This window comes from Phasianus colchicus, unplaced genomic scaffold (genome assembly GCF_987193195.1).
Source record: "Phasianus colchicus unplaced genomic scaffold, bPhaCol1.hap1.1 HAP1_SCAFFOLD_43, whole genome shotgun sequence".
NCBI classification, from domain to species: domain Eukaryota; kingdom Metazoa; phylum Chordata; class Aves; order Galliformes; family Phasianidae; genus Phasianus; species Phasianus colchicus.
Genome location: NW_028325223.1, coordinates 29,353 through 173,531, shown reverse-complemented (window position 1 = coordinate 173,531; position 144,179 = coordinate 29,353).

Sequence of the window (144,179 nt, the reverse complement as noted above, 5' to 3'; positions counted from 1 at the left end):
CCCCTTCTCTTACAACTGCCACACGCTTTCTCCCCAAAAAGCCTCCATGACAATGCCAAATGGGACACTTGCAGCCAAGAAGAGGACACCTTCTCTCAGAAAGACCACTTTTCTCCCCAAGAGAGGAGATTTGCTCCCAATTGGATGACATTTGCTGTAAGAAAGACCTGTTTTCTTCCCTCAAGAGGACATTGTCTTTCCCACTGAGGACATTTTCTCCCAGAAGTGCCGCTACTCTGTGAAACACCTCCATTTCCTCCCAAATCTACTCCATGACACGCCTCAGGATGACACTTACTCCCCGATTTGGGGCATTTTCTCCCAGAAATACCACTTCTCTCCCAAAGGGATGGCCTTTTCCCTCTCTAGCATCTGTTTCCTCACCAATACCTGGCATTTTCTCCCAGAAACACCAGCTTTCTCACAGATACATCACCTTCCCCCCCCCACATCAGACCTCTTCTCCCAGAAATACCAGGACTCTGCTGAATATTTCCCATTTCCTCCGGAACATACAGCATTACACTCCGCAAGAGGACAGTTTCTTTCAGAAATGTGGCATTTTATCACAGATACACCATTTTTATGCCCAGTAGAGCTCCTTTTCTCCCAGAAATAGCACTGCTCTTAGCAAGAGCTCCCATTTTCTAACCAAAATGCTGCTTTACACTCCTCAAGATCACACTTACCCCCATCAAGATGGCAGTGTCACAGAAATACCAGCTTCTGCCCCCAAAATGGCACTTCGGCTCTCCAAAACAAGACATTTTCTCCCAGAAATACCAGGACTCTTAGAAATACCTCACGTTTCATCTCAAGAATACTGCTTTCCACTCCTCAAGATCACACTGACTCCCATCACAATGGCCTTTTCTCCCACATACACCAGCTTTCTCCCAAATACACGACATTTTCTCCCACATACACCCGTTTTCTCCCAAAGATGGGACATATTCTCCCAGAAATGCCAGCTTATTCTTTAAAAAACGGCCTCTTTTTCCCAAAATACCAGCTTTCTCACAAACACCTGTCATTTTCCAACCAAGTCTGCTACTATCTCCCAGAAACAGCCGGTTTCCGAGAAATACCTGACGTTTGCTCTCCCAAATACTACTTGACACTCCTCCAGAGGACATTGTCTCCCCTATTTACCACGTTGTCTCCCCAAGAGACCACTTGGCACACCAAAAAGACCACCGTTGCTCTCCAGTACAAGATCTTCTTTCCCACCGGTTCCCACTTTTCTCCCCCAGCTATGTCATTTCCTCCCAGAAATGCCACTTTTCCCTTGGAAATTTCACCTTCTCTTCCAAAAAGAGGAGATTTGCTCCCAGAAATACCCCTTCTCTTACAACTGCCACACGCTTTCTCCCCAAAAAGCCTCCATGACAATGCCAAATGGGACACTTGCAGCCAAGAAGAGGACACCTTCTCTCAGAAAGACCACTTTTCTCCCCAAGAGAGGAGATTTGCTCCCAATTGGATGACATTTGCTGTAAGAAAGACCTCTTTTCTTCCCTCAAGAGGACATTGTCTTTCCCACTGAGGACATTTTCTCCCAGAAGTGCCGCTACTCTGTGAAACACCTCCATTTCCTCCCAAATCTACTCCATGACACGCCTCAGGATGACACTTACTCCCCGATTTGGGGCATTTTCTCCCAGAAATACCACTTCTCTCCCAAAGGGATGGCCTTTTCCCTCTCTAGCATCTGTTTCCTCACCAATACCTGGCATTTTCTCCCAGAAACACCAGCTTTCTCACAGATACATCACCTTCCCCCCCCCCACATCAGACCTCTTCTCCCAGAAATACCAGGACTCTGCTGAATATTTCCCATTTCCTCCGGAACATACAGCATTACACTCCGCAAGAGGACAGTTTCTTTCAGAAATGTGGCATTTTATCACAGATACACCATTTTTATGCCCAGTAGAGCTCCTTTTCTCCCAGAAATAGCACTGCTCTTAGCAAGAGCTCCCATTTTCTAACCAAAATGCTGCTTTACACTCCTCAAGATCACACTTACCCCCATCAAGATGGCAGTGTCACAGAAATACCAGCTTCTGCCCCCAAAATGGGACTTTGGCTCTCCAAAACAAGACATTTTCTCCCAGAAATACCAGGACTCTTAGAAATACCTCACGTTTCATCTCAAGAATACTGCTTTCCACTCCTCAAGATCACACTGACTCCCATCACAATGGCCTTTTCTCCCACATACACCAGCTTTCTCCCAAATACACGACATTTTCTCCCACATACACCCGTTTTCTCCCAAAGATGGGACATATTCTCCCAGAAATGCCAGCTTATTCTTTAAAAAACGGCCTCTTTTTCCCAAAATACCAGCTTTCTCACAAACACCTGTCATTTTCCAACCAAGTCTGCTACTATCTCCCAGAAACAGCCGGTTTCCGAGAAATACCTGACGTTTGCTCTCCCAAATACTACTTGACACTCCTCCAGAGGACATTGTCTCCCCTATTTACCACGTTGTCTCCCCAAGAGACCACTTGGCACACCAAAAAGACCACCGTTGCTCTCCAGTACAAGATCTTCTTTCCCACCGGTTCCCACTTTTCTCCCCCAGCTATGTCATTTCCTCCCAGAAATGCCACTTTTCCCTTGGAAATTTCACCTTCTCTTCCAAAAAGAGGAGATTTGCTCCCAGAAATACCCCTTCTCTTACAACTGCCACACGCTTTCTCCCCAAAAAGCCTCCATGACAATGCCAAATGGGACACTTGCAGCCAAGAAGAGGACACCTTCTCTCAGAAAGACCACTTTTCTCCCCAAGAGAGGAGATTTGCTCCCAATTGGATGACATTTGCTGTAAGAAAGACCTGTTTTCTTCCCTCAAGAGGACATTGTCTTTCCCACTGAGGACATTTTCTCCCAGAAGTGCCGCTACTCTGTGAAACACCTCCATTTCCTCCCAAATCTACTCCATGACACGCCTCAGGATGACACTTACTCCCCGATTTGGGGCATTTTCTCCCAGAAATACCACTTCTCTCCCAAAGGGATGGCCTTTTCCCTCTCTAGCATCTGTTTCCTCACCAATACCTGGCATTTTCTCCCAGAAACACCAGCTTTCTCACAGATACATCACCTTCCCCCCCCCCACATCAGACCTCTTCTCCCAGAAATACCAGGACTCTGCTGAATATTTCCCATTTCCTCCGGAACATACAGCATTACACTCCGCAAGAGGACAGTTTCTTTCAGAAATGTGGCATTTTATCACAGATACACCATTTTTATGCCCAGTAGAGCTCCTTTTCTCCCAGAAATAGCACTGCTCTTAGCAAGAGCTCCCATTTTCTAACCAAAATGCTGCTTTACACTCCTCAAGATCACACTTACCCCCATCAAGATGGCAGTGTCACAGAAATACCAGCTTCTGCCCCCAAAATGGGACTTTGGCTCTCCAAAACAAGACATTTTCTCCCAGAAATACCAGGACTCTTAGAAATACCTCACGTTTCATCTCAAGAATACTGCTTTCCACTCCTCAAGATCACACTGACTCCCATCACAATGGCCTTTTCTCCCACATACACCAGCTTTCTCCCAAATACACGACATTTTCTCCCACATACACCCGTTTTCTCCCAAAGATGGGACATATTCTCCCAGAAATGCCAGCTTATTCTTTAAAAAACGGCCTTTTTTCCCCAAAATACCAGCTTTCTCACAAACACCTGTCATTTTCCAACCAAGTCTGCTACTATCTCCCAGAAACAGCCGGTTTCCGAGAAATACCTGACGTTTGCTCTCCCAAATACTACTTGACACTCCTCCAGAGGACATTGTCTCCCCTATTTACCACGTTGTCTCCCCAAGAGACCACTTGGCACACCAAAAAGACCACCGTTGCTCTCCAGTACAAGATCTTCTTTCCCACCGGTTCCCACTTTTCTCCCCCAGCTATGTCATTTCCTCCCAGAAATGCCACTTTTCCCTTGGAAATTTCACCTTCTCTTCCAACAAGAGGAGATTTGCTCCCAGAAATACCCCTTCTCTTACAACTGCCACATGCTTTCTCCCCAAAAAGCCTCCATGACAATGCCAAATGGGACACTTGCAGCCAAGAAGAGGACACCTTCTCTCAGAAAGACCACTTTTCTCCCCAAGAGAGGAGATTTTCTCCCAATTGGATGACATTTGCTGTAAGAAAGAAATGTTTTCTTCCCTCAAGAGGACATTGTCTTTCCCACTGAGGACATTTTCTCCCAGAAGTGCCGCTACTCTGTGAAACACCTCCATTTCCTCCCAAATCTACTCCATGACACGCCTCAGGATGACACTTACTCCCCGATTTGGGGCATTTTCTCCCAGAAATACCACTTCTCTCCCAAAGGGATGGCCTTTTCCCTCTCTAGCATCTGTTTCCTCACCAATACCTGGCATTTTCTCCCAGAAACACCAGCTTTCTCACAGATACATCACCTTCCCCCCCCCCACATCAGACCTCTTCTCCCAGAAATACCAGGACTCTGCTGAATATTTCCCATTTCCTCCGGAACATACAGCATTACACTCCGCAAGAGGACAGTTTCTTTCAGAAATGTGGCATTTTATCACAGATACACCATTTTTATGCCCAGTAGAGCTCCTTTTCTCCCAGAAATAGCACTGCTCTTAGCAAGAGCTCCCATTTTCTAACCAAAATGCTGCTTTACACTCCTCAAGATCACACTTACCCCCATCAAGATGGCAGTGTCACAGAAATACCAGCTTCTGCCCCCAAAATGGGACTTTGGCTCTCCAAAACAAGACATTTTCTCCCAGAAATACCAGGACTCTTAGAAATACCTCACGTTTCATCTCAAGAATACTGCTTTCCACTCCTCAAGATCACACTGACTCCCATCACAATGGCCTTTTCTCCCACATACACCAGCTTTCTCCCAAATACACGACATTTTCTCCCACATACACCCGTTTTCTCCCAAAGATGGGACATATTCTCCCAGAAATGCCAGCTTATTCTTTAAAAAACGGCCTCTTTTTCCCAAAATACCAGCTTTCTCACAAACACCTGTCATTTTCCAACCAAGTCTGCTACTATCTCCCAGAAACAGCCGGTTTCCGAGAAATACCTGACGTTTGCTCTCCCAAATACTGCTTGACACTCCTCCAGAGGACATTGTCTCCCCTATTTACCACGTTGTCTCCCCAAGAGACCACTTGGCACACCAAAAAGACCACCGTTGCTCTCCAGTACAAGATCTTCTTTCCCACCGGTTCCCACTTTTCTCCCCCAGCTATGTCATTTCCTCCCAGAAATGCCACTTTTCCCTTGGAAATTTCACCTTCTCTTCCAAAAAGAGGAGATTTGCTCCCAGAAATACCCCTTCTCTTACAACTGCCACACGCTTTCTCCCCAAAAAGCCTCCATGACAATGCCAAATGGGACACTTGCAGCCAAGAAGAGGACACCTTCTCTCAGAAAGACCACTTTTCTCCCCAAGAGAGGAGATTTGCTCCCAATTGGATGACATTTGCTGTAAGAAAGACCTGTTTTCTTCCCTCAAGAGGACATTGTCTTTCCCACTGAGGACATTTTCTCCCAGAAGTGCCGCTACTCTGTGAAACACCTCCATTTCCTCCCAAATCTACTCCATGACACGCCTCAGGATGACACTTAGTCCCCGATTTGGGGCATTTTCTCCCAGAAATACCACTTCTCTCCCAAAGGGATGGCCTTTTCCCTCTCTAGCATCTGTTTCCTCACCAATACCTGGCATTTTCTCCCAGAAACACCAGCTTTCTCACAGATACATCACCTTCCCCCCCCCCACATCAGACCTCTTCTCCCAGAAATACCAGGACTCTGCTGAATATTTCCCATTTCCTCCGGAACATACAGCATTACACTCCGCAAGAGGACAGTTTCTTTCAGAAATGTGGCATTTTATCACAGATACACCATTTTTATGCCCAGTAGAGCTCCTTTTCTCCCAGAAATAGCACTGCTCTTAGCAAGAGCTCCCATTTTCTAACCAAAATGCTGCTTTACACTCCTCAAGATCACACTTACCCCCATCAAGATGGCAGTGTCACAGAAATACCAGCTTCTGCCCCCAAAATGGGACTTTGGCTCTCCAAAACAAGACATTTTCTCCCAGAAATACCAGGACTCTTAGAAATACCTCACGTTTCATCTCAAGAATACTGCTTTCCACTCCTCAAGATCACACTGACTCCCATCACAATGGCCTTTTCTCCCACATACACCAGCTTTCTCCCAAATACACGACATTTTCTCCCACATACACCCGTTTTCTCCCAAAGATGGGACATATTCTCCCAGAAATGCCAGCTTATTCTTTAAAAAACGGCCTCTTTTTCCCAAAATACCAGCTTTCTCACAAACACCTGTCATTTTCCAACCAAGTCTGCTACTATCTCCCAGAAACAGCCGGTTTCCGAGAAATACCTGACGTTTGCTCTCCCAAATACTACTTGACACTCCTCCAGAGGACATTGTCTCCCCTATTTACCACGTTGTCTCCCCAAGAGACCACTTGGCACACCAAAAAGACCACCGTTGCTCTCCAGTACAAGATCTTCTTTCCCACCGGTTCCCACTTTTCTCCCCCAGCTATGTCATTTCCTCCCAGAAATGCCACTTTTCCCTTGGAAATTTCACCTTCTCTTCCAACAAGAGGAGATTTGCTCCCAGAAATACCCCTTCTCTTACAACTGCCACACGCTTTCTCCCCAAAAAGCCTCCATGACAATGCCAAATGGGACACTTGCAGCCAAGAAGAGGACACCTTCTCTCAGAAAGACCACTTTTCTCCCCAAGAGAGGAGATTTTCTCCCAATTGGATGACATTTGCTGTAAGAAAGACCTGTTTTCTTCCCTCAAGAGGACATTGTCTTTCCCACCGAGGACATTTTCTCCCAGAAGTGCCGCTACTCTGTGAAACACCTCCATTTCCTCCCAAATCTACTCCATGACACGCCTCAGGATGACACTTACTCCCCGATTTGGGGCATTTTCTCCCAGAAATACCACTTCTCTCCCAAAGGGATGGCCTTTTCCCTCTCTAGCATCTGTTTCCTCACCAATACCTGGCATTTTCTCCCAGAAACACCAGCTTTCTCACAGATACATCACCTTCCCCCCCCCCACATCAGACCTCTTCTCCCAGAAATACCAGGACTCTGCTGAATATTTCCCATTTCCTCCGGAACATACAGCATTACACTCCGCAAGAGGACAGTTTCTTTCAGAAATGTGGCATTTTATCACAGATACACCATTTTTATGCCCAGTAGAGCTCCTTTTCTCCCAGAAATAGCACTGCTCTTAGCAAGAGCTCCCATTTTCTAACCAAAATGCTGCTTTACACTCCTCAAGATCACACTTACCCCCATCAAGATGGCAGTGTCACAGAAATACCAGCTTCTGCCCCCAAAATGGCACTTCGGCTCTCCAAAACAAGACATTTTCTCCCAGAAATACCAGGACTCTTAGAAATACCTCACGTTTCATCTCAAGAATACTGCTTTCCACTCCTCAAGATCACACTGACTCCCATCACAATGGCCTTTTCTCCCACATACACCAGCTTTCTCCCAAATACACGACATTTTCTCCCACATACACCCGTTTTCTCCCAAAGATGGGACATATTCTCCCAGAAATGCCAGCTTATTCTTTAAAAAACGGCCTCTTTTTCCCAAAATACCAGCTTTCTCACAAACACCTGTCATTTTCCAACCAAGTCTGCTACTATCTCCCAGAAACAGCCGGTTTCCGAGAAATACCTGACGTTTGCTCTCCCAAATACTACTTGACACTCCTCCAGAGGACATTGTCTCCCCTATTTACCACGTTGTCTCCCCAAGAGACCACTTGGCACACCAAAAAGACCACCGTTGCTCTCCAGTACAAGATCTTCTTTCCCACCGGTTCCCACTTTTCTCCCCCAGCTATGTCATTTCCTCCCAGAAATGCCACTTTTCCCTTGGAAATTTCACCTTCTCTTCCAACAAGAGGAGATTTGCTCCCAGAAATACCCCTTCTCTTACAACTGCCACACGCTTTCTCCCCAAAAAGCCTCCATGACAATGCCAAATGGGACACTTGCAGCCAAGAAGAGGACACCTTCTCTCAGAAAGACCACTTTTCTCCCCAAGAGAGGAGATTTGCTCCCAATTGGATGACATTTGCTGTAAGAAAGACCTGTTTTCTTCCCTCAAGAGGACATTGTCTTTCCCACTGAGGACATTTTCTCCCAGAAGTGCCGCTACTCTGTGAAACACCTCCATTTCCTCCCAAATCTACTCCATGACACGCCTCAGGATGACACTTACTCCCCGATTTGGGGCATTTTCTCCCAGAAATACCACTTCTCTCCCAAAGGGATGGCCTTTTCCCTCTCTAGCATCTGTTTCCTCACCAATACCTGGCATTTTCTCCCAGAAACACCAGCTTTCTCACAGATACATCACCTTCCCCCCCCCCACATCAGACCTCTTCTCCCAGAAATACCAGGACTCTGCTGAATATTTCCCATTTCCTCCGGAACATACAGCATTACACTCCGCAAGAGGACAGTTTCTTTCAGAAATGTGGCATTTTATCACAGATACACCATTTTTATGCCCAGTAGAGCTCCTTTTCTCCCAGAAATAGCACTGCTCTTAGCAAGAGCTCCCATTTTCTAACCAAAATGCTGCTTTACACTCCTCAAGATCACACTTACCCCCATCAAGATGGCAGTGTCACAGAAATACCAGCTTCTGCCCCCAAAATGGGACTTTGGCTCTCCAAAACAAGACATTTTCTCCCAGAAATACCAGGACTCTTAGAAATACCTCACGTTTCATCTCAAGAATACTGCTTTCCACTCCTCAAGATCACACTGACTCCCATCACAATGGCCTTTTCTCCCACATACACCAGCTTTCTCCCAAATACACGACATTTTCTCCCACATACACCCGTTTTCTCCCAAAGATGGGACATATTCTCCCAGAAATGCCAGCTTATTCTTTAAAAAACGGCCTCTTTTTCCCAAAATACCAGCTTTCTCACAAACACCTGTCATTTTCCAACCAAGTCTGCTACTATCTCCCAGAAACAGCCGGTTTCCGAGAAATACCTGACGTTTGCTCTCCCAAATACTACTTGACACTCCTCCAGAGGACATTGTCTCCCCTATTTACCACGTTGTCTCCCCAAGAGACCACTTGGCACACCAAAAAGACCACCGTTGCTCTCCAGTACAAGATCTTCTTTCCCACCGGTTCCCACTTTTCTCCCCCAGCTATGTCATTTCCTCCCAGAAATGCCACTTTTCCCTTGGAAATTTCACCTTCTCTTCCAAAAAGAGGAGATTTGCTCCCAGAAATACCCCTTCTCTTACAACTGCCACACGCTTTCTCCCCAAAAAGCCTCCATGACAATGCCAAATGGGACACTTGCAGCCAAGAAGAGGACACCTTCTCTCAGAAAGACCACTTTTCTCCCCAAGAGAGGAGATTTGCTCCCAATTGGATGACATTTGCTGTAAGAAAGACCTGTTTTCTTCCCTCAAGAGGACATTGTCTTTCCCACTGAGGACATTTTCTCCCAGAAGTGCCGCTACTCTGTGAAACACCTCCATTTCCTCCCAAATCTACTCCATGACACGCCTCAGGATGACACTTACTCCCCGATTTGGGGCATTTTCTCCCAGAAATACCACTTCTCTCCCAAAGGGATGGCCTTTTCCCTCTCTAGCATCTGTTTCCTCACCAATACCTGGCATTTTCTCCCAGAAACACCAGCTTTCTCACAGATACATCACCTTCCCCCCCCCCACATCAGACCTCTTCTCCCAGAAATACCAGGACTCTGCTGAATATTTCCCATTTCCTCCGGAACATACAGCATTACACTCCGCAAGAGGACAGTTTCTTTCAGAAATGTGGCATTTTATCACAGATACACCATTTTTATGCCCAGTAGAGCTCCTTTTCTCCCAGAAATAGCACTGCTCTTAGCAAGAGCTCCCATTTTCTAACCAAAATGCTGCTTTACACTCCTCAAGATCACACTTACCCCCATCAAGATGGCAGTGTCACAGAAATACCAGCTTCTGCCCCCAAAATGGGACTTTGGCTCTCCAAAACAAGACATTTTCTCCCAGAAATACCAGGACTCTTAGAAATACCTCACGTTTCATCTCAAGAATACTGCTTTCCACTCCTCAAGATCACACTGACTCCCATCACAATGGCCTTTTCTCCCACATACACCAGCTTTCTCCCAAATACACGACATTTTCTCCCACATACACCCGTTTTCTCCCAAAGATGGGACATATTCTCCCAGAAATGCCAGCTTATTCTTTAAAAAACGGCCTCTTTTTCCCAAAATACCAGCTTTCTCACAAACACCTGTCATTTTCCAACCAAGTCTGCTACTATCTCCCAGAAACAGCCGGTTTCCGAGAAATACCTGACGTTTGCTCTCCCAAATACTACTTGACACTCCTCCAGAGGACATTGTCTCCCCTATTTACCACGTTGTCTCCCCAAGAGACCACTTGGCACACCAAAAAGACCACCGTTGCTCTCCAGTACAAGATCTTCTTTCCCACCGGTTCCCACTTTTCTCCCCCAGCTATGTCATTTCCTCCCAGAAATGCCACTTTTCCCTTGGAAATTTCACCTTCTCTTCCAACAAGAGGAGATTTGCTCCCAGAAATACCCCTTCTCTTACAACTGCCACACGCTTTCTCCCCAAAAAGCCTCCATGACAATGCCAAATGGGACACTTGCAGCCAAGAAGAGGACACCTTCTCTCAGAAAGACCACTTTTCTCCCCAAGAGAGGAGATTTGCTCCCAATTGGATGACATTTGCTGTAAGAAAGACCTGTTTTCTTCCCTCAAGAGGACATTGTCTTTCCCACTGAGGACATTTTCTCCCAGAAGTGCCGCTACTCTGTGAAACACCTCCATTTCCTCCCAAATCTACTCCATGACACGCCTCAGGATGACACTTACTCCCCGATTTGGGGCATTTTCTCCCAGAAATACCACTTCTCTCCCAAAGGGATGGCCTTTTCCCTCTCTAGCATCTGTTTCCTCACCAATACCTGGCATTTTCTCCCAGAAACACCAGCTTTCTCACAGATACATCACCTTCCCCCCCCCCCACATCAGACCTCTTCTCCCAGAAATACCAGGACTCTGCTGAATATTTCCCATTTCCTCCGGAACATACAGCATTACACTCCGCAAGAGGACAGTTTCTTTCAGAAATGTGGCATTTTATCACAGATACACCATTTTTATGCCCAGTAGAGCTCCTTTTCTCCCAGAAATAGCACTGCTCTTAGCAAGAGCTCCCATTTTCTAACCAAAATGCTGCTTTACACTCCTCAAGATCACACTTACCCCCATCAAGATGGCAGTGTCACAGAAATACCAGCTTCTGCCCCCAAAATGGGACTTTGGCTCTCCAAAACAAGACATTTTCTCCCAGAAATACCAGGACTCTTAGAAATACCTCACGTTTCATCTCAAGAATACTGCTTTCCACTCCTCAAGATCACACTGACTCCCATCACAATGGCCTTTTCTCCCACATACACCAGCTTTCTCCCAAATACACGACATTTTCTCCCACATACACCCGTTTTCTCCCAAAGATGGGACATATTCTCCCAGAAATGCCAGCTTATTCTTTAAAAAACGGCCTCTTTTTCCCAAAATACCAGCTTTCTCACAAACACCTGTCATTTTCCAACCAAGTCTGCTACTATCTCCCAGAAACAGCCGGTTTCCGAGAAATACCTGACGTTTGCTCTCCCAAATACTACTTGACACTCCTCCAGAGGACATTGTCTCCCCTATTTACCACGTTGTCTCCCCAAGAGACCACTTGGCACACCAAAAAGACCACCGTTGCTCTCCAGTACAAGATCTTCTTTCCCACCGGTTCCCACTTTTCTCCCCCAGCTATGTCATTTCCTCCCAGAAATGCCACTTTTCCCTTGGAAATTTCACCTTCTCTTCCAACAAGAGGAGATTTGCTCCCAGAAATACCCCTTCTCTTACAACTGCCACACGCTTTCTCCCCAAAAAGCCTCCATGACAATGCCAAATGGGACACTTGCAGCCAAGAAGAGGACACCTTCTCTCAGAAAGACCACTTTTCTCCCCAAGAGAGGAGATTTGCTCCCAATTGGATGACATTTGCTGTAAGAAAGACCTGTTTTCTTCCCTCAAGAGGACATTGTCTTTCCCACTGAGGACATTTTCTCCCAGAAGTGCCGCTACTCTGTGAAACACCTCCATTTCCTCCCAAATCTACTCCATGACACGCCTCAGGATGACACTTACTCCCCGATTTGGGGCATTTTCTCCCAGAAATACCACTTCTCTCCCAAAGGGATGGCCTTTTCCCTCTCTAGCATCTGTTTCCTCACCAATACCTGGCATTTTCTCCCAGAAACACCAGCTTTCTCACAGATACATCACCTTCCCCCCCCCCACATCAGACCTCTTCTCCCAGAAATACCAGGACTCTGCTGAATATTTCCCATTTCCTCCGGAACATACAGCATTACACTCCGCAAGAGGACAGTTTCTTTCAGAAATGTGGCATTTTATCACAGATACACCATTTTTATGCCCAGTAGAGCTCCTTTTCTCCCAGAAATAGCACTGCTCTTAGCAAGAGCTCCCATTTTCTAACCAAAATGCTGCTTTACACTCCTCAAGATCACACTTACCCCCATCAAGATGGCAGTGTCACAGAAATACCAGCTTCTGCCCCCAAAATGGGACTTTGGCTCTCCAAAACAAGACATTTTCTCCCAGAAATACCAGGACTCTTAGAAATACCTCACGTTTCATCTCAAGAATACTGCTTTCCACTCCTCAAGATCACACTGACTCCCATCACAATGGCCTTTTCTCCCACATACACCAGCTTTCTCCCAAATACACGACATTTTCTCCCACATACACCCGTTTTCTCCCAAAGATGGGACATATTCTCCCAGAAATGCCAGCTTATTCTTTAAAAAACGGCCTTTTTTCCCCAAAATACCAGCTTTCTCACAAACACCTGTCATTTTCCAACCAAGTCTGCTACTATCTCCCAGAAACAGCCGGTTTCCGAGAAATACCTGACGTTTGCTCTCCCAAATACTACTTGACACTCCTCCAGAGGACATTGTCTCCCCTATTTACCACGTTGTCTCCCCAAGAGACCACTTGGCACACCAAAAAGACCACCGTTGCTCTCCAGTACAAGATCTTCTTTCCCACCGGTTCCCACTTTTCTCCCCCAGCTATGTCATTTCCTCCCAGAAATGCCACTTTTCCCTTGGAAATTTCACCTTCTCTTCCAACAAGAGGAGATTTGCTCCCAGAAATACCCCTTCTCTTACAACTGCCACATGCTTTCTCCCCAAAAAGCCTCCATGACAATGCCAAATGGGACACTTGCAGCCAAGAAGAGGACACCTTCTCTCAGAAAGACCACTTTTCTCCCCAAGAGAGGAGATTTTCTCCCAATTGGATGACATTTGCTGTAAGAAAGAAATGTTTTCTTCCCTCAAGAGGACATTGTCTTTCCCACTGAGGACATTTTCTCCCAGAAGTGCCGCTACTCTGTGAAACACCTCCATTTCCTCCCAAATCTACTCCATGACACGCCTCAGGATGACACTTACTCCCCGATTTGGGGCATTTTCTCCCAGAAATACCACTTCTCTCCCAAAGGGATGGCCTTTTCCCTCTCTAGCATCTGTTTCCTCACCAATACCTGGCATTTTCTCCCAGAAACACCAGCTTTCTCACAGATACATCACCTTCCCCCCCCCACATCAGACCTCTTCTCCCAGAAATACCAGGACTCTGCTGAATATTTCCCATTTCCTCCGGAACATACAGCATTACACTCCGCAAGAGGACAGTTTCTTTCAGAAATGTGGCATTTTATCACAGATACACCATTTTTATGCCCAGTAGAGCTCCTTTTCTCCCAGAAATAGCACTGCTCTTAGCAAGAGCTCCCATTTTCTAACCAAAATGCTGCTTTACACTCCTCAAGATCACACTTACCCCCATCAAGATGGCAGTGTCACAGAAATACCAGCTTCTGCCCCCAAAATGGGACTTTGGCTCTCCAAAACAAGACATTTTCTCCCAGAAATACCAGGACTCTTAGAAATACCTCACGTTTCATCTCAAGAATACTGCTTTCCACTCCTCAAGATCACACTGACTCCCATCACAATGGCCTTTTCTCCCACATACACCAGCTTTCTCCCAAATACACGACATTTTCTCCCACATACACCCGTTTTCTCCCAAAGATGGGACATATTCTCCCAGAAATGCCAGCTTATTCTTTAAAAAACGGCCTCTTTTTCCCAAAATACCAGCTTTCTCACAAACACCTGTCATTTTCCAACCAAGTCTGCTACTATCTCCCAGAAACAGTCGGTTTCCGAGAAATACCTGACGTTTGCTCTCCCAAATACTACTTGACACTCCTCCAGAGGACATTGTCTCCCCTATTTACCACGTTGTCTCCCCAAGAGACCACTTGGCACACCAAAAAGACCACCGTTGCTCTCCAGTACAAGATCTTCTTTCCCACCGGTTCCCACTTTTCTCCCCCAGCTATGTCATTTCCTCCCAGAAATGCCACTTTTCCCTTGGAAATTTCACCTTCTCTTCCAAAAAGAGGAGATTTGCTCCCAGAAATACCCCTTCTCTTACAACTGCCACACGCTTTCTCCCCAAAAAGCCTCCATGACAATGCCAAATGGGACACTTGCAGCCAAGAAGAGGACACCTTCTCTCAGAAAGACCACTTTTCTCCCCAAGAGAGGAGATTTGCTCCCAATTGGATGACATTTGCTGTAAGAAAGACCTGTTTTCTTCCCTCAAGAGGACATTGTCTTTCCCACTGAGGACATTTTCTCCCAGAAGTGCCGCTACTCTGTGAAACACCTCCATTTCCTCCCAAATCTACTCCATGACACGCCTCAGGATGACACTTACTCCCCGATTTGGGGCATTTTCTCCCAGAAATACCACTTCTCTCCCAAAGGGATGGCCTTTTCCCTCTCTAGCATCTGTTTCCTCACCAATACCTGGCATTTTCTCCCAGAAACACCAGCTTTCTCACAGATACATCACCTTCCCCCCCCCACATCAGACCTCTTCTCCCAGAAATACCAGGACTCTGCTGAATATTTCCCATTTCCTCCGGAACATACAGCATTACACTCCGCAAGAGGACAGTTTCTTTCAGAAATGTGGCATTTTATCACAGATACACCATTTTTATGCCCAGTAGAGCTCCTTTTCTCCCAGAAATAGCACTGCTCTTAGCAAGAGCTCCCATTTTCTAACCAAAATGCTGCTTTACACTCCTCAAGATCACACTTACCCCCATCAAGATGGCAGTGTCACAGAAATACCAGCTTCTGCCCCCAAAATGGGACTTTGGCTCTCCAAAACAAGACATTTTCTCCCAGAAATACCAGGACTCTTAGAAATACCTCACGTTTCATCTCAAGAATACTGCTTTCCACTCCTCAAGATCACACTGACTCCCATCACAATGGCCTTTTCTCCCACATACACCAGCTTTCTCCCAAATACACGACATTTTCTCCCACATACACCCGTTTTCTCCCAAAGATGGGACATATTCTCCCAGAAATGCCAGCTTATTCTTTAAAAAACGGCCTCTTTTTCCCAAAATACCAGCTTTCTCACAAACACCTGTCATTTTCCAACCAAGTCTGCTACTATCTCCCAGAAACAGCCGGTTTCCGAGAAATACCTGACGTTTGCTCTCCCAAATACTACTTGACACTCCTCCAGAGGACATTGTCTCCCCTATTTACCACGTTGTCTCCCCAAGAGACCACTTGGCACACCAAAAAGACCACCGTTGCTCTCCAGTACAAGATCTTCTTTCCCACCGGTTCCCACTTTTCTCCCCCAGCTATGTCATTTCCTCCCAGAAATGCCACTTTTCCCTTGGAAATTTCACCTTCTCTTCCAACAAGAGGAGATTTGCTCCCAGAAATACCCCTTCTCTTACAACTGCCACACGCTTTCTCCCCAAAAAGCCTCCATGACAATGCCAAATGGGACACTTGCAGCCAAGAAGAGGACACCTTCTCTCAGAAAGACCACTTTTCTCCCCAAGAGAGGAGATTTGCTCCCAATTGGATGACATTTGCTGTAAGAAAGACCTGTTTTCTTCCCTCAAGAGGACATTGTCTTTCCCACTGAGGACATTTTCTCCCAGAAGTGCCGCTACTCTGTGAAACACCTCCATTTCCTCCCAAATCTACTCCATGACATGCCTCAGGATGACACTTAGTCCCCGATTTGGGGCATTTTCTCCCAGAAATACCACTTCTCTCCCAAAGGGATGGCCTTTTCCCTCTCTAGCATCTGTTTCCTCACCAATACCTGGCATTTTCTCCCAGAAACACCAGCTTTCTCACAGATACATCACCTTCCCCCCCCCCACATCAGACCTCTTCTCCCAGAAATACCAGGACTCTGCTGAATATTTCCCATTTCCTCCGGAACATACAGCATTACACTCCGCAAGAGGACAGTTTCTTTCAGAAATGTGGCATTTTATCACAGATACACCATTTTTATGCCCAGTAGAGCTCCTTTTCTCCCAGAAATAGCACTGCTCTTAGCAAGAGCTCCCATTTTCTAACCAAAATGCTGCTTTACACTCCTCAAGATCACACTTACCCCCATCAAGATGGCAGTGTCACAGAAATACCAGCTTCTGCCCCCAAAATGGGACTTTGGCTCTCCAAAACAAGACATTTTCTCCCAGAAATACCAGGACTCTTAGAAATACCTCACGTTTCATCTCAAGAATACTGCTTTCCACTCCTCAAGATCACACTGACTCCCATCACAATGGCCTTTTCTCCCACATACACCAGCTTTCTCCCAAATACACGACATTTTCTCCCACATACACCCGTTTTCTCCCAAAGATGGGACATATTCTCCCAGAAATGCCAGCTTATTCTTTAAAAAACGGCCTTTTTTCCCCAAAATACCAGCTTTCTCACAAACACCTGTCATTTTCCAACCAAGTCTGCTACTATCTCCCAGAAACAGCCGGTTTCCGAGAAATACCTGACGTTTGCTCTCCCAAATACTACTTGACACTCCTCCAGAGGACATTGTCTCCCCTATTTACCACGTTGTCTCCCCAAGAGACCACTTGGCACACCAAAAAGACCACCGTTGCTCTCCAGTACAAGATCTTCTTTCCCACCGGTTCCCACTTTTCTCCCCCAGCTATGTCATTTCCTCCCAGAAATGCCACTTTTCCCTTGGAAATTTCACCTTCTCTTCCAACAAGAGGAGATTTGCTCCCAGAAATACCCCTTCTCTTACAACTGCCACACGCTTTCTCCCCAAAAAGCCTCCATGACAATGCCAAATGGGACACTTGCAGCCAAGAAGAGGACACCTTCTCTCAGAAAGACCACTTTTCTCCCCAAGAGAGGAGATTTTCTCCCAATTGGATGACATTTGCTGTAAGAAAGACCTGTTTTCTTCCCTCAAGAGGACATTGTCTTTCCCACTGAGGACATTTTCTCCCAGAAGTGCCGCTACTCTGTGAAACACCTCCATTTCCTCCCAAATCTACTCCATGACACGCCTCAGGATGACACTTACTCCCCGATTTGGGGCATTTTCTCCCAGAAATACCACTTCTCTCCCAAAGGGATGGCCTTTTCCCTCTCTAGCATCTGTTTCCTCACCAATACCTGGCATTTTCTCCCAGAAACACCAGCTTTCTCACAGATACATCACCTTCCCCCCCCCACATCAGACCTCTTCTCCCAGAAATACCAGGACTCTGCTGAATATTTCCCATTTCCTCCGGAACATACAGCATTACACTCCGCAAGAGGACAGTTTCTTTCAGAAATGTGGCATTTTATCACAGATACACCATTTTTATGCCCAGTAGAGCTCCTTTTCTCCCAGAAATAGCACTGCTCTTAGCAAGAGCTCCCATTTTCTAACCAAAATGCTGCTTTACACTCCTCAAGATCACACTTACCCCCATCAAGATGGCAGTGTCACAGAAATACCAGCTTCTGCCCCCAAAATGGGACTTTGGCTCTCCAAAACAAGACATTTTCTCCCAGAAATACCAGGACTCTTAGAAATACCTCACGTTTCATCTCAAGAATACTGCTTTCCACTCCTCAAGATCACACTGACTCCCATCACAATGGCCTTTTCTCCCACATACACCAGCTTTCTCCCAAATACACGACATTTTCTCCCACATACACCCGTTTTCTCCCAAAGATGGGACATATTCTCCCAGAAATGCCAGCTTATTCTTTAAAAAACGGCCTCTTCTTCCCAAAATACCAGCTTTCTCACAAACACCTGTCATTTTCCAACCAAGTCTGCTACTATCTCCCAGAAACAGCCGGTTTCCGAGAAATACCTGACGTTTGCTCTCCCAAATACTACTTGACACTCCTCCAGAGGACATTGTCTCCCCTATTTACCACGTTGTCTCCCCAAGAGACCACTTGGCACACCAAAAAGACCACCGTTGCTCTCCAGTACAAGATCTTCTTTCCCACCGGTTCCCACTTTTCTCCCCCAGCTATGTCATTTCCTCCCAGAAATGCCACTTTTCCCTTGGAAATTTCACCTTCTCTTCCAAAAAGAGGAGATTTGCTCCCAGAAATACCCCTTCTCTTACAACTGCCACACGCTTTCTCCCCAAAAAGCCTCCATGACAATGCCAAATGGGACACTTGCAGCCAAGAAGAGGACACCTTCTCTCAGAAAGACCACTTTTCTCCCCAAGAGAGGAGATTTGCTCCCAATTGGATGACATTTGCTGTAAGAAAGAAATGTTTTCTTCCCTCAAGAGGACATTGTCTTTCCCACTGAGGACATTTTCTCCCAGAAGTGCCGCTACTCTGTGAAACACCTCCATTTCCTCCCAAATCTACTCCATGACACGCCTCAGGATGACACTTACTCCCCGATTTGGGGCATTTTCTCCCAGAAATACCACTTCTCTCCCAAAGGGATGGCCTTTTCCCTCTCTAGCATCTGTTTCCTCACCAATACCTGGCATTTTCTCCCAGAAACACCAGCTTTCTCACAGATACATCACCTTCCCCCCCCCCACATCAGACCTCTTCTCCCAGAAATACCAGGACTCTGCTGAATATTTCCCATTTCCTCCGGAACATACAGCATTACACTCCGCAAGAGGACAGTTTCTTTCAGAAATGTGGCATTTTATCACAGATACACCATTTTTATGCCCAGTAGAGCTCCTTTTCTCCCAGAAATAGCACTGCTCTTAGGAAGAGCTCCCATTTTCTAACCAAAATGCTGCTTTACACTCCTCAAGATCACACTTACCCCCATCAAGATGGCAGTGTCACAGAAATACCAGCTTCTGCCCCCAAAATGGGACTTTGGCTCTCCAAAACAAGACATTTTCTCCCAGAAATACCAGGACTCTTAGAAATACCTCACGTTTCATCTCAAGAATACTGCTTTCCACTCCTCAAGATCACACTGACTCCCATCACAATGGCCTTTTCTCCCACATACACCAGCTTTCTCCCAAATACACGACATTTTCTCCCACATACACCCGTTTTCTCCCAAAGATGGGACATATTCTCCCAGAAATGCCAGCTTATTCTTTAAAAAACGGCCTTTTTTCCCCAAAATACCAGCTTTCTCACAAACACCTGTCATTTTCCAACCAAGTCTGCTACTATCTCCCAGAAACAGCCGGTTTCCGAGAAATACCTGACGTTTGCTCTCCCAAATACTACTTGACACTCCTCCAGAGGACATTGTCTCCCCTATTTACCACGTTGTCTCCCCAAGAGACCACTTGGCACACCAAAAAGACCACCGTTGCTCTCCAGTACAAGATCTTCTTTCCCACCGGTTCCCACTTTTCTCCCCCAGCTATGTCATTTCCTCCCAGAAATGCCACTTTTCCCTTGGAAATTTCACCTTCTCTTCCAACAAGAGGAGATTTGCTCCCAGAAATACCCCTTCTCTTACAACTGCCACACGCTTTCTCCCCAAAAAGCCTCCATGACAATGCCAAATGGGACACTTGCAGCCAAGAAGAGGACACCTTCTCTCAGAAAGACCACTTTTCTCCCCAAGAGAGGAGATTTGCTCCCAATTGGATGACATTTGCTGTAAGAAAGACCTGTTTTCTTCCCTCAAGAGGACATTGTCTTTCCCACTGAGGACATTTTCTCCCAGAAGTGCCGCTACTCTGTGAAACACCTCCATTTCCTCCCAAATCTACTCCATGACACGCCTCAGGATGACACTTACTCCCCGATTTGGGGCATTTTCTCCCAGAAATACCACTTCTCTCCCAAAGGGATGGCCTTTTCCCTCTCTAGCATCTGTTTCCTCACCAATACCTGGCATTTTCTCCCAGAAACACCAGCTTTCTCACAGATACATCACCTTCCCCCCCCCCACATCAGACCTCTTCTCCCAGAAATACCAGGACTCTGCTGAATATTTCCCATTTCCTCCGGAACATACAGCATTACACTCCGCAAGAGGACAGTTTCTTTCAGAAATGTGGCATTTTATCACAGATACACCATTTTTATGCCCAGTAGAGCTCCTTTTCTCCCAGAAATAGCACTGCTCTTAGGAAGAGCTCCCATTTTCTAACCAAAATGCTGCTTTACACTCCTCAAGATCACACTTACCCCCATCAAGATGGCAGTGTCACAGAAATACCAGCTTCTGCCCCCAAAATGGGACTTTGGCTCTCCAAAACAAGACATTTTCTCCCAGAAATACCAGGACTCTTAGAAATACCTCACGTTTCATCTCAAGAATACTGCTTTCCACTCCTCAAGATCACACTGACTCCCATCACAATGGCCTTTTCTCCCACATACACCAGCTTTCTCCCAAATACACGACATTTTCTCCCACATACACCCGTTTTCTCCCAAAGATGGGACATATTCTCCCAGAAATGCCAGCTTATTCTTTAAAAAACGGCCTTTTTTCCCCAAAATACCAGCTTTCTCACAAACACCTGTCATTTTCCAACCAAGTCTGCTACTATCTCCCAGAAACAGCCGGTTTCCGAGAAATACCTGACGTTTGCTCTCCCAAATACTACTTGACACTCCTCCAGAGGACATTGTCTCCCCTATTTACCACGTTGTCTCCCCAAGAGACCACTTGGCACACCAAAAAGACCACCGTTGCTCTCCAGTACAAGATCTTCTTTCCCACCGGTTCCCACTTTTCTCCCCCAGCTATGTCATTTCCTCCCAGAAATGCCACTTTTCCCTTGGAAATTTCACCTTCTCTTCCAACAAGAGGAGATTTGCTCCCAGAAATACCCCTTCTCTTACAACTGCCACACGCTTTCTCCCCAAAAAGCCTCCATGACAATGCCAAATGGGACACTTGCAGCCAAGAAGAGGACACCTTCTCTCAGAAAGACCACTTTTCTCCCCAAGAGAGGAGATTTGCTCCCAATTGGATGACATTTGCTGTAAGAAAGAAATGTTTTCTTCCCTCAAGAGGACATTGTCTTTCCCACTGAGGACATTTTCTCCCAGAAGTGCCGCTACTCTGTGAAACACCTCCATTTCCTCCCAAATCTACTCCATGACACGCCTCAGGATGACACTTACTCCCCGATTTGGGGCATTTTCTCCCAGAAATACCACTTCTCTCCCAAAGGGATGGCCTTTTCCCTCTCTAGCATCTGTTTCCTCACCAATACCTGGCATTTTCTCCCAGAAACACCAGCTTTCTCACAGATACATCACCTTCCCCCCCCCCACATCAGACCTCTTCTCCCAGAAATACCAGGACTCTGCTGAATATTTCCCATTTCCTCCGGAACATACAGCATTACACTCCGCAAGAGGACAGTTTCTTTCAGAAATGTGGCATTTTATCACAGATACACCATTTTTATGCCCAGTAGAGCTCCTTTTCTCCCAGAAATAGCACTGCTCTTAGCAAGAGCTCCCATTTTCTAACCAAAATGCTGCTTTACACTCCTCAAGATCACACTTACCCCCATCAAGATGGCAGTGTCACAGAAATACCAGCTTCTGCCCCCAAAATGGGACTTTGGCTCTCCAAAACAAGACATTTTCTCCCAGAAATACCAGGACTCTTAGAAATACCTCACGTTTCATCTCAAGAATACTGCTTTCCACTCCTCAAGATCACACTGACTCCCATCACAATGGCCTTTTCTCCCACATACACCAGCTTTCTCCCAAATACACGACATTTTCTCCCACATACACCCGTTTTCTCCCAAAGATGGGACATATTCTCCCAGAAATGCCAGCTTATTCTTTAAAAAACGGCCTCTTTTTCCCAAAATACCAGCTTTCTCACAAACACCTGTCATTTTCCAACCAAGTCTGCTACTATCTCCCAGAAACAGCCGGTTTCCGAGAAATACCTGACGTTTGCTCTCCCAAATACTACTTGACACTCCTCCAGAGGACATTGTCTCCCCTATTTACCACGTTGTCTCCCCAAGAGACCACTTGGCACACCAAAAAGACCACCGTTGCTCTCCAGTACAAGATCTTCTTTCCCACCGGTTCCCACTTTTCTCCCCCAGCTATGTCATTTCCTCCCAGAAATGCCACTTTTCCCTTGGAAATTTCACCTTCTCTTCCAAAAAGAGGAGATTTGCTCCCAGAAATACCCCTTCTCTTACAACTGCCACACGCTTTCTCCCCAAAAAGCCTCCATGACAATGCCAAATGGGACACTTGCAGCCAAGAAGAGGACACCTTCTCTCAGAAAGACCACTTTTCTCCCCAAGAGAGGAGATTTGCTCCCAATTGGATGACATTTGCTGTAAGAAAGACCTGTTTTCTTCCCTCAAGAGGACATTGTCTTTCCCACTGAGGACATTTTCTCCCAGAAGTGCCGCTACTCTGTGAAACACCTCCATTTCCTCCCAAATCTACTCCATGACACGCCTCAGGATGACACTTACTCCCCGATTTGGGGCATTTTCTCCCAGAAATACCACTTCTCTCCCAAAGGGATGGCCTTTTCCCTCTCTAGCATCTGTTTCCTCACCAATACCTGGCATTTTCTCCCAGAAACACCAGCTTTCTCACAGATACATCACCTTCCCCCCCCCCACATCAGACCTCTTCTCCCAGAAATACCAGGACTCTGCTGAATATTTCCCATTTCCTCCGGAACATACAGCATTACACTCCGCAAGAGGACAGTTTCTTTCAGAAATGTGGCATTTTATCACAGATACACCATTTTTATGCCCAGTAGAGCTCCTTTTCTCCCAGAAATAGCACTGCTCTTAGGAAGAGCTCCCATTTTCTAACCAAAATGCTGCTTTACACTCCTCAAGATCACACTTACCCCCATCAAGATGGCAGTGTCACAGAAATACCAGCTTCTGCCCCCAAAATGGGACTTTGGCTCTCCAAAACAAGACATTTTCTCCCAGAAATACCAGGACTCTTAGAAATACCTCACGTTTCATCTCAAGAATACTGCTTTCCACTCCTCAAGATCACACTGACTCCCATCACAATGGCCTTTTCTCCCACATACACCAGCTTTCTCCCAAATACACGACATTTTCTCCCACATACACCCGTTTTCTCCCAAAGATGGGACATATTCTCCCAGAAATGCCAGCTTATTCTTTAAAAAACGGCCTTTTTTCCCCAAAATACCAGCTTTCTCACAAACACCTGTCATTTTCCAACCAAGTCTGCTACTATCTCCCAGAAACAGCCGGTTTCCGAGAAATACCTGACGTTTGCTCTCCCAAATACTACTTGACACTCCTCCAGAGGACATTGTCTCCCCTATTTACCACGTTGTCTCCCCAAGAGACCACTTGGCACACCAAAAAGACCACCGTTGCTCTCCAGTACAAGATCTTCTTTCCCACCGGTTCCCACTTTTCTCCCCCAGCTATGTCATTTCCTCCCAGAAATGCCACTTTTCCCTTGGAAATTTCACCTTCTCTTCCAACAAGAGGAGATTTGCTCCCAGAAATACCCCTTCTCTTACAACTGCCACACGCTTTCTCCCCAAAAAGCCTCCATGACAATGCCAAATGGGACACTTGCAGCCAAGAAGAGGACACCTTCTCTCAGAAAGACCACTTTTCTCCCCAAGAGAGGAGATTTGCTCCCAATTGGATGACATTTGCTGTAAGAAAGACCTCTTTTCTTCCCTCAAGAGGACATTGTCTTTCCCACTGAGGACATTTTCTCCCAGAAGTGCCGCTACTCTGTGAAACACCTCCATTTCCTCCCAAATCTACTCCATGACACGCCTCAGGATGACACTTACTCCCCGATTTGGGGCATTTTCTCCCAGAAATACCACTTCTCTCCCAAAGGGATGGCCTTTTCCCTCTCTAGCATCTGTTTCCTCACCAATACCTGGCATTTTCTCCCAGAAACACCAGCTTTCTCACAGATACATCACCTTCCCCCCCCCACATCAGACCTCTTCTCCCAGAAATACCAGGACTCTGCTGAATATTTCCCATTTCCTCCGGAACATACAGCATTACACTCCGCAAGAGGACAGTTTCTTTCAGAAATGTGGCATTTTATCACAGATACACCATTTTTATGCCCAGTAGAGCTCCTTTTCTCCCAGAAATAGCACTGCTCTTAGCAAGAGCTCCCATTTTCTAACCAAAATGCTGCTTTACACTCCTCAAGATCACACTTACCCCCATCAAGATGGCAGTGTCACAGAAATACCAGCTTCTGCCCCCAAAATGGGACTTTGGCTCTCCAAAACAAGACATTTTCTCCCAGAAATACCAGGACTCTTAGAAATACCTCACGTTTCATCTCAAGAATACTGCTTTCCACTCCTCAAGATCACACTGACTCCCATCACAATGGCCTTTTCTCCCACATACACCAGCTTTCTCCCAAATACACGACATTTTCTCCCACATACACCCGTTTTCTCCCAAAGATGGGACATATTCTCCCAGAAATGCCAGCTTATTCTTTAAAAAACGGCCTCTTTTTCCCAAAATACCAGCTTTCTCACAAACACCTGTCATTTTCCAACCAAGTCTGCTACTATCTCCCAGAAACAGCCGGTTTCCGAGAAATACCTGACGTTTGCTCTCCCAAATACTACTTGACACTCCTCCAGAGGACATTGTCTCCCCTATTTACCACGTTGTCTCCCCAAGAGACCACTTGGCACACCAAAAAGACCACCGTTGCTCTCCAGTACAAGATCTTCTTTCCCACCGGTTCCCACTTTTCTCCCCCAGCTATGTCATTTCCTCCCAGAAATGCCACTTTTCCCTTGGAAATTTCACCTTCTCTTCCAAAAAGAGGAGATTTGCTCCCAGAAATACCCCTTCTCTTACAACTGCCACACGCTTTCTCCCCAAAAAGCCTCCATGACAATGCCAAATGGGACACTTGCAGCCAAGAAGAGGACACCTTCTCTCAGAAAGACCACTTTTCTCCCCAAGAGAGGAGATTTGCTCCCAATTGGATGACATTTGCTGTAAGAAAGACCTGTTTTCTTCCCTCAAGAGGACATTGTCTTTCCCACTGAGGACATTTTCTCCCAGAAGTGCCGCTACTCTGTGAAACACCTCCATTTCCTCCCAAATCTACTCCATGACACGCCTCAGGATGACACTTACTCCCCGATTTGGGGCATTTTCTCCCAGAAATACCACTTCTCTCCCAAAGGGATGGCCTTTTCCCTCTCTAGCATCTGTTTCCTCACCAATACCTGGCATTTTCTCCCAGAAACACCAGCTTTCTCACAGATACATCACCTTCCCCCCCCCCACATCAGACCTCTTCTCCCAGAAATACCAGGACTCTGCTGAATATTTCCCATTTCCTCCGGAACATACAGCATTACACTCCGCAAGAGGACAGTTTCTTTCAGAAATGTGGCATTTTATCACAGATACACCATTTTTATGCCCAGTAGAGCTCCTTTTCTCCCAGAAATAGCACTGCTCTTAGCAAGAGCTCCCATTTTCTAACCAAAATGCTGCTTTACACTCCTCAAGATCACACTTACCCCCATCAAGATGGCAGTGTCACAGAAATACCAGCTTCTGCCCCCAAAATGGGACTTTGGCTCTCCAAAACAAGACATTTTCTCCCAGAAATACCAGGACTCTTAGAAATACCTCACGTTTCATCTCAAGAATACTGCTTTCCACTCCTCAAGATCACACTGACTCCCATCACAATGGCCTTTTCTCCCACATACACCAGCTTTCTCCCAAATACACGACATTTTCTCCCACATACACCCGTTTTCTCCCAAAGATGGGACATATTCTCCCAGAAATGCCAGCTTATTCTTTAAAAAACGGCCTCTTTTTCCCAAAATACCAGCTTTCTCACAAACACCTGTCATTTTCCAACCAAGTCTGCTACTATCTCCCAGAAACAGCCGGTTTCCGAGAAATACCTGACGTTTGCTCTCCCAAATACTACTTGACACTCCTCCAGAGGACATTGTCTCCCCTATTTACCACGTTGTCTCCCCAAGAGACCACTTGGCACACCAAAAAGACCACCGTTGCTCTCCAGTACAAGATCTTCTTTCCCACCGGTTCCCACTTTTCTCCCCCAGCTATGTCATTTCCTCCCAGAAATGCCACTTTTCCCTTGGAAATTTCACCTTCTCTTCCAAAAAGAGGAGATTTGCTCCCAGAAATACCCCTTCTCTTACAACTGCCACACGCTTTCTCCCCAAAAAGCCTCCATGACAATGCCAAATGGGACACTTGCAGCCAAGAAGAGGACACCTTCTCTCAGAAAGACCACTTTTCTCCCCAAGAGAGGAGATTTGCTCCCAATTGGATGACATTTGCTGTAAGAAAGACCTGTTTTCTTCCCTCAAGAGGACATTGTCTTTCCCACTGAGGACATTTTCTCCCAGAAGTGCCGCTACTCTGTGAAACACCTCCATTTCCTCCCAAATCTACTCCATGACACGCCTCAGGATGACACTTACTCCCCGATTTGGGGCATTTTCTCCCAGAAATACCACTTCTCTCCCAAAGGGATGGCCTTTTCCCTCTCTAGCATCTGTTTCCTCACCAATACCTGGCATTTTCTCCCAGAAACACCAGCTTTCTCACAGATACATCACCTTCCCCCCCCCACATCAGGCCTCTTCTCCCAGAAATACCAGGACTCTGCTGAATATTTCCCATTTCCTCCGGAACATACAGCATTACACTCCGCAAGAGGACAGTTTCTTTCAGAAATGTGGCATTTTATCACAGATACACCATTTTTATGCCCAGTAGAGCTCCTTTTCTCCCAGAAATAGCACTGCTCTTAGCAAGAGCTCCCATTTTCTAACCAAAATGCTGCTTTACACTCCTCAAGATCACACTTACCCCCATCAAGATGGCAGTGTCACAGAAATACCAGCTTCTGCCCCCAAAATGGGACTTTGGCTCTCCAAAACAAGACATTTTCTCCCAGAAATACCAGGACTCTTAGAAATACCTCACGTTTCATCTCAAGAATACTGCTTTCCACTCCTCAAGATCACACTGACTCCCATCACAATGGCCTTTTCTCCCACATACACCAGCTTTCTCCCAAATACACGACATTTTCTCCCACATACACCCGTTTTCTCCCAAAGATGGGACATATTCTCCCAGAAATGCCAGCTTATTCTTTAAAAAACGGCCTCTTTTTCCCAAAATACCAGCTTTCTCACAAACACCTGTCATTTTCCAACCAAGTCTGCTACTATCTCCCAGAAACAGCCGGTTTCCGAGAAATACCTGACGTTTGCTCTCCCAAATACTACTTGACACTCCTCCAGAGGACATTGTCTCCCCTATTTACCACGTTGTCTCCCCAAGAGACCACTTGGCACACCAAAAAGACCACCGTTGCTCTCCAGTACAAGATCTTCTTTCCCACCGGTTCCCACTTTTCTCCCCCAGCTATGTCATTTCCTCCCAGAAATGCCACTTTTCCCTTGGAAATTTCACCTTCTCTTCCAAAAAGAGGAGATTTGCTCCCAGAAATACCCCTTCTCTTACAACTGCCACACGCTTTCTCCCCAAAAAGCCTCCATGACAATGCCAAATGGGACACTTGCAGCCAAGAAGAGGACACCTTCTCTCAGAAAGACCACTTTTCTCCCCAAGAGAGGAGATTTTCTCCCAATTGGATGACATTTGCTGTAAGAAAGACCTGTTTTCTTCCCTCAAGAGGACATTGTCTTTCCCACTGAGGACATTTTCTCCCAGAAGTGCCGCTACTCTGTGAAACACCTCCATTTCCTCCCAAATCTACTCCATGACACGCCTCAGGATGACACTTACTCCCCGATTTGGGGCATTTTCTCCCAGAAATACCACTTCTCTCCCAAAGGGATGGCCTTTTCCCTCTCTAGCATCTGTTTCCTCACCAATACCTGGCATTTTCTCCCAGAAACACCAGCTTTCTCACAGATACATCACCTTCCCCCCCCCCACATCAGACCTCTTCTCCCAGAAATACCAGGACTCTGCTGAATATTTCCCATTTCCTCCGGAACATACAGCATTACACTCCGCAAGAGGACAGTTTCTTTCAGAAATGTGGCATTTTATCACAGATACACCATTTTTATGCCCAGTAGAGCTCCTTTTCTCCCAGAAATAGCACTGCTCTTAGCAAGAGCTCCCATTTTCTAACCAAAATGCTGCTTTACACTCCTCAAGATCACACTTACCCCCATCAAGATGGCAGTGTCACAGAAATACCAGCTTCTGCCCCCAAAATGGGACTTTGGCTCTCCAAAACAAGACATTTTCTCCCAGAAATACCAGGACTCTTAGAAATACCTCACGTTTCATCTCAAGAATACTGCTTTCCACTCCTCAAGATCACACTGACTCCCATCACAATGGCCTTTTCTCCCACATACACCAGCTTTCTCCCAAATACACGACATTTTCTCCCACATACACCCGTTTTCTCCCAAAGATGGGACATATTCTCCCAGAAATGCCAGCTTATTCTTTAAAAAACGGCCTCTTTTTCCCAAAATACCAGCTTTCTCACAAACACCTGTCATTTTCCAACCAAGTCTGCTACTATCTCCCAGAAACAGCCGGTTTCCGAGAAATACCTGACGTTTGCTCTCCCAAATACTACTTGACACTCCTCCAGAGGACATTGTCTCCCCTATTTACCACGTTGTCTCCCCAAGAGACCACTTGGCACACCAAAAAGACCACCGTTGCTCTCCAGTACAAGATCTTCTTTCCCACCGGTTCCCACTTTTCTCCCCCAGCTATGTCATTTCCTCCCAGAAATGCCACTTTTCCCTTGGAAATTTCACCTTCTCTTCCAAAAAGAGGAGATTTGCTCCCAGAAATACCCCTTCTCTTACAACTGCCACACGCTTTCTCCCCAAAAAGCCTCCATGACAATGCCAAATGGGACACTTGCAGCCAAGAAGAGGACACCTTCTCTCAGAAAGACCACTTTTCTCCCCAAGAGAGGAGATTTGCTCCCAATTGGATGACATTTGCTGTAAGAAAGACCTGTTTTCTTCCCTCAAGAGGACATTGTCTTTCCCACTGAGGACATTTTCTCCCAGAAGTGCCGCTACTCTGTGAAACACCTCCATTTCCTCCCAAATCTACTCCATGACACGCCTCAGGATGACACTTACTCCCCGATTTGGGGCATTTTCTCCCAGAAATACCACTTCTCTCCCAAAGGGATGGCCTTTTCCCTCTCTAGCATCTGTTTCCTCACCAATACCTGGCATTTTCTCCCAGAAACACCAGCTTTCTCACAGATACATCACCTTCCCCCCCCCCACATCAGACCTCTTCTCCCAGAAATACCAGGACTCTGCTGAATATTTCCCATTTCCTCCGGAACATACAGCATTACACTCCGCAAGAGGACAGTTTCTTTCAGAAATGTGGCATTTTATCACAGATACACCATTTTTATGCCCAGTAGAGCTCCTTTTCTCCCAGAAATAGCACTGCTCTTAGCAAGAGCTCCCATTTTCTAACCAAAATGCTGCTTTACACTCCTCAAGATCACACTTACCCCCATCAAGATGGCAGTGTCACAGAAATACCAGCTTCTGCCCCCAGAATGGGACTTTGGCTCTCCAAAACAAGACATTTTCTCCCAGAAATACCAGGACTCTTAGAAATACCTCACGTTTCATCTCAAGAATACTGCTTTCCACTCCTCAAGATCACACTGACTCCCATCACAATGGCCTTTTCTCCCACATACACCAGCTTTCTCCCAAATACACGACATTTTCTCCCACATACACCCGTTTTCTCCCAAAGATGGGACATATTCTCCCAGAAATGCCAGCTTATTCTTTAAAAAACGGCCTCTTTTTCCCAAAATACCAGCTTTCTCACAAACACCTGTCATTTTCCAACCAAGTCTGCTACTATCTCCCAGAAACAGCCGGTTTCCGAGAAATACCTGACGTTTGCTCTCCCAAATACTACTTGACACTCCTCCAGAGGACATTGTCTCCCCTATTTACCACGTTGTCTCCCCAAGAGACCACTTGGCACACCAAAAAGACCACCGTTGCTCTCCAGTACAAGATCTTCTTTCCCACCGGTTCCCACTTTTCTCCCCCAGCTATGTCATTTCCTCCCAGAAATGCCACTTTTCCCTTGGAAATTTCACCTTCTCTTCCAAAAAGAGGAGATTTGCTCCCAGAAATACCCCTTCTCTTACAACTGCCACACGCTTTCTCCCCAAAAAGCCTCCATGACAATGCCAAACGGGACACTTGCAGCCAAGAAGAGGACACCTTCTCTCAGAAAGACCACTTTTCTCCCCAAGAGAGGAGATTTTCTCCCAATTGGATGACATTTGCTGTAAGAAAGACCTGTTTTCTTCCCTCAAGAGGACATTGTCTTTCCCACTGAGGACATTTTCTCCCAGAAGTGCCGCTACTCTGTGAAACACCTCCATTTCCTCCCAAATCTACTCCATGACACGCCTCAGGATGACACTTACTCCCCGATTTGGGGCATTTTCTCCCAGAAATACCACTTCTCTCCCAAAGGGATGGCCTTTTCCCTCTCTAGCATCTGTTTCCTCACCAATACCTGGCATTTTCTCCCAGAAACACCAGCTTTCTCACAGATACATCACCTTCCCCCCCCCACATCAGACCTCTTCTCCCAGAAATACCAGGACTCTGCTGAATATTTCCCATTTCCTCCGGAACATACAGCATTACACTCCGCAAGAGGACAGTTTCTTTCAGAAATGTGGCATTTTATCACAGATACACCATTTTTATGCCCAGTAGAGCTCCTTTTCTCCCAGAAATAGCACTGCTCTTAGCAAGAGCTCCCATTTTCTAACCAAAATGCTGCTTTACACTCCTCAAGATCACACTTACCCCCATCAAGATGGCAGTGTCACAGAAATACCAGCTTCTGCCCCCAAAATGGGACTTTGGCTCTCCAAAACAAGACATTTTCTCCCAGAAATACCAGGACTCTTAGAAATACCTCACGTTTCATCTCAAGAATACTGCTTTCCACTCCTCAAGATCACACTGACTCCCATCACAATGGCCTTTTCTCCCACATACACCAGCTTTCTCCCAAATACACGACATTTTCTCCCACATACACCCGTTTTCTCCCAAAGATGGGACATATTCTCCCAGAAATGCCAGCTTATTCTTTAAAAAACGGCCTTTTTTCCCCAAAATACCAGCTTTCTCACAAACACCTGTCATTTTCCAACCAAGTCTGCTACTATCTCCCAGAAACAGCCGGTTTCCGAGAAATACCTGACGTTTGCTCTCCCAAATACTGCTTGACACTCCTCCAGAGGACATTGTCTCCCCTATTTACCACGTTGTCTCCCCAAGAGACCACTTGGCACACCAAAAAGACCACCGTTGCTCTCCAGTACAAGATCTTCTTTCCCACCGGTTCCCACTTTTCTCCCCCAGCTATGTCATTTCCTCCCAGAAATGCCACTTTTCCCTTGGAAATTTCACCTTCTCTTCCAAAAAGAGGAGATTTGCTCCCAGAAATACCCCTTCTCTTACAACTGCCACACGCTTTCTCCCCAAAAAGCCTCCATGACAATGCCAAATGGGACACTTGCAGCCAAGAAGAGGACACCTTCTCTCAGAAAGACCACTTTTCTCCCCAAGAGAGGAGATTTGCTCCCAATTGGATGACATTTGCTGTAAGAAAGACCTGTTTTCTTCCCTCAAGAGGACATTGTCTTTCCCACTGAGGACATTTTCTCCCAGAAGTGCCGCTACTCTGTGAAACACCTCCATTTCCTCCCAAATCTACTCCATGACACGCCTCAGGATGACACTTACTCCCCGATTTGGGGCATTTTCTCCCAGAAATACCACTTCTCTCCCAAAGGGATGGCCTTTTCCCTCTCTAGCATCTGTTTCCTCACCAATACCTGGCATTTTCTCCCAGAAACACCAGCTTTCTCACAGATACATCACCTTCCCCCCCCCCACATCAGACCTCTTCTCCCAGAAATACCAGGACTCTGCTGAATATTTCCCATTTCCTCCGGAACATACAGCATTACACTCCGCAAGAGGACAGTTTCTTTCAGAAATGTGGCATTTTATCACAGATACACCATTTTTATGCCCAGTAGAGCTCCTTTTCTCCCAGAAATAGCACTGCTCTTAGCAAGAGCTCCCATTTTCTAACCAAAATGCTGCTTTACACTCCTCAAGATCACACTTACCCCCATCAAGATGGCAGTGTCACAGAAATACCAGCTTCTGCCCCCAAAATGGGACTTTGGCTCTCCAAAACAAGACATTTTCTCCCAGAAATACCAGGACTCTTAGAAATACCTCACGTTTCATCTCAAGAATACTGCTTTCCACTCCTCAAGATCACACTGACTCCCATCACAATGGCCTTTTCTCCCACATACACCAGCTTTCTCCCAAATACACGACATTTTCTCCCACATACACCCGTTTTCTCCCAAAGATGGGACATATTCTCCCAGAAATGCCAGCTTATTCTTTAAAAAACGGCCTTTTTTCCCCAAAATACCAGCTTTCTCACAAACACCTGTCATTTTCCAACCAAGTCTGCTACTATCTCCCAGAAACAGCCGGTTTCCGAGAAATACCTGACGTTTGCTCTCCCAAATACTGCTTGACACTCCTCCAGAGGACATTGTCTCCCCTATTTACCACGTTGTCTCCCCAAGAGACCACTTGGCACACCAAAAAGACCACCGTTGCTCTCCAGTACAAGATCTTCTTTCCCACCGGTTCCCACTTTTCTCCCCCAGCTATGTCATTTCCTCCCAGAAATGCCACTTTTCCCTTGGAAATTTCACCTTCTCTTCCAAAAAGAGGAGATTTGCTCCCAGAAATACCCCTTCTCTTACAACTGCCACACGCTTTCTCCCCAAAAAGCCTCCATGACAATGCCAAATGGGACACTTGCAGCCAAGAAGAGGACACCTTCTCTCAGAAAGACCACTTTTCTCCCCAAGAGAGGAGATTTGCTCCCAATTGGATGACATTTGCTGTAAGAAAGACCTGTTTTCTTCCCTCAAGAGGACATTGTCTTTCCCACTGAGGACATTTTCTCCCAGAAGTGCCGCTACTCTGTGAAACACCTCCATTTCCTCCCAAATCTACTCCATGACACGCCTCAGGATGACACTTACTCCCCGATTTGGGGCATTTTCTCCCAGAAATACCACTTCTCTCCCAAAGGGATGGCCTTTTCCCTCTCTAGCATCTGTTTCCTCACCAATACCTGGCATTTTCTCCCAGAAACACCAGCTTTCTCACAGATACATCACCTTCCCCCCCCCACATCAGACCTCTTCTCCCAGAAATACCAGGACTCTGCTGAATATTTCCCATTTCCTCCGGAACATACAGCATTACACTCCGCAAGAGGACAGTTTCTTTCAGAAATGTGGCATTTTATCACAGATACACCATTTTTATGCCCAGTAGAGCTCCTTTTCTCCCAGAAATAGCACTGCTCTTAGCAAGAGCTCCCATTTTCTAACCAAAATGCTGCTTTACACTCCTCAAGATCACACTTACCCCCATCAAGATGGCAGTGTCACAGAAATACCAGCTTCTGCCCCCAAAATGGGACTTTGGCTCTCCAAAACAAGACATTTTCTCCCAGAAATACCAGGACTCTTAGAAATACCTCACGTTTCATCTCAAGAATACTGCTTTCCACTCCTCAAGATCACACTGACTCCCATCACAATGGCCTTTTCTCCCACATACACCAGCTTTCTCCCAAATACACGACATTTTCTCCCACATACACCCGTTTTCTCCCAAAGATGGGACATATTCTCCCAGAAATGCCAGCTTATTCTTTAAAAAACGGCCTCTTTTTCCCAAAATACCAGCTTTCTCACAAACACCTGTCATTTTCCAACCAAGTCTGCTACTATCTCCCAGAAACAGCCGGTTTCCGAGAAATACCTGACGTTTGCTCTCCCAAATACTACTTGACACTCCTCCAGAGGACATTGTCTCCCCTATTTACCACGTTGTCTCCCCAAGAGACCACTTGGCACACCAAAAAGACCACCGTTGCTCTCCAGTACAAGATCTTCTTTCCCACCGGTTCCCACTTTTCTCCCCCAGCTATGTCATTTCCTCCCAGAAATGCCACTTTTCCCTTGGAAATTTCACCTTCTCTTCCAACAAGAGGAGATTTGCTCCCAGAAATACCCCTTCTCTTACAACTGCCACACGCTTTCTCCCCAAAAAGCCTCCATGACAATGCCAAATGGGACACTTGCAGCCAAGAAGAGGACACCTTCTCTCAGAAAGACCACTTTTCTCCCCAAGAGAGGAGATTTTCTCCCAATTGGATGACATTTGCTGTAAGAAAGACCTGTTTTCTTCCCTCAAGAGGACATTGTCTTTCCCACTGAGGACATTTTCTCCCAGAAGTGCCGCTACTCTGTGAAACACCTCCATTTCCTCCCAAATCTACTCCATGACACGCCTCAGGATGACACTTACTCCCCGATTTGGGGCATTTTCTCCCAGAAATACCACTTCTCTCCCAAAGGGATGGCCTTTTCCCTCTCTAGCATCTGTTTCCTCACCAATACCTGGCATTTTCTCCCAGAAACACCAGCTTTCTCACAGATACATCACCTTCCCCCCCCCCACATCAGACCTCTTCTCCCAGAAATACCAGGACTCTGCTGAATATTTCCCATTTCCTCCGGAACATACAGCATTACACTCCGCAAGAGGACAGTTTCTTTCAGAAATGTGGCATTTTATCACAGATACACCATTTTTATGCCCAGTAGAGCTCCTTTTCTCCCAGAAATAGCACTGCTCTTAGCAAGAGCTCCCATTTTCTAACCAAAATGCTGCTTTACACTCCTCAAGATCACACTTACCCCCATCAAGATGGCAGTGTCACAGAAATACCAGCTTCTGCCCCCAAAATGGGACTTTGGCTCTCCAAAACAAGACATTTTCTCCCAGAAATACCAGGACTCTTAGAAATACCTCACGTTTCATCTCAAGAATACTGCTTTCCACTCCTCAAGATCACACTGACTCCCATCACAATGGCCTTTTCTCCCACATACACCAGCTTTCTCCCAAATACACGACATTTTCTCCCACATACACCCGTTTTCTCCCAAAGATGGGACATATTCTCCCAGAAATGCCAGCTTATTCTTTAAAAAACGGCCTCTTTTTCCCAAAATACCAGCTTTCTCACAAACACCTGTCATTTTCCAACCAAGTCTGCTACTATCTCCCAGAAACAGCCGGTTTCCGAGAAATACCTGACGTTTGCTCTCCCAAATACTACTTGACACTCCTCCAGAGGACATTGTCTCCCCTATTTACCACGTTGTCTCCCCAAGAGACCACTTGGCACACCAAAAAGACCACCGTTGCTCTCCAGTACAAGATCTTCTTTCCCACCGGTTCCCACTTTTCTCCCCCAGCTATGTCATTTCCTCCCAGAAATGCCACTTTTCCCTTGGAAATTTCACCTTCTCTTCCAAAAAGAGGAGATTTGCTCCCAGAAATACCCCTTCTCTTACAACTGCCACACGCTTTCTCCCCAAAAAGCCTCCATGACAATGCCAAATGGGACACTTGCAGCCAAGAAGAGGACACCTTCTCTCAGAAAGACCACTTTTCTCCCCAAGAGAGGAGATTTGCTCCCAATTGGATGACATTTGCTGTAAGAAAGACCTGTTTTCTTCCCTCAAGAGGACATTGTCTTTCCCACTGAGGACATTTTCTCCCAGAAGTGCCGCTACTCTGTGAAACACCTCCATTTCCTCCCAAATCTACTCCATGACACGCCTCAGGATGACACTTACTCCCCGATTTGGGGCATTTTCTCCCAGAAATACCACTTCTCTCCCAAAGGGATGGCCTTTTCCCTCTCTAGCATCTGTTTCCTCACCAATACCTGGCATTTTCTCCCAGAAACACCAGCTTTCTCACAGATACATCACCTTCCCCCCCCCACATCAGACCTCTTCTCCCAGAAATACCAGGACTCTGCTGAATATTTCCCATTTCCTCCGGAACATACAGCATTACACTCCGCAAGAGGACAGTTTCTTTCAGAAATGTGGCATTTTATCACAGATACACCATTTTTATGCCCAGTAGAGCTCCTTTTCTCCCAGAAATAGCACTGCTCTTAGCAAGAGCTCCCATTTTCTAACCAAAATGCTGCTTTACACTCCTCAAGATCACACTTACCCCCATCAAGATGGCAGTGTCACAGAAATACCAGCTTCTGCCCCCAAAATGGCACTTCGGCTCTCCAAAACAAGACATTTTCTCCCAGAAATACCAGGACTCTTAGAAATACCTCACGTTTCATCTCAAGAATACTGCTTTCCACTCCTCAAGATCACACTGACTCCCATCACAATGGCCTTTTCTCCCACATACACCAGCTTTCTCCCAAATACACGACATTTTCTCCCACATACACCCGTTTTCTCCCAAAGATGGGACATATTCTCCCAGAAATGCCAGCTTATTCTTTAAAAAACGGCCTCTTTTTCCCAAAATACCAGCTTTCTCACAAACACCTGTCATTTTCCAACCAAGTCTGCTACTATCTCCCAGAAACAGCCGGTTTCCGAGAAATACCTGACGTTTGCTCTCCCAAATACTACTTGACACTCCTCCAGAGGACATTGTCTCCCCTATTTACCACGTTGTCTCCCCAAGAGACCACTTGGCACACCAAAAAGACCACCGTTGCTCTCCAGTACAAGATCTTCTTTCCCACCGGTTCCCACTTTTCTCCCCCAGCTATGTCATTTCCTCCCAGAAATGCCACTTTTCCCTTGGAAATTTCACCTTCTCTTCCAAAAAGAGGAGATTTGCTCCCAGAAATACCCCTTCTCTTACAACTGCCACACGCTTTCTCCCCAAAAAGCCTCCATGACAATGCCAAATGGGACACTTGCAGCCAAGAAGAGGACACCTTCTCTCAGAAAGACCACTTTTCTCCCCAAGAGAGGAGATTTTCTCCCAATTGGATGACATTTGCTGTAAGAAAGACCTCTTTTCTTCCCTCAAGAGGACATTGTCTTTCCCACTGAGGACATTTTCTTCCAGAAGTGCCGCTACTCTGTGAAACACCTCCATTTCCTCCCAAATCTACTCCATGACACGCCTCAGGATGACACTTACTCCCCGATTTGGGGCATTTTCTCCCAGAAATACCACTTCTCTCCCAAAGGGATGGCCTTTTCCCTCTCTAGCATCTGTTTCCTCACCAATACCTGGCATTTTCTCCCAGAAACACCAGCTTTCTCACAGATACATCACCTTCCCCCCCCCACATCAGACCTCTTCTCCCAGAAATACCAGGACTCTGCTGAATATTTCCCATTTCCTCCGGAACATACAGCATTACACTCCGCAAGAGGACAGTTTCTTTCAGAAATGTGGCATTTTATCACAGATACACCATTTTTATGCCCAGTAGAGCTCCTTTTCTCCCAGAAATAGCACTGCTCTTAGCAAGAGCTCCCATTTTCTAACCAAAATGCTGCTTTACACTCCTCAAGATCACACTTACCCCCATCAAGATGGCAGTGTCACAGAAATACCAGCTTCTGCCCCCAAAATGGGACTTTGGCTCTCCAAAACAAGACATTTTCTCCCAGAAATACCAGGACTCTTAGAAATACCTCACGTTTCATCTCAAGAATACTGCTTTCCACTCCTCAAGATCACACTGACTCCCATCACAATGGCCTTTTCTCCCACATACACCAGCTTTCTCCCAAATACACGACATTTTCTCCCACATACACCCGTTTTCTCCCAAAGATGGGACATATTCTCCCAGAAATGCCAGCTTATTCTTTAAAAAACGGCCTCTTTTTCCCAAAATACCAGCTTTCTCACAAACACCTGTCATTTTCCAACCAAGTCTGCTACTATCTCCCAGAAACAGCCGGTTTCCGAGAAATACCTGACGTTTGCTCTCCCAAATACTACTTGACACTCCTCCAGAGGACATTGTCTCCCCTATTTACCACGTTGTCTCCCCAAGAGACCACTTGGCACACCAAAAAGACCACCGTTGCTCTCCAGTACAAGATCTTCTTTCCCACCGGTTCCCACTTTTCTCCCCCAGCTATGTCATTTCCTCCCAGAAATGCCACTTTTCCCTTGGAAATTTCACCTTCTCTTCCAAAAAGAGGAGATTTGCTCCCAGAAATACCCCTTCTCTTACAACTGCCACACGCTTTCTCCCCAAAAAGCCTCCATGACAATGCCAAATGGGACACTTGCAGCCAAGAAGAGGACACCTTCTCTCAGAAAGACCACTTTTCTCCCCAAGAGAGGAGATTTTCTCCCAATTGGATGACATTTGCTGTAAGAAAGACCTCTTTTCTTCCCTCAAGAGGACATTGTCTTTCCCACTGAGGACATTTTCTTCCAGAAGTGCCGCTACTCTGTGAAACACCTCCATTTCCTCCCAAATCTACTCCATGACACGCCTCAGGATGACACTTACTCCCCGATTTGGGGCATTTTCTCCCAGAAATACCACTTCTCTCCCAAAGGGATGGCCTTTTCCCTCTCTAGCATCTGTTTCCTCACCAATACCTGGCATTTTCTCCCAGAAACACCAGCTTTCTCACAGATACATCACCTTCCCCCCCCCCACATCAGACCTCTTCTCCCAGAAATACCAGGACTCTGCTGAATATTTCCCATTTCCTCCGGAACATACAGCATTACACTCCGCAAGAGGACAGTTTCTTTCAGAAATGTGGCATTTTATCACAGATACACCATTTTTATGCCCAGTAGAGCTCCTTTTCTCCCAGAAATAGCACTGCTCTTAGCAAGAGCTCCCATTTTCTAACCAAAATGCTGCTTTACACTCCTCAAGATCACACTTACCCCCATCAAGATGGCAGTGTCACAGAAATACCAGCTTCTGCCCCCAAAATGGCACTTCGGCTCTCCAAAACAAGACATTTTCTCCCAGAAATACCAGGACTCTTAGAAATACCTCACGTTTCATCTCAAGAATACTGCTTTCCACTCCTCAAGATCACACTGACTCCCATCACAATGGCCTTTTCTCCCACATACACCAGCTTTCTCCCAAATACACGACATTTTCTCCCACATACACCCGTTTTCTCCCAAAGATGGGACATATTCTCCCAGAAATGCCAGCTTATTCTTTAAAAAACGGCCTCTTTTTCCCAAAATACCAGCTTTCTCACAAACACCTGTCATTTTCCAACCAAGTCTGCTACTATCTCCCAGAAACAGCCGGTTTCCGAGAAATACCTGACGTTTGCTCTCCCAAATACTACTTGACACTCCTCCAGAGGACATTGTCTCCCCTATTTACCACGTTGTCTCCCCAAGAGACCACTTGGCACACCAAAAAGACCACCGTTGCTCTCCAGTACAAGATCTTCTTTCCCACCGGTTCCCACTTTTCTCCCCCAGCTATGTCATTTCCTCCCAGAAATGCCACTTTTCCCTTGGAAATTTCACCTTCTCTTCCAAAAAGAGGAGATTTGCTCCCAGAAATACCCCTTCTCTTACAACTGCCACACGCTTTCTCCCCAAAAAGCCTCCATGACAATGCCAAATGGGACACTTGCAGCCAAGAAGAGGACACCTTCTCTCAGAAAGACCACTTTTCTCCCCAAGAGAGGAGATTTGCTCCCAATTGGATGACATTTGCTGTAAGAAAGACCTGTTTTCTTCCCTCAAGAGGACATTGTCTTTCCCACTGAGGACATTTTCTCCCAGAAGTGCCGCTACTCTGTGAAACACCTCCATTTCCTCCCAAATCTACTCCATGACACGCCTCAGGATGACACTTACTCCCCGATTTGGGGCATTTTCTCCCAGAAATACCACTTCTCTCCCAAAGGGATGGCCTTTTCCCTCTCTAGCATCTGTTTCCTCACCAATACCTGGCATTTTCTCCCAGAAACACCAGCTTTCTCACAGATACATCACCTTCCCCCCCACATCAGACCTCTTCTCCCAGAAATACCAGGACTCTGCTGAATATTTCCCATTTCCTCCGGAACATACAGCATTACACTCCGCAAGAGGACAGTTTCTTTCAGAAATGTGGCATTTTATCACAGATACACCATTTTTATGCCCAGTAGAGCTCCTTTTCTCCCAGAAATAGCACTGCTCTTAGCAAGAGCTCCCATTTTCTAACCAAAATGCTGCTTTACACTCCTCAAGATCACACTTACCCCCATCAAGATGGCAGTGTCACAGAAATACCAGCTTCTGCCCCCAAAATGGGACTTTGGCTCTCCAAAACAAGACATTTTCTCCCAGAAATACCAGGACTCTTAGAAATACCTCACGTTTCATCTCAAGAATACTGCTTTCCACTCCTCAAGATCACACTGACTCCCATCACAATGGCCTTTTCTCCCACATACACCAGCTTTCTCCCAAATACACGACATTTTCTCCCACATACACCCGTTTTCTCCCAAAGATGGGACATATTCTCCCAGAAATGCCAGCTTATTCTTTAAAAAACGGCCTCTTTTTCCCAAAATACCAGCTTTCTCACAAACACCTGTCATTTTCCAACCAAGTCTGCTACTATCTCCCAGAAACAGCCGGTTTCCGAGAAATACCTGACGTTTGCTCTCCCAAATACTACTTGACACTCCTCCAGAGGACATTGTCTCCCCTATTTACCACGTTGTCTCCCCAAGAGACCACTTGGCACACCAAAAAGACCACCGTTGCTCTCCAGTACAAGATCTTCTTTCCCACCGGTTCCCACTTTTCTCCCCCAGCTATGTCATTTCCTCCCAGAAATGCCACTTTTCCCTTGGAAATTTCACCTTCTCTTCCAAAAAGAGGAGATTTGCTCCCAGAAATACCCCTTCTCTTACAACTGCCACACGCTTTCTCCCCAAAAAGCCTCCATGACAATGCCAAATGGGACACTTGCAGCCAAGAAGAGGACACCTTCTCTCAGAAAGACCACTTTTCTCCCCAAGAGAGGAGATTTTCTCCCAATTGGATGACATTTGCTGTAAGAAAGACCTGTTTTCTTCCCTCAAGAGGACATTGTCTTTCCCACTGAGGACATTTTCTCCCAGAAGTGCCGCTACTCTGTGAAACACCTCCATTTCCTCCCAAATCTACTCCATGACACGCCTCAGGATGACACTTACTCCCCGATTTGGGGCATTTTCTCCCAGAAATACCACTTCTCTCCCAAAGGGATGGCCTTTTCCCTCTCTAGCATCTGTTTCCTCACCAATACCTGGCATTTTCTCCCAGAAACACCAGCTTTCTCACAGATACATCACCTTCCCCCCCACATCAGACCTCTTCTCCCAGAAATACCAGGACTCTGCTGAATATTTCCCATTTCCTCCGGAACATACAGCATTACACTCCGCAAGAGGACAGTTTCTTTCAGAAATGTGGCATTTTATCACAGATACACCATTTTTATGCCCAGTAGAGCTCCTTTTCTCCCAGAAATAGCACTGCTCTTAGCAAGAGCTCCCATTTTCTAACCAAAATGCTGCTTTACACTCCTCAAGATCACACTTACCCCCATCAAGATGGCAGTGTCACAGAAATACCAGCTTCTGCCCCCAAAATGGGACTTTGGCTCTCCAAAACAAGACATTTTCTCCCAGAAATACCAGGACTCTTAGAAATACCTCACGTTTCATCTCAAGAATACTGCTTTCCACTCCTCAAGATCACACTGACTCCCATCACAATGGCCTTTTCTCCCACATACACCAGCTTTCTCCCAAATACACGACATTTTCTCCCACATACACCCGTTTTCTCCCAAAGATGGGACATATTCTCCCAGAAATGCCAGCTTATTCTTTAAAAAACGGCCTCTTTTTCCCAAAATACCAGCTTTCTCACAAACACCTGTCATTTTCCAACCAAGTCTGCTACTATCTCCCAGAAACAGCCGGTTTCCGAGAAATACCTGACGTTTGCTCTCCCAAATACTACTTGACACTCCTCCAGAGGACATTGTCTCCCCTATTTACCACGTTGTCTCCCCAAGAGACCACTTGGCACACCAAAAAGACCACCGTTGCTCTCCAGTACAAGATCTTCTTTCCCACCGGTTCCCACTTTTCTCCCCCAGCTATGTCATTTCCTCCCAGAAATGCCACTTTTCCCTTGGAAATTTCACCTTCTCTTCCAAAAAGAGGAGATTTGCTCCCAGAAATACCCCTTCTCTTACAACTGCCACACGCTTTCTCCCCAAAAAGCCTCCATGACAATGCCAAATGGGACACTTGCAGCCAAGAAGAGGACACCTTCTCTCAGAAAGACCACTTTTCTCCCCAAGAGAGGAGATTTGCTCCCAATTGGATGACATTTGCTGTAAGAAAGACCTGTTTTCTTCCCTCAAGAGGACATTGTCTTTCCCACTGAGGACATTTTCTCCCAGAAGTGCCGCTACTCTGTGAAACACCTCCATTTCCTCCCAAATCTACTCCATGACACGCCTCAGGATGACACTTACTCCCCGATTTGGGGCATTTTCTCCCAGAAATACCACTTCTCTCCCAAAGGGATGGCCTTTTCCCTCTCTAGCATCTGTTTCCTCACCAATACCTGGCATTTTCTCCCAGAAACACCAGCTTTCTCACAGATACATCACCTTCCCCCCCCCACATCAGACCTCTTCTCCCAGAAATACCAGGACTCTGCTGAATATTTCCCATTTCCTCCGGAACATACAGCATTACACTCCGCAAGAGGACAGTTTCTTTCAGAAATGTGGCATTTTATCACAGATACACCATTTTTATGCCCAGTAGAGCTCCTTTTCTCCCAGAAATAGCACTGCTCTTAGCAAGAGCTCCCATTTTCTAACCAAAATGCTGCTTTACACTCCTCAAGATCACACTTACCCCCATCAAGATGGCAGTGTCACAGAAATACCAGCTTCTGCCCCCAGAATGGGACTTTGGCTCTCCAAAACAAGACATTTTCTCCCAGAAATACCAGGACTCTTAGAAATACCTCACGTTTCATCTCAAGAATACTGCTTTCCACTCCTCAAGATCACACTGACTCCCATCACAATGGCCTTTTCTCCCACATACACCAGCTTTCTCCCAAATACACGACATTTTCTCCCACATACACCCGTTTTCTCCCAAAGATGGGACATATTCTCCCAGAAATGCCAGCTTATTCTTTAAAAAACGGCCTCTTTTTCCCAAAATACCAGCTTTCTCACAAACACCTGTCATTTTCCAACCAAGTCTGCTACTATCTCCCAGAAACAGCCGGTTTCCGAGAAATACCTGACGTTTGCTCTCCCAAATACTACTTGACACTCCTCCAGAGGACATTGTCTCCCCTATTTACCACGTTGTCTCCCCAAGAGACCACTTGGCACACCAAAAAGACCACCGTTGCTCTCCAGTACAAGATCTTCTTTCCCACCGGTTCCCACTTTTCTCCCCCAGCTATGTCATTTCCTCCCAGAAATGCCACTTTTCCCTTGGAAATTTCACCTTCTCTTCCAAAAAGAGGAGATTTGCTCCCAGAAATACCCCTTCTCTTACAACTGCCACACGCTTTCTCCCCAAAAAGCCTCCATGACAATGCCAAATGGGACACTTGCAGCCAAGAAGAGGACACCTTCTCTCAGAAAGACCACTTTTCTCCCCAAGAGAGGAGATTTTCTCCCAATTGGATGACATTTGCTGTAAGAAAGACCTGTTTTCTTCCCTCAAGAGGACATTGTCTTTCCCACTGAGGACATTTTCTCCCAGAAGTGCCGCTACTCTGTGAAACACCTCCATTTCCTCCCAAATCTACTCCATGACACGCCTCAGGATGACACTTACTCCCCGATTTGGGGCATTTTCTCCCAGAAATACCACTTCTCTCCCAAAGGGATGGCCTTTTCCCTCTCTAGCATCTGTTTCCTCACCAATACCTGGCATTTTCTCCCAGAAACACCAGCTTTCTCACAGATACATCACCTTCCCCCCCCCACATCAGACCTCTTCTCCCAGAAATACCAGGACTCTGCTGAATATTTCCCATTTCCTCCGGAACATACAGCATTACACTCCGCAAGAGGACAGTTTCTTTCAGAAATGTGGCATTTTATCACAGATACACCATTTTTATGCCCAGTAGAGCTCCTTTTCTCCCAGAAATAGCACTGCTCTTAGCAAGAGCTCCCATTTTCTAACCAAAATGCTGCTTTACACTCCTCAAGATCACACTTACCCCCATCAAGATGGCAGTGTCACAGAAATACCAGCTTCTGCCCCCAAAATGGGACTTTGGCTCTCCAAAACAAGACATTTTCTCCCAGAAATACCAGGACTCTTAGAAATACCTCACGTTTCATCTCAAGAATACTGCTTTCCACTCCTCAAGATCACACTGACTCCCATCACAATGGCCTTTTCTCCCACATACACCAGCTTTCTCCCAAATACACGACATTTTCTCCCACATACACCCGTTTTCTCCCAAAGATGGGACATATTCTCCCAGAAATGCCAGCTTATTCTTTAAAAAACGGCCTCTTTTTCCCAAAATACCAGCTTTCTCACAAACACCTGTCATTTTCCAACCAAGTCTGCTACTATCTCCCAGAAACAGCCGGTTTCCGAGAAATACCTGACGTTTGCTCTCCCAAATACTACTTGACACTCCTCCAGAGGACATTGTCTCCCCTATTTACCACGTTGTCTCCCCAAGAGACCACTTGGCACACCAAAAAGACCACCGTTGCTCTCCAGTACAAGATCTTCTTTCCCACCGGTTCCCACTTTTCTCCCCCAGCTATGTCATTTCCTCCCAGAAATGCCACTTTTCCCTTGGAAATTTCACCTTCTCTTCCAAAAAGAGGAGATTTGCTCCCAGAAATACCCCTTCTCTTACAACTGCCACACGCTTTCTCCCCAAAAAGCCTCCATGACAATGCCAAATGGGACACTTGCAGCCAAGAAGAGGACACCTTCTCTCAGAAAGACCACTTTTCTCCCCAAGAGAGGAGATTTTCTCCCAATTGGATGACATTTGCTGTAAGAAAGACCTCTTTTCTTCCCTCAAGAGGACATTGTCTTTCCCACTGAGGACATTTTCTTCCAGAAGTGCCGCTACTCTGTGAAACACCTCCATTTCCTCCCAAATCTACTCCATGACACGCCTCAGGATGACACTTACTCCCCGATTTGGGGCATTTTCTCCCAGAAATACCACTTCTCTCCCAAAGGGATGGCCTTTTCCCTCTCTAGCATCTGTTTCCTCACCAATACCTGGCATTTTCTCCCAGAAACACCAGCTTTCTCACAGATACATCACCTTCCCCCCCCCCACATCAGACCTCTTCTCCCAGAAATACCAGGACTCTGCTGAATATTTCCCATTTCCTCCGGAACATACAGCATTACACTCCGCAAGAGGACAGTTTCTTTCAGAAATGTGGCATTTTATCACAGATACACCATTTTTATGCCCAGTAGAGCTCCTTTTCTCCCAGAAATAGCACTGCTCTTAGCAAGAGCTCCCATTTTCTAACCAAAATGCTGCTTTACACTCCTCAAGATCACACTTACCCCCATCAAGATGGCAGTGTCACAGAAATACCAGCTTCTGCCCCCAAAATGGGACTTTGGCTCTCCAAAACAAGACATTTTCTCCCAGAAATACCAGGACTCTTAGAAATACCTCACGTTTCATCTCAAGAATACTGCTTTCCACTCCTCAAGATCACACTGACTCCCATCACAATGGCCTTTTCTCCCACATACACCAGCTTTCTCCCAAATACACGACATTTTCTCCCACATACACCCGTTTTCTCCCAAAGATGGGACATATTCTCCCAGAAATGCCAGCTTATTCTTTAAAAAACGGCCTCTTTTTCCCAAAATACCAGCTTTCTCACAAACACCTGTCATTTTCCAACCAAGTCTGCTACTATCTCCCAGAAACAGCCGGTTTCCGAGAAATACCTGACGTTTGCTCTCCCAAATACTACTTGACACTCCTCCAGAGGACATTGTCTCCCCTATTTACCACGTTGTCTCCCCAAGAGACCACTTGGCACACCAAAAAGACCACCGTTGCTCTCCAGTACAAGATCTTCTTTCCCACCGGTTCCCACTTTTCTCCCCCAGCTATGTCATTTCCTCCCAGAAATGCCACTTTTCCCTTGGAAATTTCACCTTCTCTTCCAAAAAGAGGAGATTTGCTCCCAGAAATACCCCTTCTCTTACAACTGCCACACGCTTTCTCCCCAAAAAGCCTCCATGACAATGCCAAATGGGACACTTGCAGCCAAGAAGAGGACACCTTCTCTCAGAAAGACCACTTTTCTCCCCAAGAGAGGAGATTTTCTCCCAATTGGATGACATTTGCTGTAAGAAAGACCTGTTTTCTTCCCTCAAGAGGACATTGTCTTTCCCACTGAGGACATTTTCTCCCAGAAGTGCCGCTACTCTGTGAAACACCTCCATTTCCTCCCAAATCTACTCCATGACACGCCTCAGGATGACACTTACTCCCCGATTTGGGGCATTTTCTCCCAGAAATACCACTTCTCTCCCAAAGGGATGGCCTTTTCCCTCTCTAGCATCTGTTTCCTCACCAATACCTGGCATTTTCTCCCAGAAACACCAGCTTTCTCACAGATACATCACCTTCCCCCCCCCCACATCAGACCTCTTCTCCCAGAAATACCAGGACTCTGCTGAATATTTCCCATTTCCTCCGGAACATACAGCATTACACTCCGCAAGAGGACAGTTTCTTTCAGAAATGTGGCATTTTATCACAGATACACCATTTTTATGCCCAGTAGAGCTCCTTTTCTCCCAGAAATAGCACTGCTCTTAGCAAGAGCTCCCATTTTCTAACCAAAATGCTGCTTTACACTCCTCAAGATCACACTTACTACCCCCATCAAGATGGCAGTGTCACAGAAATACCAGCTTCTGCCCCCAAAATGGGACTTTGGCTCTCCAAAACAAGACATTTTCTCCCAGAAATACCAGGACTCTTAGAAATACCTCACGTTTCATCTCAAGAATACTGCTTTCCACTCCTCAAGATCACACTGACTCCCATCACAATGGCCTTTTCTCCCACATACACCAGCTTTCTCCCAAATACACGACATTTTCTCCCACATACACCCGTTTTCTCCCAAAGATGGGACATATTCTCCCAGAAATGCCAGCTTATTCTTTAAAAAACGGCCTCTTTTTCCCAAAATACCAGCTTTCTCACAAACACCTGTCATTTTCCAACCAAGTCTGCTACTATCTCCCAGAAACAGCCGGTTTCCGAGAAATACCTGACGTTTGCTCTCCCAAATACTACTTGACACTCCTCCAGAGGACATTGTCTCCCCTATTTACCACGTTGTCTCCCCAAGAGACCACTTGGCACACCAAAAAGACCACCGTTGCTCTCCAGTACAAGATCTTCTTTCCCACCGGTTCCCACTTTTCTCCCCCAGCTATGTCATTTCCTCCCAGAAATGCCACTTTTCCCTTGGAAATTTCACCTTCTCTTCCAAAAAGAGGAGATTTGCTCCCAGAAATACCCCTTCTCTTACAACTGCCACACGCTTTCTCCCCAAAAAGCCTCCATGACAATGCCAAATGGGACACTTGCAGCCAAGAAGAGGACACCTTCTCTCAGAAAGACCACTTTTCTCCCCAAGAGAGGAGATTTTCTCCCAATTGGATGACATTTGCTGTAAGAAAGACCTGTTTTCTTCCCTCAAGAGGACATTGTCTTTCCCACTGAGGACATTTTCTCCCAGAAGTGCCGCTACTCTGTGAAACACCTCCATTTCCTCCCAAATCTACTCCATGACACGCCTCAGGATGACACTTACTCCCCGATTTGGGGCATTTTCTCCCAGAAATACCACTTCTCTCCCAAAGGGATGGCCTTTTCCCTCTCTAGCATCTGTTTCCTCACCAATACCTGGCATTTTCTCCCAGAAACACCAGCTTTCTCACAGATACATCACCTTCCCCCCCCCCCACATCAGACCTCTTCTCCCAGAAATACCAGGACTCTGCTGAATATTTCCCATTTCCTCCGGAACATACAGCATTACACTCCGCAAGAGGACAGTTTCTTTCAGAAATGTGGCATTTTATCACAGATACACCATTTTTATGCCCAGTAGAGCTCCTTTTCTCCCAGAAATAGCACTGCTCTTAGCAAGAGCTCCCATTTTCTAACCAAAATGCTGCTTTACACTCCTCAAGATCACACTTACCCCCATCAAGATGGCAGTGTCACAGAAATACCAGCTTCTGCCCCCAAAATGGGACTTTGGCTCTCCAAAACAAGACATTTTCTCCCAGAAATACCAGGACTCTTAGAAATACCTCACGTTTCATCTCAAGAATACTGCTTTCCACTCCTCAAGATCACACTGACTCCCATCACAATGGCCTTTTCTCCCACATACACCAGCTTTCTCCCAAATACACGACATTTTCTCCCACATACACCCGTTTTCTCCCAAAGATGGGACATATTCTCCCAGAAATGCCAGCTTATTCTTTAAAAAACGGCCTCTTTTTCCCAAAATACCAGCTTTCTCACAAACACCTGTCATTTTCCAACCAAGTCTGCTACTATCTCCCAGAAACAGCCGGTTTCCGAGAAATACCTGACGTTTGCTCTCCCAAATACTACTTGACACTCCTCCAGAGGACATTGTCTCCCCTATTTACCACGTTGTCTCCCCAAGAGACCACTTGGCACACCAAAAAGACCACCGTTGCTCTCCAGTACAAGATCTTCTTTCCCACCGGTTCCCACTTTTCTCCCCCAGCTATGTCATTTCCTCCCAGAAATGCCACTTTTCCCTTGGAAATTTCACCTTCTCTTCCAAAAAGAGGAGATTTGCTCCCAGAAACCTTCTCTTACAACTGCCACACGCTTTCTCCCCAAAAAGCCTCCATGACAATGCCAAATGGGACACTTGCAGCCAAGAAGAGGACACCTTCTCTCAGAAAGACCACTTTTCTCCCCAAGAGAGGAGATTTTCTCCCAATTGGATGACATTTGCTGTAAGAAAGACCTGTTTTCTTCCCTCAAGAGGACATTGTCTTTCCCACTGAGGACATTTTCTCCCAGAAGTGCCGCTACTCTGTGAAACACCTCCATTTCCTCCCAAATCTACTCCATGACACGCCTCAGGATGACACTTACTCCCCGATTTGGGGCATTTTCTCCCAGAAATACCACTTCTCTCCCAAAGGGATGGCCTTTTCCCTCTCTAGCATCTGTTTCCTCACCAATACCTGGCATTTTCTCCCAGAAACACCAGCTTTCTCACAGATACATCACCTTCCCCCCCCCACATCAGACCTCTTCTCCCAGAAATACCAGGACTCTGCTGAATATTTCCCATTTCCTCCGGAACATACAGCATTACACTCCGCAAGAGGACAGTTTCTTTCAGAAATGTGGCATTTTATCACAGATACACCATTTTTATGCCCAGTAGAGCTCCTTTTCTCCCAGAAATAGCACTGCTCTTAGGAAGAGCTCCCATTTTCTAACCAAAATGCTGCTTTACACTCCTCAAGATCACACTTACCCCCATCAAGATGGCAGTGTCACAGAAATACCAGCTTCTGCCCCCAAAATGGGACTTTGGCTCTCCAAAACAAGACATTTTCTCCCAGAAATACCAGGACTCTTAGAAATACCTCACGTTTCATCTCAAGAATACTGCTTTCCACTCCTCAAGATCACACTGACTCCCATCACAATGGCCTTTTCTCCCACATACACCAGCTTTCTCCCAAATACACGACATTTTCTCCCACATACACCCGTTTTCTCCCAAAGATGGGACATATTCTCCCAGAAATGCCAGCTTATTCTTTAAAAAACGGCCTTTTTTCCCCAAAATACCAGCTTTCTCACAAACACCTGTCATTTTCCAACCAAGTCTGCTACTATCTCCCAGAAACAGCCGGTTTCCGAGAAATACCTGACGTTTGCTCTCCCAAATACTACTTGACACTCCTCCAGAGGACATTGTCTCCCCTATTTACCACGTTGTCTCCCCAAGAGACCACTTGGCACACCAAAAAGACCACCGTTGCTCTCCAGTACAAGATCTTCTTTCCCACCGGTTCCCACTTTTCTCCCCCAGCTATGTCATTTCCTCCCAGAAATGCCACTTTTCCCTTGGAAATTTCACCTTCTCTTCCAAAAAGAGGAGATTTGCTCCCAGAAATACCCCTTCTCTTACAACTGCCACACGCTTTCTCCCCAAAAAGCCTCCATGACAATGCCAAATGGGACACTTGCAGCCAAGAAGAGGACACCTTCTCTCAGAAAGACCACTTTTCTCCCCAAGAGAGGAGATTTTCTCCCAATTGGATGACATTTGCTGTAAGAAAGACCTGTTTTCTTCCCTCAAGAGGACATTGTCTTTCCCACTGAGGACATTTTCTCCCAGAAGTGCCGCTACTCTGTGAAACACCTCCATTTCCTCCCAAATCTACTCCATGACACGCCTCAGGATGACACTTACTCCCCGATTTGGGGCATTTTCTCCCAGAAATACCACTTCTCTCCCAAAGGGATGGCCTTTTCCCTCTCTAGCATCTGTTTCCTCACCAATACCTGGCATTTTCTCCCAGAAACACCAGCTTTCTCACAGATACATCACCTTCCCCCCCCCCACATCAGACCTCTTCTCCCAGAAATACCAGGACTCTGCTGAATATTTCCCATTTCCTCCGGAACATACAGCATTACACTCCGCAAGAGGACAGTTTCTTTCAGAAATGTGGCATTTTATCACAGATACACCATTTTTATGCCCAGTAGAGCTCCTTTTCTCCCAGAAATAGCACTGCTCTTAGGAAGAGCTCCCATTTTCTAACCAAAATGCTGCTTTACACTCCTCAAGATCACACTTACCCCCATCAAGATGGCAGTGTCACAGAAATACCAGCTTCTGCCCCCAAAATGGGACTTTGGCTCTCCAAAACAAGACATTTTCTCCCAGAAATACCAGGACTCTTAGAAATACCTCACGTTTCATCTCAAGAATACTGCTTTCCACTCCTCAAGATCACACTGACTCCCATCACAATGGCCTTTTCTCCCACATACACCAGCTTTCTCCCAAATACACGACATTTTCTCCCACATACACCCGTTTTCTCCCAAAGATGGGACATATTCTCCCAGAAATGCCAGCTTATTCTTTAAAAAACGGCCTTTTTTCCCCAAAATACCAGCTTTCTCACAAACACCTGTCATTTTCCAACCAAGTCTGCTACTATCTCCCAGAAACAGCCGGTTTCCGAGAAATACCTGACGTTTGCTCTCCCAAATACTACTTGACACTCCTCCAGAGGACATTGTCTCCCCTATTTACCACGTTGTCTCCCCAAGAGACCACTTGGCACACCAAAAAGACCACCGTTGCTCTCCAGTACAAGATCTTCTTTCCCACCGGTTCCCACTTTTCTCCCCCAGCTATGTCATTTCCTCCCAGAAATGCCACTTTTCCCTTGGAAATTTCACCTTCTCTTCCAAAAAGAGGAGATTTGCTCCCAGAAATACCCCTTCTCTTACAACTGCCACACGCTTTCTCCCCAAAAAGCCTCCATGACAATGCCAAATGGGACACTTGCAGCCAAGAAGAGGACACCTTCTCTCAGAAAGACCACTTTTCTCCCCAAGAGAGGAGATTTTCTCCCAATTGGATGACATTTGCTGTAAGAAAGACCTGTTTTCTTCCCTCAAGAGGACATTGTCTTTCCCACTGAGGACATTTTCTCCCAGAAGTGCCGCTACTCTGTGAAACACCTCCATTTCCTCCCAAATCTACTCCATGACACGCCTCAGGATGACACTTACTCCCCGATTTGGGGCATTTTCTCCCAGAAATACCACTTCTCTCCCAAAGGGATGGCCTTTTCCCTCTCTAGCATCTGTTTCCTCACCAATACCTGGCATTTTCTCCCAGAAACACCAGCTTTCTCACAGATACATCACCTTCCCCCCCCCACATCAGACCTCTTCTCCCAGAAATACCAGGACTCTGCTGAATATTTCCCATTTCCTCCGGAACATACAGCATTACACTCCGCAAGAGGACAGTTTCTTTCAGAAATGTGGCATTTTATCACAGATACACCATTTTTATGCCCAGTAGAGCTCCTTTTCTCCCAGAAATAGCACTGCTCTTAGGAAGAGCTCCCATTTTCTAACCAAAATGCTGCTTTACACTCCTCAAGATCACACTTACCCCCATCAAGATGGCAGTGTCACAGAAATACCAGCTTCTGCCCCCAAAATGGGACTTTGGCTCTCCAAAACAAGACATTTTCTCCCAGAAATACCAGGACTCTTAGAAATACCTCACGTTTCATCTCAAGAATACTGCTTTCCACTCCTCAAGATCACACTGACTCCCATCACAATGGCCTTTTCTCCCACATACACCAGCTTTCTCCCAAATACACGACATTTTCTCCCACATACACCCGTTTTCTCCCAAAGATGGGACATATTCTCCCAGAAATGCCAGCTTATTCTTTAAAAAACGGCCTTTTTTCCCCAAAATACCAGCTTTCTCACAAACACCTGTCATTTTCCAACCAAGTCTGCTACTATCTCCCAGAAACAGCCGGTTTCCGAGAAATACCTGACGTTTGCTCTCCCAAATACTACTTGACACTCCTCCAGAGGACATTGTCTCCCCTATTTACCACGTTGTCTCCCCAAGAGACCACTTGGCACACCAAAAAGACCACCGTTGCTCTCCAGTACAAGATCTTCTTTCCCACCGGTTCCCACTTTTCTCCCCCAGCTATGTCATTTCCTCCCAGAAATGCCACTTTTCCCTTGGAAATTTCACCTTCTCTTCCAAAAAGAGGAGATTTGCTCCCAGAAATACCCCTTCTCTTACAACTGCCACACGCTTTCTCCCCAAAAAGCCTCCATGACAATGCCAAATGGGACACTTGCAGCCAAGAAGAGGACACCTTCTCTCAGAAAGACCACTTTTCTCCCCAAGAGAGGAGATTTTCTCCCAATTGGATGACATTTGCTGTAAGAAAGACCTCGTTTTCTTCCCTCAAGAGGACATTGTCTTTCCCACTGAGGACATTTTCTCCCAGAAGTGCCGCTACTCTGTGAAACACCTCCATTTCCTCCCAAATCTACTCCATGACACGCCTCAGGATGACACTTACTCCCCGATTTGGGGCATTTTCTCCCAGAAATACCACTTCTCTCCCAAAGGGATGGCCTTTTCCCTCTCTAGCATCTGTTTCCTCACCAATACCTGGCATTTTCTCCCAGAAACACCAGCTTTCTCACAGATACATCACCTTCCCCCCCCCACATCAGACCTCTTCTCCCAGAAATACCAGGACTCTGCTGAATATTTCCCATTTCCTCCGGAACATACAGCATTACACTCCGCAAGAGGACAGTTTCTTTCAGAAATGTGGCATTTTATCACAGATACACCATTTTTATGCCCAGTAGAGCTCCTTTTCTCCCAGAAATAGCACTGCTCTTAGGAAGAGCTCCCATTTTCTAACCAAAATGCTGCTTTACACTCCTCAAGATCACACTTACCCCCATCAAGATGGCAGTGTCACAGAAATACCAGCTTCTGCCCCCAAAATGGGACTTTGGCTCTCCAAAACAAGACATTTTCTCCCAGAAATACCAGGACTCTTAGAAATACCTCACGTTTCATCTCAAGAATACTGCTTTCCACTCCTCAAGATCACACTGACTCCCATCACAATGGCCTTTTCTCCCACATACACCAGCTTTCTCCCAAATACACGACATTTTCTCCCACATACACCCGTTTTCTCCCAAAGATGGGACATATTCTCCCAGAAATGCCAGCTTATTCTTTAAAAAACGGCCTCTTTTTCCCAAAATACCAGCTTTCTCACAAACACCTGTCATTTTCCAACCAAGTCTGCTACTATCTCCCAGAAACAGCCGGTTTCCGAGAAATACCTGACGTTTGCTCTCCCAAATACTACTTGACACTCCTCCAGAGGACATTGTCTCCCCTATTTACCACGTTGTCTCCCCAAGAGACCACTTGGCACACCAAAAAGACCACCGTTGCTCTCCAGTACAAGATCTTCTTTCCCACCGGTTCCCACTTTTCTCCCCCAGCTATGTCATTTCCTCCCAGAAATGCCACTTTTCCCTTGGAAATTTCACCTTCTCTTCCAAAAAGAGGAGATTTGCTCCCAGAAATACCCCTTCTCTTACAACTGCCACACGCTTTCTCCCCAAAAAGCCTCCATGACAATGCCAAATGGGACACTTGCAGCCAAGAAGAGGACACCTTCTCTCAGAAAGACCACTTTTCTCCCCAAGAGAGGAGATTTTCTCCCAATTGGATGACATTTGCTGTAAGAAAGACCTGTTTTCTTCCCTCAAGAGGACATTGTCTTTCCCACTGAGGACATTTTCTCCCAGAAGTGCCGCTACTCTGTGAAACACCTCCATTTCCTCCCAAATCTACTCCATGACACGCCTCAGGATGACACTTACTCCCCGATTTGGGGCATTTTCTCCCAGAAATACCACTTCTCTCCCAAAGGGATGGCCTTTTCCCTCTCTAGCATCTGTTTCCTCACCAATACCTGGCATTTTCTCCCAGAAACACCAGCTTTCTCACAGATACATCACCTTCCCCCCCCCCACATCAGACCTCTTCTCCCAGAAATACCAGGACTCTGCTGAATATTTCCCATTTCCTCCGGAACATACAGCATTACACTCCGCAAGAGGACAGTTTCTTTCAGAAATGTGGCATTTTATCACAGATACACCATTTTTATGCCCAGTAGAGCTCCTTTTCTCCCAGAAATAGCACTGCTCTTAGCAAGAGCTCCCATTTTCTAACCAAAATGCTGCTTTACACTCCTCAAGATCACACTTACCCCCATCAAGATGGCAGTGTCACAGAAATACCAGCTTCTGCCCCCAAAATGGGACTTTGGCTCTCCAAAACAAGACATTTTCTCCCAGAAATACCAGGACTCTTAGAAATACCTCACGTTTCATCTCAAGAATACTGCTTTCCACTCCTCAAGATCACACTGACTCCCATCACAATGGCCTTTTCTCCCACATACACCAGCTTTCTCCCAAATACACGACATTTTCTCCCACATACACCCGTTTTCTCCCAAAGATGGGACATATTCTCCCAGAAATGCCAGCTTATTCTTTAAAAAACGGCCTCTTTTTCCCAAAATACCAGCTTTCTCACAAACACCTGTCATTTTCCAACCAAGTCTGCTACTATCTCCCAGAAACAGCCGGTTTCCGAGAAATACCTGACGTTTGCTCTCCCAAATACTACTTGACACTCCTCCAGAGGACATTGTCTCCCCTATTTACCACGTTGTCTCCCCAAGAGACCACTTGGCACACCAAAAAGACCACCGTTGCTCTCCAGTACAAGATCTTCTTTCCCACCGGTTCCCACTTTTCTCCCCCAGCTATGTCATTTCCTCCCAGAAATGCCACTTTTCCCTTGGAAATTTCACCTTCTCTTCCAAAAAGAGGAGATTTGCTCCCAGAAATACCCCTTCTCTTACAACTGCCACACGCTTTCTCCCCAAAAAGCCTCCATGACAATGCCAAATGGGACACTTGCAGCCAAGAAGAGGACACCTTCTCTCAGAAAGACCACTTTTCTCCCCAAGAGAGGAGATTTTCTCCCAATTGGATGACATTTGCTGTAAGAAAGACCTGTTTTCTTCCCTCAAGAGGACATTGTCTTTCCCACTGAGGACATTTTCTCCCAGAAGTGCCGCTACTCTGTGAAACACCTCCATTTCCTCCCAAATCTACTCCATGACACGCCTCAGGATGACACTTACTCCCCGATTTGGGGCATTTTCTCCCAGAAATACCACTTCTCTCCCAAAGGGATGGCCTTTTCCCTCTCTAGCATCTGTTTCCTCACCAATACCTGGCATTTTCTCCCAGAAACACCAGCTTTCTCACAGATACATCACCTTCCCCCCCCCCACATCAGACCTCTTCTCCCAGAAATACCAGGACTCTGCTGAATATTTCCCATTTCCTCCGGAACATACAGCATTACACTCCGCAAGAGGACAGTTTCTTTCAGAAATGTGGCATTTTATCACAGATACACCATTTTTATGCCCAGTAGAGCTCCTTTTCTCCCAGAAATAGCACTGCTCTTAGCAAGAGCTCCCATTTTCTAACCAAAATGCTGCTTTACACTCCTCAAGATCACACTTACCCCCATCAAGATGGCAGTGTCACAGAAATACCAGCTTCTGCCCCCAAAATGGGACTTTGGCTCTCCAAAACAAGACATTTTCTCCCAGAAATACCAGGACTCTTAGAAATACCTCACGTTTCATCTCAAGAATACTGCTTTCCACTCCTCAAGATCACACTGACTCCCATCACAATGGCCTTTTCTCCCACATACACCAGCTTTCTCCCAAATACACGACATTTTCTCCCACATACACCCGTTTTCTCCCAAAGATGGGACATATTCTCCCAGAAATGCCAGCTTATTCTTTAAAAAACGGCCTCTTTTTCCCAAAATACCAGCTTTCTCACAAACACCTGTCATTTTCCAACCAAGTCTGCTACTATCTCCCAGAAACAGCCGGTTTCCGAGAAATACCTGACGTTTGCTCTCCCAAATACTACTTGACACTCCTCCAGAGGACATTGTCTCCCCTATTTACCACGTTGTCTCCCCAAGAGACCACTTGGCACACCAAAAAGACCACCGTTGCTCTCCAGTACAAGATCTTCTTTCCCACCGGTTCCCACTTTTCTCCCCCAGCTATGTCATTTCCTCCCAGAAATGCCACTTTTCCCTTGGAAATTTCACCTTCTCTTCCAAAAAGAGGAGATTTGCTCCCAGAAATACCCCTTCTCTTACAACTGCCACACGCTTTCTCCCCAAAAAGCCTCCATGACAATGCCAAATGGGACACTTGCAGCCAAGAAGAGGACACCTTCTCTCAGAAAGACCACTTTTCTCCCCAAGAGAGGAGATTTTCTCCCAATTGGATGACATTTGCTGTAAGAAAGACCTGTTTTCTTCCCTCAAGAGGACATTGTCTTTCCCACTGAGGACATTTTCTCCCAGAAGTGCCGCTACTCTGTGAAACACCTCCATTTCCTCCCAAATCTACTCCATGACACGCCTCAGGATGACACTTACTCCCCGATTTGGGGCATTTTCTCCCAGAAATACCACTTCTCTCCCAAAGGGATGGCCTTTTCCCTCTCTAGCATCTGTTTCCTCACCAATACCTGGCATTTTCTCCCAGAAACACCAGCTTTCTCACAGATACATCACCTTCCCCCCCCCCACATCAGACCTCTTCTCCCAGAAATACCAGGACTCTGCTGAATATTTCCCATTTCCTCCGGAACATACAGCATTACACTCCGCAAGAGGACAGTTTCTTTCAGAAATGTGGCATTTTATCACAGATACACCATTTTTATGCCCAGTAGAGCTCCTTTTCTCCCAGAAATAGCACTGCTCTTAGCAAGAGCTCCCATTTTCTAACCAAAATGCTGCTTTACACTCCTCAAGATCACACTTACCCCCATCAAGATGGCAGTGTCACAGAAATACCAGCTTCTGCCCCCAGAATGGGACTTTGGCTCTCCAAAACAAGACATTTTCTCCCAGAAATACCAGGACTCTTAGAAATACCTCACGTTTCATCTCAAGAATACTGCTTTCCACTCCTCAAGATCACACTGACTCCCATCACAATGGCCTTTTCTCCCACATACACCAGCTTTCTCCCAAATACACGACATTTTCTCCCACATACACCCGTTTTCTCCCAAAGATGGGACATATTCTCCCAGAAATGCCAGCTTATTCTTTAAAAAACGGCCTCTTTTTCCCAAAATACCAGCTTTCTCACAAACACCTGTCATTTTCCAACCAAGTCTGCTACTATCTCCCAGAAACAGCCGGTTTCCGAGAAATACCTGACGTTTGCTCTCCCAAATACTACTTGACACTCCTCCAGAGGACATTGTCTCCCCTATTTACCACGTTGTCTCCCCAAGAGACCACTTGGCACACCAAAAAGACCACCGTTGCTCTCCAGTACAAGATCTTCTTTCCCACCGGTTCCCACTTTTCTCCCCCAGCTATGTCATTTCCTCCCAGAAATGCCACTTTTCCCTTGGAAATTTCACCTTCTCTTCCAAAAAGAGGAGATTTGCTCCCAGAAATACCCCTTCTCTTACAACTGCCACACGCTTTCTCCCCAAAAAGCCTCCATGACAATGCCAAATGGGACACTTGCAGCCAAGAAGAGGACACCTTCTCTCAGAAAGACCACTTTTCTCCCCAAGAGAGGAGATTTTCTCCCAATTGGATGACATTTGCTGTAAGAAAGACCTGTTTTCTTCCCTCAAGAGGACATTGTCTTTCCCACTGAGGACATTTTCTCCCAGAAGTGCCGCTACTCTGTGAAACACCTCCATTTCCTCCCAAATCTACTCCATGACACGCCTCAGGATGACACTTACTCCCCGATTTGGGGCATTTTCTCCCAGAAATACCACTTCTCTCCCAAAGGGATGGCCTTTTCCCTCTCTAGCATCTGTTTCCTCACCAATACCTGGCATTTTCTCCCAGAAACACCAGCTTTCTCACAGATACATCACCTTCCCCCCCCCCACATCAGACCTCTTCTCCCAGAAATACCAGGACTCTGCTGAATATTTCCCATTTCCTCCGGAACATACAGCATTACACTCCGCAAGAGGACAGTTTCTTTCAGAAATGTGGCATTTTATCACAGATACACCATTTTTATGCCCAGTAGAGCTCCTTTTCTCCCAGAAATAGCACTGCTCTTAGCAAGAGCTCCCATTTTCTAACCAAAATGCTGCTTTACACTCCTCAAGATCACACTTACCCCCATCAAGATGGCAGTGTCACAGAAATACCAGCTTCTGCCCCCAAAATGGGACTTTGGCTCTCCAAAACAAGACATTTTCTCCCAGAAATACCAGGACTCTTAGAAATACCTCACGTTTCATCTCAAGAATACTGCTTTCCACTCCTCAAGATCACACTGACTCCCATCACAATGGCCTTTTCTCCCACATACACCAGCTTTCTCCCAAATACACGACATTTTCTCCCACATACACCCGTTTTCTCCCAAAGATGGGACATATTCTCCCAGAAATGCCAGCTTATTCTTTAAAAAACGGCCTCTTTTTCCCAAAATACCAGCTTTCTCACAAACACCTGTCATTTTCCAACCAAGTCTGCTACTATCTCCCAGAAACAGCCGGTTTCCGAGAAATACCTGACGTTTGCTCTCCCAAATACTACTTGACACTCCTCCAGAGGACATTGTCTCCCCTATTTACCACGTTGTCTCCCCAAGAGACCACTTGGCACACCAAAAAGACCACCGTTGCTCTCCAGTACAAGATCTTCTTTCCCACCGGTTCCCACTTTTCTCCCCCAGCTATGTCATTTCCTCCCAGAAATGCCACTTTTCCCTTGGAAATTTCACCTTCTCTTCCAAAAAGAGGAGATTTGCTCCCAGAAATACCCCTTCTCTTACAACTGCCACACGCTTTCTCCCCAAAAAGCCTCCATGACAATGCCAAATGGGACACTTGCAGCCAAGAAGAGGACACCTTCTCTCAGAAAGACCACTTTTCTCCCCAAGAGAGGAGATTTTCTCCCAATTGGATGACATTTGCTGTAAGAAAGACCTGTTTTCTTCCCTCAAGAGGACATTGTCTTTCCCACTGAGGACATTTTCTCCCAGAAGTGCCGCTACTCTGTGAAACACCTCCATTTCCTCCCAAATCTACTCCATGACACGCCTCAGGATGACACTTACTCCCCGATTTGGGGCATTTTCTCCCAGAAATACCACTTCTCTCCCAAAGGGATGGCCTTTTCCCTCTCTAGCATCTGTTTCCTCACCAATACCTGGCATTTTCTCCCAGAAACACCAGCTTTCTCACAGATACATCACCTTCCCCCCCCCCACATCAGACCTCTTCTCCCAGAAATACCAGGACTCTGCTGAATATTTCCCATTTCCTCCGGAACATACAGCATTACACTCCGCAAGAGGACAGTTTCTTTCAGAAATGTGGCATTTTATCACAGATACACCATTTTTATGCCCAGTAGAGCTCCTTTTCTCCCAGAAATAGCACTGCTCTTAGCAAGAGCTCCCATTTTCTAACCAAAATGCTGCTTTACACTCCTCAAGATCACACTTACCCCCATCAAGATGGCAGTGTCACAGAAATACCAGCTTCTGCCCCCAAAATGGGACTTTGGCTCTCCAAAACAAGACATTTTCTCCCAGAAATACCAGGACTCTTAGAAATACCTCACGTTTCATCTCAAGAATACTGCTTTCCACTCCTCAAGATCACACTGACTCCCATCACAATGGCCTTTTCTCCCACATACACCAGCTTTCTCCCAAATACACGACATTTTCTCCCACATACACCCGTTTTCTCCCAAAGATGGGACATATTCTCCCAGAAATGCCAGCTTATTCTTTAAAAAACGGCCTCTTTTTCCCAAAATACCAGCTTTCTCACAAACACCTGTCATTTTCCAACCAAGTCTGCTACTATCTCCCAGAAACAGCCGGTTTCCGAGAAATACCTGACGTTTGCTCTCCCAAATACTACTTGACACTCCTCCAGAGGACATTGTCTCCCCTATTTACCACGTTGTCTCCCCAAGAGACCACTTGGCACACCAAAAAGACCACCGTTGCTCTCCAGTACAAGATCTTCTTTCCCACCGGTTCCCACTTTTCTCCCCCAGCTATGTCATTTCCTCCCAGAAATGCCACTTTTCCCTTGGAAATTTCACCTTCTCTTCCAAAAAGAGGAGATTTGCTCCCAGAAATACCCCTTCTCTTACAACTGCCACACGCTTTCTCCCCAAAAAGCCTCCATGACAATGCCAAATGGGACACTTGCAGCCAAGAAGAGGACACCTTCTCTCAGAAAGACCACTTTTCTCCCCAAGAGAGGAGATTTTCTCCCAATTGGATGACATTTGCTGTAAGAAAGACCTCTTTTCTTCCCTCAAGAGGACATTGTCTTTCCCACTGAGGACATTTTCTTCCAGAAGTGCCGCTACTCTGTGAAACACCTCCATTTCCTCCCAAATCTACTCCATGACACGCCTCAGGATGACACTTACTCCCCGATTTGGGGCATTTTCTCCCAGAAATACCACTTCTCTCCCAAAGGGATGGCCTTTTCCCTCTCTAGCATCTGTTTCCTCACCAATACCTGGCATTTTCTCCCAGAAACACCAGCTTTCTCACAGATACATCACCTTCCCCCCCCCCACATCAGACCTCTTCTCCCAGAAATACCAGGACTCTGCTGAATATTTCCCATTTCCTCCGGAACATACAGCATTACACTCCGCAAGAGGACAGTTTCTTTCAGAAATGTGGCATTTTATCACAGATACACCATTTTTATGCCCAGTAGAGCTCCTTTTCTCCCAGAAATAGCACTGCTCTTAGCAAGAGCTCCCATTTTCTAACCAAAATGCTGCTTTACACTCCTCAAGATCACACTTACCCCCATCAAGATGGCAGTGTCACAGAAATACCAGCTTCTGCCCCCAAAATGGGACTTTGGCTCTCCAAAACAAGACATTTTCTCCCAGAAATACCAGGACTCTTAGAAATACCTCACGTTTCATCTCAAGAATACTGCTTTCCACTCCTCAAGATCACACTGACTCCCATCACAATGGCCTTTTCTCCCACATACACCAGCTTTCTCCCAAATACACGACATTTTCTCCCACATACACCCGTTTTCTCCCAAAGATGGGACATATTCTCCCAGAAATGCCAGCTTATTCTTTAAAAAACGGCCTTTTTTTCCCAAAATACCAGCTTTCTCACAAACACCTGTCATTTTCCAACCAAGTCTGCTACTATCTCCCAGAAACAGCCGGTTTCCGAGAAATACCTGACGTTTGCTCTCCCAAATACTACTTGACACTCCTCCAGAGGACATTGTCTCCCCTATTTACCACGTTGTCTCCCCAAGAGACCACTTGGCACACCAAAAAGACCACCGTTGCTCTCCAGTACAAGATCTTCTTTCCCACCGGTTCCCACTTTTCTCCCCCAGCTATGTCATTTCCTCCCAGAAATGCCACTTTTCCCTTGGAAATTTCACCTTCTCTTCCAAAAAGAGGAGATTTGCTCCCAGAAATACCCCTTCTCTTACAACTGCCACACGCTTTCTCCCCAAAAAGCCTCCATGACAATGCCAAATGGGACACTTGCAGCCAAGAAGAGGACACCTTCTCTCAGAAAGACCACTTTTCTCCCCAAGAGAGGAGATTTTCTCCCAATTGGATGACATTTGCTGTAAGAAAGACCTCTTTTCTTCCCTCAAGAGGACATTGTCTTTCCCACTGAGGACATTTTCTTCCAGAAGTGCCGCTACTCTGTGAAACACCTCCATTTCCTCCCAAATCTACTCCATGACACGCCTCAGGATGACACTTACTCCCCGATTTGGGGCATTTTCTCCCAGAAATACCACTTCTCTCCCAAAGGGATGGCCTTTTCCCTCTCTAGCATCTGTTTCCTCACCAATACCTGGCATTTTCTCCCAGAAACACCAGCTTTCTCACAGATACATCACCTTCCCCCCCCCCACATCAGACCTCTTCTCCCAGAAATACCAGGACTCTGCTGAATATTTCCCATTTCCTCCGGAACATACAGCATTACACTCCGCAAGAGGACAGTTTCTTTCAGAAATGTGGCATTTTATCACAGATACACCATTTTTATGCCCAGTAGAGCTCCTTTTCTCCCAGAAATAGCACTGCTCTTAGCAAGAGCTCCCATTTTCTAACCAAAATGCTGCTTTACACTCCTCAAGATCACACTTACCCCCATCAAGATGGCAGTGTCACAGAAATACCAGCTTCTGCCCCCAAAATGGGACTTTGGCTCTCCAAAACAAGACATTTTCTCCCAGAAATACCAGGACTCTTAGAAATACCTCACGTTTCATCTCAAGAATACTGCTTTCCACTCCTCAAGATCACACTGACTCCCATCACAATGGCCTTTTCTCCCACATACACCAGCTTTCTCCCAAATACACGACATTTTCTCCCACATACACCCGTTTTCTCCCAAAGATGGGACATATTCTCCCAGAAATGCCAGCTTATTCTTTAAAAAACGGCCTTTTTTTCCCAAAATACCAGCTTTCTCACAAACACCTGTCATTTTCCAACCAAGTCTGCTACTATCTCCCAGAAACAGCCGGTTTCCGAGAAATACCTGACGTTTGCTCTCCCAAATACTACTTGACACTCCTCCAGAGGACATTGTCTCCCCTATTTACCACGTTGTCTCCCCAAGAGACCACTTGGCACACCAAAAAGACCACCGTTGCTCTCCAGTACAAGATCTTCTTTCCCACCGGTTCCCACTTTTCTCCCCCAGCTATGTCATTTCCTCCCAGAAATGCCACTTTTCCCTTGGAAATTTCACCTTCTCTTCCAAAAAGAGGAGATTTGCTCCCAGAAATACCCCTTCTCTTACAACTGCCACACGCTTTCTCCCCAAAAAGCCTCCATGACAATGCCAAATGGGACACTTGCAGCCAAGAAGAGGACACCTTCTCTCAGAAAGACCACTTTTCTCCCCAAGAGAGGAGATTTTCTCCCAATTGGATGACATTTGCTGTAAGAAAGACCTCTTTTCTTCCCTCAAGAGGACATTGTCTTTCCCACTGAGGACATTTTCTTCCAGAAGTGCCGCTACTCTGTGAAACACCTCCATTTCCTCCCAAATCTACTCCATGACACGCCTCAGGATGACACTTACTCCCCGATTTGGGGCATTTTCTCCCAGAAATACCACTTCTCTCCCAAAGGGATGGCCTTTTCCCTCTCTAGCATCTGTTTCCTCACCAATACCTGGCATTTTCTCCCAGAAACACCAGCTTTCTCACAGATACATCACCTTCCCCCCCCCCACATCAGACCTCTTCTCCCAGAAATACCAGGACTCTGCTGAATATTTCCCATTTCCTCCGGAACATACAGCATTACACTCCGCAAGAGGACAGTTTCTTTCAGAAATGTGGCATTTTATCACAGATACACCATTTTTATGCCCAGTAGAGCTCCTTTTCTCCCAGAAATAGCACTGCTCTTAGGAAGAGCTCCCATTTTCTAACCAAAATGCTGCTTTACACTCCTCAAGATCACACTTACCCCCATCAAGATGGCAGTGTCACAGAAATACCAGCTTCTGCCCCCAAAATGGGACTTTGGCTCTCCAAAACAAGACATTTTCTCCCAGAAATACCAGGACTCTTAGAAATACCTCACGTTTCATCTCAAGAATACTGCTTTCCACTCCTCAAGATCACACTGACTCCCATCACAATGGCCTTTTCTCCCACATACACCAGCTTTCTCCCAAATACACGACATTTTCTCCCACATACACCCGTTTTCTCCCAAAGATGGGACATATTCTCCCAGAAATGCCAGCTTATTCTTTAAAAAACGGCCTCTTTTTCCCAAAATACCAGCTTTCTCACAAACACCTGTCATTTTCCAACCAAGTCTGCTACTATCTCCCAGAAACAGCCGGTTTCCGAGAAATACCTGACGTTTGCTCTCCCAAATACTACTTGACACTCCTCCAGAGGACATTGTCTCCCCTATTTACCACGTTGTCTCCCCAAGAGACCACTTGGCACACCAAAAAGACCACCGTTGCTCTCCAGTACAAGATCTTCTTTCCCACCGGTTCCCACTTTTCTCCCCCAGCTATGTCATTTCCTCCCAGAAATGCCACTTTTCCCTTGGAAATTTCACCTTCTCTTCCAAAAAGAGGAGATTTGCTCCCAGAAATACCCCTTCTCTTACAACTGCCACACGCTTTCTCCCCAAAAAGCCTCCATGACAATGCCAAATGGGACACTTGCAGCCAAGAAGAGGACACCTTCTCTCAGAAAGACCACTTTTCTCCCCAAGAGAGGAGATTTTCTCCCAATTGGATGACATTTGCTGTAAGAAAGACCTCTTTTCTTCCCTCAAGAGGACATTGTCTTTCCCACTGAGGACATTTTCTCCCAGAAGTGCCGCTACTCTGTGAAACACCTCCATTTCCTCCCAAATCTACTCCATGACACGCCTCAGGATGACACTTACTCCCCGATTTGGGGCATTTTCTCCCAGAAATACCACTTCTCTCCCAAAGGGATGGCCTTTTCCCTCTCTAGCATCTGTTTCCTCACCAATACCTGGCATTTTCTCCCAGAAACACCAGCTTTCTCACAGATACATCACCTTCCCCCCCCCCACATCAGACCTCTTCTCCCAGAAATACCAGGACTCTGCTGAATATTTCCCATTTCCTCCGGAACATACAGCATTACACTCTGCAAGAGGACAGTTTCTTTCAGAAATGTGGCATTTTATCACAGATACACCATTTTTATGCCCAGTAGAGCTCCTTTTCTCCCAGAAATAGCACTGCTCTTAGCAAGAGCTCCCATTTTCTAACCAAAATGCTGCTTTACACTCCTCAAGATCACACTTACCCCCATCAAGATGGCAGTGTCACAGAAATACCAGCTTCTGCCCCCAAAATGGGACTTTGGCTCTCCAAAACATGACATTTTCTCCCAGAAATACCAGGACTCTTAGAAATACCTCACGTTTCATCTCAAGAATACTGCTTTCCACTCCTCAAGATCACACTGACTCCCATCACAATGGCCTTTTCTCCCACATACACCAGCTTTCTCCCAAATACACGACATTTTCTCCCACATACACCCGTTTTCTCCCAAAGATGGGACATATTCTCCCAGAAATGCCAGCTTATTCTTTAAAAAACGGCCTCTTTTTCCCAAAATACCAGCTTTCTCACAAACACCTGTCATTTTCCAACCAAGTCTGCTACTATCTCCCAGAAACAGCCGGTTTCCGAGAAATACCTGACGTTTGCTCTCCCAAATACTACTTGACACTCCTCCAGAGGACATTGTCTCCCCTATTTACCACGTTGTCTCCCCAAGAGACCACTTGGCACACCAAAAAGACCACCGTTGCTCTCCAGTACAAGATCTTCTTTCCCACCGGTTCCCACTTTTCTCCCCCAGCTATGTCATTTCCTCCCAGAAATGCCACTTTTCCCTTGGAAATTTCACCTTCTCTTCCAAAAAGAGGAGATTTGCTCCCAGAAATACCCCTTCTCTTACAACTGCCACACGCTTTCTCCCCAAAAAGCCTCCATGACAATGCCAAATGGGACACTTGCAGCCAAGAAGAGGACACCTTCTCTCAGAAAGACCACTTTTCTCCCCAAGAGAGGAGATTTGCTCCCAATTGGATGACATTTGCTGTAAGAAAGACCTGTTTTCTTCCCTCAAGAGGACATTGTCTTTCCCACTGAGGACATTTTCTCCCAGAAGTGCCGCTACTCTGTGAAACACCTCCATTTCCTCCCAAATCTACTCCATGACACGCCTCAGGATGACACTTACTCCCCGATTTGGGGCATTTTCTCCCAGAAATACCACTTCTCTCCCAAAGGGATGGCCTTTTCCCTCTCTAGCATCTGTTTCCTCACCAATACCTGGCATTTTCTCCCAGAAACACCAGCTTTCTCACAGATACATCACCTTCCCCCCCCCACATCAGACCTCTTCTCCCAGAAATACCAGGACTCTGCTGAATATTTCCCATTTCCTCCGGAACATACAGCATTACACTCCGCAAGAGGACAGTTTCTTTCAGAAATGTGGCATTTTATCACAGATACACCATTTTTATGCCCAGTAGAGCTCCTTTTCTCCCAGAAATAGCACTGCTCTTAGCAAGAGCTCCCATTTTCTAACCAAAATGCTGCTTTACACTCCTCAAGATCACACTTACCCCCATCAAGATGGCAGTGTCACAGAAATACCAGCTTCTGCCCCCAAAATGGGACTTTGGCTCTCCAAAACAAGACATTTTCTCCCAGAAATACCAGGACTCTTAGAAATACCTCACGTTTCATCTCAAGAATACTGCTTTCCACTCCTCAAGATCACACTGACTCCCATCACAATGGCCTTTTCTCCCACATACACCAGCTTTCTCCCAAATACACGACATTTTCTCCCACATACACCCGTTTTCTCCCAAAGATGGGACATATTCTCCCAGAAATGCCAGCTTATTCTTTAAAAAACGGCCTCTTTTTCCCAAAATACCAGCTTTCTCACAAACACCTGTCATTTTCCAACCAAGTCTGCTACTATCTCCCAGAAACAGCCGGTTTCCGAGAAATACCTGACGTTTGCTCTCCCAAATACTACTTGACACTCCTCCAGAGGACATTGTCTCCCCTATTTACCACGTTGTCTCCCCAAGAGACCACTTGGCACACCAAAAAGACCACCGTTGCTCTCCAGTACAAGATCTTCTTTCCCACCGGTTCCCACTTTTCTCCCCCAGCTATGTCATTTCCTCCCAGAAATGCCACTTTTCCCTTGGAAATTTCACCTTCTCTTCCAAAAAGAGGAGATTTGCTCCCAGAAATACCCCTTCTCTTACAACTGCCACACGCTTTCTCCCCAAAAAGCCTCCATGACAATGCCAAATGGGACACTTGCAGCCAAGAAGAGGACACCTTCTCTCAGAAAGACCACTTTTCTCCCCAAGAGAGGAGATTTGCTCCCAATTGGATGACATTTGCTGTAAGAAAGACCTGTTTTCTTCCCTCAAGAGGACATTGTCTTTCCCACTGAGGACATTTTCTCCCAGAAGTGCCGCTACTCTGTGAAACACCTCCATTTCCTCCCAAATCTACTCCATGACACGCCTCAGGATGACACTTACTCCCCGATTTGGGGCATTTTCTCCCAGAAATACCACTTCTCTCCCAAAGGGATGGCCTTTTCCCTCTCTAGCATCTGTTTCCTCACCAATACCTGGCATTTTCTCCCAGAAACACCAGCTTTCTCACAGATACATCACCTTCCCCCCCCCCACATCAGACCTCTTCTCCCAGAAATACCAGGACTCTGCTGAATATTTCCCATTTCCTCCGGAACATACAGCATTACACTCCGCAAGAGGACAGTTTCTTTCAGAAATGTGGCATTTTATCACAGATACACCATTTTTATGCCCAGTAGAGCTCCTTTTCTCCCAGAAATAGCACTGCTCTTAGCAAGAGCTCCCATTTTCTAACCAAAATGCTGCTTTACACTCCTCAAGATCACACTTACCCCCATCAAGATGGCAGTGTCACAGAAATACCAGCTTCTGCCCCCAAAATGGGACTTTGGCTCTCCAAAACAAGACATTTTCTCCCAGAAATACCAGGACTCTTAGAAATACCTCACGTTTCATCTCAAGAATACTGCTTTCCACTCCTCAAGATCACACTGACTCTCATCACAATGGCCTTTTCTCCCACATACATCAGCTTTCTCCCAAATACACGACATTTTCTCCCACATACACCCGTTTTCTCCCAAAGATGGGACATATTCTCCCAGAAATGCCAGCTTATTCTTTAAAAAACGGCCTCTTTTTCCCAAAATACCAGCTTTCTCACAAACACCTGTCATTTTCCAACCAAGTCTGCTACTATCTCCCAGAAACAGCCGGTTTCCGAGAAATACCTGACGTTTGCTCTCCCAAATACTACTTGACACTCCTCCAGAGGACATTGTCTCCCCTATTTACCACGTTGTCTCCCCAAGAGACCACTTGGCACACCAAAAAGACCACCGTTGCTCTCCAGTACAAGATCTTCTTTCCCACCGGTTCCCACTTTTCTCCCCCAGCTATGTCATTTCCTCCCAGAAATGCCACTTTTCCCTTGGAAATTTCACCTTCTCTTCCAAAAAGAGGAGATTTGCTCCCAGAAATACCCCTTCTCTTACAACTGCCACACGCTTTCTCCCCAAAAAGCCTCCATGACAATGCCAAATGGGACACTTGCAGCCAAGAAGAGGACACCTTCTCTCAGAAAGACCACTTTTCTCCCCAAGAGAGGAGATTTTCTCCCAATTGGATGACATTTGCTGTAAGAAAGACCTGTTTTCTTCCCTCAAGAGGACATTGTCTTTCCCACTGAGGACATTTTCTCCCAGAAGTGCCGCTACTCTGTGAAACACCTCCATTTCCTCCCAAATCTACTCCATGACACGCCTCAGGATGACACTTACTCCCCGATTTGGGGCATTTTCTCCCAGAAATACCACTTCTCTCCCAAAGGGATGGCCTTTTCCCTCTCTAGCATCTGTTTCCTCACCAATACCTGGCATTTTCTCCCAGAAACACCAGCTTTCTCACAGATACATCACCTTCCCCCCCCCCACATCAGACCTCTTCTCCCAGAAATACCAGGACTCTGCTGAATATTTCCCATTTCCTCCGGAACATACAGCATTACACTCCGCAAGAGGACAGTTTCTTTCAGAAATGTGGCATTTTATCACAGATACACCATTTTTATGCCCAGTAGAGCTCCTTTTCTCCCAGAAATAGCACTGCTCTTAGCAAGAGCTCCCATTTTCTAACCAAAATGCTGCTTTACACTCCTCAAGATCACACTTACCCCCATCAAGATGGCAGTGTCACAGAAATACCAGCTTCTGCCCCCAAAATGGGACTTTGGCTCTCCAAAACAAGACATTTTCTCCCAGAAATACCAGGACTCTTAGAAATACCTCACGTTTCATCTCAAGAATACTGCTTTCCACTCCTCAAGATCACACTGACTCCCATCACAATGGCCTTTTCTCCCACATACACCAGCTTTCTCCCAAATACACGACATTTTCTCCCACATACACCCGTTTTCTCCCAAAGATGGGACATATTCTCCCAGAAATGCCAGCTTATTCTTTAAAAAACGGCCTTTTTTCCCCAAAATACCAGCTTTCTCACAAACACCTGTCATTTTCCAACCAAGTCTGCTACTATCTCCCAGAAACAGCCGGTTTCCAAATTTTCAAAATTTTCCAAATTTTCATTTGCCCCCTTCCCGAATGCCGCTTTGTGCCTTCAGCAGCGGTCTCGTCTCTCTCGCATGCCGAGAAAGAGCGACTTCAGCCGGATGCTTTTCTCGGACGAGCGGCTTCTTCTGCGCACATCGCAAAGGAGCGGTTCTTGTCTTCTCCTTGTGTCCATGCACTCTGCACTACGCTTCTCTTTCATTCTGAACCCTTGATTCCAAGAGCCATTTCGTTTTTCTCTGTTTTTCCCATGCTACACTTCAGCATTCTGTGACGAACAGAGTGGAAGGGAAAAGCCCCTCTAATAAGGCAGCTAGAAGTTCCAGGAGAGAAACACGTTGTGCTTTCAGAGAGGACGTTACAGAAAGTCGAGAGATGTGGATTCTTTCCTGCGAAGAAAAAACCCCGAGTTTTCAGACAATGCAGTATGCAGAATTCACACGTTGCCTAAAAACAGGGGCTTTTCACTTCTACTATGTTCGTCACAGAATTCTGAAGTGTAGCATTGGAAAAACAGAGAAAAACGAAATGTCCCTAGGAATAAACGGAAAGGCATAAGAATGAGAGAGAAGCGTATTCTCCCGTTTTCTCCCAAAGATGGGACATATTCTCCCAGAAATGCCAGCTTATTCTTTAAAAAACGGCCTTTTTTTCCCAAAATACCAGCTTTCTCACAAACACCTGTCATTTTCCAACCAAGTCTGCTACTATCTCCCAGAAACAGCCGGTTTCCGAGAAATACCTGACGTTTGCTCTCCCAAATACTACTTGACACTCCTCCAGAGGACATTGTCTCCCCTATTTACCACGTTGTCTCCCCAAGAGACCACTTGGCACACCAAAAAGACCACCGTTGCTCTCCAGTACAAGATCTTCTTTCCCACCGGTTCCCACTTTTCTCCCCCAGCTATGTCATTTCCTCCCAGAAATGCCACTTTTCCCTTGGAAATTTCACCTTCTCTTCCAACAAGAGGAGATTTGCTCCCAGAAATACCCCTTCTCTTACAACTGCCACACGCTTTCTCCCCAAAAAGCCTCCATGACAATGCCAAATGGGACACTTGCAGCCAAGAAGAGGACACCTTCTCTCAGAAAGACCACTTTTCTCCCCAAGAGAGGAGATTTGCTCCCAATTGGATGACATTTGCTGTAAGAAAGACCTGTTTTCTTCCCTCAAGAGGACATTGTCTTTCCCACTGAGGACATTTTCTCCCAGAAGTGCCGCTACTCTGTGAAACACCTCCATTTCCTCCCAAATCTACTCCATGACACGCCTCAGGATGACACTTACTCCCCGATTTGGGGCATTTTCTCCCAGAAATACCACTTCTCTCCCAAAGGGATGGCCTTTTCCCTCTCTAGCATCTGTTTCCTCACCAATACCTGGCATTTTCTCCCAGAAACACCAGCTTTCTCACAGATACATCACCTTCCCCCCCCCCACATCAGACCTCTTCTCCCAGAAATACCAGGACTCTGCTGAATATTTCCCATTTCCTCCGGAACATACAGCATTACACTCCGCAAGAGGACAGTTTCTTTCAGAAATGTGGCATTTTATCACAGATACACCATTTTTATGCCCAGTAGAGCTCCTTTTCTCCCAGAAATAGCACTGCTCTTAGCAAGAGCTCCCATTTTCTAACCAAAATGCTGCTTTACACTCCTCAAGATCACACTTACCCCCATCAAGATGGCAGTGTCACAGAAATACCAGCTTCTGCCCCCAAAATGGGACTTTGGCTCTCCAAAACAAGACATTTTCTCCCAGAAATACCAGGACTCTTAGAAATACCTCACGTTTCATCTCAAGAATACTGCTTTCCACTCCTCAAGATCACACTGACTCCCATCACAATGGCCTTTTCTCCCACATACACCAGCTTTCTCCCAAATACACGACATTTTCTCCCACATACACCCGTTTTCTCCCAAAGATGGGACATATTCTCCCAGAAATGCCAGCTTATTCTTTAAAAAACGGCCTTTTTTCCCCAAAATACCAGCTTTCTCACAAACACCTGTCATTTTCCAACCAAGTCTGCTACTATCTCCCAGAAACAGCCGGTTTCCAAATTTTCAAAATTTTCCAAATTTTCATTTGCCCCCTTCCCGAATGCCGCTTTGTGCCTTCAGCAGCGGTCTCGTCTCTCTCGCATGCCGAGAAAGAGCGACTTCAGCCGGATGCTTTTCTCGGACGAGCGGCTTCTTCTGCGCACATCGCAAAGGAGCGGTTCTTGTCTTCTCCTTGTGTCCATGCACTCTGCACTACGCTTCTCTCTCATTCTGAACCCTTGATTCCAAGAGCCATTTCGTTTTTCTCTGTTTTTCCCATGCTACACTTCAGCATTCTGTGACGAACAGAGTGGAAGGGAAAACCCCCTCTAATAAGGCAGCTAGAAGTTCCAGGAGAGAAACACGTTGTGCTTTCAGAGAGGACGTTACAGAAAGTCGAGAGATGTGGATTCTTTCCTGCGAAGAAAAAACCCCGAGTTTTCAGACAATGCAGTATGCAGAATTCACACGTTGCCTAAAAACAGGGGCTTTTCACTTCTACTATGTTCGTCACAGAATTCTGAAGTGTAGCATTGGAAAAACAGAGAAAAACGAAATGTCCCTAGGAATAAACGGAAAGGCATAAGAATGAGAGAGAAGCGTATTCTCCCGTTTTCTCCCAAAGATGGGACATATTCTCCCAGAAATGCCAGCTTATTCTTTAAAAAACGGCCTTTTTTTCCCAAAATACCAGCTTTCTCACAAACACCTGTCATTTTCCAACCAAGTCTGCTACTATCTCCCAGAAACAGCCGGTTTCCGAGAAATACCTGACGTTTGCTCTCCCAAATACTACTTGACACTCCTCCAGAGGACATTGTCTCCCCTATTTACCACGTTGTCTCCCCAAGAGACCACTTGGCACACCAAAAAGACCACCGTTGCTCTCCAGTACAAGATCTTCTTTCCCACCGGTTCCCACTTTTCTCCCCCAGCTATGTCATTTCCTCCCAGAAATGCCACTTTTCCCTTGGAAATTTCACCTTCTCTTCCAACAAGAGGAGATTTGCTCCCAGAAATACCCCTTCTCTTACAACTGCCACACGCTTTCTCCCCAAAAAGCCTCCATGACAATGCCAAATGGGACACTTGCAGCCAAGAAGAGGACACCTTCTCTCAGAAAGACCACTTTTCTCCCCAAGAGAGGAGATTTGCTCCCAATTGGATGACATTTGCTGTAAGAAAGACCTGTTTTCTTCCCTCAAGAGGACATTGTCTTTCCCACTGAGGACATTTTCTCCCAGAAGTGCCGCTACTCTGTGAAACACCTCCATTTCCTCCCAAATCTACTCCATGACACGCCTCAGGATGACACTTACTCCCCGATTTGGGGCATTTTCTCCCAGAAATACCACTTCTCTCCCAAAGGGATGGCCTTTTCCCTCTCTAGCATCTGTTTCCTCACCAATACCTGGCATTTTCTCCCAGAAACACCAGCTTTCTCACAGATACATCACCTTCCCCCCCCCCACATCAGACCTCTTCTCCCAGAAATACCAGGACTCTGCTGAATATTTCCCATTTCCTCCGGAACATACAGCATTACACTCCGCAAGAGGACAGTTTCTTTCAGAAATGTGGCATTTTATCACAGATACACCATTTTTATGCCCAGTAGAGCTCCTTTTCTCCCAGAAATAGCACTGCTCTTAGCAAGAGCTCCCATTTTCTAACCAAAATGCTGCTTTACACTCCTCAAGATCACACTTACCCCCATCAAGATGGCAGTGTCACAGAAATACCAGCTTCTGCCCCCAAAATGGGACTTTGGCTCTCCAAAACAAGACATTTTCTCCCAGAAATACCAGGACTCTTAGAAATACCTCACGTTTCATCTCAAGAATACTGCTTTCCACTCCTCAAGATCACACTGACTCCCATCACAATGGCCTTTTCTCCCACATACACCAGCTTTCTCCCAAATACACGACATTTTCTCCCACATACACCCGTTTTCTCCCAAAGATGGGACATATTCTCCCAGAAATGCCAGCTTATTCTTTAAAAAACGGCCTTTTTTCCCCAAAATACCAGCTTTCTCACAAACACCTGTCATTTTCCAACCAAGTCTGCTACTATCTCCCAGAAACAGCCGGTTTCCAAATTTTCAAAATTTTCCAAATTTTCATTTGCCCCCTTCCCGAATGCCGCTTTGTGCCTTCAGCAGCGGTCTCGTCTCTCTCGCATGCCGAGAAAGAGCGACTTCAGCCGGATGCTTTTCTCGGACGAGCGGCTTCTTCTGCGCACATCGCAAAGGAGCGGTTCTTGTCTTCTCCTTGTGTCCATGCACTCTGCACTACGCTTCTCTCTCATTCTGAACCCTTGATTCCAAGAGCCATTTCGTTTTTCTCTGTTTTTCCCATGCTACACTTCAGCATTCTGTGACGAACAGAGTGGAAGGGAAAAGCCCCTCTAATAAGGCAGCTAGAAGTTCCAGGAGAGAAACACGTTGTGCTTTCAGAGAGGACGTTACAGAAAGTCGAGAGATGTGGATTCTTTCCTGCGAAGAAAAAACCCCGAGTTTTCAGACAATGCAGTATGCAGAATTCACACGTTGCCTAAAAACAGGGGCTTTTCACTTCTACTATGTTCGTCACAGAATTCTGAAGTGTAGCATTGGAAAAACAGAGAAAAACGAAATGTCCCTAGGAATAAACGGAAAGGCATAAGAATGAGAGAGAAGCGTATTCTCCCGTTTTCTCCCAAAGGTGGGACATATTCTCCCAGAAATGCCAGCTTATTCTTTAAAAAACGGCCTTTTTTTCCCAAAATACCAGCTTTCTCACAAACACCTGTCATTTTCCAACCAAGTCTGCTACTATCTCCCAGAAACAGCCGGTTTCCGAGAAATACCTGACGTTTGCTCTCCCAAATACTACTTGACACTCCTCCAGAGGACATTGTCTCCCCTATTTACCACGTTGTCTCCCCAAGAGACCACTTGGCACACCAAAAAGACCACCGTTGCTCTCCAGTACAAGATCTTCTTTCCCACCGGTTCCCACTTTTCTCCCCCAGCTATGTCATTTCCTCCCAGAAATGCCACTTTTCCCTTGGAAATTTCACCTTCTCTTCCAAAAAGAGGAGATTTGCTCCCAGAAATACCCCTTCTCTTACAACTGCCACACGCTTTCTCCCCAAAAAGCCTCCATGACAATGCCAAATGGGACACTTGCAGCCAAGAAGAGGACACCTTCTCTCAGAAAGACCACTTTTCTCCCCAAGAGAGGAGATTTTCTCCCAATTGGATGACATTTGCTGTAAGAAAGACCTGTTTTCTTCCCTCAAGAGGACATTGTCTTTCCCACTGAGGACATTTTCTCCCACAAGTGCCGCTACTCTGTGAAACACCTCCATTTCCTCCCAAATCTACTCCATGACACGCCTCAGGATGACACTTACTCCCCGATTTGGGGCATTTTCTCCCAGAAATACCACTTCTCTCCCAAAGGGATGGCCTTTTCCCTCTCTAGCATCTGTTTCCTCACCAATACCTGGCATTTTCTCCCAGAAACACCAGCTTTCTCACAGATACATCACCTTCCCCCCCCCCACATCAGACCTCTTCTCCCAGAAATACCAGGACTCTGCTGAATATTTCCCATTTCCTCCGGAACATACAGCATTACACTCCGCAAGAGGACAGTTTCTTTCAGAAATGTGGCATTTTATCACAGATACACCATTTTTATGCCCAGTAGAGCTCCTTTTCTCCCAGAAATAGCACTGCTCTTAGCAAGAGCTCCCATTTTCTAACCAAAATGCTGCTTTACACTCCTCAAGATCACACTTACCCCCATCAAGATGGCAGTGTCACAGAAATACCAGCTTCTGCCCCCAAAATGGGACTTTGGCTCTCCAAAACAAGACATTTTCTCCCAGAAATACCAGGACTCTTAGAAATACCTCACGTTTCATCTCAAGAATACTGCTTTCCACTCCTCAAGATCACACTGACTCCCATCACAATGGCCTTTTCTCCCACATACACCAGCTTTCTCCCAAATACACGACATTTTCTCCCACATACACCCGTTTTCTCCCAAAGATGGGACATATTCTCCCAGAAATGCCAGCTTATTCTTTAAAAAACGGCCTTTTTTCCCCAAAATACCAGCTTTCTCACAAACACCTGTCATTTTCCAACCAAGTCTGCTACTATCTCCCAGAAACAGCCGGTTTCCGAGAAATACCTGACGTTTGCTCTCCCAAATACTACTTGACACTCCTCCAGAGGACATTGTCTCCCCTATTTACCACGTTGTCTCCCCAAGAGACCACTTGGCACACCAAAAAGACCACCGTTGCTCTCCAGTACAAGATCTTCTTTCCCACCGGTTCCCACTTTTCTCCCCCAGCTATGTCATTTCCTCCCAGAAATGCCACTTTTCCCTTGGAAATTTCACCTTCTCTTCCAAAAAGAGGAGATTTGCTCCCAGAAATACCCCTTCTCTTACAACTGCCACACGCTTTCTCCCCAAAAAGCCTCCATGACAATGCCAAATGGGACACTTGCAGCCAAGAAGAGGACACCTTCTCTCAGAAAGACCACTTTTCTCCCCAAGAGAGGAGATTTTCTCCCAATTGGATGACATTTGCTGTAAGAAAGACCTGTTTTCTTCCCTCAAGAGGACGTTGTCTTTCCCACTGAGGACATTTTCTCCCAGAAGTGCCGCTACTCTGTGAAACACCTCCATTTCCTCCCAAATCTACTCCATGACACGCCTCAGGATGACACTTACTCCCCGATTTGGGGCAATTTCTCCCAGAAATACCACTTCTCTCCCAAAGGGATGGCCTTTTCCCTCTCTAGCATCTGTTTCCTCGCCAATACCTGGCATTTTCTCCCAGAAACACCAGCTTTCTCACACATACATCACCTTCTCCCCCCCACATCAGATGTTCCCTCCCAGAAATATGGCATTTGATCACAGGTATACTCTTTCAAGGTAATACCAGGTTTCATAAAAATACCTCATAATTTCTCCATGAAGTTCGCGAGCAAGATGACACTTTCACCCTAAATAGGAGATTTTCTCTCAGAAATGCATGCTTCCCCCTCACAGAACGGCATCTTCTCCCCAAATTAGGACATTATCTCCCCGAAATACAACATTTCTCCAATCCAATGACATTATCTCTACGGAGAGTTTGCAGTTGCTGCCCGTTAAATCGCTTTTCTCCCCGAATACCACTTTCAGACTTCAACAGCGGTCTTGTCGGATGCCGAGAAAGGGCGACTTCAGCCGGATGCTTTTCTCGGACGAGCGGCTTCTTCTGCGCACGTCCCAAAGGAGTGGTTCTGACTTCTCCTTGTGTCCATGCATTCTGCACTACGCTTCTCTCTCATTCTTAACCCTTGATTCCTAGGGACGTTTCGTTTTTCTCTGTTTTTCCGATGCTACACTTCAGCATTCTGTGACGAACAGAGTGGAAGGGAAAAGCCCCTCTAATAAGGCAGCTAGAAGTTCCAGGAGAGACACACGTTGTGCTTTCAGAGAGGACGTTACAGAAAGTCGAGAGATGTGGATTCTTTCCTGCGGAGAAAAAACCACCTGTTTTCAGGAAATGCAGTATTCTGAAATCGCACGTTCTCGGCATAGCAATTTCGCTATTTCGCTCTCGTGGGTGGACAGCGCCACTCTCTGTTAACCGCTTCGGAGAGTTTGCAGTTGCTGCCCGTTAAATCGCTTTTCTCCCCGAATGCCGCTCTGTGCCTTCAGCAGCGGTCTCGTCTCTCTCGCATGCCGAGAAAGAGCGACTTCAGCCGGATGCTTTTCTCGGACGAGCGGCTTCTTCTGCGCACATCGCAAAGGAGCGGTTCTTGTCTTCTCCTTGTGTCCATGCATTCTGCACTACACTTCTCTCTCATTCTTATGCCTTTCCGTTTATTCCTAGGGACATTTCGTTTTTCTCTGTTTTTCCGATGCTACACTTCAGCATTCTGTGACGAACATAGTAGAAGGGAAAAGCCCCTCTAATAAGGCAGCTAGAAGTTCCAGGAGCGACACACGTTGTGCTTTCAGAGAGGACGTTACAGAAAGTCGAGAGATATGGATTCTTTCCTGCGGAGAAAAAACCCCCTGTTTTCAGGAAATGCAGTATTCTGAAATCGCACGTTCTCGCATAGCAATTTCGCTATTTCGTTCTCGTGGGTTGATAGCGCCACTCTATGTTAACAGCCTCGGAGAGTTTGCAGTTGCTGGCCGAGAAATCGCGGTTCTTCCCGAATGCCGCTTTGTGCCTTCAGCAGCGGTCTCGTCTCTCTCGCATGCCGAGAAAGAGCGACTTCAGCCGGATGCTTTTCTCGGACGAGCGGCTTCTTCTGCGCACATCGCAAAGGAGCGGTTCTTGTCTTCTCCTTGTGTCCATGCACTCTGCACTACGCTTCTCTCTCATTCTGAACCCTTGATTCCAAGAGCCATTTCGTTTTTCTCTGTTTTTCCCATGCTACACTTCAGCATTCTGTGACGAACAGAGTGGAAGGGAAAAGCCCCTCTAATAAGGCAGCTAGAAGTTCCAGGAGAGAAACACGTTGTGCTTTCAGAGAGGACGTTACAGAAAGTCGAGAGATGTGGATTCTTTCCTGCGAAGAAAAAACCCCGAGTTTTCAGACAATGCAGTATGCAGAATTCACACGTTGCCTAAAAACAGGGGCTTTTCACTTCTACTATGTTCGTCACAGAATTCTGAAGTGTAGCATTGGAAAAACAGAGAAAAACGAAATGTCCCTAGGAATAAACGGAAAGGCATAAGAATGAGAGAGAAGCGTAGTGCAGAACGCATGGACACAAGGAGAAGACAAGAACCGCTCCTTTGCGATGTGCGCAGAAGAAGCCGCTCGTCCGAGAAAAGCATCCGGCTGAAGTCGCTCTTTCTCGGCATGCGAGAGAGACGAGACCGCTGCTGAAGGCACAAAGCGGCATTCGGGGAGAAAAGCGATTTAACGGCCAGCAACTGCAAACTCTCCGAAGCGGTTAACAGAGAGTGGCGCTGTCCACCCACGAGAGCGAAATAGCGAAATTGCTATGCCGAGAACGTGCGATTTCAGAATACTGCATTTCCTGAAAACAGGGGGTTTTTTCTCCGCAGGAAAGAATCCACATCTCTCGACTTTCTGTAACGTCCTCTCTGAAAGCACAACGTGTGTCTCTCCTGGAACTTCTAGCTGCCTTATTAGAGGGGCTTTTCCCTTCCACTCTGTTCGTCACAGAATGCTGAAGTGTAGCATCGGAAAAACAGAGAAAAAGGAAACGTCCCTAGGAATAAACGGATAGGCATAAGAATGAGAGAGAAGCGTAGTGCAGAATGCATGGACACAAGGAGAAGACAAGAACCGCTCCTTTGCGATGTGCGCAGAAGAAGCCGCTCGTCCGAGAAAAGCATCCGGCTGAAGTCGCTCTTTCTCGGCATGCGAGAGAGACGAGACCGCTGCTGAAGGCACAAAGCGGCATTCGGGGAGAAAAGCGATTTAACGGCCAGCAACTGCAAACTTTCCGAAGCGGTTAACATTAGAGTGGCGCTGTCCACCCACAAGAGCGAAATAGCGAAATTGCTATGCCGAGAACGTGCGATTTCAGAATACTGCATTTCCTGAAAACAGGGGGTTTTTTCTCCGCAGGAAAGAATCCACATCTCTCGACTTTCTGTAACGTCCTCTCTGAAAGCACAACGTGTGTCTCTCCTGGAACTTCTAGCTGCCTTATTAGAGGGGCTTTTCCCTTCCACTCTGTTCGTCACAGAATGCTGAAGTGTAGCATCGGAAAAACAGAGAAAAACGAAATGTCCCTAGGAATCAAGGGTTAAGAATGAGAGAGAAGCGTAGTGCAGAATGCATGGACACAAGGAGAAGTCAGAACCACTCCTTTGGGATGTGCGCAGAAGAAGCCGCTCGTCCGAGAAAAGCATCCGGCTGAAGTCGCTCTTTCTCGGCATCCGACAAGACCGCTGTTGAAGTCTAAAAGTGGTATTCGGGAGAAAAGCGATTTAACGGGCAGCAACTGCAAACTCTCCGTAGAGATATTGTCATTGGATTGGAGAAATGTTGTATTTCGGGGAGATAATGTCCTAATTTGGGGAGAAGATGCCGTTCTGTGAGGGGGAAGCATGCATTTCTGAGAGAAAATCTCCTATTTAGGGTGAAAGTGTCATCTTGCTCGCGAACTTCATGGAGAAATTATGAGGTATTTTTATGAAACCTGGTATTACCTTGAAAGAGTATACCTGTGATCAAATGCCATATTTCTGGGAGGGAACATCTGATGTGGGGGGGAGAAGGTGATGTATGTGTGAGAAAGCTGGTGTTTCTGGGAGAAAATGCCAGGTATTGGTGAGGAAACAGATGCTAGAGAGGGAAAAGGAAGAGAAGTGGTTTCTCCCCTTTGGGAGAGAAGTGGTATTTCTGGGAGAAAATGCCCCAAATCGGGGAGTAAGTGTCATCCTGAGGCGTGTCATGGAGTAGATTTGGGAGGAAATGGAGGTGTTTCACAGAGTAGCGGCACTTCTGGGAGAAAATGTCCTCAGTGGGAAAGACAATGTCCTCTTGAGGGAAGAAAACAGGTCTTTCTTACAGCAAATGTCATCCAATTGGGAGAAAATCTCCTCTCTTGGGGAGAAAAGTGGTCTTTCTGAGAGAAGGTGTCCTCTTCTTGGCTGCAAGTGTCCCATTTGGCATTGTCATGGAGGCTTTTTGGGGAGAAAGCGTGTGGCAGTTGTAAGAGAAGGGGTATTTCTGGGAGCAAATCTCCTCTTTTTGGAAGAGAAGGTGAAATTTCCAAGGGAAAAGTGGCATTTCTGGGAGGAAATGACATAGCTGGGGGAGAAAAGTGGGAACCGGTGGGAAAGAAGATCTTGTACTGGAGAGCAACGGTGGTCTTTTTGGTGTGCCAAGTGGTCTCTTGGGGAGACAACGTGGTAAATAGGGGAGACAATGTCCTCTGGAGGAGTGTCAAGTAGTATTTGGGAGAGCAAACGTCAGGTATTTCTCGGAAACCGGCTGTTTCTGGGAGATAGTAGCAGACTTGGTTGGAAAATGACAGGTGTTTGTGAGAAAGCTGGTATTTTGGGAACAAGAGGCCGTTTTTTAAAGAATAAGCTGGCATTTCTGGGAGAATATGTCCCATCTTTGGGAGAAAACGGGTGTATGTGGGAGAAAATGTCGTGTATTTGGGAGAAAGCTGGTGTATGTGGGAGAAAAGGCCATTGTGATGGGAGTCAGTGTGATCTTGAGGAGTGGAAAGCAGTATTCTTGAGATGAAACGTGAGGTATTTCTAAGAGTCCTGGTATTTCTGGGAGAAAATGTCTTGTTTTGGAGAGCCAAAGTCCCATTTTGGGGGCAGAAGCTGGTATTTCTGTGACACTGCCATCTTGATGGGGGTAAGTGTGATCTTGAGGAGTGTAAAGCAGCATTTTGGTTAGAAAATGGGAGCTCTTGCTAAGAGCAGTGCTATTTCTGGGAGAAAAGGAGCTCTACTGGGCATAAAAATGGTGTATCTGTGATAAAATGCCACATTTCTGAAAGAAACTGTCCTCTTGCGGAGTGTAATGCTGTATGTTCCGGAGGAAATGGGAAATATTCAGCAGAGTCCTGGTATTTCTGGGAGAAGAGGTCTGATGTGGGGGGGGGGAAGGTGATGTATCTGTGAGAAAGCTGGTGTTTCTGGGAGAAAATGCCAGGTATTGGTGAGGAAACAGATGCTAGAGAGGGAAAAGGCCATCCCTTTGGGAGAGAAGTGGTATTTCTGGGAGAAAATGCCCCAAATCGGGGAGTAAGTGTCATCCTGAGGCGTGTCATGGAGTAGATTTGGGAGGAAATGGAGGTGTTTCACAGAGTAGCGGCACTTCTGGGAGAAAATGTCCTCAGTGGGAAAGACAATGTCCTCTTGAGGGAAGAAAAGAGGTCTTTCTTACAGCAAATGTCATCCAATTGGGAGAAAATCTCCTCTCTTGGGGAGAAAAGTGGTCTTTCTGAGAGAAGGTGTCCTCTTCTTGGCTGCAAGTGTCCCATTTGGCATTGTCATGGAGGCTTTTTGGGGAGAAAGCGTGTGGCAGTTGTAAGAGAAGGGGTATTTCTGGGAGCAAATCTCCTCCTTTTGGAAGAGAAGGTGAAATTTCCAAGGGAAAAGTGGCATTTCTGGGAGGAAATGACATAGCTGGGGGAGAAAAGTGGGAACCGGTGGGAAAGAAGATCTTGTACTGGAGAGCAACGGTGGTCTTTTTGGTGTGCCAAGTGGTCTCTTGGGGAGACAACGTGGTAAATAGGGGAGACAATGTCCTCTGGAGGAGTGTCAAGTAGTATTTGGGAGAGCAAACGTCAGGTATTTCTCGGAAACCGGCTGTTTCTGGGAGATAGTAGCAGACTTGGTTGGAAAATGACAGGTGTTTGTGAGAAAGCTGGTATTTTGGGGAAAAAAGGCCGTTTTTTAAAGAATAAGCTGGCATTTCTGGGAGAATATGTCCCATCTTTGGGAGAAAACGGGTGTATGTGGGAGAAAATGTCGTGTATTTGGGAGAAAGCTGGTGTATGTGGGAGAAAAGGCCATTGTGATGGGAGTCAGTGTGATCTTGAGGAGTGGAAAGCAGTATTCTTGAGATGAAACGTGAGGTATTTCTAAGAGTCCTGGTATTTCTGGGAGAAAATGTCTTGTTTTGGAGAGCCAAAGTCCCATTTTGGGGGCAGAAGCTGGTATTTCTGTGACACTGCCATCTTGATGGGGGTAAGTGTGATCTTGAGGAGTGTAAAGCAGCATTTTGGTTAGAAAATGGGAGCTCTTGCTAAGAGCAGTGCTATTTCTGGGAGAAAAGGAGCTCTACTGGGCATAAAAATGGTGTATCTGTGATAAAATGCCACATTTCTGAAAGAAACTGTCCTCTTGCGGAGTGTAATGCTGTATGTTCCGGAGGAAATGGGAAATATTCAGCAGAGTCCTGGTATTTCTGGGAGAAGAGGTCTGATGTGGGGGGGGGAAGGTGATGTATCTGTGAGAAAGCTGGTGTTTCTGGGAGAAAATGCCAGGTATTGGTGAGGAAACAGATGCTAGAGAGGGAAAAGGCCATCCCTTTGGGAGAGAAGTGGTATTTCTGGGAGAAAATGCCCCAAATCGGGGAGTAAGTGTCATCCTGAGGCGTGTCATGGAGTAGATTTGGGAGGAAATGGAGGTGTTTCACAGAGTAGCGGCACTTCTGGGAGAAAATGTCCTCAGTGGGAAAGACAATGTCCTCTTGAGGGAAGAAAAGAGGTCTTTCTTACAGCAAATGTCATCCAATTGGGAGAAAATCTCCTCTCTTGGGGAGAAAAGTGGTCTTTCTGAGAGAAGGTGTCCTCTTCTTGGCTGCAAGTGTCCCATTTGGCATTGTCATGGAGGCTTTTTGGGGAGAAAGCGTGTGGCAGTTGTAAGAGAAGGGGTATTTCTGGGAGCAAATCTCCTCCTTTTGGAAGAGAAGGTGAAATTTCCAAGGGAAAAGTGGCATTTCTGGGAGGAAATGACATAGCTGGGGGAGAAAAGTGGGAACCGGTGGGAAAGAAGATCTTGTACTGGAGAGCAACGGTGGTCTTTTTGGTGTGCCAAGTGGTCTCTTGGGGAGACAACGTGGTAAATAGGGGAGACAATGTCCTCTGGAGGAGTGTCAAGTAGTATTTGGGAGAGCAAACGTCAGGTATTTCTCGGAAACCGGCTGTTTCTGGGAGATAGTAGCAGACTTGGTTGGAAAATGACAGGTGTTTGTGAGAAAGCTGGTATTTTGGGGAAAAAAGGCCGTTTTTTAAAGAATAAGCTGGCATTTCTGGGAGAATATGTCCCATCTTTGGGAGAAAACGGGTGTATGTGGGAGAAAATGTCGTGTATTTGGGAGAAAGCTGGTGTATGTGGGAGAAAAGGCCATTGTGATGGGAGTCAGTGTGATCTTGAGGAGTGGAAAGCAGTATTCTTGAGATGAAACGTGAGGTATTTCTAAGAGTCCTGGTATTTCTGGGAGAAAATGTCTTGTTTTGGAGAGCCAAAGTCCCATTTTGGGGGCAGAAGCTGGTATTTCTGTGACACTGCCATCTTGATGGGGGTAAGTGTGATCTTGAGGAGTGTAAAGCAGCATTTTGGTTAGAAAATGGGAGCTCTTGCTAAGAGCAGTGCTATTTCTGGGAGAAAAGGAGCTCTACTGGGCATAAAAATGGTGTATCTGTGATAAAATGCCACCTTTCTGAAAGAAACTGTCCTCTTGCGGAGTGTAATGCTGTATGTTCCGGAGGAAATGGGAAATATTCAGCAGAGTCCTGGTATTTCTGGGAGAAGAGGTCTGATGTGGGGGGGGGAAGGTGATGTATCTGTGAGAAAGCTGGTGTTTCTGGGAGAAAATGCCAGGTATTGGTGAGGAAACAGATGCTAGAGAGGGAAAAGGCCATCCCTTTGGGAGAGAAGTGGTATTTCTGGGAGAAAATGCCCCAAATCGGGGAGTAAGTGTCATCCTGAGGCGTGTCATGGAGTAGATTTGGGAGGAAATGGAGGTGTTTCACAGAGTAGCGGCACTTCTGGGAGAAAATGTCCTCAGTGGGAAAGACAATGTCCTCTTGAGGGAAGAAAACAGGTCTTTCTTACAGCAAATGTCATCCAATTGGGAGCAAATCTCCTCTCTTGGGGAGAAAAGTGGTCTTTCTGAGAGAAGGTGTCCTCTTCTTGGCTGCAAGTGTCCCATTTGGCATTGTCATGGAGGCTTTTTGGGGAGAAAGCGTGTGGCAGTTGTAAGAGAAGGGGTATTTCTGGGAGCAAATCTCCTCTTTTTGGAAGAGAAGGTGAAATTTCCAAGGGAAAAGTGGCATTTCTGGGAGGAAATGACATAGCTGGGGGAGAAAAGTGGGAACCGGTGGGAAAGAAGATCTTGTACTGGAGAGCAACGGTGGTCTTTTTGGTGTGCCAAGTGGTCTCTTGGGGAGACAACGTGGTAAATAGGGGAGACAATGTCCTCTGGAGGAGTGTCAAGTAGTATTTGGGAGAGCAAACGTCAGGTATTTCTCGGAAACCGGCTGTTTCTGGGAGATAGTAGCAGACTTGGTTGGAAAATGACAGGTGTTTGTGAGAAAGCTGGTATTTTGGGGAAAAAAGGCCGTTTTTTAAAGAATAAGCTGGCATTTCTGGGAGAATATGTCCCATCTTTGGGAGAAAACGGGTGTATGTGGGAGAAAATGTCGTGTATTTGGGAGAAAGCTGGTGTATGTGGGAGAAAAGGCCATTGTGATGGGAGTCAGTGTGATCTTGAGGAGTGGAAAGCAGTATTCTTGAGATGAAACGTGAGGTATTTCTAAGAGTCCTGGTATTTCTGGGAGAAAATGTCTTGTTTTGGAGAGCCAAAGTCCCATTTTGGGGGCAGAAGCTGGTATTTCTGTGACACTGCCATCTTGATGGGGGTAAGTGTGATCTTGAGGAGTGTAAAGCAGCATTTTGGTTAGAAAATGGGAGCTCTTGCTAAGAGCAGTGCTATTTCTGGGAGAAAAGGAGCTCTACTGGGCATAAAAATGGTGTATCTGTGATAAAATGCCACCTTTCTGAAAGAAACTGTCCTCTTGCGGAGTGTAATGCTGTATGTTCCGGAGGAAATGGGAAATATTCAGCAGAGTCCTGGTATTTCTGGGAGAAGAGGTCTGATGTGGGGGGGGGGAAGGTGATGTATCTGTGAGAAAGCTGGTGTTTCTGGGAGAAAATGCCAGGTATTGGTGAGGAAACAGATGCTAGAGAGGGAAAAGGCCATCCCTTTGGGAGAGAAGTGGTATTTCTGGGAGAAAATGCCCCAAATCGGGGAGTAAGTGTCATCCTGAGGCGTGTCATGGAGTAGATTTGGGAGGAAATGGAGGTGTTTCACAGAGTAGCGGCACTTCTGGGAGAAAATGTCCTCAGTGGGAAAGACAATGTCCTCTTGAGGGAAGAAAACAGGTCTTTCTTACAGCAAATGTCATCCAATTGGGAGCAAATCTCCTCTCTTGGGGAGAAAAGTGGTCTTTCTGAGAGAAGGTGTCCTCTTCTTGGCTGCAAGTGTCCCATTTGGCATTGTCATGGAGGCTTTTTGGGGAGAAAGCGTGTGGCAGTTGTAAGAGAAGGGGTATTTCTGGGAGCAAATCTCCTCTTTTTGGAAGAGAAGGTGAAATTTCCAAGGGAAAAGTGGCATTTCTGGGAGGAAATGACATAGCTGGGGGAGAAAAGTGGGAACCGGTGGGAAAGAAGATCTTGTACTGGAGAGCAACGGTGGTCTTTTTGGTGTGCCAAGTGGTCTCTTGGGGAGACAACGTGGTAAATAGGGGAGACAATGTCCTCTGGAGGAGTGTCAAGTAGTATTTGGGAGAGCAAACGTCAGGTATTTCTCGGAAACCGGCTGTTTCTGGGAGATAGTAGCAGACTTGGTTGGAAAATGACAGGTGTTTGTGAGAAAGCTGGTATTTTGGGGAAAAAAGGCCGTTTTTTAAAGAATAAGCTGGCATTTCTGGGAGAATATGTCCCATCTTTGGGAGAAAACGGGTGTATGTGGGAGAAAATGTCGTGTATTTGGGAGAAAGCTGGTGTATGTGGGAGAAAAGGCCATTGTGATGGGAGTCAGTGTGATCTTGAGGAGTGGAAAGCAGTATTCTTGAGATGAAACGTGAGGTATTTCTAAGAGTCCTGGTATTTCTGGGAGAAAATGTCTTGTTTTGGAGAGCCAAAGTCCCATTTTGGGGGCAGAAGCTGGTATTTCTGTGACACTGCCATCTTGATGGGGGTAAGTGTGATCTTGAGGAGTGTAAAGCAGCATTTTGGTTAGAAAATGGGAGCTCTTCCTAAGAGCAGTGCTATTTCTGGGAGAAAAGGAGCTCTACTGGGCATAAAAATGGTGTATCTGTGATAAAATGCCACATTTCTGAAAGAAACTGTCCTCTTGCGGAGTGTAATGCTGTATGTTCCGGAGGAAATGGGAAATATTCAGCAGAGTCCTGGTATTTCTGGGAGAAGAGGTCTGATGTGGGGGGGGGGAAGGTGATGTATCTGTGAGAAAGCTGGTGTTTCTGGGAGAAAATGCCAGGTATTGGTGAGGAAACAGATGCTAGAGAGGGAAAAGGCCATCCCTTTGGGAGAGAAGTGGTATTTCTGGGAGAAAATGCCCCAAATCGGGGAGTAAGTGTCATCCTGAGGCGTGTCATGGAGTAGATTTGGGAGGAAATGGAGGTGTTTCACAGAGTAGCGGCACTTCTGGGAGAAAATGTCCTCAGTGGGAAAGACAATGTCCTCTTGAGGGAAGAAAACAGGTCTTTCTTACAGCAAATGTCATCCAATTGGGAGAAAATCTCCTCTCTTGGGGAGAAAAGTGGTCTTTCTGAGAGAAGGTGTCCTCTTCTTGGCTGCAAGTGTCCCATTTGGCATTGTCATGGAGGCTTTTTGGGGAGAAAGCGTGTGGCAGTTGTAAGAGAAGGGGTATTTCTGGGAGCAAATCTCCTCCTTTTGGAAGAGAAGGTGAAATTTCCAAGGGAAAAGTGGCATTTCTGGGAGGAAATGACATAGCTGGGGGAGAAAAGTGGGAACCGGTGGGAAAGAAGATCTTGTACTGGAGAGCAACGGTGGTCTTTTTGGTGTGCCAAGTGGTCTCTTGGGGAGACAACGTGGTAAATAGGGGAGACAATGTCCTCTGGAGGAGTGTCAAGTAGTATTTGGGAGAGCAAACGTCAGGTATTTCTCGGAAACCGGCTGTTTCTGGGAGATAGTAGCAGACTTGGTTGGAAAATGACAGGTGTTTGTGAGAAAGCTGGTATTTTGGGGAAAAAAGGCCGTTTTTTAAAGAATAAGCTGGCATTTCTGGGAGAATATGTCCCATCTTTGGGAGAAAACGGGTGTATGTGGGAGAAAATGTCGTGTATTTGGGAGAAAGCTGGTGTATGTGGGAGAAAAGGCCATTGTGATGGGAGTCAGTGTGATCTTGAGGAGTGGAAAGCAGTATTCTTGAGATGAAACGTGAGGTATTTCTAAGAGTCCTGGTATTTCTGGGAGAAAATGTCTTGTTTTGGAGAGCCAAAGTCCCATTTTGGGGGCAGAAGCTGGTATTTCTGTGACACTGCCATCTTGATGGGGGTAAGTGTGATCTTGAGGAGTGTAAAGCAGCATTTTGGTTAGAAAATGGGAGCTCTTGCTAAGAGCAGTGCTATTTCTGGGAGAAAAGGAGCTCTACTGGGCATAAAAATGGTGTATCTGTGATAAAATGCCACCTTTCTGAAAGAAACTGTCCTCTTGCGGAGTGTAATGCTGTATGTTCCGGAGGAAATGGGAAATATTCAGCAGAGTCCTGGTATTTCTGGGAGAAGAGGTCTGATGTGGGGGGGGGGAAGGTGATGTATCTGTGAGAAAGCTGGTGTTTCTGGGAGAAAATGCCAGGTATTGGTGAGGAAACAGATGCTAGAGAGGGAAAAGGCCATCCCTTTGGGAGAGAAGTGGTATTTCTGGGAGAAAATGCCCCAAATCGGGGAGTAAGTGTCATCCTGAGGCGTGTCATGGAGTAGATTTGGGAGGAAATGGAGGTGTTTCACAGAGTAGCGGCACTTCTGGGAGAAAATGTCCTCAGTGGGAAAGACAATGTCCTCTTGAGGGAAGAAAACAGGTCTTTCTTACAGCAAATGTCATCCAATTGGGAGCAAATCTCCTCTCTTGGGGAGAAAAGTGGTCTTTCTGAGAGAAGGTGTCCTCTTCTTGGCTGCAAGTGTCCCATTTGGCATTGTCATGGAGGCTTTTTGGGGAGAAAGCGTGTGGCAGTTGTAAGAGAAGGGGTATTTCTGGGAGCAAATCTCCTCTTTTTGGAAGAGAAGGTGAAATTTCCAAGGGAAAAGTGGCATTTCTGGGAGGAAATGACATAGCTGGGGGAGAAAAGTGGGAACCGGTGGGAAAGAAGATCTTGTACTGGAGAGCAACGGTGGTCTTTTTGGTGTGCCAAGTGGTCTCTTGGGGAGACAACGTGGTAAATAGGGGAGACAATGTCCTCTGGAGGAGTGTCAAGTAGTATTTGGGAGAGCAAACGTCAGGTATTTCTCGGAAACCGGCTGTTTCTGGGAGATAGTAGCAGACTTGGTTGGAAAATGACAGGTGTTTGTGAGAAAGCTGGTATTTTGGGGAAAAAAGGCCGTTTTTTAAAGAATAAGCTGGCATTTCTGGGAGAATATGTCCCATCTTTGGGAGAAAACGGGTGTATGTGGGAGAAAATGTCGTGTATTTGGGAGAAAGCTGGTGTATGTGGGAGAAAAGGCCATTGTGATGGGAGTCAGTGTGATCTTGAGGAGTGGAAAGCAGTATTCTTGAGATGAAACGTGAGGTATTTCTAAGAGTCCTGGTATTTCTGGGAGAAAATGTCTTGTTTTGGAGAGCCAAAGTCCCATTTTGGGGGCAGAAGCTGGTATTTCTGTGACACTGCCATCTTGATGGGGGTAAGTGTGATCTTGAGGAGTGTAAAGCAGCATTTTGGTTAGAAAATGGGAGCTCTTCCTAAGAGCAGTGCTATTTCTGGGAGAAAAGGAGCTCTACTGGGCATAAAAATGGTGTATCTGTGATAAAATGCCACATTTCTGAAAGAAACTGTCCTCTTGCGGAGTGTAATGCTGTATGTTCCGGAGGAAATGGGAAATATTCAGCAGAGTCCTGGTATTTCTGGGAGAAGAGGTCTGATGTGGAGGGGGGAAGGTGATGTATCTGTGAGAAAGCTGGTGTTTCTGGGAGAAAATGCCAGGTATTGGTGAGGAAACAGATGCTAGAGAGGGAAAAGGCCATCCCTTTGGGAGAGAAGTGGTATTTCTGGGAGAAAATGCCCCAAATCGGGGACTAAGTGTCATCCTGAGGCGTGTCATGGAGTAGATTTGGGAGGAAATGGAGGTGTTTCACAGAGTAGCGGCACTTCTGGGAGAAAATGTCCTCAGTGGGAAAGACAATGTCCTCTTGAGGGAAGAAAACAGGTCTTTCTTACAGCAAATGTCATCCAATTGGGAGAAAATCTCCTCTCTTGGGGAGAAAAGTGGTCTTTCTGAGAGAAGGTGTCCTCTTCTTGGCTGCAAGTGTCCCATTTGGCATTGTCATGGAGGCTTTTTGGGGAGAAAGCGTGTGGCAGTTGTTAGAGAAGGGGTATTTCTGGGAGCAAATCTCCTCCTTTTGGAAGAGAAGGTGAAATTTCCAAGGGAAAAGTGGCATTTCTGGGAGGAAATGACATAGCTGGGGGAGAAAAGTGGGAACCGGTGGGAAAGAAGATCTTGTACTGGAGAGCAACGGTGGTCTTTTTGGTGTGCCAAGTGGTCTCTTGGGGAGACAACGTGGTAAATAGGGGAGACAATGTCCTCTGGAGGAGTGTCAAGTAGTATTTGGGAGAGCAAACGTCAGGTATTTCTCGGAAACCGGCTGTTTCTGGGAGATAGTAGCAGACTTGGTTGGAAAATGACAGGTGTTTGTGAGAAAGCTGGTATTTTGGGGAAAAAAAGGCCGTTTTTTAAAGAATAAGCTGGCATTTCTGGGAGAATATGTCCCATCGTTGGGAGAAAACGGGTGTATGTGGGAGAAAATGTCGTGTATTTGGGAGAAAGCTGGTGTATGTGGGAGAAAAGGCCATTGTGATGGGAGTCAGTGTGATCTTGAGGAGTGGAAAGCAGTATTCTTGAGATGAAACGTGAGGTATTTCTAAGAGTCCTGGTATTTCTGGGAGAAAATGTCTTGTTTTGGAGAGCCAAAGTCCCATTTTGGGGGCAGAAGCTGGTATTTCTGTGACACTGCCATCTTGATGGGGGTAAGTGTGATCTTGAGGAGTGTAAAGCAGCATTTTGGTTAGAAAATGGGAGCTCTTGCTAAGAGCAGTGCTATTTCTGGGAGAAAAGGAGCTCTACTGGGCATAAAAATGGTGTATCTGTGATAAAATGCCACATTTCTGAAAGAAACTGTCCTCTTGCGGAGTGTAATGCTGTATGTTCCGGAGGAAATGGGAAATATTCAGCAGAGTCCGGGTATTTCTGGGAGAAGAGGTCTGATGTGGGGGGGGGAAGGTGATGTATCTGTGAGAAAGCTGGTGTTTCTGGGAGAAAATGCCAGGTATTGGTGAGGAAACAGATGCTAGAGAGGGAAAAGGCCATCCCTTTGGGAGAGAAGTGGTATTTCTGGGAGAAAATGCCCCAAATCGGGGAGTAAGTGTCATCCTGAGGCGTGTCATGGAGTAGATTTGGGAGGAAATGGAGGTGTTTCACAGAGTAGCGGCACTTCTGGGAGAAAATGTCCTCAGTGGGAAAGACAATGTCCTCTTGAGGGAAGAAAACAGGTCTTTCTTACAGCAAATGTCATCCAATTGGGAGAAAATCTCCTCTCTTGGGGAGAAAAGTGGTCTTTCTGAGAGAAGGTGTCCTCTTCTTGGCTGCAAGTGTCCCATTTGGCATTGTCATGGAGGCTTTTTGGGGAGAAAGCGTGTGGCAGTTGTAAGAGAAGGGGTATTTCTGGGAGCAAATCTCCTCCTTTTGGAAGAGAAGGTGAAATTTCCAAGGGAAAAGTGGCATTTCTGGGAGGAAATGACATAGCTGGGGGAGAAAAGTGGGAACCGGTGGGAAAGAAGATCTTGTACTGGAGAGCAACGGTGGTCTTTTTGGTGTGCCAAGTGGTCTCTTGGGGAGACAACGTGGTAAATAGGGGAGACAATGTCCTCTGGAGGAGTGTCAAGTAGTATTTGGGAGAGCAAACGTCAGGTATTTCTCGGAAACCGGCTGTTTCTGGGAGATAGTAGCAGACTTGGTTGGAAAATGACAGGTGTTTGTGAGAAAGCTGGTATTTTGGGGAAAAAAGGCCGTTTTTTAAAGAATAAGCTGGCATTTCTGGGAGAATATGTCCCATCTTTGGGAGAAAACGGGTGTATGTGGGAGAAAATGTCGTGTATTTGGGAGAAAGCTGGTGTATGTGGGAGAAAAGGCCATTGTGATGGGAGTCAGTGTGATCTTGAGGAGTGGAAAGCAGTATTCTTGAGATGAAACGTGAGGTATTTCTAAGAGTCCTGGTATTTCTGGGAGAAAATGTCTTGTTTTGGAGAGCCAAAGTCCCATTTTGGGGGCAGAAGCTGGTATTTCTGTGACACTGCCATCTTGATGGGGGTAAGTGTGATCTTGAGGAGTGTAAAGCAGCATTTTGGTTAGAAAATGGGAGCTCTTGCTAAGAGCAGTGCTATTTCTGGGAGAAAAGGAGCTCTACTGGGCATAAAAATGGTGTATCTGTGATAAAATGCCACCTTTCTGAAAGAAACTGTCCTCTTGCGGAGTGTAATGCTGTATGTTCCGGAGGAAATGGGAAATATTCAGCAGAGTCCTGGTATTTCTGGGAGAAGAGGTCTGATGTGGGGGGGGGGAAGGTGATGTATCTGTGAGAAAGCTGGTGTTTCTGGGAGAAAATGCCAGGTATTGGTGAGGAAACAGATGCTAGAGAGGGAAAAGGCCATCCCTTTGGGAGAGAAGTGGTATTTCTGGGAGAAAATGCCCCAAATCGGGGAGTAAGTGTCATCCTGAGGCGTGTCATGGAGTAGATTTGGGAGGAAATGGAGGTGTTTCACAGAGTAGCGGCACTTCTGGGAGAAAATGTCCTCAGTGGGAAAGACAATGTCCTCTTGAGGGAAGAAAACAGGTCTTTCTTACAGCAAATGTCATCCAATTGGGAGCAAATCTCCTCTCTTGGGGAGAAAAGTGGTCTTTCTGAGAGAAGGTGTCCTCTTCTTGGCTGCAAGTGTCCCATTTGGCATTGTCATGGAGGCTTTTTGGGGAGAAAGCGTGTGGCAGTTGTAAGAGAAGGGGTATTTCTGGGAGCAAATCTCCTCTTTTTGGAAGAGAAGGTGAAATTTCCAAGGGAAAAGTGGCATTTCTGGGAGGAAATGACATAGCTGGGGGAGAAAAGTGGGAACCGGTGGGAAAGAAGATCTTGTACTGGAGAGCAACGGTGGTCTTTTTGGTGTGCCAAGTGGTCTCTTGGGGAGACAACGTGGTAAATAGGGGAGACAATGTCCTCTGGAGGAGTGTCAAGTAGTATTTGGGAGAGCAAACGTCAGGTATTTCTCGGAAACCGGCTGTTTCTGGGAGATAGTAGCAGACTTGGTTGGAAAATGACAGGTGTTTGTGAGAAAGCTGGTATTTTGGGGAAAAAAGGCCGTTTTTTAAAGAATAAGCTGGCATTTCTGGGAGAATATGTCCCATCTTTGGGAGAAAACGGGTGTATGTGGGAGAAAATGTCGTGTATTTGGGAGAAAGCTGGTGTATGTGGGAGAAAAGGCCATTGTGATGGGAGTCAGTGTGATCTTGAGGAGTGGAAAGCAGTATTCTTGAGATGAAACGTGAGGTATTTCTAAGAGTCCTGGTATTTCTGGGAGAAAATGTCTTGTTTTGGAGAGCCAAAGTCCCATTTTGGGGGCAGAAGCTGGTATTTCTGTGACACTGCCATCTTGATGGGGGTAAGTGTGATCTTGAGGAGTGTAAAGCAGCATTTTGGTTAGAAAATGGGAGCTCTTCCTAAGAGCAGTGCTATTTCTGGGAGAAAAGGAGCTCTACTGGGCATAAAAATGGTGTATCTGTGATAAAATGCCACATTTCTGAAAGAAACTGTCCTCTTGCGGAGTGTAATGCTGTATGTTCCGGAGGAAATGGGAAATATTCAGCAGAGTCCTGGTATTTCTGGGAGAAGAGGTCTGATGTGGAGGGGGGAAGGTGATGTATCTGTGAGAAAGCTGGTGTTTCTGGGAGAAAATGCCAGGTATTGGTGAGGAAACAGATGCTAGAGAGGGAAAAGGCCATCCCTTTGGGAGAGAAGTGGTATTTCTGGGAGAAAATGCCCCAAATCGGGGACTAAGTGTCATCCTGAGGCGTGTCATGGAGTAGATTTGGGAGGAAATGGAGGTGTTTCACAGAGTAGCGGCACTTCTGGGAGAAAATGTCCTCAGTGGGAAAGACAATGTCCTCTTGAGGGAAGAAAACAGGTCTTTCTTACAGCAAATGTCATCCAATTGGGAGAAAATCTCCTCTCTTGGGGAGAAAAGTGGTCTTTCTGAGAGAAGGTGTCCTCTTCTTGGCTGCAAGTGTCCCATTTGGCATTGTCATGGAGGCTTTTTGGGGAGAAAGCGTGTGGCAGTTGTTAGAGAAGGGGTATTTCTGGGAGCAAATCTCCTCCTTTTGGAAGAGAAGGTGAAATTTCCAAGGGAAAAGTGGCATTTCTGGGAGGAAATGACATAGCTGGGGGAGAAAAGTGGGAACCGGTGGGAAAGAAGATCTTGTACTGGAGAGCAACGGTGGTCTTTTTGGTGTGCCAAGTGGTCTCTTGGGGAGACAACGTGGTAAATAGGGGAGACAATGTCCTCTGGAGGAGTGTCAAGTAGTATTTGGGAGAGCAAACGTCAGGTATTTCTCGGAAACCGGCTGTTTCTGGGAGATAGTAGCAGACTTGGTTGGAAAATGACAGGTGTTTGTGAGAAAGCTGGTATTTTGGGGAAAAAAAGGCCGTTTTTTAAAGAATAAGCTGGCATTTCTGGGAGAATATGTCCCATCGTTGGGAGAAAACGGGTGTATGTGGGAGAAAATGTCGTGTATTTGGGAGAAAGCTGGTGTATGTGGGAGAAAAGGCCATTGTGATGGGAGTCAGTGTGATCTTGAGGAGTGGAAAGCAGTATTCTTGAGATGAAACGTGAGGTATTTCTAAGAGTCCTGGTATTTCTGGGAGAAAATGTCTTGTTTTGGAGAGCCAAAGTCCCATTTTGGGGGCAGAAGCTGGTATTTCTGTGACACTGCCATCTTGATGGGGGTAAGTGTGATCTTGAGGAGTGTAAAGCAGCATTTTGGTTAGAAAATGGGAGCTCTTGCTAAGAGCAGTGCTATTTCTGGGAGAAAAGGAGCTCTACTGGGCATAAAAATGGTGTATCTGTGATAAAATGCCACATTTCTGAAAGAAACTGTCCTCTTGCGGAGTGTAATGCTGTATGTTCCGGAGGAAATGGGAAATATTCAGCAGAGTCCGGGTATTTCTGGGAGAAGAGGTCTGATGTGGGGGGGGGAAGGTGATGTATCTGTGAGAAAGCTGGTGTTTCTGGGAGAAAATGCCAGGTATTGGTGAGGAAACAGATGCTAGAGAGGGAAAAGGCCATCCCTTTGGGAGAGAAGTGGTATTTCTGGGAGAAAATGCCCCAAATCGGGGAGTAAGTGTCATCCTGAGGCGTGTCATGGAGTAGATTTGGGAGGAAATGGAGGTGTTTCACAGAGTAGCGGCACTTCTGGGAGAAAATGTCCTCAGTGGGAAAGACAATGTCCTCTTGAGGGAAGAAAACAGGTCTTTCTTACAGCAAATGTCATCCAATTGGGAGCAAATCTCCTCTCTTGGGGAGAAAAGTGGTCTTTCTGAGAGAAGGTGTCCTCTTCTTGGCTGCAAGTGTCCCATTTGGCATTGTCATGGAGGCTTTTTGGGGAGAAAGCGTGTGGCAGTTGTAAGAGAAGGGGTATTTCTGGGAGCAAATCTCCTCTTTTTGGAAGAGAAGGTGAAATTTCCAAGGGAAAAGTGGCATTTCTGGGAGGAAATGACATAGCTGGGGGAGAAAAGTGGGAACCGGTGGGAAAGAAGATCTTGTACTGGAGAGCAACGGTGGTCTTTTTGGTGTGCCAAGTGGTCTCTTGGGGAGACAACGTGGTAAATAGGGGAGACAATGTCCTCTGGAGGAGTGTCAAGTAGTATTTGGGAGAGCAAACGTCAGGTATTTCTCGGAAACCGGCTGTTTCTGGGAGATAGTAGCAGACTTGGTTGGAAAATGACAGGTGTTTGTGAGAAAGCTGGTATTTTGGGGAAAAAAGGCCGTTTTTTAAAGAATAAGCTGGCATTTCTGGGAGAATATGTCCCATCTTTGGGAGAAAACGGGTGTATGTGGGAGAAAATGTCGTGTATTTGGGAGAAAGCTGGTGTATGTGGGAGAAAAGGCCATTGTGATGGGAGTCAGTGTGATCTTGAGGAGTGGAAAGCAGTATTCTTGAGATGAAACGTGAGGTATTTCTAAGAGTCCTGGTATTTCTGGGAGAAAATGTCTTGTTTTGGAGAGCCAAAGTCCCATTTTGGGGGCAGAAGCTGGTATTTCTGTGACACTGCCATCTTGATGGGGGTAAGTGTGATCTTGAGGAGTGTAAAGCAGCATTTTGGTTAGAAAATGGGAGCTCTTCCTAAGAGCAGTGCTATTTCTGGGAGAAAAGGAGCTCTACTGGGCATAAAAATGGTGTATCTGTGATAAAATGCCACATTTCTGAAAGAAACTGTCCTCTTGCGGAGTGTAATGCTGTATGTTCCGGAGGAAATGGGAAATATTCAGCAGAGTCCTGGTATTTCTGGGAGAAGAGGTCTGATGTGGAGGGGGGAAGGTGATGTATCTGTGAGAAAGCTGGTGTTTCTGGGAGAAAATGCCAGGTATTGGTGAGGAAACAGATGCTAGAGAGGGAAAAGGCCATCCCTTTGGGAGAGAAGTGGTATTTCTGGGAGAAAATGCCCCAAATCGGGGAGTAAGTGTCATCCTGAGGCGTGTCATGGAGTAGATTTGGGAGGAAATGGAGGTGTTTCACAGAGTAGCGGCACTTCTGGGAGAAAATGTCCTCAGTGGGAAAGACAATGTCCTCTTGAGGGAAGAAAACAGGTCTTTCTTACAGCAAATGTCATCCAATTGGGAGAAAATCTCCTCTCTTGGGGAGAAAAGTGGTCTTTCTGAGAGAAGGTGTCCTCTTCTTGGCTGCAAGTGTCCCATTTGGCATTGTCATGGAGGCTTTTTGGGGAGAAAGCGTGTGGCAGTTGTAAGAGAAGGGGTATTTCTGGGAGCAAATCTCCTCCTTTTGGAAGAGAAGGTGAAATTTCCAAGGGAAAAGTGGCATTTCTGGGAGGAAATGACATAGCTGGGGGAGAAAAGTGGGAACCGGTGGGAAAGAAGATCTTGTACTGGAGAGCAACGGTGGTCTTTTTGGTGTGCCAAGTGGTCTCTTGGGGAGACAACGTGGTAAATAGGGGAGACAATGTCCTCTGGAGGAGTGTCAAGTAGTATTTGGGAGAGCAAACGTCAGGTATTTCTCGGAAACCGGCTGTTTCTGGGAGATAGTAGCAGACTTGGTTGGAAAATGACAGGTGTTTGTGAGAAAGCTGGTATTTTGGGGAAAAAAGGCCGTTTTTTAAAGAATAAGCTGGCATTTCTGGGAGAATATGTCCCATCTTTGGGAGAAAACGGGTGTATGTGGGAGAAAATGTCGTGTATTTGGGAGAAAGCTGGTGTATGTGGGAGAAAAGGCCATTGTGATGGGAGTCAGTGTGATCTTGAGGAGTGGAAAGCAGTATTCTTGAGATGAAACGTGAGGTATTTCTAAGAGTCCTGGTATTTCTGGGAGAAAATGTCTTGTTTTGGAGAGCCAAAGTCCCATTTTGGGGGCAGAAGCTGGTATTTCTGTGACACTGCCATCTTGATGGGGGTAAGTGTGATCTTGAGGAGTGTAAAGCAGCATTTTGGTTAGAAAATGGGAGCTCTTCCTAAGAGCAGTGCTATTTCTGGGAGAAAAGGAGCTCTACTGGGCATAAAAATGGTGTATCCGTGATAAAATGCCACATTTCTGAAAGAAACTGTCCTCTTGCGGAGTGTAATGCTGTATGTTCCGGAGGAAATGGGAAATATTCAGCAGAGTCCTGGTATTTCTGGGAGAAGAGGTCTGATGTGGGGGGGGGAAGGTGATGTATCTGTGAGAAAGCTGGTGTTTCTGGGAGAAAATGCCAGGTATTGGTGAGGAAACAGATGCTAGAGAGGGAAAAGGCCATCCCTTTGGGAGAGAAGTGGTATTTCTGGGAGAAAATGCCCCAAATCGGGGAGTAAGTGTCATCCTGAGGCGTGTCATGGAGTAGATTTGGGAGGAAATGGAGGTGTTTCACAGAGTAGCGGCACTTCTGGGAGAAAATGTCCTCAGTGGGAAAGACAATGTCCTCTTGAGGGAAGAAAACAGGTCTTTCTTACAGCAAATGTCATCCAATTGGGAGAAAATCTCCTCTCTTGGGGAGAAAAGTGGTCTTTCTGAGAGAAGGTGTCCTCTTCTTGGCTGCAAGTGTCCCATTTGGCATTGTCATGGAGGCTTTTTGGGGAGAAAGCGTGTGGCAGTTGTAAGAGAAGGGGTATTTCTGGGAGCAAATCTCCTCCTTTTGGAAGAGAAGGTGAAATTTCCAAGGGAAAAGTGGCATTTCTGGGAGGAAATGACATAGCTGGGGGAGAAAAGTGGGAACCGGTGGGAAAGAAGATCTTGTACTGGAGAGCAACGGTGGTCTTTTTGGTGTGCCAAGTGGTCTCTTGGGGAGACAACGTGGTAAATAGGGGAGACAATGTCCTCTGGAGGAGTGTCAAGTAGTATTTGGGAGAGCAAACGTCAGGTATTTCTCGGAAACCGGCTGTTTCTGGGAGATAGTAGCAGACTTGGTTGGAAAATGACAGGTGTTTGTGAGAAAGCTGGTATTTTGGGGAAAAAAAGGCCGTTTTTTAAAGAATAAGCTGGCATTTCTGGGAGAATATGTCCCATCGTTGGGAGAAAACGGGTGTATGTGGGAGAAAATGTCGTGTATTTGGGAGAAAGCTGGTGTATGTGGGAGAAAAGGCCATTGTGATGGGAGTCAGTGTGATCTTGAGGAGTGGAAAGCAGTATTCTTGAGATGAAACGTGAGGTATTTCTAAGAGTCCTGGTATTTCTGGGAGAAAATGTCTTGTTTTGGAGAGCCAAAGTCCCATTTTGGGGGCAGAAGCTGGTATTTCTGTGACACTGCCATCTTGATGGGGGTAAGTGTGATCTTGAGGAGTGTAAAGCAGCATTTTGGTTAGAAAATGGGAGCTCTTGCTAAGAGCAGTGCTATTTCTGGGAGAAAAGGAGCTCTACTGGGCATAAAAATGGTGTATCTGTGATAAAATGCCACATTTCTGAAAGAAACTGTCCTCTTGCGGAGTGTAATGCTGTATGTTCCGGAGGAAATGGGAAATATTCAGCAGAGTCCTGGTATTTCTGGGAGAAGAGGTCTGATGTGGGGGGGGGAAGGTGATGTATCTGTGAGAAAGCTGGTGTTTCTGGGAGAAAATGCCAGGTATTGGTGAGGAAACAGATGCTAGAGAGGGAAAAGGCCATCCCTTTGGGAGAGAAGTGGTATTTCTGGGAGAAAATGCCCCAAATCGGGGAGTAAGTGTCATCCTGAGGCGTGTCATGGAGTAGATTTGGGAGGAAATGGAGGTGTTTCACAGAGTAGCGGCACTTCTGGGAGAAAATGTCCTCAGTGGGAAAGACAATGTCCTCTTGAGGGAAGAAAACAGGTCTTTCTTACAGCAAATGTCATCCAATTGGGAGAAAATCTCCTCTCTTGGGGAGAAAAGTGGTCTTTCTGAGAGAAGGTGTCCTCTTCTTGGCTGCAAGTGTCCCATTTGGCATTGTCATGGAGGCTTTTTGGGGAGAAAGCGTGTGGCAGTTGTAAGAGAAGGGGTATTTCTGGGAGCAAATCTCCTCTTTTTGGAAGAGAAGGTGAAATTTCCAAGGGAAAAGTGGCATTTCTGGGAGGAAATGACATAGCTGGGGGAGAAAAGTGGGAACCGGTGGGAAAGAAGATCTTGTACTGGAGAGCAACGGTGGTCTTTTTGGTGTGCCAAGTGGTCTCTTGGGGAGACAACGTGGTAAATAGGGGAGACAATGTCCTCTGGAGGAGTGTCAAGTAGTATTTGGGAGAGCAAACGTCAGGTATTTCTCGGAAACCGGCTGTTTCTGGGAGATAGTAGCAGACTTGGTTGGAAAATGACAGGTGTTTGTGAGAAAGCTGGTATTTTGGGGAAAAAAGGCCGTTTTTTAAAGAATAAGCTGGCATTTCTGGGAGAATATGTCCCATCTTTGGGAGAAAACGGGTGTATGTGGGAGAAAATGTCGTGTATTTGGGAGAAAGCTGGTGTATGTGGGAGAAAAGGCCATTGTGATGGGAGTCAGTGTGATCTTGAGGAGTGGAAAGCAGTATTCTTGAGATGAAACGTGAGGTATTTCTAAGAGTCCTGGTATTTCTGGGAGAAAATGTCTTGTTTTGGAGAGCCAAAGTCCCATTTTGGGGGCAGAAGCTGGTATTTCTGTGACACTGCCATCTTGATGGGGGTAAGTGTGATCTTGAGGAGTGTAAAGCAGCATTTTGGTTAGAAAATGGGAGCTCTTGCTAAGAGCAGTGCTATTTCTGGGAGAAAAGGAGCTCTACTGGGCATAAAAATGGTGTATCTGTGATAAAATGCCACATTTCTGAAAGAAACTGTCCTCTTGCGGAGTGTAATGCTGTATGTTCCGGAGGAAATGGGAAATATTCAGCAGAGTCCTGGTATTTCTGGGAGAAGAGGTCTGATGTGGAGGGGGGAAGGTGATGTATCTGTGAGAAAGCTGGTGTTTCTGGGAGAAAATGCCAGGTATTGGTGAGGAAACAGATGCTAGAGAGGGAAAAGGCCATCCCTTTGGGAGAGAAGTGGTATTTCTGGGAGAAAATGCCCCAAATCGGGGAGTAAGTGTCATCCTGAGGCGTGTCATGGAGTAGATTTGGGAGGAAATGGAGGTGTTTCACAGAGTAGCGGCACTTCTGGGAGAAAATGTCCTCAGTGGGAAAGACAATGTCCTCTTGAGGGAAGAAAACAGGTCTTTCTTACAGCAAATGTCATCCAATTGGGAGAAAATCTCCTCTCTTGGGGAGAAAAGTGGTCTTTCTGAGAGAAGGTGTCCTCTTCTTGGCTGCAAGTGTCCCATTTGGCATTGTCATGGAGGCTTTTTGGGGAGAAAGCGTGTGGCAGTTGTAAGAGAAGGGGTATTTCTGGGAGCAAATCTCCTCTTTTTGGAAGAGAAGGTGAAATTTCCAAGGGAAAAGTGGCATTTCTGGGAGGAAATGACATAGCTGGGGGAGAAAAGTGGGAACCGGTGGGAAAGAAGATCTTGTACTGGAGAGCAACGGTGGTCTTTTTGGTGTGCCAAGTGGTCTCTTGGGGAGACAACGTGGTAAATAGGGGAGACAATGTCCTCTGGAGGAGTGTCAAGTAGTATTTGGGAGAGCAAACGTCAGGTATTTCTCGGAAACCGGCTGTTTCTGGGAGATAGTAGCAGACTTGGTTGGAATATGACAGGTGTTTGTGAGAAAGCTGGTATTTTGGGGAAAAAAGGCCGTTTTTTAAAGAATAAGCTGGCATTTCTGGGAGAATATGTCCCATCTTTGGGAGAAAACGGGTGTATGTGGGAGAAAATGTCGTGTATTTGGGAGAAAGCTGGTGTATGTGGGAGAAAAGGCCATTGTGATGGGAGTCAGTGTGATCTTGAGGAGTGGAAAGCAGTATTCTTGAGATGAAACGTGAGGTATTTCTAAGAGTCCTGGTATTTCTGGGAGAAAATGTCTTGTTTTGGAGAGCCAAAGTCCCATTTTGGGGGCAGAAGCTGGTATTTCTGTGACACTGCCATCTTGATGGGGGTAAGTGTGATCTTGAGGAGTGTAAAGCAGCATTTTGGTTAGAAAATGGGAGCTCTTGCTAAGAGCAGTGCTATTTCTGGGAGAAAAGGAGCTCTACTGGGCATAAAAATGGTGTATCTGTGATAAAATGCCACATTTCTGAAAGAAACTGTCCTCTTGCGGAGTGTAATGCTGTATGTTCCAGAGGAAATGGGAAATATTCAGCAGAGTCCTGGTATTTCTGGGAGAAGAGGTCTGATGTGGGGGGGGGAAGGTGATGTATCTGTGAGAAAGCTGGTGTTTCTGGGAGAAAATGCCAGGTATTGGTGAGGAAACAGATGCTAGAGAGGGAAAAGGCCATCCCTTTGGGAGAGAAGTGGTATTTCTGGGAGAAAATGCCCCAAATCGGGGAGTAAGTGTCATCCTGAGGCGTGTCATGGAGTAGATTTGGGAGGAAATGGAGGTGTTTCACAGAGTAGCGGCACTTCTGGGAGAAAATGTCCTCAGTGGGAAAGACAATGTCCTCTTGAGGGAAGAAAACAGGTCTTTCTTACAGCAAATGTCATCCAATTGGGAGAAAATCTCCTCTCTTGGGGAGAAAAGTGGTCTTTCTGAGAGAAGGTGTCCTCTTCTTGGCTGCAAGTGTCCCATTTGGCATTGTCATGGAGGCTTTTTGGGGAGAAAGCGTGTGGCAGTTGTAAGAGAAGGGGTATTTCTGGGAGCAAATCTCCTCTTTTTGGAAGAGAAGGTGAAATTTCCAAGGGAAAAGTGGCATTTCTGGGAGGAAATGACATAGCTGGGGGAGAAAAGTGGGAACCGGTGGGAAAGAAGATCTTGTACTGGAGAGCAACGGTGGTCTTTTTGGTGTGCCAAGTGGTCTCTTGGGGAGACAACGTGGTAAATAGGGGAGACAATGTCCTCTGGAGGAGTGTCAAGTAGTATTTGGGAGAGCAAACGTCAGGTATTTCTCGGAAACCGGCTGTTTCTGGGAGATAGTAGCAGACTTGGTTGGAAAATGACAGGTGTTTGTGAGAAAGCTGGTATTTTGAGGAAAAAAGGCCGTTTTTTAAAGAATAAGCTGGCATTTCTGGGAGAATATGTCCCATCTTTGGGAGAAAACGGGTGTATGTGGGAGAAAATGTCGTGTATTTGGGAGAAAGCTGGTGTATGTGGGAGAAAAGGCCATTGTGATGGGAGTCAGTGTGATCTTGAGGAGTGGAAAGCAGTATTCTTGAGATGAAACGTGAGGTATTTCTAAGAGTCCTGGTATTTCTGGGAGAAAATGTCTTGTTTTGGAGAGCCAAAGTCCCATTTTGGGGGCAGAAGCTGGTATTTCTGTGACACTGCCATCTTGATGGGGGTAAGTGTGATCTTGAGGAGTGTAAAGCAGCATTTTGGTTAGAAAATGGGAGCTCTTGCTAAGAGCAGTGCTATTTCTGGGAGAAAAGGAGCTCTACTGGGCATAAAAATGGTGTATCTGTGATAAAATGCCACCTTTCTGAAAGAAACTGTCCTCTTGCGGAGTGTAATGCTGTATGTTCCGGAGGAAATGGGAAATATTCAGCAGAGTCCTGGTATTTCTGGGAGAAGAGGTCTGATGTGGGGGGGGGAAGGTGATGTATCTGTGAGAAAGCTGGTGTTTCTGGGAGAAAATGCCAGGTATTGGTGAGGAAACAGATGCTAGAGAGGGAAAAGGCCATCCCTTTGGGAGAGAAGTGGTATTTCTGGGAGAAAATGCCCCAAATCGGGGAGTAAGTGTCATCCTGAGGCGTGTCATGGAGTAGATTTGGGAGGAAATGGAGGTGTTTCACAGAGTAGCGGCACTTCTGGGAGAAAATGTCCTCAGTGGGAAAGACAATGTCCTCTTGAGGGAAGAAAACAGGTCTTTCTTACAGCAAATGTCATCCAATTGGGAGAAAATCTCCTCTCTTGGGGAGAAAAGTGGTCTTTCTGAGAGAAGGTGTCCTCTTCTTGGCTGCAAGTGTCCCATTTGGCATTGTCATGGAGGCTTTTTGGGGAGAAAGCGTGTGGCAGTTGTAAGAGAAGGGGTATTTCTGGGAGCAAATCTCCTCCTTTTGGAAGAGAAGGTGAAATTTCCAAGGGAAAAGTGGCATTTCTGGGAGGAAATGACATAGCTGGGGGAGAAAAGTGGGAACTGGTGGGAAAGAAGATCTTGTACTGGAGAGCAACGGTGGTCTTTTTGGTGTGCCAAGTGGTCTCTTGGGGAGACAACGTGGTAAATAGGGGAGACAATGTCCTCTGGAGGAGTGTCAAGTAGTATTTGGGAGAGCAAACGTCAGGTATTTCTCGGAAACCGGCTGTTTCTGGGAGATAGTAGCAGACTTGGTTGGAAAATGACAGGTGTTTGTGAGAAAGCTGGTATTTTGGGAAAAAGAGGCCGTTTTTTAAAGAATAAGCTGGCATTTCTGGGAGAATATGTCCCATCTTTGGGAGAAAACGGGTGTATGTGGGAGAAAATGTCGTGTATTTGGGAGAAAGCTGGTGTATGTGGGAGAAAAGGCCATTGTGATGGGAGTCAGTGTGATCTTGAGGAGTGGAAAGCAGTATTCTTGAGATGAAACGTGAGGTATTTCTAAGAGTCCTGGTATTTCTGGGAGAAAATGTCTTGTTTTGGAGAGCCAAAGTCCCATTTTGGGGGCAGAAGCTGGTATTTCTGTGACACTGCCATCTTGATGGGGGTAAGTGTGATCTTGAGGAGTGTAAAGCAGCATTTTGGTTAGAAAATGGGAGCTCTTGCTAAGAGCAGTGCTATTTCTGGGAGAAAAGGAGCTCTACTGGGCATAAAAATGGTGTATCTGTGATAAAATGCCACATTTCTGAAAGAAACTGTCCTCTTGCGGAGTGTAATGCTGTATGTTCCGGAGGAAATGGGAAATATTCAGCAGAGTCCTGGTATTTCTGGGAGAAGAGGTCTGATGTGGGGGGGGGGAAGGTGATGTATCTGTGAGAAAGCTGGTGTTTCTGGGAGAAAATGCCAGGTATTGGTGAGGAAACAGATGCTAGAGAGGGAAAAGGCCATCCCTTTGGGAGAGAAGTGGTATTTCTGGGAGAAAATGCCCCAAATCGGGGAGTAAGTGTCATCCTGAGGTGTGTCATGGAGTAGATTTGGGAGGAAATGGAGGTGTTTCACAGAGTAGCGGCACTTCTGGGAGAAAATGTCCTCAGTGGGAAAGACAATGTCCTCTTGAGGGAAGAAAACAGGTCTTTCTTACAGCAAATGTCATCCAATTGGGAGAAAATCTCCTCTCCTGGGGAGAAAAGTGGTCTTTCTGAGAGAAGGTGTCCTCTTCTTGGCTGCAAGTGTCCCATTTGGCATTGTCATGGAGGCTTTTTGGGGAGAAAGCGTGTGGCAGTTGTAAGAGAAGGGGTATTTCTGGGAGCAAATCTCCTCTTTTTGGAAGAGAAGGTGAAATTTCCAAGGGAAAAGTGGCATTTCTGGGAGGAAATGACATAGCTGGGGGAGAAAAGTGGGAACCGGTGGGAAAGAAGATCTTGTACTGGAGAGCAACGGTGGTCTTTTTGGTGTGCCAAGTGGTGTCTTGGGGAGACAACGTGGTAAATAGGGGAGACAATGTCCTCTGGAGGAGTGTCAAGTAGTATTTGGGAGAGCAAACGTCAGGTATTTCTCGGAAACCGGCTGTTTCTGGGAGATAGTAGCAGACTTGGTTGGAAAATGACAGGTGTTTGTGAGAAAGCTGGTATTTTGGGAAAAAGAGGCCGTTTTTTAAAGAATAAGCTGGCATTTCTGGGAGAATATGTCCCATCTTTGGGAGAAAACGGGTGTATGTGGGAGAAAATGTCGTGTATTTGGGAGAAAGCTGGTGTATGTGGGAGAAAAGGCCATTGTGATGGGAGTCAGTGTGATCTTGAGGAGTGGAAAGCAGTATTCTTGAGATGAAACGTGAGGTATTTCTAAGAGTCCTGGTATTTCTGGGAGAAAATGTCTTGTTTTGGAGAGCCAAAGTCCCATTTTGGGGGCAGAAGCTGGTATTTCTGTGACACTGCCATCTTGATGGGGGTAAGTGTGATCTTGAGGAGTGTAAAGCAGCATTTTGGTTAGAAAATGGGAGCTCTTGCTAAGAGCAGTGCTATTTCTGGGAGAAAAGGAGCTCTACTGGGCATAAAAATGGTGTATCTGTGATAAAATGCCACATTTCTGAAAGAAACTGTCCTCTTGCGGAGTGTAATGCTGTATGTTCCGGAGGAAATGGGAAATATTCAGCAGAGTCCTGGTATTTCTGGGAGAAGAGGTCTGATGTGGGGGGGGGAAGGTGATGTATCTGTGAGAAAGCTGGTGTTTCTGGGAGAAAATGCCAGGTATTGGCGAGGAAACAGATGCTAGAGAGGGAAAAGGCCATCCCTTTGGGAGAGAAGTGGTATTTCTGGGAGAAAATGCCCCAAATCGGGGAGTAAGTGTCATCCTGAGGCGTGTCATGGAGTAGATTTGGGAGGAAATGGAGGTGTTTCACAGAGTAGCGGCACTTCTGGGAGAAAATGTCCTCAGTGGGAAAGACAATGTCCTCTTGAGGGAAGAAAACAGGTCTTTCTTACAGCAAATGTCATCCAATTGGGAGAAAATCTCCTCTCCTGGGGAGAAAAGTGGTCTTTCTGAGAGAAGGTGTCCTCTTCTTGGCTGCAAGTGTCCCATTTGGCATTGTCATGGAGGCTTTTTGGGGAGAAAGCGTGTGGCAGTTGTAAGAGAAGGGGTATTTCTGGGAGCAAATCTCCTCCTTTTGGAAGAGAAGGTGAAATTTCCAAGGGAAAAGTGGCATTTCTGGGAGGAAATGACATAGCTGGGGGAGAAAAGTGGGAACCGGTGGGAAAGAAGATCTTGTACTGGAGAGCAACGGTGGTCTTTTTGGTGTGCCAAGTGGTCTCTTGGGGAGACAACGTGGTAAATAGGGGAGACAATGTCCTCTGGAGGAGTGTCAAGTAGTATTTGGGAGAGCAAACGTCAGGTATTTCTCGGAAACCGGCTGTTTCTGGGAGATAGTAGCAGACTTGGTTGGAAAATGACAGGTGTTTGTGAGAAAGCTGGTATTTTGGGAAAAAAAGGCCGTTTTTTAAAGAATAAGCTGGCATTTCTGGGAGAATATGTCCCATCTTTGGGAGAAAACGGGTGTATGTGGGAGAAAATGTCGTGTATTTGGGAGAAAGCTGGTGTATGTGGGAGAAAAGGCCATTGTGATGGGAGTCAGTGTGATCTTGAGGAGTGGAAAGCAGTATTCTTGAGATGAAACGTGAGGTATTTCTAAGAGTCCTGGTATTTCTGGGAGAAAATGTCTTGTTTTGGAGAGCCAAAGTCCCATTTTGGGGGCAGAAGCTGGTATTTCTGTGACACTGCCATCTTGATGGGGGTAAGTGTGATCTTGAGGAGTGTAAAGCAGCATTTTGGTTAGAAAATGGGAGCTCTTGCTAACAGCAGTGCTATTTCTGGGAGAAAAGGAGCTCTACTGGGCATAAAAATGGTGTATCTGTGATAAAATGCCACATTTCTGAAAGAAACTGTCCTCTTGCGGAGTGTAATGCTGTATGTTCCGGAGGAAATGGGAAATATTCAGCAGAGTCCTGGTATTTCTGGGAGAAGAGGTCTGATGTGGGGGGGGGGAAGGTGATGTATCTGTGAGAAAGCTGGTGTTTCTGGGAGAAAATGCCAGGTATTGGTGAGGAAACAGATGCTAGAGAGGGAAAAGGCCATCCCTTTGGGAGAGAAGTGGTATTTCTGGGAGAAAATGCCCCAAATCGGGGAGTAAGTGTCATCCTGAGGCGTGTCATGGAGTAGATTTGGGAGGAAATGGAGGTGTTTCACAGAGTAGCGGCACTTCTGGGAGAAAATGTCCTCAGTGGGAAAGACAATGTCCTCTTGAGGGAAGAAAACAGGTCTTTCTTACAGCAAATGTCATCCAATTGGGAGAAAATCTCCTCTCCTGGGGAGAAAAGTGGTCTTTCTGAGAGAAGGTGTCCTCTTCTTGGCTGCAAGTGTCCCATTTGGCATTGTCATGGAGGCTTTTTGGGGAGAAAGCGTGTGGCAGTTGTAAGAGAAGGGGTATTTCTGGGAGCAAATCTCCTCTTTTTGGAAGAGAAGGTGAAATTTCCAAGGGAAAAGTGGCATTTCTGGGAGGAAATGACATAGCTGGGGGAGAAAAGTGGGAACCGGTGGGAAAGAAGATCTTGTACTGGAGAGCAACGGTGGTCTTTTTGGTGTGCCAAGTGGTCTCTTGGGGAGACAACGTGGTAAATAGGGGAGACAATGTCCTCTGGAGGAGTGTCAAGTAGTATTTGGGAGAGCAAACGTCAGGTATTTCTCGGAAACCGGCTGTTTCTGGGAGATAGTAGCAGACTTGGTTGGAAAATGACAGGTGTTTGTGAGAAAGCTGGTATTTTGGGAAAAAAAGGCCGTTTTTTAAAGAATAAGCTGGCATTTCTGGGAGAATATGTCCCATCTTTGGGAGAAAACGGGTGTATGTGGGAGAAAATGTCGTGTATTTGGGAGAAAGCTGGTGTATGTGGGAGAAAAGGCCATTGTGATGGGAGTCAGTGTGATCTTGAGGAGTGGAAAGCAGTATTCTTGAGATGAAACGTGAGGTATTTCTAAGAGTCCTGGTATTTCTGGGAGAAAATGTCTTGTTTTGGAGAGCCAAAGTCCCATTTTGGGGGCAGAAGCTGGTATTTCTGTGACACTGCCATCTTGATGGGGGTAAGTGTGATCTTGAGGAGTGTAAAGCAGCATTTTGGTTAGAAAATGGGAGCTCTTGCTAACAGCAGTGCTATTTCTGGGAGAAAAGGAGCTCTACTGGGCATAAAAATGGTGTATCTGTGATAAAATGCCACATTTCTGAAAGAAACTGTCCTCTTGCGGAGTGTAATGCTGTATGTTCCGGAGGAAATGGGAAATATTCAGCAGAGTCCTGGTATTTCTGGGAGAAGAGGTCTGATGTGGGGGGGGGGAAGGTGATGTATCTGTGAGAAAGCTGGTGTTTCTGGGAGAAAATGCCAGGTATTGGTGAGGAAACAGATGCTAGAGAGGGAAAAGGCCATCCCTTTGGGAGAGAAGTGGTATTTCTGGGAGAAAATGCCCCAAATCGGGGAGTAAGTGTCATCCTGAGGCGTGTCATGGAGTAGATTTGGGAGGAAATGGAGGTGTTTCACAGAGTAGCGGCACTTCTGGGAGAAAATGTCCTCAGTGGGAAAGACAATGTCCTCTTGAGGGAAGAAAACAGGTCTTTCTTACAGCAAATGTCATCCAATTGGGAGAAAATCTCCTCTCCTGGGGAGAAAAGTGGTCTTTCTGAGAGAAGGTGTCCTCTTCTTGGCTGCAAGTGTCCCATTTGGCATTGTCATGGAGGCTTTTTGGGGAGAAAGCGTGTGGCAGTTGTAAGAGAAGGGGTATTTCTGGGAGCAAATCTCCTCCTTTTGGAAGAGAAGGTGAAATTTCCAAGGGAAAAGTGGCATTTCTGGGAGGAAATGACATAGCTGGGGGAGAAAAGTGGGAACCGGTGGGAAAGAAGATCTTGTACTGGAGAGCAACGGTGGTCTTTTTGGTGTGCCAAGTGGTCTCTTGGGGAGACAACGTGGTAAATAGGGGAGACAATGTCCTCTGGAGGAGTGTCAAGTAGTATTTGGGAGAGCAAACGTCAGGTATTTCTCGGAAACCGGCTGTTTCTGGGAGATAGTAGCAGACTTGGTTGGAAAATGACAGGTGTTTGTGAGAAAGCTGGTATTTTGGGGAAAAAAGGCCGTTTTTTAAAGAATAAGCTGGCATTTCTGGGAGAATATGTCCCATCTTTGGGAGAAAACGGGTGTATGTGGGAGAAAATGTCGTGTATTTGGGAGAAAGCTGGTGTATGTGGGAGAAAAGGCCATTGTGATGGGAGTCAGTGTGATCTTGAGGAGTGGAAAGCAGTATTCTTGAGATGAAACGTGAGGTATTTCTAAGAGTCCTGGTATTTCTGGGAGAAAATGTCTTGTTTTGGAGAGCCAAAGTCCCATTTTGGGGGCAGAAGCTGGTATTTCTGTGACACTGCCATCTTGATGGGGGTAAGTGTGATCTTGAGGAGTGTAAAGCAGCATTTTGGTTAGAAAATGGGAGCTCTTGCTAAGAGCAGTGCTATTTCTGGGAGAAAAGGAGCTCTACTGGGCATAAAAATGGTGTATCTGTGATAAAATGCCACATTTCTGAAAGAAACTGTCCTCTTGCAGAGTGTAATGCTGTATGTTCCGGAGGAAATGGGAAATATTCAGCAGAGTCCTGGTATTTCTGGGAGAAGAGGTCTGATGTGGAGGGGGGAAGGTGATGTATCTGTGAGAAAGCTGGTGTTTCTGGGAGAAAATGCCAGGTATTGGTGAGGAAACAGATGCTAGAGAGGGAAAAGGCCATCCCTTTGGGAGAGAAGTGGTATTTCTGGGAGAAAATGCCCCAAATCGGGGAGTAAGTGTCATCCTGAGGCGTGTCATGGAGTAGATTTGGGAGGAAATGGAGGTGTTTCACAGAGTAGCGGCACTTCTGGGAGAAAATGTCCTCAGTGGGAAAGACAATGTCCTCTTGAGGGAAGAAAACAGGTCTTTCTTACAGCAAATGTCATCCAATTGGGAGAAAATCTCCTCTCTTGGGGAGAAAAGTGGTCTTTCTGAGAGAAGGTGTCCTCTTCTTGGCTGCAAGTGTCCCATTTGGCATTGTCATGGAGGCTTTTTGGGGAGAAAGCGTGTGGCAGTTGTAAGAGAAGGGGTATTTCTGGGAGCAAATCTCCTCTTTTTGGAAGAGAAGGTGAAATTTCCAAGGGAAAAGTGGCATTTCTGGGAGGAAATGACATAGCTGGGGGAGAAAAGTGGGAACCGGTGGGAAAGAAGATCTTGTACTGGAGAGCAACGGTGGTCTTTTTGGTGTGCCAAGTGGTGTCTTGGGGAGACAACGTGGTAAATAGGGGAGACAATGTCCTCTGGAGGAGTGTCAAGTAGTATTTGGGAGAGCAAACGTCAGGTATTTCTCGGAAACCGGCTGTTTCTGGGAGATAGTAGCAGACTTGGTTGGAAAATGACAGGTGTTTGTGAGAAAGCTGGTATTTTGGGGAAAAAAGGCCGTTTTTTAAAGAATAAGCTGGCATTTCTGGGAGAATATGTCCCATCTTTGGGAGAAAACGGGTGTATGTGGGAGAAAATGTCGTGTATTTGGGAGAAAGCTGGTGTATGTGGGAGAAAAGGCCATTGTGATGGGAGTCAGTGTGATCTTGAGGAGTGGAAAGCAGTATTCTTGAGATGAAACGTGAGGTATTTCTAAGAGTCCTGGTATTTCTGGGAGAAAATGTCTTGTTTTGGAGAGCCAAAGTCCCATTTTGGGGGCAGAAGCTGGTATTTCTGTGACACTGCCATCTTGATGGGGGTAAGTGTGATCTTGAGGAGTGTAAAGCAGCATTTTGGTTAGAAAATGGGAGCTCTTGCTAAGAGCAGTGCTATTTCTGGGAGAAAAGGAGCTCTACTGGGCATAAAAATGGTGTATCTGTGATAAAATGCCACATTTCTGAAAGAAACTGTCCTCTTGCGGAGTGTAATGCTGTATGTTCCGGAGGAAATGGGAAATATTCAGCAGAGTCCGGGTATTTCTGGGAGAAGAGGTCTGATGTGGGGGGGGGAAGGTGATGTATCTGTGAGAAAGCTGGTGTTTCTGGGAGAAAATGCCAGGTATTGGCGAGGAAACAGATGCTAGAGAGGGAAAAGGCCATCCCTTTGGGAGAGAAGTGGTATTTCTGGGAGAAAATGCCCCAAATCGGGGAGTAAGTGTCATCCTGAGGCGTGTCATGGAGTAGATTTGGGAGGAAATGGAGGTGTTTCACAGAGTAGCGGCACTTCTGGGAGAAAATGTCCTCAGTGGGAAAGACAATGTCCTCTTGAGGGAAGAAAACAGGTCTTTCTTACAGCAAATGTCATCCAATTGGGAGCAAATCTCCTCTCTTGGGGAGAAAAGTGGTCTTTCTGAGAGAAGGTGTCCTCTTCTTGGCTGCAAGTGTCCCATTTGGCATTGTCATGGAGGCTTTTTGGGGAGAAAGCGTGTGGCAGTTGTAAGAGAAGGGGTATTTCTGGGAGCAAATCTCCTCTTTTTGGAAGAGAAGGTGAAATTTCCAAGGGAAAAGTGGCATTTCTGGGAGGAAATGACATAGCTGGGGGAGAAAAGTGGGAACCGGTGGGAAAGAAGATCTTGTACTGGAGAGCAACGGTGGTCTTTTTGGTGTGCCAAGTGGTCTCTTGGGGAGACAACGTGGTAAATAGGGGAGACAATGTCCTCTGGAGGAGTGTCAAGTAGTATTTGGGAGAGCAAACGTCAGGTATTTCTCGGAAACCGGCTGTTTCTGGGAGATAGTAGCAGACTTGGTTGGAAAATGACAGGTGTTTGTGAGAAAGCTGGTATTTTGGGAAAAAAAGGCCGTTTTTTAAAGAATAAGCTGGCATTTCTGGGAGAATATGTCCCATCTTTGGGAGAAAACGGGTGTATGTGGGAGAAAATGTCGTGTATTTGGGAGAAAGCTGGTGTATGTGGGAGAAAAGGCCATTGTGATGGGAGTCAGTGTGATCTTGAGGAGTGGAAAGCAGTATTCTTGAGATGAAACGTGAGGTATTTCTAAGAGTCCTGGTATTTCTGGGAGAAAATGTCTTGTTTTGGAGAGCCAAAGTCCCATTTTGGGGGCAGAAGCTGGTATTTCTGTGACACTGCCATCTTGATGGGGGTAAGTGTGATCTTGAGGAGTGTAAAGCAGCATTTTGGTTAGAAAATGGGAGCTCTTGCTAAGAGCAGTGCTATTTCTGGGAGAAAAGGAGCTCTACTGGGCATAAAAATGGTGTATCTGTGATAAAATGCCACATTTCTGAAAGAAACTGTCCTCTTGCAGAGTGTAATGCTGTATGTTCCGGAGGAAATGGGAAATATTCAGCAGAGTCCTGGTATTTCTGGGAGAAGAGGTCTGATGTGGGGGGGGGAAGGTGATGTATCTGTGAGAAAGCTGGTGTTTCTGGGAGAAAATGCCAGGTATTGGTGAGGAAACAGATGCTAGAGAGGGAAAAGGCCATCCCTTTGGGAGAGAAGTGGTATTTCTGGGAGAAAATGCCCCAAATCGGGGAGTAAGTGTCATCCTGAGGCGTGTCATGGAGTAGATTTGGGAGGAAATGGAGGTGTTTCACAGAGTAGCGGCACTTCTGGGAGAAAATGTCCTCAGTGGGAAAGACAATGTCCTCTTGAGGGAAGAAAACAGGTCTTTCTTACAGCAAATGTCATCCAATTGGGAGAAAATCTCCTCTCTTGGGGAGAAAAGTGGTCTTTCTGAGAGAAGGTGTCCTCTTCTTGGCTGCAAGTGTCCCATTTGGCATTGTCATGGAGGCTTTTTGGGGAGAAAGCGTGTGGCAGTTGTAAGAGAAGGGGTATTTCTGGGAGCAAATCTCCTCTTTTTGGAAGAGAAGGTGAAATTTCCAAGGGAAAAGTGGCATTTCTGGGAGGAAATGACATAGCTGGGGGAGAAAAGTGGGAACCGGTGGGAAAGAAGATCTTGTACTGGAGAGCAACGGTGGTCTTTTTGGTGTGCCAAGTGGTCTCTTGGGGAGACAACGTGGTAAATAGGGGAGACAATGTCCTCTGGAGGAGTGTCAAGTAGTATTTGGGAGAGCAAACGTCAGGTATTTCTCGGAAACCGGCTGTTTCTGGGAGATAGTAGCAGACTTGGTTGGAAAATGACAGGTGTTTGTGAGAAAGCTGGTATTTTGGGGAAAAAAGGCCGTTTTTTAAAGAATAAGCTGGCATTTCTGGGAGAATATGTCCCATCTTTGGGAGAAAACGGGTGTATGTGGGAGAAAATGTCGTGTATTTGGGAGAAAGCTGGTGTATGTGGGAGAAAAGGCCATTGTGATGGGAGTCAGTGTGATCTTGAGGAGTGGAAAGCAGTATTCTTGAGATGAAACGTGAGGTATTTCTAAGAGTCCTGGTATTTCTGGGAGAAAATGTCTTGTTTTGGAGAGCCAAAGTCCCATTTTGGGGGCAGAAGCTGGTATTTCTGTGACACTGCCATCTTGATGGGGGTAAGTGTGATCTTGAGGAGTGTAAAGCAGCATTTTGGTTAGAAAATGGGAGCTCTTGCTAAGAGCAGTGCTATTTCTGGGAGAAAAGGAGCTCTACTGGGCATAAAAATGGTGTATCTGTGATAAAATGCCACATTTCTGAAAGAAACTGTCCTCTTGCGGAGTGTAATGCTGTATGTTCCGGAGGAAATGGGAAATATTCAGCAGAGTCCGGGTATTTCTGGGAGAAGAGGTCTGATGTGGGGGGGGGAAGGTGATGTATCTGTGAGAAAGCTGGTGTTTCTGGGAGAAAATGCCAGGTATTGGCGAGGAAACAGATGCTAGAGAGGGAAAAGGCCATCCCTTTGGGAGAGAAGTGGTATTTCTGGGAGAAAATGCCCCAAATCGGGGAGTAAGTGTCATCCTGAGGCGTGTCATGGAGTAGATTTGGGAGGAAATGGAGGTGTTTCACAGAGTAGCGGCACTTCTGGGAGAAAATGTCCTCAGTGGGAAAGACAATGTCCTCTTGAGGGAAGAAAACAGGTCTTTCTTACAGCAAATGTCATCCAATTGGGAGCAAATCTCCTCTCTTGGGGAGAAAAGTGGTCTTTCTGAGAGAAGGTGTCCTCTTCTTGGCTGCAAGTGTCCCATTTGGCATTGTCATGGAGGCTTTTTGGGGAGAAAGCGTGTGGCAGTTGTAAGAGAAGGGGTATTTCTGGGAGCAAATCTCCTCTTTTTGGAAGAGAAGGTGAAATTTCCAAGGGAAAAGTGGCATTTCTGGGAGGAAATGACATAGCTGGGGGAGAAAAGTGGGAACCGGTGGGAAAGAAGATCTTGTACTGGAGAGCAACGGTGGTCTTTTTGGTGTGCCAAGTGGTCTCTTGGGGAGACAACGTGGTAAATAGGGGAGACAATGTCCTCTGGAGGAGTGTCAAGTAGTATTTGGGAGAGCAAACGTCAGGTATTTCTCGGAAACCGGCTGTTTCTGGGAGATAGTAGCAGACTTGGTTGGAAAATGACAGGTGTTTGTGAGAAAGCTGGTATTTTGGGGAAAAAAGGCCGTTTTTTAAAGAATAAGCTGGCATTTCTGGGAGAATATGTCCCATCTTTGGGAGAAAACGGGTGTATGTGGGAGAAAATGTCGTGTATTTGGGAGAAAGCTGGTGTATGTGGGAGAAAAGGCCATTGTGATGGGAGTCAGTGTGATCTTGAGGAGTGGAAAGCAGTATTCTTGAGATGAAACGTGAGGTATTTCTAAGAGTCCTGGTATTTCTGGGAGAAAATGTCTTGTTTTGGAGAGCCAAAGTCCCATTTTGGGGGCAGAAGCTGGTATTTCTGTGACACTGCCATCTTGATGGGGGTAAGTGTGATCTTGAGGAGTGTAAAGCAGCATTTTGGTTAGAAAATGGGAGCTCTTGCTAAGAGCAGTGCTATTTCTGGGAGAAAAGGAGCTCTACTGGGCATAAAAATGGTGTATCTGTGATAAAATGCCACATTTCTGAAAGAAACTGTCCTCTTGCGGAGTGTAATGCTGTATGTTCCGGAGGAAATGGGAAATATTCAGCAGAGTCCGGGTATTTCTGGGAGAAGAGGTCTGATGTGGGGGGGGGAAGGTGATGTATCTGTGAGAAAGCTGGTGTTTCTGGGAGAAAATGCCAGGTATTGGCGAGGAAACAGATGCTAGAGAGGGAAAAGGCCATCCCTTTGGGAGAGAAGTGGTATTTCTGGGAGAAAATGCCCCAAATCGGGGAGTAAGTGTCATCCTGAGGCGTGTCATGGAGTAGATTTGGGAGGAAATGGAGGTGTTTCACAGAGTAGCGGCACTTCTGGGAGAAAATGTCCTCAGTGGGAAAGACAATGTCCTCTTGAGGGAAGAAAACAGGTCTTTCTTACAGCAAATGTCATCCAATTGGGAGCAAATCTCCTCTCTTGGGGAGAAAAGTGGTCTTTCTGAGAGAAGGTGTCCTCTTCTTGGCTGCAAGTGTCCCATTTGGCATTGTCATGGAGGCTTTTTGGGGAGAAAGCGTGTGGCAGTTGTAAGAGAAGGGGTATTTCTGGGAGCAAATCTCCTCTTTTTGGAAGAGAAGGTGAAATTTCCAAGGGAAAAGTGGCATTTCTGGGAGGAAATGACATAGCTGGGGGAGAAAAGTGGGAACCGGTGGGAAAGAAGATCTTGTACTGGAGAGCAACGGTGGTCTTTTTGGTGTGCCAAGTGGTCTCTTGGGGAGACAACGTGGTAAATAGGGGAGACAATGTCCTCTGGAGGAGTGTCAAGTAGTATTTGGGAGAGCAAACGTCAGGTATTTCTCGGAAACCGGCTGTTTCTGGGAGATAGTAGCAGACTTGGTTGGAAAATGACAGGTGTTTGTGAGAAAGCTGGTATTTTGGGAAAAAAAGGCCGTTTTTTAAAGAATAAGCTGGCATTTCTGGGAGAATATGTCCCATCTTTGGGAGAAAACGGGTGTATGTGGGAGAAAATGTCGTGTATTTGGGAGAAAGCTGGTGTATGTGGGAGAAAAGGCCATTGTGATGGGAGTCAGTGTGATCTTGAGGAGTGGAAAGCAGTATTCTTGAGATGAAACGTGAGGTATTTCTAAGAGTCCTGGTATTTCTGGGAGAAAATGTCTTGTTTTGGAGAGCCAAAGTCCCATTTTGGGGGCAGAAGCTGGTATTTCTGTGACACTGCCATCTTGATGGGGGTAAGTGTGATCTTGAGGAGTGTAAAGCAGCATTTTGGTTAGAAAATGGGAGCTCTTGCTAAGAGCAGTGCTATTTCTGGGAGAAAAGGAGCTCTACTGGGCATAAAAATGGTGTATCTGTGATAAAATGCCACATTTCTGAAAGAAACTGTCCTCTTGCAGAGTGTAATGCTGTATGTTCCGGAGGAAATGGGAAATATTCAGCAGAGTCCTGGTATTTCTGGGAGAAGAGGTCTGATGTGGAGGGGGGAAGGTGATGTATCTGTGAGAAAGCTGGTGTTTCTGGGAGAAAATGCCAGGTATTGGTGAGGAAACAGATGCTAGAGAGGGAAAAGGCCATCCCTTTGGGAGAGAAGTGGTATTTCTGGGAGAAAATGCCCCAAATCGGGGAGTAAGTGTCATCCTGAGGCGTGTCATGGAGTAGATTTGGGAGGAAATGGAGGTGTTTCACAGAGTAGCGGCACTTCTGGGAGAAAATGTCCTCAGTGGGAAAGACAATGTCCTCTTGAGGGAAGAAAACAGGTCTTTCTTACAGCAAATGTCATCCAATTGGGAGAAAATCTCCTCTCTTGGGGAGAAAAGTGGTCTTTCTGAGAGAAGGTGTCCTCTTCTTGGCTGCAAGTGTCCCATTTGGCATTGTCATGGAGGCTTTTTGGGGAGAAAGCGTGTGGCAGTTGTAAGAGAAGGGGTATTTCTGGGAGCAAATCTCCTCTTTTTGGAAGAGAAGGTGAAATTTCCAAGGGAAAAGTGGCATTTCTGGGAGGAAATGACATAGCTGGGGGAGAAAAGTGGGAACCGGTGGGAAAGAAGATCTTGTACTGGAGAGCAACGGTGGTCTTTTTGGTGTGCCAAGTGGTCTCTTGGGGAGACAACGTGGTAAATAGGGGAGACAATGTCCTCTGGAGGAGTGTCAAGTAGTATTTGGGAGAGCAAACGTCAGGTATTTCTCGGAAACCGGCTGTTTCTGGGAGATAGTAGCAGACTTGGTTGGAAAATGACAGGTGTTTGTGAGAAAGCTGGTATTTTGGGGAAAAAAGGCCGTTTTTTAAAGAATAAGCTGGCATTTCTGGGAGAATATGTCCCATCTTTGGGAGAAAACGGGTGTATGTGGGAGAAAATGTCGTGTATTTGGGAGAAAGCTGGTGTATGTGGGAGAAAAGGCCATTGTGATGGGAGTCAGTGTGATCTTGAGGAGTGGAAAGCAGTATTCTTGAGATGAAACGTGAGGTATTTCTAAGAGTCCTGGTATTTCTGGGAGAAAATGTCTTGTTTTGGAGAGCCAAAGTCCCATTTTGGGGGCAGAAGCTGGTATTTCTGTGACACTGCCATCTTGATGGGGGTAAGTGTGATCTTGAGGAGTGTAAAGCAGCATTTTGGTTAGAAAATGGGAGCTCTTGCTAAGAGCAGTGCTATTTCTGGGAGAAAAGGAGCTCTACTGGGCATAAAAATGGTGTATCTGTGATAAAATGCCACATTTCTGAAAGAAACTGTCCTCTTGCGGAGTGTAATGCTGTATGTTCCGGAGGAAATGGGAAATATTCAGCAGAGTCCGGGTATTTCTGGGAGAAGAGGTCTGATGTGGGGGGGGGAAGGTGATGTATCTGTGAGAAAGCTGGTGTTTCTGGGAGAAAATGCCAGGTATTGGCGAGGAAACAGATGCTAGAGAGGGAAAAGGCCATCCCTTTGGGAGAGAAGTGGTATTTCTGGGAGAAAATGCCCCAAATCGGGGAGTAAGTGTCATCCTGAGGCGTGTCATGGAGTAGATTTGGGAGGAAATGGAGGTGTTTCACAGAGTAGCGGCACTTCTGGGAGAAAATGTCCTCAGTGGGAAAGACAATGTCCTCTTGAGGGAAGAAAACAGGTCTTTCTTACAGCAAATGTCATCCAATTGGGAGCAAATCTCCTCTCTTGGGGAGAAAAGTGGTCTTTCTGAGAGAAGGTGTCCTCTTCTTGGCTGCAAGTGTCCCATTTGGCATTGTCATGGAGGCTTTTTGGGGAGAAAGCGTGTGGCAGTTGTAAGAGAAGGGGTATTTCTGGGAGCAAATCTCCTCTTTTTGGAAGAGAAGGTGAAATTTCCAAGGGAAAAGTGGCATTTCTGGGAGGAAATGACATAGCTGGGGGAGAAAAGTGGGAACCGGTGGGAAAGAAGATCTTGTACTGGAGAGCAACGGTGGTCTTTTTGGTGTGCCAAGTGGTCTCTTGGGGAGACAACGTGGTAAATAGGGGAGACAATGTCCTCTGGAGGAGTGTCAAGTAGTATTTGGGAGAGCAAACGTCAGGTATTTCTCGGAAACCGGCTGTTTCTGGGAGATAGTAGCAGACTTGGTTGGAAAATGACAGGTGTTTGTGAGAAAGCTGGTATTTTGGGGAAAAAAGGCCGTTTTTTAAAGAATAAGCTGGCATTTCTGGGAGAATATGTCCCATCTTTGGGAGAAAACGGGTGTATGTGGGAGAAAATGTCGTGTATTTGGGAGAAAGCTGGTGTATGTGGGAGAAAAGGCCATTGTGATGGGAGTCAGTGTGATCTTGAGGAGTGGAAAGCAGTATTCTTGAGATGAAACGTGAGGTATTTCTAAGAGTCCTGGTATTTCTGGGAGAAAATGTCTTGTTTTGGAGAGCCAAAGTCCCATTTTGGGGGCAGAAGCTGGTATTTCTGTGACACTGCCATCTTGATGGGGGTAAGTGTGATCTTGAGGAGTGTAAAGCAGCATTTTGGTTAGAAAATGGGAGCTCTTGCTAAGAGCAGTGCTATTTCTGGGAGAAAAGGAGCTCTACTGGGCATAAAAATGGTGTATCTGTGATAAAATGCCACATTTCTGAAAGAAACTGTCCTCTTGCGGAGTGTAATGCTGTATGTTCCGGAGGAAATGGGAAATATTCAGCAGAGTCCGGGTATTTCTGGGAGAAGAGGTCTGATGTGGGGGGGGGAAGGTGATGTATCTGTGAGAAAGCTGGTGTTTCTGGGAGAAAATGCCAGGTATTGGCGAGGAAACAGATGCTAGAGAGGGAAAAGGCCATCCCTTTGGGAGAGAAGTGGTATTTCTGGGAGAAAATGCCCCAAATCGGGGAGTAAGTGTCATCCTGAGGCGTGTCATGGAGTAGATTTGGGAGGAAATGGAGGTGTTTCACAGAGTAGCGGCACTTCTGGGAGAAAATGTCCTCAGTGGGAAAGACAATGTCCTCTTGAGGGAAGAAAACAGGTCTTTCTTACAGCAAATGTCATCCAATTGGGAGAAAATCTCCTCTCTTGGGGAGAAAAGTGGTCTTTCTGAGAGAAGGTGTCCTCTTCTTGGCTGCAAGTGTCCCATTTGGCATTGTCATGGAGGCTTTTTGGGGAGAAAGCGTGTGGCAGTTGTAAGAGAAGGGGTATTTCTGGGAGCAAATCTCCTCTTTTTGGAAGAGAAGGTGAAATTTCCAAGGGAAAAGTGGCATTTCTGGGAGGAAATGACATAGCTGGGGGAGAAAAGTGGGAACCGGTGGGAAAGAAGATCTTGTACTGGAGAGCAACGGTGGTCTTTTTGGTGTGCCAAGTGGTCTCTTGGGGAGACAACGTGGTAAATAGGGGAGACAATGTCCTCTGGAGGAGTGTCAAGTAGTATTTGGGAGAGCAAACGTCAGGTATTTCTCGGAAACCGGCTGTTTCTGGGAGATAGTAGCAGACTTGGTTGGAAAATGACAGGTGTTTGTGAGAAAGCTGGTATTTTGGGGAAAAAAGGCCGTTTTTTAAAGAATAAGCTGGCATTTCTGGGAGAATATGTCCCATCTTTGGGAGAAAACGGGTGTATGTGGGAGAAAATGTCGTGTATTTGGGAGAAAGCTGGTGTATGTGGGAGAAAAGGCCATTGTGATGGGAGTCAGTGTGATCTTGAGGAGTGGAAAGCAGTATTCTTGAGATGAAACGTGAGGTATTTCTAAGAGTCCTGGTATTTCTGGGAGAAAATGTCTTGTTTTGGAGAGCCAAAGTCCCATTTTGGGGGCAGAAGCTGGTATTTCTGTGACACTGCCATCTTGATGGGGGTAAGTGTGATCTTGAGGAGTGTAAAGCAGCATTTTGGTTAGAAAATGGGAGCTCTTGCTAAGAGCAGTGCTATTTCTGGGAGAAAAGGAGCTCTACTGGGCATAAAAATGGTGTATCTGTGATAAAATGCCACATTTCTGAAAGAAACTGTCCTCTTGCGGAGTGTAATGCTGTATGTTCCGGAGGAAATGGGAAATATTCAGCAGAGTCCGGGTATTTCTGGGAGAAGAGGTCTGATGTGGGGGGGGGAAGGTGATGTATCTGTGAGAAAGCTGGTGTTTCTGGGAGAAAATGCCAGGTATTGGCGAGGAAACAGATGCTAGAGAGGGAAAAGGCCATCCCTTTGGGAGAGAAGTGGTATTTCTGGGAGAAAATGCCCCAAATCGGGGAGTAAGTGTCATCCTGAGGCGTGTCATGGAGTAGATTTGGGAGGAAATGGAGGTGTTTCACAGAGTAGCGGCACTTCTGGGAGAAAATGTCCTCAGTGGGAAAGACAATGTCCTCTTGAGGGAAGAAAACAGGTCTTTCTTACAGCAAATGTCATCCAATTGGGAGCAAATCTCCTCTCTTGGGGAGAAAAGTGGTCTTTCTGAGAGAAGGTGTCCTCTTCTTGGCTGCAAGTGTCCCATTTGGCATTGTCATGGAGGCTTTTTGGGGAGAAAGCGTGTGGCAGTTGTAAGAGAAGGGGTATTTCTGGGAGCAAATCTCCTCTTTTTGGAAGAGAAGGTGAAATTTCCAAGGGAAAAGTGGCATTTCTGGGAGGAAATGACATAGCTGGGGGAGAAAAGTGGGAACCGGTGGGAAAGAAGATCTTGTACTGGAGAGCAACGGTGGTCTTTTTGGTGTGCCAAGTGGTCTCTTGGGGAGACAACGTGGTAAATAGGGGAGACAATGTCCTCTGGAGGAGTGTCAAGTAGTATTTGGGAGAGCAAACGTCAGGTATTTCTCGGAAACCGGCTGTTTCTGGGAGATAGTAGCAGACTTGGTTGGAAAATGACAGGTGTTTGTGAGAAAGCTGGTATTTTGGGGAAAAAAGGCCGTTTTTTAAAGAATAAGCTGGCATTTCTGGGAGAATATGTCCCATCTTTGGGAGAAAACGGGTGTATGTGGGAGAAAATGTCGTGTATTTGGGAGAAAGCTGGTGTATGTGGGAGAAAAGGCCATTGTGATGGGAGTCAGTGTGATCTTGAGGAGTGGAAAGCAGTATTCTTGAGATGAAACGTGAGGTATTTCTAAGAGTCCTGGTATTTCTGGGAGAAAATGTCTTGTTTTGGAGAGCCAAAGTCCCATTTTGGGGGCAGAAGCTGGTATTTCTGTGACACTGCCATCTTGATGGGGGTAAGTGTGATCTTGAGGAGTGTAAAGCAGCATTTTGGTTAGAAAATGGGAGCTCTTGCTAAGAGCAGTGCTATTTCTGGGAGAAAAGGAGCTCTACTGGGCATAAAAATGGTGTATCTGTGATAAAATGCCACATTTCTGAAAGAAACTGTCCTCTTGCGGAGTGTAATGCTGTATGTTCCGGAGGAAATGGGAAATATTCAGCAGAGTCCGGGTATTTCTGGGAGAAGAGGTCTGATGTGGGGGGGGGAAGGTGATGTATCTGTGAGAAAGCTGGTGTTTCTGGGAGAAAATGCCAGGTATTGGCGAGGAAACAGATGCTAGAGAGGGAAAAGGCCATCCCTTTGGGAGAGAAGTGGTATTTCTGGGAGAAAATGCCCCAAATCGGGGAGTAAGTGTCATCCTGAGGCGTGTCATGGAGTAGATTTGGGAGGAAATGGAGGTGTTTCACAGAGTAGCGGCACTTCTGGGAGAAAATGTCCTCAGTGGGAAAGACAATGTCCTCTTGAGGGAAGAAAACAGGTCTTTCTTACAGCAAATGTCATCCAATTGGGAGAAAATCTCCTCTCTTGGGGAGAAAAGTGGTCTTTCTGAGAGAAGGTGTCCTCTTCTTGGCTGCAAGTGTCCCATTTGGCATTGTCATGGAGGCTTTTTGGGGAGAAAGCGTGTGGCAGTTGTAAGAGAAGGGGTATTTCTGGGAGCAAATCTCCTCTTTTTGGAAGAGAAGGTGAAATTTCCAAGGGAAAAGTGGCATTTCTGGGAGGAAATGACATAGCTGGGGGAGAAAAGTGGGAACCGGTGGGAAAGAAGATCTTGTACTGGAGAGCAACGGTGGTCTTTTTGGTGTGCCAAGTGGTCTCTTGGGGAGACAACGTGGTAAATAGGGGAGACAATGTCCTCTGGAGGAGTGTCAAGTAGTATTTGGGAGAGCAAACGTCAGGTATTTCTCGGAAACCGGCTGTTTCTGGGAGATAGTAGCAGACTTGGTTGGAAAATGACAGGTGTTTGTGAGAAAGCTGGTATTTTGGGGAAAAAAGGCCGTTTTTTAAAGAATAAGCTGGCATTTCTGGGAGAATATGTCCCATCTTTGGGAGAAAACGGGTGTATGTGGGAGAAAATGTCGTGTATTTGGGAGAAAGCTGGTGTATGTGGGAGAAAAGGCCATTGTGATGGGAGTCAGTGTGATCTTGAGGAGTGGAAAGCAGTATTCTTGAGATGAAACGTGAGGTATTTCTAAGAGTCCTGGTATTTCTGGGAGAAAATGTCTTGTTTTGGAGAGCCAAAGTCCCATTTTGGGGGCAGAAGCTGGTATTTCTGTGACACTGCCATCTTGATGGGGGTAAGTGTGATCTTGAGGAGTGTAAAGCAGCATTTTGGTTAGAAAATGGGAGCTCTTGCTAAGAGCAGTGCTATTTCTGGGAGAAAAGGAGCTCTACTGGGCATAAAAATGGTGTATCTGTGATAAAATGCCACATTTCTGAAAGAAACTGTCCTCTTGCGGAGTGTAATGCTGTATGTTCCGGAGGAAATGGGAAATATTCAGCAGAGTCCTGGTATTTCTGGGAGAAGAGGTCTGATGTGGGGGGGGGAAGGTGATGTATCTGTGAGAAAGCTGGTGTTTCTGGGAGAAAATGCCAGGTATTGGTGAGGAAACAGATGCTAGAGAGGGAAAAGGCCATCCCTTTGGGAGAGAAGTGGTATTTCTGGGAGAAAATGCCCCAAATCGGGGAGTAAGTGTCATCCTGAGGCGTGTCATGGAGTAGATTTGGGAGGAAATGGAGGTGTTTCACAGAGTAGCGGCACTTCTGGGAGAAAATGTCCTCAGTGGGAAAGACAATGTCCTCTTGAGGGAAGAAAACAGGTCTTTCTTACAGCAAATGTCATCCAATTGGGAGAAAATCTCCTCTCCTGGGGAGAAAAGTGGTCTTTCTGAGAGAAGGTGTCCTCTTCTTGGCTGCAAGTGTCCCATTTGGCATTGTCATGGAGGCTTTTTGGGGAGAAAGCGTGTGGCAGTTGTAAGAGAAGGGGTATTTCTGGGAGCAAATCTCCTCTTTTTGGAAGAGAAGGTGAAATTTCCAAGGGAAAAGTGGCATTTCTGGGAGGAAATGACATAGCTGGGGGAGAAAAGTGGGAACCGGTGGGAAAGAAGATCTTGTACTGGAGAGCAACGGTGGTCTTTTTGGTGTGCCAAGTGGTCTCTTGGGGAGACAACGTGGTAAATAGGGGAGACAATGTCCTCTGGAGGAGTGTCAAGTAGTATTTGGGAGAGCAAACGTCAGGTATTTCTCGGAAACCGGCTGTTTCTGGGAGATAGTAGCAGACTTGGTTGGAAAATGACAGGTGTTTGTGAGAAAGCTGGTATTTTGGGGAAAAAAGGCCGTTTTTTAAAGAATAAGCTGGCATTTCTGGGAGAATATGTCCCATCTTTGGGAGAAAACGGGTGTATGTGGGAGAAAATGTCGTGTATTTGGGAGAAAGCTGGTATATGTGGGAGAAAAGGCCATTGTGATGGGAGTCAGTGTGATCTTGAGGAGTGGAAAGCAGTATTCTTGAGATGAAACCTGAGGTATTTCTAAGAGTCCTGGTATTTCTGGGAGAAAATGTCTTGTTTTGGAGAGCCAAAGTCCCATTTTGGGGGCAGAAGCTGGTATTTCTGTGACACTGCCATCTTGATGGGGGTAAGTGTGATCTTGAGGAGTGTAAAGCAGCATTTTGGTTAGAAAATGGGAGCTCTTGCTAAGAGCAGTGCTATTTCTGGGAGAAAAGGAGCTCTACTGGGCATAAAAATGGTGTATCTGTGATAAAATGCCACATTTCTGAAAGAAACTGTCCTCTTGCGGAGTGTAATGCTGTATGTTCCGGAGGAAATGGGAAATATTCAGCAGAGTCCGGGTATTTCTGGGAGAAGAGGTCTGATGTGGGGGGGGGAAGGTGATGTATCTGTGAGAAAGCTGGTGTTTCTGGGAGAAAATGCCAGGTATTGGTGAGGAAACAGATGCTAGAGAGGGAAAAGGCCATCCCTTTGGGAGAGAAGTGGTATTTCTGGGAGAAAATGCCCCAAATCGGGGAGTAAGTGTCATCCTGAGGCGTGTCATGGAGTAGATTTGGGAGGAAATGGAGGTGTTTCACAGAGTAGCGGCACTTCTGGGAGAAAATGTCCTCAGTGGGAAAGACAATGTCCTCTTGAGGGAAGAAAACAGGTCTTTCTTACAGCAAATGTCATCCAATTGGGAGCAAATCTCCTCTCTTGGGGAGAAAAGTGGTCTTTCTGAGAGAAGGTGTCCTCTTCTTGGCTGCAAGTGTCCCATTTGGCATTGTCATGGAGGCTTTTTGGGGAGAAAGCGTGTGGCAGTTGTAAGAGAAGGGGTATTTCTGGGAGCAAATCTCCTCTTTTTGGAAGAGAAGGTGAAATTTCCAAGGGAAAAGTGGCATTTCTGGGAGGAAATGACATAGCTGGGGGAGAAAAGTGGGAACCGGTGGGAAAGAAGATCTTGTACTGGAGAGCAACGGTGGTCTTTTTGGTGTGCCAAGTGGTCTCTTGGGGAGACAACGTGGTAAATAGGGGAGACAATGTCCTCTGGAGGAGTGTCAAGTAGTATTTGGGAGAGCAAACGTCAGGTATTTCTCGGAAACCGGCTGTTTCTGGGAGATAGTAGCAGACTTGGTTGGAAAATGACAGGTGTTTGTGAGAAAGCTGGTATTTTGGGGAAAAAAGGCCGTTTTTTAAAGAATAAGCTGGCATTTCTGGGAGAATATGTCCCATCTTTGGGAGAAAACGGGTGTATGTGGGAGAAAATGTCGTGTATTTGGGAGAAAGCTGGTGTATGTGGGAGAAAAGGCCATTGTGATGGGAGTCAGTGTGATCTTGAGGAGTGGAAAGCAGTATTCTTGAGATGAAACGTGAGGTATTTCTAAGAGTCCTGGTATTTCTGGGAGAAAATGTCTTGTTTTGGAGAGCCAAAGTCCCATTTTGGGGGCAGAAGCTGGTATTTCTGTGACACTGCCATCTTGATGGGGGTAAGTGTGATCTTGAGGAGTGTAAAGCAGCATTTTGGTTAGAAAATGGGAGCTCTTGCTAAGAGCAGTGCTATTTCTGGGAGAAAAGGAGCTCTACTGGGCATAAAAATGGTGTATCTGTGATAAAATGCCACATTTCTGAAAGAAACTGTCCTCTTGCGGAGTGTAATGCTGTATGTTCCGGAGGAAATGGGAAATATTCAGCAGAGTCCTGGTATTTCTGGGAGAAGAGGTCTGATGTGGAGGGGGGAAGGTGATGTATCTGTGAGAAAGCTGGTGTTTCTGGGAGAAAATGCCAGGTATTGGTGAGGAAACAGATGCTAGAGAGGGAAAAGGCCATCCCTTTGGGAGAGAAGTGGTATTTCTGGGAGAAAATGCCCCAAATCGGGGAGTAAGTGTCATCCTGAGGCGTGTCATGGAGTAGATTTGGGAGGAAATGGAGGTGTTTCACAGAGTAGCGGCACTTCTGGGAGAAAATGTCCTCAGTGGGAAAGACAATGTCCTCTTGAGGGAAGAAAACAGGTCTTTCTTACAGCAAATGTCATCCAATTGGGAGAAAATCTCCTCTCCTGGGGAGAAAAGTGGTCTTTCTGAGAGAAGGTGTCCTCTTCTTGGCTGCAAGTGTCCCATTTGGCATTGTCATGGAGGCTTTTTGGGGAGAAAGCGTGTGGCAGTTGTAAGAGAAGGGGTATTTCTGGGAGCAAATCTCCTCTTTTTGGAAGAGAAGGTGAAATTTCCAAGGGAAAAGTGGCATTTCTGGGAGGAAATGACATAGCTGGGGGAGAAAAGTGGGAACCGGTGGGAAAGAAGATCTTGTACTGGAGAGCAACGGTGGTCTTTTTGGTGTGCCAAGTGGTCTCTTGGGGAGACAACGTGGTAAATAGGGGAGACAATGTCCTCTGGAGGAGTGTCAAGTAGTATTTGGGAGAGCAAACGTCAGGTATTTCTCGGAAACCGGCTGTTTCTGGGAGATAGTAGCAGACTTGGTTGGAAAATGACAGGTGTTTGTGAGAAAGCTGGTATTTTGGGGAAAAAAGGCCGTTTTTTAAAGAATAAGCTGGCATTTCTGGGAGAATATGTCCCATCTTTGGGAGAAAACGGGTGTATGTGGGAGAAAATGTCGTGTATTTGGGAGAAAGCTGGTGTATGTGGGAGAAAAGGCCATTGTGATGGGAGTCAGTGTGATCTTGAGGAGTGGAAAGCAGTATTCTTGAGATGAAACGTGAGGTATTTCTAAGAGTCCTGGTATTTCTGGGAGAAAATGTCTTGTTTTGGAGAGCCAAAGTCCCATTTTGGGGGCAGAAGCTGGTATTTCTGTGACACTGCCATCTTGATGGGGGTAAGTGTGATCTTGAGGAGTGTAAAGCAGCATTTTGGTTAGAAAATGGGAGCTCTTGCTAAGAGCAGTGCTATTTCTGGGAGAAAAGGAGCTCTACTGGGCATAAAAATGGTGTATCTGTGATAAAATGCCACATTTCTGAAAGAAACTGTCCTCTTGCGGAGTGTAATGCTGTATGTTCCGGAGGAAATGGGAAATATTCAGCAGAGTCCGGGTATTTCTGGGAGAAGAGGTCTGATGTGGGGGGGGGAAGGTGATGTATCTGTGAGAAAGCTGGTGTTTCTGGGAGAAAATGCCAGGTATTGGCGAGGAAACAGATGCTAGAGAGGGAAAAGGCCATCCCTTTGGGAGAGAAGTGGTATTTCTGGGAGAAAATGCCCCAAATCGGGGAGTAAGTGTCATCCTGAGGCGTGTCATGGAGTAGATTTGGGAGGAAATGGAGGTGTTTCACAGAGTAGCGGCACTTCTGGGAGAAAATGTCCTCAGTGGGAAAGACAATGTCCTCTTGAGGGAAGAAAACAGGTCTTTCTTACAGCAAATGTCATCCAATTGGGAGAAAATCTCCTCTCTTGGGGAGAAAAGTGGTCTTTCTGAGAGAAGGTGTCCTCTTCTTGGCTGCAAGTGTCCCATTTGGCATTGTCATGGAGGCTTTTTGGGGAGAAAGCGTGTGGCAGTTGTAAGAGAAGGGGTATTTCTGGGAGCAAATCTCCTCTTTTTGGAAGAGAAGGTGAAATTTCCAAGGGAAAAGTGGCATTTCTGGGAGGAAATGACATAGCTGGGGGAGAAAAGTGGGAACCGGTGGGAAAGAAGATCTTGTACTGGAGAGCAACGGTGGTCTTTTTGGTGTGCCAAGTGGTCTCTTGGGGAGACAACGTGGTAAATAGGGGAGACAATGTCCTCTGGAGGAGTGTCAAGTAGTATTTGGGAGAGCAAACGTCAGGTATTTCTCGGAAACCGGCTGTTTCTGGGAGATAGTAGCAGACTTGGTTGGAAAATGACAGGTGTTTGTGAGAAAGCTGGTATTTTGGGGAAAAAAGGCCGTTTTTTAAAGAATAAGCTGGCATTTCTGGGAGAATATGTCCCATCTTTGGGAGAAAACGGGTGTATGTGGGAGAAAATGTCGTGTATTTGGGAGAAAGCTGGTGTATGTGGGAGAAAAGGCCATTGTGATGGGAGTCAGTGTGATCTTGAGGAGTGGAAAGCAGTATTCTTGAGATGAAACCTGAGGTATTTCTAAGAGTCCTGGTATTTCTGGGAGAAAATGTCTTGTTTTGGAGAGCCAAAGTCCCATTTTGGGGGCAGAAGCTGGTATTTCTGTGACACTGCCATCTTGATGGGGGTAAGTGTGATCTTGAGGAGTGTAAAGCAGCATTTTGGTTAGAAAATGGGAGCTCTTGCTAAGAGCAGTGCTATTTCTGGGAGAAAAGGAGCTCTACTGGGCATAAAAATGGTGTATCTGTGATAAAATGCCACATTTCTGAAAGAAACTGTCCTCTTGCGGAGTGTAATGCTGTATGTTCCGGAGGAAATGGGAAATATTCAGCAGAGTCCGGGTATTTCTGGGAGAAGAGGTCTGATGTGGGGGGGGGAAGGTGATGTATCTGTGAGAAAGCTGGTGTTTCTGGGAGAAAATGCCAGGTATTGGCGAGGAAACAGATGCTAGAGAGGGAAAAGGCCATCCCTTTGGGAGAGAAGTGGTATTTCTGGGAGAAAATGCCCCAAATCGGGGAGTAAGTGTCATCCTGAGGCGTGTCATGGAGTAGATTTGGGAGGAAATGGAGGTGTTTCACAGAGTAGCGGCACTTCTGGGAGAAAATGTCCTCAGTGGGAAAGACAATGTCCTCTTGAGGGAAGAAAACAGGTCTTTCTTACAGCAAATGTCATCCAATTGGGAGAAAATCTCCTCTCTTGGGGAGAAAAGTGGTCTTTCTGAGAGAAGGTGTCCTCTTCTTGGCTGCAAGTGTCCCATTTGGCATTGTCATGGAGGCTTTTTGGGGAGAAAGCGTGTGGCAGTTGTAAGAGAAGGGGTATTTCTGGGAGCAAATCTCCTCTTTTTGGAAGAGAAGGTGAAATTTCCAAGGGAAAAGTGGCATTTCTGGGAGGAAATGACATAGCTGGGGGAGAAAAGTGGGAACCGGTGGGAAAGAAGATCTTGTACTGGAGAGCAACGGTGGTCTTTTTGGTGTGCCAAGTGGTCTCTTGGGGAGACAACGTGGTAAATAGGGGAGACAATGTCCTCTGGAGGAGTGTCAAGTAGTATTTGGGAGAGCAAACGTCAGGTATTTCTCGGAAACCGGCTGTTTCTGGGAGATAGTAGCAGACTTGGTTGGAAAATGACAGGTGTTTGTGAGAAAGCTGGTATTTTGGGGAAAAAAGGCCGTTTTTTAAAGAATAAGCTGGCATTTCTGGGAGAATATGTCCCATCTTTGGGAGAAAACGGGTGTATGTGGGAGAAAATGTCGTGTATTTGGGAGAAAGCTGGTGTATGTGGGAGAAAAGGCCATTGTGATGGGAGTCAGTGTGATCTTGAGGAGTGGAAAGCAGTATTCTTGAGATGAAACGTGAGGTATTTCTAAGAGTCCTGGTATTTCTGGGAGAAAATGTCTTGTTTTGGAGAGCCAAAGTCCCATTTTGGGGGCAGAAGCTGGTATTTCTGTGACACTGCCATCTTGATGGGGGTAAGTGTGATCTTGAGGAGTGTAAAGCAGCATTTTGGTTAGAAAATGGGAGCTCTTGCTAAGAGCAGTGCTATTTCTGGGAGAAAAGGAGCTCTACTGGGCATAAAAATGGTGTATCTGTGATAAAATGCCACATTTCTGAAAGAAACTGTCCTCTTGCGGAGTGTAATGCTGTATGTTCCGGAGGAAATGGGAAATATTCAGCAGAGTCCGGGTATTTCTGGGAGAAGAGGTCTGATGTGGGGGGGGGAAGGTGATGTATCTGTGAGAAAGCTGGTGTTTCTGGGAGAAAATGCCAGGTATTGGCGAGGAAACAGATGCTAGAGAGGGAAAAGGCCATCCCTTTGGGAGAGAAGTGGTATTTCTGGGAGAAAATGCCCCAAATCGGGGAGTAAGTGTCATCCTGAGGCGTGTCATGGAGTAGATTTGGGAGGAAATGGAGGTGTTTCACAGAGTAGCGGCACTTCTGGGAGAAAATGTCCTCAGTGGGAAAGACAATGTCCTCTTGAGGGAAGAAAACAGGTCTTTCTTACAGCAAATGTCATCCAATTGGGAGAAAATCTCCTCTCTTGGGGAGAAAAGTGGTCTTTCTGAGAGAAGGTGTCCTCTTCTTGGCTGCAAGTGTCCCATTTGGCATTGTCATGGAGGCTTTTTGGGGAGAAAGCGTGTGGCAGTTGTAAGAGAAGGGGTATTTCTGGGAGCAAATCTCCTCTTTTTGGAAGAGAAGGTGAAATTTCCAAGGGAAAAGTGGCATTTCTGGGAGGAAATGACATAGCTGGGGGAGAAAAGTGGGAACCGGTGGAAAGAAGATCTTGTACTGGAGAGCAACGGTGGTCTTTTTGGTGTGCCAAGTGGTCTCTTGGGGAGACAACGTGGTAAATAGGGGAGACAATGTCCTCTGGAGGAGTGTCAAGTAGTATTTGGGAGAGCAAACGTCAGGTATTTCTCGGAAACCGGCTGTTTCTGGGAGATAGTAGCAGACTTGGTTGGAAAATGACAGGTGTTTGTGAGAAAGCTGGTATTTTGGGGAAAAAAGGCCGTTTTTTAAAGAATAAGCTGGCATTTCTGGGAGAATATGTCCCATCTTTGGGAGAAAACGGGTGTATGTGGGAGAAAATGTCGTGTATTTGGGAGAAAGCTGGTGTATGTGGGAGAAAAGGCCATTGTGATGGGAGTCAGTGTGATCTTGAGGAGTGGAAAGCAGTATTCTTGAGATGAAACCTGAGGTATTTCTAAGAGTCCTGGTATTTCTGGGAGAAAATGTCTTGTTTTGGAGAGCCAAAGTCCCATTTTGGGGGCAGAAGCTGGTATTTCTGTGACACTGCCATCTTGATGGGGGTAAGTGTGATCTTGAGGAGTGTAAAGCAGCATTTTGGTTAGAAAATGGGAGCTCTTGCTAAGAGCAGTGCTATTTCTGGGAGAAAAGGAGCTCTACTGGGCATAAAAATGGTGTATCTGTGATAAAATGCCACATTTCTGAAAGAAACTGTCCTCTTGCGGAGTGTAATGCTGTATGTTCCGGAGGAAATGGGAAATATTCAGCAGAGTCCGGGTATTTCTGGGAGAAGAGGTCTGATGTGGGGGGGGGAAGGTGATGTATCTGTGAGAAAGCTGGTGTTTCTGGGAGAAAATGCCAGGTATTGGCGAGGAAACAGATGCTAGAGAGGGAAAAGGCCATCCCTTTGGGAGAGAAGTGGTATTTCTGGGAGAAAATGCCCCAAATCGGGGAGTAAGTGTCATCCTGAGGCGTGTCATGGAGTAGATTTGGGAGGAAATGGAGGTGTTTCACAGAGTAGCGGCACTTCTGGGAGAAAATGTCCTCAGTGGGAAAGACAATGTCCTCTTGAGGGAAGAAAACAGGTCTTTCTTACAGCAAATGTCATCCAATTGGGAGAAAATCTCCTCTCTTGGGGAGAAAAGTGGTCTTTCTGAGAGAAGGTGTCCTCTTCTTGGCTGCAAGTGTCCCATTTGGCATTGTCATGGAGGCTTTTTGGGGAGAAAGCGTGTGGCAGTTGTAAGAGAAGGGGTATTTCTGGGAGCAAATCTCCTCTTTTTGGAAGAGAAGGTGAAATTTCCAAGGGAAAAGTGGCATTTCTGGGAGGAAATGACATAGCTGGGGGAGAAAAGTGGGAACCGGTGGGAAAGAAGATCTTGTACTGGAGAGCAACGGTGGTCTTTTTGGTGTGCCAAGTGGTCTCTTGGGGAGACAACGTGGTAAATAGGGGAGACAATGTCCTCTGGAGGAGTGTCAAGTAGTATTTGGGAGAGCAAACGTCAGGTATTTCTCGGAAACCGGCTGTTTCTGGGAGATAGTAGCAGACTTGGTTGGAAAATGACAGGTGTTTGTGAGAAAGCTGGTATTTTGGGGAAAAAAGGCCGTTTTTTAAAGAATAAGCTGGCATTTCTGGGAGAATATGTCCCATCTTTGGGAGAAAACGGGTGTATGTGGGAGAAAATGTCGTGTATTTGGGAGAAAGCTGGTGTATGTGGGAGAAAAGGCCATTGTGATGGGAGTCAGTGTGATCTTGAGGAGTGGAAAGCAGTATTCTTGAGATGAAACGTGAGGTATTTCTAAGAGTCCTGGTATTTCTGGGAGAAAATGTCTTGTTTTGGAGAGCCAAAGTCCCATTTTGGGGGCAGAAGCTGGTATTTCTGTGACACTGCCATCTTGATGGGGGTAAGTGTGATCTTGAGGAGTGTAAAGCAGCATTTTGGTTAGAAAATGGGAGCTCTTGCTAAGAGCAGTGCTATTTCTGGGAGAAAAGGAGCTCTACTGGGCATAAAAATGGTGTATCTGTGATAAAATGCCACATTTCTGAAAGAAACTGTCCTCTTGCGGAGTGTAATGCTGTATGTTCCGGAGGAAATGGGAAATATTCAGCAGAGTCCGGGTATTTCTGGGAGAAGAGGTCTGATGTGGGGGGGGGAAGGTGATGTATCTGTGAGAAAGCTGGTGTTTCTGGGAGAAAATGCCAGGTATTGGCGAGGAAACAGATGCTAGAGAGGGAAAAGGCCATCCCTTTGGGAGAGAAGTGGTATTTCTGGGAGAAAATGCCCCAAATCGGGGAGTAAGTGTCATCCTGAGGCGTGTCATGGAGTAGATTTGGGAGGAAATGGAGGTGTTTCACAGAGTAGCGGCACTTCTGGGAGAAAATGTCCTCAGTGGGAAAGACAATGTCCTCTTGAGGGAAGAAAACAGGTCTTTCTTACAGCAAATGTCATCCAATTGGGAGAAAATCTCCTCTCTTGGGGAGAAAAGTGGTCTTTCTGAGAGAAGGTGTCCTCTTCTTGGCTGCAAGTGTCCCATTTGGCATTGTCATGGAGGCTTTTTGGGGAGAAAGCGTGTGGCAGTTGTAAGAGAAGGGGTATTTCTGGGAGCAAATCTCCTCCTTTTGGAAGAGAAGGTGAAATTTCCAAGGGAAAAGTGGCATTTCTGGGAGGAAATGACATAGCTGGGGGAGAAAAGTGGGAACCGGTGGGAAAGAAGATCTTGTACTGGAGAGCAACGGTGGTCTTTTTGGTGTGCCAAGTGGTCTCTTGGGGAGACAACGTGGTAAATAGGGGAGACAATGTCCTCTGGAGGAGTGTCAAGTAGTATTTGGGAGAGCAAACGTCAGGTATTTCTCGGAAACCGGCTGTTTCTGGGAGATAGTAGCAGACTTGGTTGGAAAATGACAGGTGTTTGTGAGAAAGCTGGTATTTTGGGGAAAAAAGGCCGTTTTTTAAAGAATAAGCTGGCATTTCTGGGAGAATATGTCCCATCTTTGGGAGAAAACGGGTGTATGTGGGAGAAAATGTCGTGTATTTGGGAGAAAGCTGGTGTATGTGGGAGAAAAGGCCATTGTGATGGGAGTCAGTGTGATCTTGAGGAGTGGAAAGCAGTATTCTTGAGATGAAACGTGAGGTATTTCTAAGAGTCCTGGTATTTCTGGGAGAAAATGTCTTGTTTTGGAGAGCCAAAGTCCCATTTTGGGGGCAGAAGCTGGTATTTCTGTGACACTGCCATCTTGATGGGGGTAAGTGTGATCTTGAGGAGTGTAAAGCAGCATTTTGGTTAGAAAATGGGAGCTCTTGCTAAGAGCAGTGCTATTTCTGGGAGAAAAGGAGCTCTACTGGGCATAAAAATGGTGTATCTGTGATAAAATGCCACATTTCTGAAAGAAACTGTCCTCTTGCGGAGTGTAATGCTGTATGTTCCGGAGGAAATGGGAAATATTCAGCAGAGTCCAGGTATTTCTGGGAGAAGAGGTCTGATGTGGGGGGGGGAAGGTGATGTATCTGTGAGAAAGCTGGTGTTTCTGGGAGAAAATGCCAGGTATTGGCGAGGAAACAGATGCTAGAGAGGGAAAAGGCCATCCCTTTGGGAGAGAAGTGGTATTTCTGGGAGAAAATGCCCCAAATCGGGGAGTAAGTGTCATCCTGAGGCGTGTCATGGAGTAGATTTGGGAGGAAATGGAGGTGTTTCACAGAGTAGCGGCACTTCTGGGAGAAAATGTCCTCAGTGGGAAAGACAATGTCCTCTTGAGGGAAGAAAACAGGTCTTTCTTACAGCAAATGTCATCCAATTGGGAGAAAATCTCCTCTCTTGGGGAGAAAAGTGGTCTTTCTGAGAGAAGGTGTCCTCTTCTTGGCTGCAAGTGTCCCATTTGGCATTGTCATGGAGGCTTTTTGGGGAGAAAGCGTGTGGCAGTTGTAAGAGAAGGGGTATTTCTGGGAGCAAATCTCCTCCTTTTGGAAGAGAAGGTGAAATTTCCAAGGGAAAAGTGGCATTTCTGGGAGGAAATGACATAGCTGGGGGAGAAAAGTGGGAACCGGTGGGAAAGAAGATCTTGTACTGGAGAGCAACGGTGGTCTTTTTGGTGTGCCAAGTGGTCTCTTGGGGAGACAACGTGGTAAATAGGGGAGACAATGTCCTCTGGAGGAGTGTCAAGTAGTATTTGGGAGAGCAAACGTCAGGTATTTCTCGGAAACCGGCTGTTTCTGGGAGATAGTAGCAGACTTGGTTGGAAAATGACAGGTGTTTGTGAGAAAGCTGGTATTTTGGGGAAAAAAGGCCGTTTTTTAAAGAATAAGCTGGCATTTCTGGGAGAATATGTCCCATCTTTGGGAGAAAACGGGTGTATGTGGGAGAAAATGTCGTGTATTTGGGAGAAAGCTGGTGTATGTGGGAGAAAAGGCCATTGTGATGGGAGTCAGTGTGATCTTGAGGAGTGGAAAGCAGTATTCTTGAGATGAAACGTGAGGTATTTCTAAGAGTCCTGGTATTTCTGGGAGAAAATGTCTTGTTTTGGAGAGCCAAAGTCCCATTTTGGGGGCAGAAGCTGGTATTTCTGTGACACTGCCATCTTGATGGGGGTAAGTGTGATCTTGAGGAGTGTAAAGCAGCATTTTGGTTAGAAAATGGGAGCTCTTGCTAAGAGCAGTGCTATTTCTGGGAGAAAAGGAGCTCTACTGGGCATAAAAATGGTGTATCTGTGATAAAATGCCACATTTCTGAAAGAAACTGTCCTCTTGCGGAGTGTAATGCTGTATGTTCCGGAGGAAATGGGAAATATTCAGCAGAGTCCGGGTATTTCTGGGAGAAGAGGTCTGATGTGGGGGGGGGAAGGTGATGTATCTGTGAGAAAGCTGGTGTTTCTGGGAGAAAATGCCAGGTATTGGCGAGGAAACAGATGCTAGAGAGGGAAAAGGCCATCCCTTTGGGAGAGAAGTGGTATTTCTGGGAGAAAATGCCCCAAATCGGGGAGTAAGTGTCATCCTGAGGCGTGTCATGGAGTAGATTTGGGAGGAAATGGAGGTGTTTCACAGAGTAGCGGCACTTCTGGGAGAAAATGTCCTCAGTGGGAAAGACAATGTCCTCTTGAGGGAAGAAAACAGGTCTTTCTTACAGCAAATGTCATCCAATTGGGAGAAAATCTCCTCTCTTGGGGAGAAAAGTGGTCTTTCTGAGAGAAGGTGTCCTCTTCTTGGCTGCAAGTGTCCCATTTGGCATTGTCATGGAGGCTTTTTGGGGAGAAAGCGTGTGGCAGTTGTAAGAGAAGGGGTATTTCTGGGAGCAAATCTCCTCCTTTTGGAAGAGAAGGTGAAATTTCCAAGGGAAAAGTGGCATTTCTGGGAGGAAATGACATAGCTGGGGGAGAAAAGTGGGAACCGGTGGGAAAGAAGATCTTGTACTGGAGAGCAACGGTGGTCTTTTTGGTGTGCCAAGTGGTCTCTTGGGGAGACAACGTGGTAAATAGGGGAGACAATGTCCTCTGGAGGAGTGTCAAGTAGTATTTGGGAGAGCAAACGTCAGGTATTTCTCGGAAACCGGCTGTTTCTGGGAGATAGTAGCAGACATGGTTGGAAAATGACAGGTGTTTGTGAGAAAGCTGGTATTTTGGGAAAAAAGGCCGTTTTTTAAAGAATAAGCTGGCATTTCTGGGAGAATATGTCCCATCTTTGGGAGAAAACGGGTGTATGTGGGAGAAAATGTCGTGTATTTGGGAGAAAGCTGGTGTATGTGGGAGAAAAGGCCATTGTGATGGGAGTCAGTGTGATCTTGAGGAGTGGAAAGCAGTATTCTTGAGATGAAACGTGAGGTATTTCTAAGAGTCCTGGTATTTCTGGGAGAAAATGTCTTGTTTTGGAGAGCCAAAGTCCCATTTTGGGGGCAGAAGCTGGTATTTCTGTGACACTGCCATCTTGATGGGGGTAAGTGTGATCTTGAGGAGTGTAAAGCAGCATTTTGGTTAGAAAATGGGAGCTCTTGCTAAGAGCAGTGCTATTTCTGGGAGAAAAGGAGCTCTACTGGGCATAAAAATGGTGTATCTGTGATAAAATGCCACATTTCTGAAAGAAACTGTCCTCTTGCGGAGTGTAATGCTGTATGTTCCGGAGGAAATGGGAAATATTCAGCAGAGTCCGGGTATTTCTGGGAGAAGAGGTCTGATGTGGGGGGGGGAAGGTGATGTATCTGTGAGAAAGCTGGTGTTTCTGGGAGAAAATGCCAGGTATTGGCGAGGAAACAGATGCTAGAGAGGGAAAAGGCCATCCCTTTGGGAGAGAAGTGGTATTTCTGGGAGAAAATGCCCCAAATCGGGGAGTAAGTGTCATCCTGAGGCGTGTCATGGAGTAGATTTGGGAGGAAATGGAGGTGTTTCACAGAGTAGCGGCACTTCTGGGAGAAAATGTCCTCAGTGGGAAAGACAATGTCCTCTTGAGGGAAGAAAACAGGTCTTTCTTACAGCAAATGTCATCCAATTGGGAGAAAATCTCCTCTCTTGGGGAGAAAAGTGGTCTTTCTGAGAGAAGGTGTCCTCTTCTTGGCTGCAAGTGTCCCATTTGGCATTGTCATGGAGGCTTTTTGGGGAGAAAGCGTGTGGCAGTTGTAAGAGAAGGGGTATTTCTGGGAGCAAATCTCCTCCTTTTGGAAGAGAAGGTGAAATTTCCAAGGGAAAAGTGGCATTTCTGGGAGGAAATGACATAGCTGGGGGAGAAAAGTGGGAACCGGTGGGAAAGAAGATCTTGTACTGGAGAGCAACGGTGGTCTTTTTGGTGTGCCAAGTGGTCTCTTGGGGAGACAACGTGGTAAATAGGGGAGACAATGTCCTCTGGAGGAGTGTCAAGTAGTATTTGGGAGAGCAAACGTCAGGTATTTCTCGGAAACCGGCTGTTTCTGGGAGATAGTAGCAGACTTGGTTGGAAAATGACAGGTGTTTGTGAGAAAGCTGGTATTTTGGGGAAAAAAGGCCGTTTTTTAAAGAATAAGCTGGCATTTCTGGGAGAATATGTCCCATCTTTGGGAGAAAACGGGTGTATGTGGGAGAAAATGTCGTGTATTTGGGAGAAAGCTGGTGTATGTGGGAGAAAAGGCCATTGTGATGGGAGTCAGTGTGATCTTGAGGAGTGGAAAGCAGTATTCTTGAGATGAAACGTGAGGTATTTCTAAGAGTCCTGGTATTTCTGGGAGAAAATGTCTTGTTTTGGAGAGCCAAAGTCCCATTTTGGGGGCAGAAGCTGGTATTTCTGTGACACTGCCATCTTGATGGGGGTAAGTGTGATCTTGAGGAGTGTAAAGCAGCATTTTGGTTAGAAAATGGGAGCTCTTGCTAAGAGCAGTGCTATTTCTGGGAGAAAAGGAGCTCTACTGGGCATAAAAATGGTGTATCTGTGATAAAATGCCACATTTCTGAAAGAAACTGTCCTCTTGCGGAGTGTAATGCTGTATGTTCCGGAGGAAATGGGAAATATTCAGCAGAGTCCTGGTATTTCTGGGAGAAGAGGTCTGATGTGGGGGGGGGGAAGGTGATGTATCTGTGAGAAAGCTGGTGTTTCTGGGAGAAAATGCCAGGTATTGGTGAGGAAACAGATGCTAGAGAGGGAAAAGGCCATCCCTTTGGGAGAGAAGTGGTATTTCTGGGAGAAAATGCCCCAAATCGGGGAGTAAGTGTCATCCTGAGGCGTGTCATGGAGTAGATCTGGGAGGAAATGGAGGTGTTTCACAGAGTAGCGGCACTTCTGGGAGAAAATGTCCTCAGTGGGAAAGACAATGTCCTCTTGAGGGAAGAAAACAGGTCTTTCTTACAGCAAATGTCATCCAATTGGGAGAAAATCTCCTCTCTTGGGGAGAAAAGTGGTCTTTCTGAGAGAAGGTGTCCTCTTCTTGGCTGCAAGTGTCCCATTTGGCATTGTCATGGAGGCTTTTTGGGGAGAAAGCGTGTGGCAGTTGTAAGAGAAGGGGTATTTCTGGGAGCAAATCTCCTCTTTTTGGAAGAGAAGGTGAAATTTCCAAGGGAAAAGTGGCATTTCTGGGAGGAAATGACATAGCTGGGGGAGAAAAGTGGGAACCGGTGGGAAAGAAGATCTTGTACTGGAGAGCAACGGTGGTCTTTTTGGTGTGCCAAGTGGTCTCTTGGGGAGACAACGTGGTAAATAGGGGAGACAATGTCCTCTGGAGGAGTGTCAAGTAGTATTTGGGAGAGCAAACGTCAGGTATTTCTCGGAAACCGGCTGTTTCTGGGAGATAGTAGCAGACTTGGTTGGAAAATGACAGGTGTTTGTGAGAAAGCTGGTATTTTGGGGAAAAAAGGCCGTTTTTTAAAGAATAAGCTGGCATTTCTGGGAGAATATGTCCCATCTTTGGGAGAAAACGGGTGTATGTGGGAGAAAATGTCGTGTATTTGGGAGAAAGCTGGTGTATGTGGGAGAAAAGGCCATTGTGATGGGAGTCAGTGTGATCTTGAGGAGTGGAAAGCAGTATTCTTGAGATGAAACGTGAGGTATTTCTAAGAGTCCTGGTATTTCTGGGAGAAAATGTCTTGTTTTGGAGAGCCAAAGTCCCATTTTGGGGGCAGAAGCTGGTATTTCTGTGACACTGCCATCTTGATGGGGGTAAGTGTGATCTTGAGGAGTGTAAAGCAGCATTTTGGTTAGAAAATGGGAGCTCTTGCTAAGAGCAGTGCTATTTCTGGGAGAAAAGGAGCTCTACTGGGCATAAAAATGGTGTATCTGTGATAAAATGCCACATTTCTGAAAGAAACTGTCCTCTTGCGGAGTGTAATGCTGTATGTTCCGGAGGAAATGGGAAATATTCAGCAGAGTCCTGGTATTTCTGGGAGAAGAGGTCTGATGTGGGGGGGGGGAAGGTGATGTATCTGTGAGAAAGCTGGTGTTTCTGGGAGAAAATGCCAGGTATTGGTGAGGAAACAGATGCTAGAGAGGGAAAAGGCCATCCCTTTGGGAGAGAAGTGGTATTTCTGGGAGAAAATGCCCCAAATCGGGGAGTAAGTGTCATCCTGAGGCGTGTCATGGAGTAGATTTGAGAGGAAATGGAGGTGTTTCACAGAGTAGCGGCACTTCTGGGAGAAAATGTCCTCAGTGGGAAAGACAATGTCCTCTTGAGGGAAGAAAACAGGTCTTTCTTACAGCAAATGTCATCCAATTGGGAGCAAATCTCCTCTCTTGGGGAGAAAAGTGGTCTTTCTGAGAGAAGGTGTCCTCTTCTTGGCTGCAAGTGTCCCATTTGGCATTGTCATGGAGGCTTTTTGGGGAGAAAGCGTGTGGCAGTTGTAAGAGAAGGGGTATTTCTGGGAGCAAATCTCCTCTTTTTGGAAGAGAAGGTGAAATTTCCAAGGGAAAAGTGGCATTTCTGGGAGGAAATGACATAGCTGGGGGAGAAAAGTGGGAACCGGTGGGAAAGAAGATCTTGTACTGGAGAGCAACGGTGGTCTTTTTGGTGTGCCAAGTGGTCTCTTGGGGAGACAACGTGGTAAATAGGGGAGACAATGTCCTCTGGAGGAGTGTCAAGTAGTATTTGGGAGAGCAAACGTCAGGTATTTCTCGGAAACCGGCTGTTTCTGGGAGATAGTAGCAGACTTGGTTGGAAAATGACAGGTGTTTGTGAGAAAGCTGGTATTTTGGGGAAAAAAGGCCGTTTTTTAAGGAATAAGCTGGCATTTCTGGGAGAATATGTCCCATCTTTGGGAGAAAACGGGTGTATGTGGGAGAAAATGTCGTGTATTTGGGAGAAAGCTGGTGTATGTGGGAGAAAAGGCCATTGTGATGGGAGTCAGTGTGATCTTGAGGAGTGGAAAGCAGTATTCTTGAGATGAAACGTGAGGTATTTCTAAGAGTCCTGGTATTTCTGGGAGAAAATGTCTTGTTTTGGAGAGCCAAAGTCCCATTTTGGGGGCAGAAGCTGGTATTTCTGTGACACTGCCATCTTGATGGGGGTAAGTGTGATCTTGAGGAGTGTAAAGCAGCATTTTGGTTAGAAAATGGGAGCTCTTGCTAAGAGCAGTGCTATTTCTGGGAGAAAAGGAGCTCTACTGGGCATAAAAATGGTGTATCTGTGATAAAATGCCACATTTCTGAAAGAAACTGTCCTCTTGCGGAGTGTAATGCTGTATGTTCCGGAGGAAATGGGAAATATTCAGCAGAGTCCTGGTATTTCTGGGAGAAGAGGTCTGATGTGGGGGGGGAAGGTGATGTATCTGTGAGAAAGCTGGTGTTTCTGGGAGAAAATGCCAGGTATTGGTGAGGAAACAGATGCTAGAGAGGGAAAAGGCCATCCCTTTGGGAGAGAAGTGGTATTTCTGGGAGAAAATGCCCCAAATCGGGGAGTAAGTGTCATCCTGAGGCGTGTCATGGAGTAGATTTGGGAGGAAATGGAGGTGTTTCACAGAGTAGCGGCACTTCTGGGAGAAAATGTCCTCAGTGGGAAAGACAATGTCCTCTTGAGGGAAGAAAACAGGTCTTTCTTACAGCAAATGTCATCCAATTGGGAGAAAATCTCCTCTCTTGGGGAGAAAAGTGGTCTTTCTGAGAGAAGGTGTCCTCTTCTTGGCTGCAAGTGTCCCATTTGGCATTGTCATGGAGGCTTTTTGGGGAGAAAGCGTGTGGCAGTTGTAAGAGAAGGGGTATTTCTGGGAGCAAATCTCCTCTTTTTGGAAGAGAAGGTGAAATTTCCAAGGGAAAAGTGGCATTTCTGGGAGGAAATGACATAGCTGGGGGAGAAAAGTGGGAACCGGTGGGAAAGAAGATCTTGTACTGGAGAGCAACGGTGGTCTTTTTGGTGTGCCAAGTGGTCTCTTGGGGAGACAACGTGGTAAATAGGGGAGACAATGTCCTCTGGAGGAGTGTCAAGTAGTATTTGGGAGAGCAAACGTCAGGTATTTCTCGGAAACCGGCTGTTTCTGGGAGATAGTAGCAGACTTGGTTGGAAAATGACAGGTGTTTGTGAGAAAGCTGGTATTTTGGGGAAAAAAGGCCGTTTTTTAAAGAATAAGCTGGCATTTCTGGGAGAATATGTCCCATCTTTGGGAGAAAACGGGTGTATGTGGGAGAAAATGTCGTGTATTTGGGAGAAAGCTGGTGTATGTGGGAGAAAAGGCCATTGTGATGGGAGTCAGTGTGATCTTGAGGAGTGGAAAGCAGTATTCTTGAGATGAAACGTGAGGTATTTCTAAGAGTCCTGGTATTTCTGGGAGAAAATGTCTTGTTTTGGAGAGCCAAAGTCCCATTTTGGGGGCAGAAGCTGGTATTTCTGTGACACTGCCATCTTGATGGGGGTAAGTGTGATCTTGAGGAGTGTAAAGCAGCATTTTGGTTAGAAAATGGGAGCTCTTGCTAAGAGCAGTGCTATTTCTGGGAGAAAAGGAGCTCTACTGGGCATAAAAATGGTGTATCTGTGATAAAATGCCACATTTCTGAAAGAAACTGTCCTCTTGCGGAGTGTAATGCTGTATGTTCCGGAGGAAATGGGAAATATTCAGCAGAGTCCTGGTATTTCTGGGAGAAGAGGTCTGATGTGGGGGGGGGAAGGTGATGTATCTGTGAGAAAGCTGGTGTTTCTGGGAGAAAATGCCAGGTATTGGCGAGGAAACAGATGCTAGAGAGGGAAAAGGCCATCCCTTTGGGAGAGAAGTGGTATTTCTGGGAGAAAATGCCCCAAATCGGGGAGTAAGTGTCATCCTGAGGCGTGTCATGGAGTAGATTTGGGAGGAAATGGAGGTGTTTCACAGAGTAGCGGCACTTCTGGGAGAAAATGTCCTCAGTGGGAAAGACAATGTCCTCTTGAGGGAAGAAAACAGGTCTTTCTTACAGCAAATGTCATCCAATTGGGAGAAAATCTCCTCTCTTGGGGAGAAAAGTGGTCTTTCTGAGAGAAGGTGTCCTCTTCTTGGCTGCAAGTGTCCCATTTGGCATTGTCATGGAGGCTTTTTGGGGAGAAAGCGTGTGGCAGTTGTAAGAGAAGGGGTATTTCTGGGAGCAAATCTCCTCTTTTTGGAAGAGAAGGTGAAATTTCCAAGGGAAAAGTGGCATTTCTGGGAGGAAATGACATAGCTGGGGGAGAAAAGTGGGAACCGGTGGGAAAGAAGATCTTGTACTGGAGAGCAACGGTGGTCTTTTTGGTGTGCCAAGTGGTCTCTTGGGGAGACAACGTGGTAAATAGGGGAGACAATGTCCTCTGGAGGAGTGTCAAGTAGTATTTGGGAGAGCAAACGTCAGGTATTTCTCGGAAACCGGCTGTTTCTGGGAGATAGTAGCAGACTTGGTTGGAAAATGACAGGTGTTTGTGAGAAAGCTGGTATTTTGGGGAAAAAAGGCCGTTTTTTAAAGAATAAGCTGGCATTTCTGGGAGAATATGTCCCATCTTTGGGAGAAAACGGGTGTATGTGGGAGAAAATGTCGTGTATTTGGGAGAAAGCTGGTGTATGTGGGAGAAAAGGCCATTGTGATGGGAGTCAGTGTGATCTTGAGGAGTGGAAAGCAGTATTCTTGAGATGAAACGTGAGGTATTTCTAAGAGTCCTGGTATTTCTGGGAGAAAATGTCTTGTTTTGGAGAGCCAAAGTCCCATTTTGGGGGCAGAAGCTGGTATTTCTGTGACACTGCCATCTTGATGGGGGTAAGTGTGATCTTGAGGAGTGTAAAGCAGCATTTTGGTTAGAAAATGGGAGCTCTTGCTAAGAGCAGTGCTATTTCTGGGAGAAAAGGAGCTCTACTGGGCATAAAAATGGTGTATCTGTGATAAAATGCCACATTTCTGAAAGAAACTGTCCTCTTGCGGAGTGTAATGCTGTATGTTCCGGAGGAAATGGGAAATATTCAGCAGAGTCCTGGTATTTCTGGGAGAAGAGGTCTGATGTGGGGGGGGGGAAGGTGATGTATCTGTGAGAAAGCTGGTGTTTCTGGGAGAAAATGCCAGGTATTGGTGAGGAAACAGATGCTAGAGAGGGAAAAGGCCATCCCTTTGGGAGAGAAGTGGTATTTCTGGGAGAAAATGCCCCAAATCGGGGAGT